Consider the following 144179-nt stretch of genomic DNA (forward strand, 5'->3'; position numbering starts at 1 on the left):
AATGCTCTCCCCCCACTTTTGTACTACCCCATCCGGACATACCTTGCCCTTCCCCCTTAATTTTCTACTTAAGGACGAGACCACACCTTTAGCTGGAGTAAACTGGCCACAACAGCCTTTATTAAACACGTCTTAAAAACTCACTCCAACAATATATATATATATATATATATATCTCAATAAATATATAAATATATATAAACTTCTTATAAACAACCCAAATATATATAACATGCCCAGTCTGGTGATCTCTGACTGTGACCCATACTTATACCAAACACCAAAGCACTGCGGTACCTCTGTATAACTTTTACCAAGGCCTCCACCTGTAGCCGGTCGGAGACAACTTCCGTCAGTGCACATACCAGTATTCCATCCACCGTTCCGGAATACACCAGAGGGGCCGATCTTTCGATGAGCCCCCCACACCTTCAAACCATTTTCTGATTAACCGTCTACCGTCAGAAACCACCAGAAACACTGCCACAGCCCAAAAGGGGGACTACCTCAACCTTGCGGGCAACCCCACACCCGGAGAGCCATCTGAATACCCTCCTGTAAACCCAACAACCATAAATCTATCCCAACATCCGAGAGACGCACACCATCCCTCCGCAAATAAAGCCCCACATTGACCTCCAGTTCCCGGTGCCGAACCACGAGCCCGCCTTTCTGCACCATAAACCTGCCCATCACTTTGTTAACCCGGATCCTGGTCTTATTAATGCTGTCAACGGACCGAGCCCGCCGCCAAACCATTCTGGCCACGATGTCAGACCAGACCAGAATGGTCGCAGGGAAACGGGCCCGCAAACGCAGGATGTCAGCCTTCATGTCCGCCATTATGTCCTTCACCTTTTTCACGCCCAGATCATTCCCCCCAGCATGTATTACAAGCACGTCCGGGGGCCTCTCTCTCCATGCAAACCGCTCCACCTCCCGAATCACTCTCTCCCACTGCATCCCCGGGAAGCCCAGCCATTTTAAACAAGCCATCCTCCTGGAAATCCCCAATTGCCTTCCATCCGGGCGCGCATCACCTCTCCTGGCCCCCCAACAGACGTAGGAGTGCCCCAGGATCCAAACGAGGAGTGTCGAACCTCCATCTGGAACGAAAGAACCAAAACGCGTCACAAGTTGCCACAAAACCAAAAGAACCCCCAACAGCAAGTACAGTGCAACCACCACCCACACACCCAACACATCACCCCAAACAACACACACCACACTGGACTAAACTATTCCCTGATTAATTGCGGCCGAATGTACGATCGGAAGAGCCTGGACTCCCAGCGCCCGATCTTACGTACTGTCGCCTCATCCAACCCACATTTCACGGCCTCCGTCGCCACCCCAATGCGGAAAGAGTGGGACGCATAAGCCATGCAATCCAAACCCACTTCCCGCAGACAGCGCCTAAACACCGATATGAATTGGAATCTAGACAAAAACGAACCGTCCGCATGCCTCAAGAATGGCCCCAACCCAACCCCTCTCACCGCCCGGAATTCCCGTACCACCAACACCGGGCACACCTCAGAACCTTGCAAAGCAAACACAACCGTCCCCCTGCCCTGCTGATCAATTTTTGACCTCCGCAAACGAATACTCACCCTACTGGCGCTCACCTGTATGTCCTGATCCAACAGTCCCCCGCCCAACCGCTTGGACGGGCTCACCAACTCCCCCACCCGAAACGCCCCATAAAATGCCAGGGAAAACGCAGCCGTAAACAGCAGCGTTTCGTAATTGTTTGTACATACCGAGCGGAGGTGGCCACAAATCGCCAACAAGTTGGCGAACGTGACCGGCCTCCTGGCATCCTTCCTAGGCCGCTGTCTCCGATAGCCCCGCATTGTTTGTCTGACCCAAAATTCTTTGGTCCAATCTACACCCCCCAACAGCTTGAATAAAAAGGCCAGCCCCGCCAACTTACGATCAATGGACGCAGCTGACAAACCCAGTTCCATATTCCTGGTCACCATATAGAGCACCAGCCACCGTTGATCGGAGCCCCGATCACTTACCCCCACCTCGCGCAGCAACTCAAACCATTCCGTCCACACCCGTGAGTAAGCCGACCAAGTAGCCTCACTCAGAGACCGCCGTATCTAGCCTGCGGCGAATCCAAAGGCAGCTTCCACAGCCAGTCCGGGCATTGAACCCCCATCTTCTCCGCGCCAGTTCCCGGAACTTGGCCCACTGAAAACGAGAGAGCGAATCAGCCAATGAGTTTTCAACCAAAGGAATGTGAACGGCATATACAAAAACATTGAGCCACAAGCACCGGAACACCAGCTGCCGCAGGAGTCGAATAACCGGAGGAGAAGAGGCCGTCATGTGGTTAATCACCTGCACAACCCCCATGTTGTCACAATTAATGCGCAACTTCAGGTTGCCAAATTCCTCTCCCCACAGCTCCAACGCCAGCACCACTGGGAAAAGCTCAAGCAACACCAGGTTCCCCAGGAACCCCGCCTCCCTCCATGACTGCGGCCAGGGTTCCGCACTCCAGCGACCCCGAAAGAAAGCCCCATAGCCAGAAGAGCCTGCCACATCGGTGACCAACTCCACGTCGAAGTTGCTCACCGGGCCCGACATCCACATAGCCCTCCCGTTGTAGGTGGACAAAAAGTCATGGACAAAATGGGTAGGCACGCTGATCCCCGCTGTAGCCGCCGACAGCCGCCGGCAGAACACCCGACCCATGGGAATGATCCTGCAGGCAAAATTCAGCTTGCCCAGCAACGACTGCAATGACCTCAGCTGCACCTTATGTCTCCCCTGAATCTCCCGGAGCTTGGCCTGCAATTCCTCCAATTTGTTGTCAGGCAGCCTGCACTCCATAGACATGGAATCGATAACAATGCCCAGGAAGCTCAACTCGGACGTGGGCCCCTCCGTTTTGTCCGCCGCCAAGGGGACCCCAAACCTGCCCGCGATGTGCTGGAATGTAGAGAGCAGGATCGCACACACAACGGAGGCAGGTGGGCCCATGCACAGGAAGTCGTCCAAATAATGAATGACTGACTCCAGGCCCGAAACGTCTCTCACCACCCACTCCAAGAAGGAGCTGAAGGTCTCAAAATACGCACACGAAATGGAACAGCCCATCGGCAAACACCTGTCCACGTAGAACTTGTCCCACCAGTGGCACCCTAACAGACGAAAGCTGTCCGGGTGCACAGGCAATAAGCGTAAAGCGGATTCAATATCCGCCTTTGCCATGAGCGACCCCCGCCCGTACCGCCTCACCCAGCGGACCGCTGCGTCAAAGGACGTATACGAGACACCACCAAGCCCTCCCAAGGCTTCTCACCGTAAGGCCCCCCCATCCGCCCCAACGCCACCTCCTTCCCCAGCTTCTCGTCCACCACCTCCAGGTGCAGCAAAGACGAACGTAGGTTTTTTGCCACCGGCGGTATTTCCACCAAAGCACAAGGGATCCGGAAACCATCCCGGAAACCCGCAAGCAAAACCTGGGCCGCCGCCCTGTCCGGATACTTACTTAGGAAAGCAAGCATCCACTCCACCCTCACCGGTGTCATCCCTTTTGTGAGCAGGGTCGCCGGCGCCTTTACCCCGTTTGAAGCACCTGGCCAATGTGTGGGCCCCCCCGCACCCCGAGCACTCGTGCTTGAAACGGCGCGCTCCCCCAAATTTGCAGGCGCCCTCATTGAACTGTCAGCACACTCCCCACTTCTTTCCGGCCGACAGCCCTAAGGATGGTGTACTCCCGGCCCCCCCCTGAAAAAACTGAGGCGGGGCCCTCGGCACGGACATGAGCCTCATCCAGAGGCTGATGTCCTTGTGGTCCCACCGCAACTCCGGCCGGACCGCCTTCCGCTGCCAGAACTGTTCGTCGTACCTAAGCCAAGACACCCCCCCATAAACCCTATAAGCCTCCTCTATGGCATCCAGATAGCAGAACAACGCCGAGCAATGCTCGGGGTTCTTCTTCCCAATCACACTAGCAAGGATGGCGAATGCCTGGAGCCAATTCGAGAAAGTGCGCGGGATCAGCCGATACCGCTGCTTCTTCTCGTCCTCCTTCTTTGTGCTATCCGGCTTAACCCTGTCCAGGTTAAATTTTTCCAAGGGGAGCAAGGAAAAAATCTCCACATACTCACCCTTATGAATCTTGTCCCAGACATCCTGTTTCAAGTGTGCACCCAGAGGGCCCTCGAAGTACACATACACCTCACACCGTGCCGCGTCCGCAATCCTGACAATATCCGACCGTACCACCGCTACCCCCACCGCACTAGTAGGCTCCGCACCCGCTGACCCAGCCATGACAAGGGGAGCCGTGAGGCCACCCTCAGGGGACCCCCCGTCCGCAACCCGAGGCCCCGGGCCGTCCACGGCCCTACTGGCGAGGACGCCCCGGACCCCCGTCAAACTTACCTACAAGGGCCCGCAGGCCCTCCAGGAGTTCTCCCAACTGCCCCCTGTCCCCCGTGGTGGCCAGCCCAACCCCCATCACGGCTTGCCCGGGCCCCCCCTCTCGCGCCGCGCCCCCTTGACCAGGTGACCCCCGGCGTCCCCCCGTACTCCACCCAGCAAGTCCCGCAATGCAGCAGAGAAAGACAAAGTATCAATAGACTCACCCGGCCGCCCCTCGCAGTCCTGCGTCAGGAGCCTCGCCGTCCTCCGGGGCTGCGGCCTGTGGATCCTCCTCCTCTGAGAGCTCCCCCTCGGAACGATCCTCCCTGATGCTCAAGGGCGGGGAAGCTAGCCCACCGGGGGAGGGGCCCCCGGAGGCCGCGGCTCCTTTTTGTGAGTCCGTCTGTCCATCGACCGTCCCACCGCCCCCAGCAGACTGGCGCAGTAAACCCGACCTACTGGGCACCTTAGCAGTGTGCCGCCCGCTCCTGCCGCCATCTTGGCGTGGAAGTCTTTTTCCATGGCCCCGCCCCCCCGCCGGCACCGCCGGCCGACCGTCCAAGTGACCAGGCCCACCCCCGCTCCGTCTGCTCAGTCCAGCTCCCCCCCTGCTCCCGTGCTGCCCACCGGTGATGTCCGCGATTCCTCTATGCGATTCCGGCCGGGCGGGGATCCGGCGCCATGAAGACCCCTGGCCCTGCCCCCAGAGGCCGGTCGCCGGCGTCCGGACCACCCGAAAACATGGTGGTGCACCCGCTTCGCTGGGGGGATCGACCGATCGCCCCAGGGCTCCTGGGTACACGAGGTGGCCGAGGTGCAGGCCCCAGAGAAAAACGCGCCTGAGGCCGAGACCTCCGCGCGCGCAGTGCAGCCTCACCCGCTCCAGATCCGGCCGCCTCGTCGCCCGCCAGGTCCTCCACGCGCTCCCGCAGCCACTCTGTCCCCTTCACAGCGGCCGCCCGCCGCAGCCATTCCAGCAAGTCTTCCACGTGGGCCATGATGAGAGGAGCAGCGCCGAAAAGCTGCCTCCTCTGTGATCTTCTTCTCACGAATGCTTCTCTAGCTCCGCCCCCGTGCTTTATATTGCTCCTCCCCTTCCTCCTAAAACCATGCACCATGTACAGCTTTGCTCCTCCCACCCATCTTCCTAGATCCTTAGTCACCCCTGTCATGCCAGCACTCCATTAGCCCTTTCAGACTATATTCCGTGCTTCTCTTGAAGGCAAAAAACCTTCTGAGCCTCCTCCCCCAGCCCCCACCACCATACTCACCTGAGCCTGATCTCAATCCAGCAATGTGCATGAGAGCTGAGGCTTTCTTGGCTCTCATTTCTTATTGGCTTAGAAACAGCAGAGGGAACCACTGGATCCCACTGCTGTCAATCACAGCCAGTGAGGGAGGAGCAAAGGGGCTTGCTATGGTGGGCACTTGTCGGGGGGGAAGAGCCAGAAGCACTGGAGGACCCGAGAAGAGGAGGATTGGGGGCTGTTCTGTGCAAAACAACTACACAGAGCAGGTAAGTATAACATTTGTTATTAAAAAAAAAAATTACAAAACATTACTACTAGACATTTGTTAAATAACACGTTTTTTAGTGCTTTGACTATTTTTGAGATAAATATTGAGTGAGATCTTTCAGGTTCCTTTCACACTTGTGCTACTTAGGATTGACTTGTGAGACTCCAAGTTGCAGGACATGTGAAATGCAATGTATAGACCAAAAAACTTTCCCTGTGACACTGCGCTATCCAAAAAAGAAAGAAAGCTGCTAACACAATCACAAGGATAAAACAGTGAATAATAAAACAAATACCAAACCAAAGTGTAGCGCTTAACAAAGTTATGAATAGTCTAGTTAGTGCATCATCATACAGTTTAACCAAAACACCTTAAGTGTGACAATTCTTGAAAACTTGCATAGAAATAAAAAATACAGTCCAAACGAATAAAAATAAATTAAAAGTCTCTATGTGAGGAGTTGATCCAGTCCAAACGTGAAATACAGGTCACCATCCACCTTCTTAAATGAGACTAGCATGCAGGCACCCTGTGATGTTCCCGTCACCTTTAGAATTAAAGGCTTACCGGATAGTATGGATCCAAACGAATCTATATTCGAAGGATCATACAAGCTTATGACTTAGAAGCCAAAATTTGCAGGTGTAGATTTTCAAGGAAGTATCAACTCAGACTCCTCATAAAGTTGTCCCAACTAGTTGTTAAATCCACATCAGTATACTCCAGCTCAAAATGTTGAACTCATACAAAGGAAAAATAAGGAGCCACAATAGTGTAAATCCGTTTAAGAGAAAAAAATTTAATAAAAAAGTAATGAACTCACATGTAACCAAAGAAATCAAGCGCTTAATCCATAAAAACAGTGCTACAGCAGTAGTCCCGACGCGTTTCGTCCTCTACAGACGTCATCTGGGGTCCCCAGACCCCAGATGACGTCTGTAGAGGACGAAACGCGTCGGGACTACTGCTGTAGCACTGTTTTTATGGATTAAGCGCTTGATTTCTTTGGTTACATGTGAGTTCATTACTTTTTTATTAAATTTTTTTCTCTTAAACGGATTTACACTATTGTGGCTCCTTATTTTTCCTTTGTATGAGTTCAACATTTTGAGCTGGAGTATACTGATGTGGATTTAACAACTAGTTGGGACAACTTTATGAGGAGTCTGAGTTGATACTTCCTTGAAAATCTACACCTGCAAATTTTGGCTTCTAAGTCATAAGCTTGTATGATCCTTCGAATATAGATTCGTTTGGATCCATACTATCCGGTAAGCCTTTAATTCTAAAGGTGACGGGAACATCACAGGGTGCCTGCATGCTAGTCTCATTTAAGAAGGTGGATGGTGACCTGTATTTCACGTTTGGACTGGATCAACTCCTCACATAGAGACTTTTAATTTATTTTTATTCGTTTGGACTGTATTTTTTATTTCTATGCAAGTTTTCAAGAATTGTCACACTTAAGGTGTTTTGGTTAAACTGTATGATGATGCACTAACTAGACTATTCATAACTTTGTTAAGCGCTACACTTTGGTTTGGTATGTGAAATGCAATGTATCTCCTCTCCTGCAATCCCTACACTGGGTCCCAATCACCCAGCGAATTAAATTCAAAATACTAACCACAACATACAAAGCCATTCACAACTCTGCCCCGAGCTACATCACCAATCTTATCTCCAAATATCACCCAAATCGTCCTCTCCACTCTTCTCAAGACCTCTTACTCTCAAGCTCTCTCATCTCCTCCTCCCATGCTCGTCTCCAGGATTTCTCCAGAGCCTCTCCCATCCTCTGGAACACGCTACCTCCACTGGTCCAGCTATCCCCTACCTACTCTGGCTACCTTCAAGCAATTCCTGAAAACTCATCTCTTCAGGGAAGTCTATCACTTCTCCAACTAATCTCCTACCACTTCCATCAGCTCATTCCCCACAGTTATAACCTTTTGTACCACCTTCCCCTCCCTATTAGATTGTAAGCTCTTCTGAGCAGGGCCCTCTTAATCCTCTTGTATTTTATTGTATTGTAACTGTATTGTCTCCCTTTTAATTTGTAAATTAACCAACAAAATCCTGTATAATAATAACAATAATAATAACAATAATAATAATAATAATAATGTATCGCTCTCTGAAGACGTGAAAACACGAAACGCGTCAGAGCGGCGATCACACGAGCAAGAGGGTGAGTGTTAGCCGACAAGGACCCGGGTCCACACACGGAGACTGTGTTGGATGAGATCTGCAGCCTACCGGTGAGACGATCCTGCGGCAGCACTTACACCACATATGTTATACACTGGTTTTAAGTTGTTTTAAATGTAAGCATATTATGTAAGGGGGGAAAGGAATTTTTTCAATCCTAATTAAAAGGTGAAATGGATATTTTGATGATAGGCAACTCCTATCCTCATATTGATTAGTGGTTCCAAATTAATAACTACTGCAGTAGGGAACAGACACAAAAGATACGCTCAGCATCTTTCCAAATAACCGTTCTCCTTTATTATGACGCATTTGAAGGCTTTTATACACATGATTACGTAGGTATCACATTAATATTACAATTGTACATTTATGGTAACAAGGGGCGTTACATAGGCAGGCTTATTCTAATCAGAACTTGAAAGAATGCAAAACATGTACTGAAAACATTATTAGTGCCGTGTGCACAGTGAGGGCATTGTGCAATACATATAAAATAGAATACAATTATATACAGAACCTACAAATTTCCATTACAGTCTCCTCTCTTTTGATCAATATTTTGATCACTAACCATACCTGCTATCACCTTTAACCTGGAACCTCCACACGCTTAGGTGGAGGTAGTCCTGGCCAAAGAGGCAAAAACTCCATTGTGGAGAAAATAATAGCTGAGCAGCTTTTTTCATTACAAAACGACTTTTCACTGTGAAAAACAAATGATTGATAAGACATATTTACAGAGTACTGGCTGTACACTCCTGTGGCCAGAATGGCCTTCTAGCTTAATTGCTGGTATGCTGACTTATCAGCACATGTAAACACAGACAATTCTACATAAAATGGAAAAGGTACAAAAGACAAATATCACTTCAACATGGCTAAACTACTTTTCAAATATCTATATCCCTTACAATTAAAGTAATTGAATCAAAAAAATACCCTAGACTGTTATCGCAAGAGGGAAACAAATAAAACACAGAGATTTCTTTCATTTAGTCATATTACAGTGTCTGGTGTGGATTTGGGTGACTTTTCCTTCAAGTTTTGCAAAACTGTACATAAAATAGATGCTGTATTGAGTCTCCAAACATTTCCTTATATATAAATGTCTCTTAACAATCCACAAGTCAACTGGCTTTAGTTTTAGATCCTTCCAAACTTTTAGGATCTGGAATTGGGGAGAAAACACATAAATGAGTTTGTCAAAAACCTTAAAAAATCAGCAACATTCTCTGTGAGATCCGAATGGAGGACTTCAGCTGCTGAGACAAAATATAAGCAAGTGAGTAACACACTCCCAAACCAATTCCCATAGGGAGAGAGTCCAACATCCCCCTACGGGCTTGATAAAATATAATAAAACATTCAGGCAAAAGTTTTCTAGTTTCTTACTCTACTTTGTCCGCTACATTGTAGACAGTAGGGGGTGTAAAAATAAAACCTCAAAACTTCTAGTAAGGACTCTCCTATAAAAATGATTTCCTCTGTTACTCTCTGTAGATTCTGCACTCTGTACTTACAAACTACTTCTGATAACACTTTTTTACTGTGGCCTTTGCAGTAGCATTTGCCACTGGACATCCAGAAAACATGTCCATACAAACAAAATACATACTCGTAAGATCCTGACTTGGGCATCTGGATATATCTTTTTGCTATCTCTGGAGGGGATGTTCAGCTTTTGGTAACACCTTTGGTAACAGGTAAAACAAGAAGTGGTATGTTATAAAAACGACTGTGGAGAACCCTGGCTCTATCCCATGCTCATTTACTAAGGCAGCCATAACTACTTGTGACTGATGACATGGTCCATGTGTCAAGCTGAAGGGAAAAGAGTGTCTGGCAGACATAAATGATCACCCTTTCCAAAGTCCTGTTTCGTAAGAAGTTGCCCTCTGTGGACCACTTGTGCTTCTCGTTCTGGGGTCCTTAAAGTTGAATTATTAATCCCAGCTATACTGGGCCAGAACTAGGGTGGAATCTGTGAGTTGCACAGACCCAGCAAGTGTCCGGGGCTGTAAATGTAGCATCCTTAGAGTCGCCTGGTCTGCTGCCATATTTGAGTTTTACTGTTAGTATGGCTACCTCAGCAAGAACCTGGAAGGCTGAAAACAGCCAATCAAATTAACTTAGCATGCTTGATTGGTTTACCCGCCGAAGTAAAAACAAACTTCTGGCCCTTCAAATGGAACCAAAAACTCTCTATATCTTGACTATCTATATAAATATATACTCTTTTTATAACTCACAGGCTTTTCTAAAACATGGAGCTCTGCTTCTTGAGCTGGGGAAAAAGGATCCAATGACTCTGAATACAGGGAATCCTTCTGGGTGATAAACTTCATCCTCGGTATAAAACCAGGAATAACACTACAAAAAAGTAAATACACGGGTCTTCAGGGAGTGTGTCCTGCACTGGGCTCAAGGCAGCTGATTCCCACGTCATCAATTTAACACATGTGCTTTTCTTTGTTTCCAGCCTCCTCCAATAGAGGCAATAAGGTGGCTGAATTCAAATGTACACATTTTTCATTGTTAGATTTGTACATAAACACACAAAACAAATTCATATTTTGAACCTTTCATTAGACAAACACTTAGCTATATATTTGCTGTGCAGAATGTCGGACTATTAAAAATTAAATATTCAACCAAACTAATATCTGTAACTTTGTCTAATCGCAACTTTGCATAAAGCTACAACTCTGATACATCGGAGTGAACCCTTGATTACTGGGTCCAGCTTGCATAAATATAACAATAGCTTTTTCCTATCATGCTTATTGTGTAAGAACTCCTGTTTCATGTTTCAAAAAGACAACTTTTTCCTAGCAATATTATAATAAATGATAAGAATACCCTGCAGTCATGCAGAGATGTCCATAAATCCAAAATATTCTTCTACTTATACCCACTGCACTTACAAGGAAAAGGGGCACATCATTTCACAATCCACACATTCTGCTTTGGATTTCAAAAATAAAAATACATAAAAACAAAAGGACCAACCATATGTATGACGGACCAGAAAGCACTTGGCCATCAAAAACTATAAACCAACTGGCTGCAGGCAGCATCTATCCTAACAGAGTGTGTGGACTTGATGTGATGGGTCTGTTATATTTACATGTTATTATTACTCTCACATCATGGACCGCACATTAAGTTATTATCAGACTTTAAGATTTAATTTCTGTAGAAAAACTTCCTTATGTATCCCATTCATCTTGGCTTTGTTAAACATTATTGCAGCTGTATTCAAATTAACAACCTCATCTTAATCTTTTTTTTCTCTCCACTCAATAAATGTAAAATTACAAAATTGTTATCTTAATCTAAACTAATTCCATTTTTTACCAATTTCCCCATTAACCTGGATTTCATTTCCAACCAAAGGTTGTCTAAACCAGTTTCAATATATCTATATTTATTAATAAAATTGTTAAACTCATATTAGAAATTAATACTCATATGATAATTTCAATATCACACACTAATATATATGCACAGATAAATGTCCTTAAAGGGGGACATATTACTTAATTTTACTCAATTTCTCTCTCTTTTTTTTTTTTTTTTAATGCACTGTTTCCACTATCACAGGATATTCAATTAGTGTAAGACATGGTTAAATGTAACCTTGATTTTACCATGTTTGGAAAACAGATTCAAAAATAATTGTGATCACATTGTTTATCATTAGATTCGTTAACCCGGCACATTTTGTTATAAATGTTTTGTCTAAAAAACTGAAATTGGCACGGTGTCCTCCAGCTTATCACCAATCTCTCATGCCAGCTACATTCTTTGAGGAGAGCACAAAGGTGGGGGTCACATCTGCGTACATGACACAAGCGAGCGAACTAAAGGTTCCAGCATTCACAAACATACTCAAATATATCTCTAAAATTGCTTACATTATTCCCATTTGTACACAACACATGCATATCATTCTCTCACTTTCTTTTAACGCTTTTTTAATACTTCCTTGCTTAAACTTCTGCTTTCTTTATTTTGTTCTGATATCCATTGCATCCAATGTATTGTAATTCCATACTTCACATACTGTACCTTCTATGATCAGACGGGCAGCCATAGTGCTCATCCCATCTTCCCTCTCTGACAACATATAAAGCATTCTGTTTTAACTCTCATTACTGTTTCTTGACTTTACTAGTTGTAGTGCCTGACCCCAAATTCATCCCACAACTTAACATCAAAAAGTCCCTTTCTGTCTAGTGTTAATGTCACTCTTGATCCATCCTGCTCACATAAATAGCTGTTTCTCTAGCTGTATACTCTGCATGATTCTTTGTCCCTGTGGACTTTGGTAACCCAGTTACCCATTGTGGATCCCTGTCCACTTTAACCATTAATCTAGGGGCTCAGTATAGGCGGAACCGCACCTTCGGTTCATATATAGCGCTCCTCTTGCGCTGGGCATTTTTGAGGGTCTCTTACCCATCATTCCCTTACTTAATTTAATGCCCATAATGACTGGCCAGTCTTCTCTACGTGTGCCTATACCCCCTTGCCTCTAGACTACTTTATCTAGCAGATGTACTACATTATACCTGTGAACAGCACTATTCTTCCCTTTATAACACTCGGACAGTGGACAGTAGACAGTGACAACATAACATATAACCACTAATCAATACAGTTCGATTAAGGGGAGTAAAATAGGTACCCTTTGTCCCGAAAATGCCTTACCGATCAAGGAAGTCTGATAACTCAAATGTAAGCAAAAGGCTTACCTCAGCCGGCTGATTATCAGAAATTCCCGGATCATCTCAAGCTCCTAGTTTCGTATACTCAGGGTCACCTGATAACCCCTGCTGGGCTGGCTTCGCCACCTGAAATGGATATTTTGATGATAGGCAACTCCTATCCTCATATTGATTAGTGGTTCCAAATTAATAACTACTGCAGTAGGGAACAGACACAAAAGATACGCTCAGCATCTTTCCAAATAACCGTTCTCCTTTATTATGACGCATTTGAAGGCTTTTATACACATGATTACGTAGATATCACATTAATATTACAATTGTACGTTTATGGTAACAAGGGGCGTTACATAGGCAGGCTTATTCTAATCAGAACTTGAAAGAATGCAAAACATGTACTGAAAACATTATTAGTGCCGTGTGCACAGTGAGGGCATTGTGCAATACATATAAAATAGAATACAATTATATACAGAACCTACAAATTTCCATTACAAAGGTATCACACTATATGAGACCCCTTGAATCTTTTGCATGTCTACTACCAATGTGAGAGCAATCAGCGGGACACACAGAACCAGACAGAGGAGTTCCACATAGTGGAGACAGGCTCTAAAGTGATTGGAATCTGGTAAGCAGCCATCTATATACATATTCACGGAGGTGGAACAGCACATGGTGAAGGTGTAGGACCATACCCATACGCACCCAGATATCTGAGAAGATTGTATGAATATGAATATGAAGGACTGCACTCATTGATGAGGAATAGAGTGTGATCTCTTGGTGTATGGACATTAATTCCTGATAAAAGACTTGCTGGTTTTTAAAAAAAAAAGTACTACATGCTTAACATAGACAAATTGTTTGTTGTATATGGAGATGTGGTATCAGCGCTGTTAGTGGTTATATTTGAATCCTCAGGTTAACCAATTCTTTTGTTTTTTAATAATGTATCACTATGAGAGCCGTACCAATTGGCATTATTGCAGCTGCTGTGACTTCAGAAAAGGTTCCTGCACTGCTTTGATCCAACTTTGACACAACTTCAGTGCCAGAGAGTGTAAAAGTCTCATCAAGGTCACTTCAAAGTCATATTAAAGTCGGACTCCAAAGTTGCACTGAAAAATCGCACAACTTTGGAGTCAGCTAGTGTGAAAGGAGCCTTAACCACTTGCCTACTGGTCACTTAAACACCCTTCCTGCCCAGACCAATTTTCAGTCATGCAACACTGTTCCCAAATGATTTTTTTGTCCTTTTTTCCCACAAATAGAGCTTTCTTTTGGTGTTATTTGATCACCTCTGTTTTATTTTTATTTTTTGTGCTATAAATGAAAAAAGACCGAAAAATTTAAAAAAAATTTTTTTTTTCTTTGTTTCTGTGATAACATTTTTCAAATTATAATTTTTTCTTCATAAATTTTGGCCACAATTTATACTGCTACATATCTTTGGTAAAAAATAACCCAAATTAGTGGATATTATTTGGTCTTTGTGAAAGTTAGAGAGTCTACAAGCTGTGGTGCGAATCACACAAAATTGATCACATCTGATGTACTGGTGGCCTATCTCATTTCTTGTGACCCGAACAAGTCAGGAAAGTACAAATACCCCCCAAATGACCCCTTTTTTGAAAGTAGACATTCCAAGGTATTTAGTAAGAGGAATGGAGAGCTTTTTGATGTTTTCATTTTTTCCCACAATTCTTTGCAAAATGAAGATTTTTTATTTTATTTTAATTTTTTCCACATAATTGTAATTGTAATAGGTTATTTATCTCACGTGGCATGTGCAAATAATGCCCCAAAATAAATTCTGCTACTCCTCCTGAGTATTATGATACCACATGTGTGGGACTTTTCCACAGCCTGGCCACTTAGAGAGGCCCAACATGCAGGGAGCACCATCACGTGTTTTAGGAACATAAATTACACATCTAACTTGTTGACTACCTATTACACTTTTGAAGGCCCTGGAGCACCAGGACAAAGACACGTGGCACCGTCGACACTGATGACAGATGGCACTGGTACGTGGCACTGATACGTGGCACTGATGACAGATGCCACTAATACGTGGCACTGATGACACGTGACACTGACAGATGGCACTAATATGAGGCACTGATGACAGATGGCACTTATACGTGGCACTGATGACATGTGGCACTGATGACACATGGCACTAATACCTGGCACTGATGACACATGGCACTAATATGTGGCACTGATGACACGTGACACTGATGACAGATGGCACTGATACCTGGCATTGATGAAACGTGACACTGATAATAGATGGCACGTGACACTGACAGGTGGCACTGATGACAAATGGCACTGATACGTGGCACTGATGACAGATGGCACTAATATGTGGCACTGATATGGCACTGATGACAGATGGCACTATGTGGCACTGATGACACATGGTACTGATGACAGATGGCACTATGTGGCACTGATGACAGATGGCACTTATACGTGGCACTGGGGACAGGTGGCACTGATGACAGATGGCACTTGGGACAGATGGCACTGGGGACAGGTGGCACTGGGGACAGGTGGCACTGATAGGTGGCAGTGGGGGCAAATGGCACTGACAGGTTGCAGTGGAGGCAGGGGGCAGTGGGGACAGGTGGCAGTGGGAACAGATGGGCTCTTTATTTTCTTTTTATTTATTTATTTTTATTTTTTTGACACTAAACGCTGCATCTCTGCAGCGGTTCATCTCTCCCTCCTCACACGCTGTCTGTGTGAGGAGGGAGAGCAGCGCTGAGAGACGATCTCATATGTTTACATATGAGATCATCTCTCATTGGGCATGCCGATCGCGCTGTAAATGGCCGCTGTGATTGGCCATTTACAGCGATCTGTGACTGGCTGTGTCCAGGAGAAGTTAAAGGGAGGACGTCCAGGGATGGCCTCCCGGCAGATAGCGTCTGCGCTGCAGCTGTCTTTTGGCTATAGCACAGGCGTGAAGTGGTTAAAGTGTTTGTTACCCCAGCATTTCATATTCGTGATATATGCCTGCTCTACCACATACTTGTATGAGGAAGTATCCTGTTCTCTTTGTATTGCTTTCTTTGAGTGAAATCCCTGGTGTTCTTGCCAGTTCCTCTGCTTTCCTATTAAAAACTGACCACGCTAAGCAGGAGAACACACCGCGCTCAGTTCTCTAGCTCTGCTTAGAACTCAGTCTTCTCTCCTCCAATGATCAGACTTGTCCTAACAAGCACCCTCTGCACAGCCATTCACTAGAAAGCTCAGTGTACTGTTGCTTCTCCTCCCTCCAGCTCTTATGCAGCTGAGAACAGAGGGTATGTGATCACTTATAAAAAAGGGGATAAATGGTATTTATAATGTTGTTGTTTTTTTATTATTATTATTATTATTATTTATATCTATACACAAATGTTTTGCCTTTATGGGAATCCTACTAGGCATACAGCTTCTCTTGTCTCAGTCAAGTCACAGGCTGAGGGGAGGGAGAAAATCTGTAAATGTAACTGAGCTGCAGCAAAGAAAAATGTAGGTCTCCCATTCTGCCAGAAAGGGCTGTGCTGTGTGGCAGAGCTGTGTAAATCTCAAAACTGGATGGATAGAAATACAATTTCTTTGGCAGCCCAAACAGCTCTCTTGTATGAATTTCATTTGTGTATTTGTGTGTAGCTTTTACATTGAGTTCAGATTTAAAAACAGGGAGAATAAGTAAAAACAAGGGAGTTTAGCAAAAAATGATATGGTTGTTTAAGGTGTTTAACCACTTCCCACCCGGCCAATGTATATATACGGCGGGTGGGAGCCGCCTGCTCCTGATAGGACGTTCAGGAACGTCATTCAGGAGCAGCGGGATCGCGCGCGCGCGCCCGCGCAGCGGCGCGATCCCGATGTGCTCGTGTCACCCGGACACGGCACATCTCAGATCGGCAGGAGGGCTCTGTGATTGGCCCTCCTGATCACATGACGGCCGTGTCCAATCACGGCCGTCATGTGATGTAAACAAACAGCCGGTTGCTAGGCAATCGGCTCTCCTCTCCTCACACGGAAGTCACCGCTGAGAAGAGGAGAGCAGAACGCTGCAGCCGGCTGATGATCAGTGAGTATGGGCTGCTTTTCACAGCTTTTTACTCACTGATCATCAGTGTAGTGTAAACACACAACACACCACACAGTGAAAACACAGTCCCCACATATGTCCCCAAAACACACATGTCCCCAAAACATACATGTCCCCAAATAATAAAAACACATGTCCCTAATAATAAAAACATGTCCCCCACATATGTCCCACTAAAATCACATGTCCCAATGATTATCTGCACACATATGTACGTGATCACCTGCACACATATGTACATGATCATTTGCGTACATATGTCCGTGATCACACAAACCAATTATTATACACTTAACGGAATTTTTTTTACCAAAAACATGTAGCAGAATACATTTTGGCTTAAATTTATGACAAAATTTGATTTTATTGGATTTCTTTTCAAATAGAAAAAAGAAAATATTGTTTTTTTCCCAAATTTCCGCTTTTTTTGCGCTTATATCGCAAAAAAAAAAAAACGGAGTCGTGAATAAATAACACCAAAATAAAGCTCTATTTGTGCGAACAAAATGATAACAATTTCATTTGGGTACAGTGTAGCATGACCGCGCAATTGTCACTGAAAGCGCTAGAGCGCTGAAAGCTGAAAATTAGGCTGGGAAGGAAGGGGGTGAAAGTGCCCTGTATTGAAGTGGTTAAGCTCAGTGTGCCCGGTTGCAGCAGCTGAGTTTTCATCCTTTGTGTGAGGAGAAGGCTGATGGTGAATTATTTATTGCTTTCCATTAATAATTTCACGGGAAGACCAGTGAGGCAGGCAATATATTGTGCCTGTCTCAGACGTGACAATATGGGTACTAGCGTTGCTTGGTGTTTAAATAAATGATATCAAGGTAACACATGGTTGGTTATTAACGACATACATGTTATCGGGATAGAAAAAAAACCTCTGTGCGCGTTTTCAGTGCATGCTTTTAATTTATTTTTCTGTTTTCCACTGTACATTTTTCACCCTGAACATATATTTTATTTACTGAGAAAGCAAAACTTGTCTTTAATTCATAAGACTCCTTCATTATTGAAACTGTCATTTACATCCAAAAGAATGGAAGTTTAACCCCTTCCTGTCTGTTACCTGGGTCTTAAGACGGGGGGGGGGGGCGGGGGTTTCTGATCATGTAACCACTGTGATTGGCTGTCACAGTCACCACATGATCCCCGTGGGCTGTCCTGGGATGCCCAGAAGAGATGTGACCCTACGCTTTTCCTCCTCAATCAGAAACGTTTCCCTACTACTATTAGTGTCTCTAACAGATGGGGTACCTTTCCCTGCACTACCCACTCACAAAAAACACCCAAAGCCAGGACCTTAAATAGGCTCTGCCTGATCCATGATGGCTGGCAGAGTCCCATGGGGCAACAGCATCCAACTGGATCACTTTCCCAGTGACCTGGGAAAGCATACAGGAACCAGGTTCCTCCTGACTTCCTCTCCATCTGCAGAGCTGCTGTGGTTGAGCGCCACCTACAGTGGAGGAAAGAAACTGCACCTGCCTACATACTGTAGTGTATAGTCTACACCTGTGGTTGTTAAATTACAAGGTATAGGAGCTTAAATTACAGCCTCTGACATCACTGAGGAATCATACATGATGTTTAGCATATGATAAGCTACAGAAAGCTGTTTGTGGTCTGTGAGCATACCACAGGAAATGCGCAGAGACTGTGGATATTCTACACGTGTGGTAACATGCTCTTTTCAGCCTTTTAGCTTTGGATATATATGTTACTAAAGAACAGAGCAGTGAGATGAAGCTCTGGAGAAAGAGCGCAGTGGTGGACACAGGAAACTAACACCAGGGCCCAGGGCCATCTTTAATATTGATTGGAACCTGGGCAAACGTTTTCTTGCCCCCCCCCCCTTAAAATCAGTTTACCGTATCAGATCAGACAGCGATTGCTATTGGTTGCCAAAGGTTATAGTGTATCATTACCGCTTACTGACTGGTTCCTAAAGGTTACAGCACACATTATGACTCACTGATTACCGCATTTATCGGCGTATAACACGCGCTGGCGTATAACACGCACCCCAAGTTTAGGAGGGAATTTTGTGGAAAAAACTTTTAGGAGGGAAATTTAAGGAAAAAAAACGTACATTTAAATGCCCATCAATGCAGCCTTATCAGTGTCCATCTGAAGCCTCGTCAGCGTCATTTGCAGCCTTGTCATGCAGCCTCTCCTCATTGCAGCCTTGTCATGCAGCCTCTCCTCATTGCAGCCTTGTCATGCAGCCTCTCCTCATTGCAGCCTTGTCATGCAGCCTCTCCTCATTGCAGCCTGTCGTCATTGCAGCCTTGTCATGCAGCTTGTCCGTCTTAGTGCATTGTCCGCTTATGTTTTTAAAAATGGCTCCGCCGAGATGTGCCATGTATCTCGGCGGCACCCGGAAGTTCTTGGTGGCTTTAGGCCGCTCTCGGAACTTCTCGGCGGCTTTCGGCCGCTCTCGGACCTCGGCAGCTTTCGGCCGCTCTCGGAAGGTCCGAGAGCGGCCGAAAGCTGCTGAGAAGTTCAGAGAGCGGCCGAACGCCGCCAAGAAGTTCCGAGAGCGGGCCGAAAGCCGCGAGAAGGGCTCTGGGCGGCTGAAAGCCACCCAGAGCCCAAAAAATTGTGCTGAAATCGCGGAGTATCGGCGTATAACACGCACCCGTGATTTTCCCCTGATTTTAAGGGGAAAAAAGTGCGTGTTATACGCCGATAAATACGGTAGTTGCTAGATCTTACAGCACATGATTTCTGCTAGTTGATTGGTTGCTAGAGATTACTGTACAGTAATACTGCTCACTGATTGGTTGCTAGAAGTTGCAGCACGTCATCTCCTCACTGCAGGGGGCATGATGTACATATGAATGCCGCCTTTATTTACATATCTATGCCAACGAATGCAGCTATTTACATATGATTGACGGTTATTTACATGTAAACCCAGGTTCTGCAGGTGAGTCATTTGTACATAACAATAGGGCAGAGCAGGGCAGCATTAGTACCAGCACATCACACTGAGAAATCGGGACACAGCACAGGACTAAAACTTCAAAGGACAAGGAAATTTAAACTGGGATAGTTAACAAGTATGAGGCAGCTGCTTTGGGCCCCACAACAATGACAGGGCCCAGGGCTGCTGTCCCTTTTGCCCTGCCTTAAAGGTGGCCCTGCCAGGGCCGGACTGGGAATAAAAACCAGCCCTGGAAATAATTTCTTACCAGCCTCATAGCATTATTATACCAGCCCAACCTCATTATTTTCTTGTTCATGAAGAGGAAAACCATGCATTTTAACCACTTACCGACTGGCTCCTGTACATATACATCGGCACTTTAAAGATGGATATCTCGGTAACGATAGCAGCTGCTGTCACAACCCAGATATCAAACTTTTCAGGAGCCGGTCTTGTTTACGAAAATGGTGAGCCGTCGGCAGCGGCGGAGGCGATTGGGACCTGTCCGTGACTGTGTATGGAGACAAGTGAGGGGAAGATGGCCCCCACCCATCTCCATACCATAGTAGGGCGGAAGCAACATCATAACGTCACTTCTGTCCGTCCGCCAATATGTCTTAAAGGGACATTTTTTCAGTCATTTTTTGAAATGACAAATTTGTTTTATTTATTTTTTTGTTTTTTGTTTTTATTGGATTTAACTCCAAATATGAGATCTGAGGACTTTTTCACCCTAGATCTCATATTTAAGAGGACTTGTCATGCTTTTTTTTCTATTACAAGAGATGTTTACATTCTTTGTAATAGGAATAAAAGTGACCCACGTTTATTTTTTTTCAAAAAAATGAAAAAAATTAATAAAATCAAGCAAAATAAATAAGAAAAAAAATAACTTTTTTAAAGCGCCTAGTCCCAATGAGCTTGTGCGCAGAAGCGAACGCATACGTGAGTAGCGCTCGTATATGAAAACGGTGGTCAAACCACACATGTGAGGTATCACAGCGATCGGTAGAGCAAGAGCAATAATTCTAGTCCTAGACCTCCTCTCTAATTCAAAACACGCAACCTGTAGAATTTTTTAAACGTCGCCTATGGAGATTTTTAAGGGTAAAAGTTTGACGCCATTCCACGAGTGGGCGCAAGTTTGAAGAGTGACATGTTGGGTATCAATTTACTCAGCGTAACATTAACTTTCACAATATAAAAAAATTGGGCTAACTTTACTTGTCTTATTTTGTTATTCCAAAAAGTTCATTTTTTCCAAAGAAAGTGCGCTTGTAAGACCGCTGGGCAAATACGGTGTGAAAAAAATTATTGCAATGACCGCCATTTTATTCTCTAGGGTGGTAGAAAAAAAACAATATATAATGTTTGAGGGTTCTATGTAATTTTCTAGAAAAAAAAAACTGTTTTAAACTTGTAAACACCAAAATCTCAAAACGAGGCCAGTCTTTAACCACCTCCCGCCCGCCCTATAGCCGAATGACGGCCTTAGAGCAGGCGGGTTCCTGCGCCTGGCCGTTCCTGGACGGCCTGGTGTTTGCTTCCGCAATGCACGCCGCCGGGGGCGCGCATCGTGGAAGTTTTGTATTCGCCGTGTCTCCCGGAGACAGGCAAATACAGATCGCCAATCAAAGCGGCCGTTCACAGCGCGATCACAGCTGCCAATGGGAGATGATCTCAAATGTAAACATATGAGATCATCTCCCATTGCTGTGTCTCTCCCTCCTCACACAGAGACAGCGTGTGAGGAGAGAGAGGATCTGTGAGTTGAAACATTGTTTCAGTGTCAGCCCCAGTGCCATCTGTCAGCCCCAGTGCCATCTGTCAGCCCCAGTGCCATCTGTCAGCCCCAGTGCCAGTGCCATCTGTCAGCCCAGTGCCATCTGTCAGTCCAGTGCCATCTGCCAGTAGTGCCAGTGCCGCCAGTGCCACCTGCCAGCGCCAGTGCCACCTGCCAGTGCCACCTGCCAGCGCCAGTGCCACCTGCCAGCGCCAGTGCCATCCGTCAGCCCCAGTGCCGTCAGCGCCAGCGCCATCAGCGCCAGTGCCGCCAGTGCCAGTGCCGCCAGTGCCAGTGCCACCTGCCAGCGCCAGTGCTGTCAGCCCCAGTGCCGCCAGTGCCACGTGCCAGTGCCACCTGCCAGTGCCACCTGCCAGTGCCACCTGCCAGCGCCAGTGCCATCCTTCAGCCCCAGTGCCGTCAGCCCCAGTGCCGTCAGCGCCAGTGCCGCCAGTGCCACCTGCCAGTGCCACCTGCCAGTGCCACCTGCCAGTGCCACCTGCCAGCGCCATCTGCCAGCCGCAGTGCCATCTGCCAGCCCCATTTGCCAGAGCAATTAGCCAGAGCAAATAGCCAGTACCATCTGCCAGTGCCATCTGCCAGTGCCAGCCCCAGTGCCATCTGTCAGCGACATCTGCCAGCGACATCTGTCAGTGACATCTGCCAGCGACATCTGTCAGCCCCATCTGTCAGCCCCATCTGTCAGCCCCATCTGTCAGCCCCATCTGCCTCCAGTGCCATCTGCCTCCAGTGCCATTTGTCAGTGCCACGTGTCATCAGTGCCACGTTTTGTCAGTGCCACGTGTCGTGATCTGCCAAATCAGCGTCACCTGTCAGTGTCATTTGTGATCAATAAAAATGTCACAAAGATTGTATTCAGCTGAGGAGGCATATGATATCCTTGCAGCCGACGAGAGCAACGGGAAGGTTTCCGCTTCGGATTCCTCCTCATATTCAGATTGTGACTCTGACGTGGACTACGAGCCTGTCCTCAGCAGCGGTACCATGACAGCCTCAGAGGAGGAAGATGATAGTCCGCCCGTCAGACGAAGGCGCACTGGTGAGGAGGCGGTACCATCCACCAGCACCGCAGAGCCATCCACCGGCAACCCAGTGCCATCCACCGGCACCACAGTACCTCGGCAAAGGCCACGTACAAGTGGGGTGTCAACTCGGCCCCAAAGGGTTAGGTCCCATGCCAGCCTTCCCTATTCCCTCCAGAACCCCTTGTGGCTTCTTCCTAACTCAGGAGAAGCTAACGTTCCCCCTTTCACTGCCAACCCAGGAGTCCAGGTGGACACACACAATTTTTCCCTGATGGACTTTTTCCACCTAATTTTTACAGAGGACATGCTTGAATCCATTGTGGTCCAGTCCAACCTATATGCCCAACAATTTATTGAAAGCAACCCAACGTCCTCTTATGCCCATCCCTACAAGTGGAGAGCCCTAACAGTGGAGGAGTTTAAACATTTTTTGGGCCTCACATTTTGTATGGGACTAAACAATAAAAATGAAATATGTGCATATTGGTCATCCCGCCCCATCTATCACATGCCCATCTTTTCCTCAATAATGTCCTGGACCAGATATCTAACGATAATGAGATTCCTACACTTTAATGACAATACCCAGTGCCTTCCCCGGAATGACCCAAATTTTGATAAACTTTACAAAATTCGGCCGTTAATAAATTATTTTTCTCAGATTTTCCCCCAGTTGTTTACCCCAGACCAACACATATGTGTGGATGAGTCCCTGATCAAATTTTCTGGCAGGCTGGGCCTAAAGCAATTTATTCCCTCCAAAAGGGCCCGCTATGGGGTGAAAATGTATAAATTATGTGATCGAGCCACAGCGTATACATATTCCTTCATGGTATACGAAGGGAAGGACACCCAGCTACATCCCCCTAATTGCCCCGAATACATCGGATCGAGTGGAAAAGTTGTTTGGGAACTCATAAACCCACTCCTGGAGAAAGGCTACCATCTGTATGTGGACAATTTTTATACCAGTTTACCCCTGTTCCGCAACCTCCATAGAAAGCAAACTCCAGCATGTGGCACCGTAAGAACGAACCGGAAGGGCTTTCCTCAAAGCCCCGTCAACAAAAGGCTAAGAAAAGGCGAAGCGGCGAGTTTACGGAACGAGGAAATTTTGGCTGTGAAGTGGAGGGACAGAAGGGATGTCTACATGCTTTCTTCGATCCACAACAACACTTTTGTTGAGATCACCAGGAGGGATGGCCCAATACAAAAACCCACTTGTATCCATGAGTACAACATGTTCATGGGGGGTGTCGACTTGAACGACCAGATGCTCGAACCCTATCTTGCCACGAGAAGAACATACAAGTGGTATAAAAAAAATTCCATTTATTTCTTTAATTTGGCCATATACAACACATATGTAATTTATCGTAAGTCCACAGAAAGACCCATACCCTTCCTTGGCTACCAGGAGGAAATCACCACTGCCCTTATATACCCCAACGGCCCACCACAAAACATTCGATCTGATGTAATTAGCAGACTCTCTGAACGCCATTTTCCTGATAAAGTCCCTCCCAGACCGAAGACATCAGAAAAAATGTCGGGTGTGCAGCAAACGAGGAGTGAGAAGAGACACCACTTATCATTGTGCCCAATGCCCTTCCCAACCAGGCCTCTGCATAGGTGACTGTTTCCGCCGTTACCATACTTCAGTGAATTATTAGTGAAGTATGGTAACCATAACCCTCACTTCCTGCCATTTACCTTCAAACCCCTTATGCCTCTGCTTGCTCTGAAACTGACCCTGGCTTGTTATTCGACCACGCTTCTGCCTACTGATTCTGTTTATGCCTCTGCCTGATCTGGAACTGACCCTGGACTGTAATTCGACCACGCTTCTGCCTACTGATTCTGTACATACCTCTGCCTGATCTGGAACTGACCCTGGACTGTTATTCGACCACGCTTCTGCCTACTGATTCTGTACATACCTCTGCCTGATCTGGAACTGACCCTGGACTGTTTGACCATGCCTTTTGCCTGCCTCTTGGACTGATCTTGTACCCTCTGTGGACTAGTGGGATTCATAACAGGGGTCTCACATATGTGAGGGGCTCCAGAATAGTTTTTTTGGATGAAGAAGACAATTTCCTTTGTTTTCTCATTCCTAGATTAGGGTCTGGAGACTCGGAGGCTTCAAAGAGATTTGGGTGGGAGAAGCCTCTACCCCTATCCCCATTCTGTCCTGAACAAGGCCCTACTTCTGCCTGCTGCCTGTAGGACCTATACCATCATGCCTCTGCCTGTCGCATGAACTGACCACACCACATGGATGGACCATGTTCCTGCCTACTACCAGGACCAATATTTTGGCAATGCTGACGATCTCTGCCTGCACTGACCTTGGACTGTATATGGACAGTATCCCTGCCTGCTGCCAATATTGACTATGGACAGTATACCTGCCTGTTGCCTGGAAAATTGTGTTCACTTTTGCTGACCAAGTCCCTGCCTGCTGCCTGGACCAGTGCTATCATCCTGTGGACAACTGCACTGCTAAAACCACAGGTAATCTTTTGTTTACTCTTTTCTCAGTAGAATGTATTTTGGGGTGTAATTCTTGGTATGTGCATGCTATGTGTCCCTGGAACACCTGATGGTGTTCCTTGCATGTTGGGCCTCTGTATGTGGCCAAGCTGTGTAAAAGTCTCACATATTTGGTATCGTTATACTCAGAAGGAGTAGTAGAACGTATTTTGGGGTGTCATTTTTGCTATGTACATGCTATGTGTTGGAAATATCTTATAAATTGACAACTTTGCGTAAAAAAATGTGTTTTCATTTTTTTTCCACATTTTCCCAAAACTTCTGGAAAAAAAATGAACCATTCAAACGACTCGATATGCCTCATAGATTATACGTTGGGGTGTTAGCTTTCCAAAATGGGGTCACTTTGTGGGCATTTCCATTGTCCTGGTGCTCCAGGGCCTTCAAAAATGTAATAGGTGGTTGAGAAATGAGATGTGTAATTTATGCCCCTAGAACGCCTAATGGTGCTATTTCAATATTGGGCCTCTGTATGTGGCCAGGCTGTGTAAAAGTCTCACACATTTGGTATCGTTATACTCAGAAGGAGTAGTAGAACGTATTTTGTGGTGTCATTTTTGCTATGTACATGCTATGTGTTGGAAATATCTTATAAATGGACAACTTTGCGTAAAAAAATGCGTTTTCATTTTTTTTCCACATTTTCCCAAAACTTCTGGAAAAAAAATGAACCATTCAAACGACTCAATATGCCTCATAGATTATACGTTGGGGTGTTAGCTTTCCAAAATGGGGTCACTTTGTGGGCATTTCCATTGTCCTGGTGCTCCAGGGCCTTCAAAAATGTAATAGGTGGTTGAGAAATGAGATGTGTAATTTATGCCCCTAGAACGCCTAATGGTGCTATTTCAATATTGGGCCTCTGTATGTGGCCAGGCTGTGTAAAAGTCTCACACATTTGGTATCGTTATACTCAGGAGGAGTAGTAGAACGTATTTTGTGGTGTCATTTTTGCTATGTACATGCTATGTGTTGGAAATATCTTATAAATGGACAACTTTGCGTAAAAAAATGCGTTTTCATTTTTTTTCCAAAACTTCTGGAAAAAAAATGAACCATTCAAACGACTCAATATGCCTCATAGATTATACGTTGGGGTGTTAGCTTTCCAAAATGGGGTCACTTTGTGGGCATTTCCATTGTCCTGGTGCTCCAGGGCCTTCAAAACTGTAATAGGTGGTTGAGAAATAAGATGTGTAATTTATGCTCCTAGAACGCCTGTTGGTGCTATTTCAATTTTGGGCCTCTGTATGTGGCCAGGCTGTGTAAAAGTCTCACACATTTGGTATCGTTATACTCAGGAGGAGTAGTAGAACGTATTTTGGGGTGTCATTTTTGCTATGTACATGCTATGTGTTGGAAATATCTTATAAATGGACAACTTTGCGTAAAAAAAAATGTGTTTTCATTTTTTTTCCACATTTTCCCAAAACTTCTGGAAAAAAAATGAACCATTCAAACGACTCAATATGCCTCATAGATTATACGTTGCGGTGTTAGCTTTCCAAAATGGGTCACTTTGTGGGCATTTCCATTGTCCTGGTGCTCCAGGGCCTTCAAAACTGTAAAAGGTGGTTGAGAAATGAAATGTGTAATTTATGCTCCTAGAACGCCTGATGGTGCTATTTCAATATTGGGCCTCTGTATGTGGCCAGGCTGTGTAAAAGTCTCGCACATTTGGTATCATAATACTCAGAAGGAGTAGCAGAACGTATTTTGGGGTGTCATTTGTGGTATACACATGCCAGGTGAGAGAAATAACCTATTACATTGAAAATTTTGTGAGAAAAAAAAAAAAAAAAAATCTTCATTTTGCAAAGAATTGTGGGAAAAAGATGACAACATCAAAAACCTCACCATGCATCTTAGTAAATACCTTGGAATGTCTACTTTCAAAAAAGGGGTCATTTGGGGGGTATTTGTACTTTCCTGACTTGTTCGGGTCGCAAGAAATGAGATAGGCCACCAGTACATCAGGTGTGATCAATTTTTTTATGATTCGCACCACAGCTTGTAGACTCTCTAACTTTCACAAAGACCAAATAATATCCACTAATTTGGGTTATTTTTACCAAAGATATGTAGCAGTATAAATTGTGGCCAAAATTTATGAAAAAAAAAATTATAATTTGCAAAATTTTATCACAGAAACAAAGAAATATGCGTTTTTTTTTCAAAATTTTCGGTCTTTTTTCATTTATAGCACAAAAAATAAAAAACCCAGAGGTGATCAAATACCACCAAAAGAAAGCTCTATTTGTGGGGAAAAAAAGGACACAAAATTCATTTGAGTACAGTGTTGCATGACTGAGTAATTGTCATTCAAAGTGTGAGAGCACCAAAAGCTGAAAATTGGTCTGGTCAGGAAGGGTGTTTAAGTGCCCAGTAAGCAAGTGGTTAAGTGGTGAAGAGCGTATTATTTATAGATAAGACAGATATGAAAGCACATTGGGCTAGGAATATATATATATGTAGCGGCCATAACCCTTTGCAGGGCGGCCTTAACCTTTTGGGCTTACCGGTTACCTCTGCTTGGCTCGTTCTTCCACGTCTAGGTCAAGGGTGAAGAACTCAGGCACATTGAACTGCTAGTATAACAAAGTCTCTATTACCACCCAGAGAGTAGCCACTCGCAGCTGGGTGCTTCAAGGCTGAACAAATCTCTAGGCAGAGATTATGGCAATCAGCACGTTGATTCAGAACTTAAGAAATCTCTAACCTTGAACAAGTTGTAACTGAAAAGCGAACAGGAACCTTTTTCCTCAGTACCTGGAACATTCTCTGTCTCCTTGACAGTACTGGAAAAAGTGTGCATTCGTCAATGTCCTTTTCAACTCAGTAACCAGGCACTTCCCAGGATGCCAGCTTGTCGGCCCTCCTCCAAAGAGTCCTCCCCAATCACTTTCACAAGCTGTGATGCCCCTCCAAGCCGAGAGCACACCCGGACACCTTGAATCCTGCCTCAGTTACTGTGCCTCGGACCAGCTGGTTCCGAGACTCGATAACAGACGGATCCCTACCCCAGACCAGACAGGTCTATCGGGGCTAACCAACAGAAGCATGTTGCGAAGCGCCGAATGCTCCGTGACCGGGACCCCTCGCGGGGCTACCCCGGTTCAGGAAACAGAAACAGACCGCTCGGGCCTCACAAACTCCTACTGAACACATGACTTTAACATCTTAAGTACCCTTCCCCAGACTCCTCAGTGGAGCCCGGCACACCCACTGATTGGTTTCAAGGAAGCTGATACTCAAAACGTCCAGCCAGGCCTGGTTCTGGCCTGTTATGTGCCCCTCACCAATCACATAACCAGGCAGAACTCTAACACAGCCCAGCCAGACTGATGTCAAAGTTAACCTACATAATAACAGCAAATTTCAGTTAAAAGTAGTAAAAGTGAAGCAATCTTCAAGGGGGACACCAGAGACTCTGATGGAGGGGGACTCTGGGGACCAGAGACCACCTTCCGCAGAAAATACACTAAGGTAAGAGGGGGGTTACTGATATAAGGGGGAAACCTTTATATCAGTGTCCCCTTACATTATTGTATTCACTCCCCCCTTAGATCAGTCACTCCCCCCCCCCCCCAGACTGGCCTGGCGGCACTGTCACTGGCCTCCTCACAGGTGCACCATGCAGGGATCAGTCAGTTGGCTCCAGCTTGGTGGCTCTGGTTTTCCTATAGTCTCCTCTGCACAGTGCACACATGTCCAACTTCTCCCATGACCCCCATCCCAGCACCGCTCCCACTCTAGACTCCTCTCCAGACTCCCTCAGATACTGCAGACATGATATAAGACAAGAGATGGTCAGAGGCTGTGGGCATATTACAGGAGATGGTCAGAGGCTGTGGGCATGGTAGAGGAGATGGTCAGAGGCTGTGGGCAGCATGGTACAGGAGATGTCAAGATGTCAGAGGCTGTGGGCATAGTACAGGAGATGTCAGTTGCTGCAGGCATATTACAGGAGATGGTTAGAGACTGAGGAATGATGCTAAGGATGTTAAGATAATGTAGACATGATACAGGAGATGGTCAGTGATTGCAGACATAGTACAAGAGATGGTCAGAGACTGCGGATATGATACAAGAAATCAATGCAGCCTCACCAGTGCCCATCAAATACAGCCTCACTGTGCCCATCAGTGCAACCTCTGTGCCAGTCCATGCAGCCTCACTGTGTCCATCATTGCTGTCTTACTGTGCCCATCATTGCCGCCTCAGCGTGCCCATCATTGCAGCCTCAGCGTGCCCATCATTGCAGCCTTAGCGTGCCCATCATTGCAGCCTCACATGCCCATCATTGCCGCCTCACCATGCCTATCATTGATCCCCTGATCCCCCCCAGTGTATGCCCTCCTGTCTATGCCCTCCTGATCCCCCCCCAGTGTATGCCCTCCTGACCCCCCCCAGTGTATGCCCTCCTGATCCCCCTCATGTATACCCTCCTGATCCTCCCTCATGTATTCCCTCCTACATCCTACTGACCTCTGTACACTGTATTATACATTAAATTTAGTTCCGTAAGCAACATCCTACTTTCTAGCAGTGCCCCTCCTGAGACTAGACTCTGGATCTGCCCCTGGGCTGATCACAGTGTAAACAGGAAGAGCCGTTTATCGGCTTTTCCTCACTTGCGTCTGACAGACGTGAGTAGAGGAGAGCCGGTCGGAGGCTCTCCTGACAGGAGTAGTCTGCATTGATTGTTTATCAGCACATCCCCCCTACGGATTCCCACACTGGACCACCAGGGATGCCACCAGGACCACCAGGGATGCCCACCACAAATGGATGACCAGGTATGCCCTACCATGGCCACCAGGGATATAACACAGTGCCCAAAATATGGCAATCAGTGCCCACAAATGGTGCCAGTCAGTTCTTACCTCTAATGCCTGCCAGATGTCTCCTCATCAGTGATGCCCAGCAGTGCCATCTATCAGTGTCCATCAGTGGCACCTATCAGTGCCCATCTGTGTCTCCTATCAGTGCCACCCATAAGTACCCATCAGTGCAGCCTTTAAGTGTCCATCAGTGCCGCATTTGTGTGCCCATTAGTGCCGTCTATCAATGTCCATCAGTGCTGCATACCAGTGACACCTATCAGTGCTGCCTATCAGTGCCTATCATCAGTGCTTATCAGTGCCACCTCATCAGTACCCATCAGTGCCACCTTATCAGTGCCCGTCAGTGCAGCCTCATCAGTGAAGGAGAAAATTTACTTATTTACAAAATTTTATAACAGAAACAAAGAAAACTTTTTTTTTTCAAAATTTTCGATATTGTTTTATTTGTTGCACAAAAAATAAAAACCTCAGCAGTGATCAAATACCATAAAAAAAAAACAAAGAAATCAGTGCAGTTAAACAAACCCCTTTTTAAAAAAAAAGCTCCTGAACACCAAGGGTAAATAACCAAATCCCCAAAATCAGAAAATATCAAACAGACACTGCAGCGCTATAGATAATAATAAAAAATGATTTTAAAATTAAGAGATAATATATCATAAATATAAAAGTCCAAATAAATTTTATGTGGAGTGATCCGCGTGAAAATCTTCAGTGATGAACAATCAGACCATGCATAAAGTGACTTAGTGCTGGATAGAACCTCCACCAATGGTAAGAATGGCTGCTCACCTCACAGCGTGGACCCTTGGATTTCAGAGGGTCAGACACGCATTGTTATTATTGAACTTTTATTATTATTGTTATTATATATCTCACTAGCCTCTGTTAGCGCTCCATCCTACCCTCTTTACTTCTCCTGTCCTCTTCCTCGCCATCGGTAACCCATTATAAAAAAAGGCGCTCTTCTTCTGTGGCTGTTTTCCTCTGTTGTGTTGTTACCCGCTGTCTGGCATCCCTTATATAGCCATGGGGCATGATGTTACAATGGGCAGGCTCCACACGTGATGTCATCGGATGGCCATGCCCCATGGCTATATAAGAGATGCCAGACAGCAGGTGACAATTTAACAGAGGAAGACAGCCACAGAAAAGGAGCAACTTTTTTTTATAGAGGGTAAACGGCAGTGAGGAAGAAGACAGCAGCGGGAGAAGATAGCACAAGAAGACAGCTCGGGGAAAAGACAGCACCGGGAAGAGACGGCGGCGGGAGAAGACGGCATCGGGAGAAGTCAGCACCGGGAGAAGACGGCGGTGGAAGAAGTCGACACCGGGAGAGAGGACGGTGGGAGAAAATGGCAGCGGGAAAGATGGCGACGGGAGAAGATGGATCAGAGCTATTTTTTTTTAATAAAGGACTTGTCAAAAACCAACAGTTTTTTTACATTCCACTGCTTTTTGAGGTGAATGAATAGGGGTACAATGTACCCGATACCCGATACCCATTCACATGGGGGGGCGGGATCTGGGGGCCCCTTTCTTAAAGGGGAGCTTCCAGATTCCGATAAGCCCCACACCCACAGTCCCCCACAACCAACAGCCAGGGTTGTCGGGAAGAGGCCCTTGTGCCCATTAGCATAGCCCCCCAAAGCATCCATCCTCCCCATGTTGAGGGCATGCTGCCTGGTATGGTTAAAGGGGGGGGGGCGCTCCCGCATCCTGATTCCTGATCTGCCAACTGGGCTGCATGCTCGAATAAGGGTTGGGTATGGATTTTGAGGGGAACCCACGCTTTTTTTTTTGGGCGTGGGGGTTCTCTCTCAATCCATACTAGACCCGAAGGGCCTGGTATGGACCTGGGGGGTGGGACCCCATGCCGTTTTTTTCACAATTTTTTGTGTTTTACATTCAGCTGTCAGCGGGGGAAACCCTGCTGACAGCTGATGACTCATCATTTGTTAAGGACGCGGTGGCAGACTTCCCGCCCCCCTGCTTAGCAATCAGCTATATACAGTGTTAAAATTTAAAAAAACATAAAAAGCAAAACAAATCAAAAATCACATCACAAACACAAAAATTACATTTCTGGTGCAATTCAATTAAAGTCTATTACCCACAAAACATGGGAAAAAAGTCCCCGACCTTTCCCAAAAACGCTCTGGCTGCGAAACTCATAGATGTGAACTTGTACCATATGAAACCATGTTAAATGCACTGTAGTGCCTTTCTGCAAACTGCAAAATGCACTAAAAAACGCATAGGTGTGAACCTAGGTTGATGGTTAATCCAGGGAGAGTCACCTCATCATTTACATCTGCAATGACCTCTACAACTAGTTACATTTTATCAGAATATTTCCTAATTGATAGCCTTAATCCCTTGATCGCCCCTGATGTTAACCTCTTCCCTGCCAGTGACATTACATAGTTACATAGTAGGTGAAGTTGAAAAAAGACCAAGTCCATAAAGTCCAACCTATGTGTGTGATTATATGTTAGTATTACCTTGTATATCCCTGTATGTTGCGGTCGTCCGGGGGCTTATATAATCGTTTTTTTAAATCATCGATGCTCCCCGCTGAAATCACTGCCTGTGGAAGGGAATTCCACATCCTTGCCACTCTTATGCCGCATACACATGACCGGACTTTCTGGCAGACTAGGTCTGACTAAATCAGTCCGTCGGACAATCCGATCATGTGTGGGCTAATCCGATTGTTTTTCATTTAAAAAATCCAACGGACCTAGAAATAGAACATGTTTCAAATCTGTCCGACGGACTCAACTCCGCAAGGGAAGCTATTGGCTAATGACTATTGAACTTCCTTTTTTAGTCCCGTCTTACGTCATCACGTTCAAAAGGAATGGCCTTTTAAATGGACTTAGTCTGTTCGTGTGTGGGCAAGTCCGTTCATTCGGAAGTCCATCGGAACTCCGCCTAAAGTCTGTCGGGAAGACCGTCTGGCCTTTTCTGCCGGAAAGTCCAGTAGTGTGTACGTGGCATTACAGTAAAGAATCCTCTATGTAGTTTAAGGTTAGACTTCTTTTCTTTGTAATTTTAATGAGTGGCCACGTATCTTGTTAACCACTTGCCGCCCGCCCTATAGGCAATTGACGGCGGCAAAGTGGTTTCATAATCCTGACCGGACGTCATATGACGTGATCAGGATTATGAGCCGCTGCACGCCCCCGGGGGCGCGCATCGCGGCGATCGTTGTTGTGGGGTGTCAGTCTGACACCCGGCAACTATGATCTCGGTAAAGAGTCTCCGACGGAGACTCTTTACCATGTGATCAGCCGTGTCCAATCACGGCTGATCACAGTGTAAATGGGAAGAGCCGGTGATCGGCTTTCCCTCACTCGCGTCTGTCAGACGCGAGTAGAGGAGAGACGATCGGCTGCTCCTCTGACAGGGGGGGTCTGTGCTGATCGATTATCAGCACAGCCCCCCCGAGGATGCCCACACTGGACCACCAGGGACACCACCAGACCACCAGGGAAAAGGTAATAAAGGTCATAATCCTCCCTAGACCACCAGGGATGCCAGTCAGCACAATGGGTGCCAATCAGTGCCCATAATGGATGCCAATCAGTGCCCACAATAGGCATCAATGATTGGCATGCATTATTGTTTGGCACTGATTGGCATCCATTACTATAGTATAACACCAATGCCGCCTATGAGTGCCCACCTGTGCCACCTATGAGTGCCCACCTGTGCCGCCTATGAGTGCCCACCTGTGCCGCCTATGAGTGCCCACCTGTGCCGCCTATCCATGCCCATCTGTGCCCATCCGTGCCGCCCATCTGTGCCAGCTATCAGTGCCAATTTGTGCCACCTATCGGTGTCCGTCCGTGTCGCCCATCCGTGTCGCCCATCCGTGTCGCCCATCAGTGCCGCCTATCAGTGCCACTTCATTGGTGCCCATCAGTGCCGCCTTATCAGTGCCCATCAGTGTAGCCCCGTCAGTGCCCATCAGTGAAGGAGAAAACTTACTTATTTACAAAGTTTTGAAACTGAAACAAAAAAAAACATTTTTTTTTTCAAAATTTTCGGTATTTTTTTATTTGTAGCGCAAAAAAAAAAAACGTAGAGGTGATCAAATACCACCAAAAGAAAGCTCTATTTGTGGGAAAAAAATGATAAAAATTTCATTTGGGTACAGTGTAGCATGACCGCGCAATTGTCATTCAAAGTGCGACAGCGATGAAAGCTCAAAATTGGTCTGGGCAGGAAGGTGTTTAAGTGCCCGGTATTGAAGTGGTTAAACTCAGTTTAAAAAGTTTTATCCCTATTGTGGGGTCACCAGTACAGTATTTATACCATTAGTACAGTGACAGTGCATATTTTTAGCACTGATCACTGTATTAGTGTCACTGGTCCCCAAAAAGTGTCACCATTCCTAAAACGCCCCTGCCTATTGAAATTAATGGGCAGTGCTGCCGAAGCACCTGCAAAGCGTTTCGGCAGTGGCGGTTTGCGGGTTCTAGTAACCCCTTCTTCGGGGTTAAAAGCACCCCGCTAGCCACCAAAATCCACTGCTAAAACAACGGTAAAGTGCCACTGGGGCGGTGAGAGTGTGTTACCGCCGACACTCTCACCGCCCTAGCGTGAAAGTGTCACTTAGTGTCCGGTTTGTCCATCACAATATCCCAGTCCCACTATAAGTCGCTGCCATTACTAGTAAATAAAAATAAAAAAAAATCCATAAATCTATCCCATAGTTTGTAGACACTATAACTTTTGCACAAACCAAATAATATACGCGTACTGGAATTTTTTTAAACAAAAACATGTAGCAGAATACATATTGGCCTAAATTGATGAAGACAGTTTTTTTTTTTATTGGGTGTGTTTTATAGCATAAAGTAAAATAAAATATTGGGTTTTATTCTTCAAAATTGTCTGTTTTTTTTTGTTTTTGTTTATAAAAATAAAAACCGCAGAGGTGATCAAATACCACCAAGTGAAAGCTCTACTTGTGGGGGAAAAAAGGGCATACATTTTATTTGGGTACAGCATTGCACCGCACAATTGTCAGGTAAAGTAGCACAGTGCCGTATCGCAAAAAATGGCCTAGTCATGGAGGGGGTAGACCCTCTGGAGGGCAAGTGGTTAAATAACATGCAACTTATGCATGGGCATTAAAAAAAAAAAACGCTATATGCTCCCAGCAACGTCATTTTTTTCTGCCCGTGTGCATGAGCCCCTAGATGTGGGTTTTTCCTGGATAGACATTTAGCAGGTAAAACAGCTTCCATTTTATTATGGTATCTTGTTCATTACGGTAGCTGTTTGTCTGCCTTGAATGCACAATTTCTTCAGTATTGTGATGAAGGAAGGAAGGATGTGAAGCAACCGTGTGCTGAATTTACTAATGAGTCTCTGGGAAGGTTCACACCACAGGCAGAGCTGGGGGCGGATGCAACGCACAGCCTTCTTGGTACATCCCTGTCCCAGCAGAGAGTGAGTCTTCATACGTCAGAGGAGAGTCTGCATACATCACAAATAGTGTTCCTATAACCAAAGAGAGTCTTCTACAACAGACAAGAATCTTCACATAATAGAGGAGAGCCTTCATACAACAAGAGAAGAGTCTTCATACATCATTGGTGTCTTCATATACCAGAGAAGCCTACACACTGCAGCATCTGTGCCAAGCAGTCCAGCCTGTGCTGCCAGTATGGGCTTCTTTACCCTCCAGCCCACCATGGTGTCCCTCATCCTCTCCGGGCTCCTATCTGTCCCATCCGTCACCCCACATACAGCAGGTAAGTGCCCTCCAGACCAAAATCTTATCTTCCCTTAGGCTCAGCTGTCCTTGAAGGACAGAAGGTGACGATGCTGGGAAGGACATGAAGCGAGGTAACGTAAGCCTTTCAATGACCATAAACGACACACAAATGTATATGTTGTATGAAAGGTTATGTCTCATTTATTGCATTACATCTATTATACTAAAGGAAAAACGTCCTCAAAGATGAGTTTCCTTTAATAACATGTGCGTAGGTGAATTCCATATGTCTAGTCCTCTATCTATCTATCTATCTATCTACCTACCTATCTATCTATCTATCTATCTATCTATCTACCTACGCTTGTCTGTCTATCCTTCCGTCACATTTCAGCTGCTGTGCTGTCTGCCATTCAGAAGCATACGGCATGTATTACCAAGGGAATGTAATTATAGATCTACCAGCAGAAGGTTGATTGTCCAGTACACGGGGGGATGGGAGGATGGCGGAGTGTGTTCTTTTTAATAGAGGTACATTGAACCAGCAGACTTGTGCTTGTTCAGGCAGCAAATCAGGTCTAAATGTCAACTCCCACCCAGAATGATATTTTCGTTTTGGGCGGGCACTCGTATGTTAAATCAACCATCAGCTTTGTATTTCTTGAGGACCCCAGGGCTAAGATGCCCCTGTGTTTGTTTGTGCGTCCTTCCTCTCCCCCCAAGGTCATACAATGTCAGTCTTTTGCAGCTGTTTTTAGTCTGTTCTTCAAGTATGGGGAATCACCCAGGGAGAGTGACTTCAAGTGATTTAACAAACATGTCATACTTACCTCTACTGTGCAGTTCGTTTTGCACAGAGTGGCCCCCGATCCTCAACTTCTGGGGTCCCACGGTGGCTCTTGCGGCTCCTCCTCTTATCAGATAACCCCCTAGAAGACGCTATCTCCCCAGGGGGTTTACCTTGCGGGGGCGTGCTCCCGAGTTCATCATTCGGCATCCATAGACGCCAAATGTAGAACTCGGCCCGCCCCCCCGTCATTGGATTTGATTGACAGCAGTGGGAGCCAATGGCTGCACTGTTATCAATCTATCCAATCAAGTGCCGAGAACCCTGGGCAGAGGGACAGCGTGTCTCCACCGTGGGAAATTCCAGGGCTCATGTAAGTAAAATGGCGGGCTGGGATGCATTAAGGTGAAAAAACACGAACGTTTATGCCCTTTCATCATTAAGATGTTTTCCTTTATTTACACCTTGTGATCCTGCAAGTGACTCATTTTCTGTCCTAAGGTGACAACATTCGCTCATTGCACTGTATCTATAGAGCAGTATCATTGTCGTCCTGGGCTGAATTCTTTTTTTGTATTACAAACACTCTCCCCATCTCCTTAAAGGAGTTGTAAAGGCAGAAGGTTTTTTTATCTTAATGCATTCTATGCATTAACCACTTCAGCCCCGGAAGATTTGGCTGCTCAATGACCAGGCCATTTTTTGCGATACGGTACTGCGTCGCTTTAACTGACAATTGTGCGGTCGTGCGTCGCTGCACCCAAACAAAATTGATGTCTTTTTTCTTCTCACAAATGGAGCTTTCTTTGGTGAATTAATTGGTTTGCGCAAAAGTTATAGCATCTACAAAACAGAGGATAGATTTATGGCATTTTTATTTTTATTTATTGTTTTTACTAATAATGGTGGTGATCTGCAATTTTTAGCGGGACTGCAACATTGCAGAGGACAGATCAGACACTTTTGACACATTTGGCGTCCTTTTTTTTGCACAAATAGAGCTTTCTTTTGGTTTATCATCTCTGCATTTTTTTTTTTGTTTTTGTTTGCGCTATAAACAAAAAAAGAGTGACAATTTTGAAAAAAAAACACAATATTTTGTACTTTTTGCTATAATAAATATCCCCATTTTTTTTTTTTTAAAAAGCACATATTTTCCTCAGTTTAAGCCGATATGTATTCTTCTACATATTTTTGGTAATTTTTGGTAATAAAAATCACAATAAGCAAATATTGATTGTTTTTTGCAAAAGTTATAGCATCTACAAAATAGGGGAAAGATTTAAAGATTTTATTTTTTTTGTTACTAGTAATGGCGGTGATCTGTGATTTTTATCAGGACTGCAACATTTTTGCAGACAGATTGGACACTTTTGACATATTTTTGGGACCATTGGCATTTATACAGCGATCAGTGCTACAAAAATGCACTGATTACTGTGTAAATGTCACTGGCAGGGGGCTACTAGGGGGCGATCAAGGGGTTAACTGTGTTCCCTAGGGAGGGATTCTAACTGTGGGGGGGGGGGGGGTACTGACTGGGTGAGGAGAGTGATCATTGTTCTTACTTAGTATGAACAACAGATCACTCTCCTCACCCTTGACAGCACGTCTGTCTGTTTAAATTGACAGATCTCCACTCTGTGTGGAGCAATTGCGGGTGCCCAGCGGTCATCACGACCACAGCACACGTGCATCAACTCTGGAGTCGAGCGGCGGGCACGTGCACACGCCTCTGGCCCCCCAGTGATCAAGAGGTGAACTGACGTAGAGTTGGTTGGTGGGTCAGTAAGGGGTTAAGATAAAAAACTTCTTTGTGTAGCAGCCTCCCCAGCACCCCCTAATTACTTACCTGAGCCCCATCTCTCTCGAGCGATGTCTACGAGTGTCTAAGCGGTCCAGGACACTCCTCCTGATTGGCTGAGACACAGCAGTGGCGCTATTGGCTACTGAGGCTGTCAATCAAAGTCAAATCAGAGGAGAGAGAAGGCAGGGCCAGGTTGGGGCTCCATGTCTGAATGGATACATGCTCTGACTTGGCTCGGGTGCCCCCATAGAGAGCTGCTGGCTGAGGGGGCACTCAATAGGATGGAGGGACTAGGAGCAGCAAAGAGGGACCTGAGAAGAGGAAAATCCAGGCTGTTCTGTGCAAAACCAACTGCACAGAGGAGGTAAGTATAACATATTTGGCAGAAAAAAATTAAAATAAACGAGATTTTACAATCACTTTAAAGTGGAACTTTAGTCAGAAAAAAAGTCCTGCTAGATCACTTCCTGCTGGCCCCTTTTACAGGTATAGCAATGTAAAACATTAAAAATAAGTGAATTCAGTGATGGAGAACCTTGGCACCCCAAATCTTTTGAAACTACAGTTTCCATGAAGCTCAACTACACTGCAGAGTGCATGAGCATCATGGGAAAAATAGTTCCAAAACATTTGGGGTGCCAAGGTTCACCATCACTTAAGGTATAGTGTTTAAAGTGCAGTAATGCACTGTCTTAGCCTGTTTTGCACATGCTCAGTTGCTTTTCATTTTTACCATTGTGCTAAAAAATTAGAGCCACTAGAGACCATTCTGCTGCTCAGGGGCTGTTGGCTTCAGCAAAATGACAGCCCCTGGCAAGAAGAAACTGGAGCAATGCTGGAAGCAATTTACTACACATACAAATTTCTGTAGCATATTTATCAATCTAGAATGTATGTTCCTTGCTAAACAACATTATTTTTTTATCAAGTTGTTATGAAGTGGGGGCTGTTTTACAGTCGACCAAAAAGAACTAGGAAGGTATACAGTGGGGAAAATAATTATTTGATCCCCTGCAGATTGTGTAAGTCTACCCACTTACAAAGAAATGAATGGTCTATAATTGTAATCATAGGTGTATTTTAAAGTGGTTGTAAACCCTGTTACACCACTTTTACCTACCTGTAGGAACTGTGAATATCCCCTACACTTGCACAGTTTAGGAGATATTCACTGTATCCGCATGTGCCGACATCATCGGCACATGTGCACTGAAGGCTAACTCATGCCGTTCTTCATGAGCTGTGCTGTGACACAGGAGTGACGTCATCACGGCTCTAGCCAATCACAGTGCCGGAGCCAGCAAATCCAGTAAAAACCTCCAGGAGACATGTGGCCGATCACAGCGGTGTGTGTGGACCACTGCCACAGCTTTGATCTAAGGTAAGTATTTCATGATGAGCTACTATACGATGCATACTAATTCATTATGCCTTTGCTTGCAGATTTTTTTTTTTTGAGTTTACAACAACTTTAAATAATATAGCTAGAATATCAACTAAAAATCCAGGAAAAAAAACCCCCACATGATACAAATGTTATAAATTGAGTTGCAGTTCAGTGAGAAAAATAAGTATTTGATCCCCAAGCAAAACATGACTTAGTACTTGATGGAGACCCTTGTTGGCAATCACAGAGGTAAGATGTTTCTTGTAGATGGTGACCAGGTTTGCACAAGATCTCAGAAGGGATTTTGGTCCACTTTTCTTTACAGATCTTCTCTAAATCCTTAAAGTGTTACTAAACCCAGGACCCTGCATCAATTATTTTAGTAAATATAAACTGCTAAATACCTTTTCTCTTCAGCAGTAAAGAGCAGTCTTATGGCTTCTGTTAGTGTCTGGTTAAAGCTTGTAGTAGGAGTTTTCATTCTCCTATGGCTGACCTATGAGGCTGCAGGACCCCTGACCCTCTGTCTGGACAGTGCTGATTGGTTCTGTGCTGATCACTTGCAGCCTCCCAAGAAAAAAAAAAACTCTAGTAATACACACCCAACTGAGCATGTGCAGAGTGACTCCAAGGGCTCTGTTCTATCAGCAGATAGATTTGGGACAGTGGAAGAAGGGGGGATCAGAAAAGACAGGATCAAACAGCCTTTTTACACAATGTGGCAGATTAACCCCACACTGAGGTTCCACAATGAGTAAAACAAGCACGCTTTACTGCATATACACACACTGATTTTACTGCTGTGGTTTTAATAACACTTTACAGTTTCTTGGCTGTTGCTTGACAATTCAAAGTTTCAGCTCCCTCCACAAATTTTCTATAGGATTAAGGTATGGAGGCTGGCTAGGCCACTCCATGACCTTAATGTGCTTCTTCTTGAGCCACTCCTTTGTTGCGTTAGTTTGCAGTATGTTTTGGGTCATTGTCATGCTGGAATACCCATCCACGACCCATCATCAGTGTTACGGCTGAGGGAAGAATGTTCTCAGCCAAGATTTTACAAAACATGGCCCCACCCATTGCCCCCTCATGAGTCAAAGTCAGCCTTTTCCTTTAGCAGAGAAACAGCCCCAAAGCATAATGTTTCCACCTCCATGCTTAACTGTAGGGATGGTGTTCTTAGGGTCATAGTCAGCATTTTTCTTCTTCCAAACACGGTAAATTGAGTTAATGCCAAAGAGCTCAATTTTGGTCTCATCTGACCACAGCACTTTCTCCCAAAGCTTCTCTAAATCATTTAGATGTTCATTGGCAATCTTCAGATGGGCCTGTACATGTGCCTTCTTGAGGAGGAGGACCTTGTGTGCACTGCAGTATTTCAATCCACGGCGGCGTATTGTGTTACTAATGGTTTGTTTGGTGACTGTGGTCCTGACTGTCATGAGATTATTCACAAGCTCCTCCCGTGTAGTTCTGAGCTGATCCCTCACCTTTCTTATAATTATCCTTACCCCTTGAGACAAAATTTTACATGGAGCTGCAGACCAAGGGCTATTGATTGTTATTTTGTATTTCTTTCATTTGCGAATAATCACTCCAACAGTTGCCTCTGTCTCACCACGCTTCTTACTGATGGTCTTGTAGCCCATTCCAGCCTTGTGCAGGTCTACAATCTTGTCCCTGACATCCTTTGACAGCTCTTTGGTCTTGCCCATGATGGTGAGGTTTGAATGGAAGAAAGATTCTGTGGTCAGGGGTCTTTAATACACATAACGAGTTGGCATTAGGAGCACCTTCTTAAATTGACAGGACTAATCTGTGTACCACATGAGCACATACTGTAGCCAGTCTGCGGGAGCCAGAATTATTCTTGGTTGGTAGGGGATCAAATACTTATTTTACTCACTGAACTGCAACTCAATTTATAACATTTGTATCATGTGCTTCTTCTGGATTTTTGGTTGATATTCTGTCTCTATCAATTAAAATACACCTATGATAATAATTATAGACCCTTTCTTTGTAAGTGGGCAAACTTACAAAATCTGCAGGGGATCAAATGATTCTTTTTGCCACTGTATAATATTGTTTTAGATGTCAGTTAATTAGACAGAAAATTTGATATATACTGGATTTCTGGTAGTAGCAACAAGTATTTTTATGTGGTTGCTGATAATGTACTTACAAAAAATAATAATAATAATAATTTAAAAAAACAACTAATGCAGCCACCACATCTGAGGACTGGTAAGCTGCAATATATTAAAATTTTGGGCCTAGATTCAGATATATACATTAATGCTCTATCACTTATATTTATTTTATGATAATCTATGTTGGTTACTCCCAATGAGTCTATAATCAAGGCAGTGATGGATTTGGAAAACAGGTTTGGTTGGATTTGTCAAGTTTCGTTGGAGTTGGGCAGGTCTCAGCACAGGCACTCTTTAGTGGAATCGCTACAGTTTGTCTGAAAAGTAAAACTCTGCTTGTCAAAGGTGTGCTGAGAGTTGGGAAAATTCCCCTGCTCTGGTCTAGGATAGCAGATATGACCCCCATGAGATTGATACATCATTTGTACCTGTGTACCTGCAGCCAGGGCTGGGCTGGCACAGAAATCTGGCCCTGGACTTCATCCAGACCGACCCACTTACATTTTCAGTGTCCCATGAGCAGCCCCCTTACATTAGAGTGTCCCATGAGCAGCCCCCTTACATCAGAGTGTCCCATGAGCAGCCCCCTTACATCAGAGTGTCCCATGAGCAGCCCCCTTACATCAGAGTGTCCCATGAGCAGCCCCCTTACATCAGAGTGTCCCATGAGCAGCCCCCTTACATCAGAGTGTCCCATGAGCAGCACCCTTACATCAGAGTGTCCCATGAGCAGCCCCCTTACATCAGAGTGTCCCATGAGCAGCCCCCTTACATCAGAGTGTCCCATGAGCAGCCCCCTTACATCAGAGTGTTCCATGAGCAGCCCCCATACATCAGAGTGTTCCATGAGCAGCCCCCTTACATCAGAGTGTCCCATGAGCAGCCCCCTTACATCAGAGTGGCCCACTAAGCCATCGGCCCACCGGGAAACTCCCGATGGCCAGTACATGCCTGCCTGCAGCCCTCTCTTCTCTACAGCCAAAGTCCAGAATTTATACAGCTTGTCTGAGCATCCAAAAAAAGCATGGAGTAGGGACCTGAAGTTACACTTTGCAGAGCTCAGTAAGAGCTGATTGGAGGGAAGGAACACCCAGGAACAAAGATAAGGCTTTCATTCATAGGCTGTGTGCTGGAGATCCCTCCCCATACAAAATTACACTCAGGGGTTTGGATTGAGACAAGTACACAGTATAGAGATATATGCTTTGTTCATAGTTCATTTCAGAGGTTTACAACTACTTAGATGATGACAACTATCCGAAGTTGGTGTACATATGTCTCTAATGCAGCAAATACAATGGTACATAAAGCAAATATAATAGATACAATACAGTCCTGAAAGTAGTCCTTGGTATGCCAGCCCTCACAAATATCCAAAAATAGTCAAGCGTGTGTGGTAAATAGGTACCCGATAAAAAAAATCTGGGGTCAGAATCGAGGGAGCCCTAGTGTACTTGACGCATGGGGCTGAGCCTGAAGATGGAAAAGCTTTGCTAAACATATATATATATTCCTATGATGAAAATTTCAGTTTCAACATCTATTTCTTTGGCCTCTTCTTCCCCTCAGAATATTACAGGAAAATAGAGCTGAACCAGGAAAAAAGTTCCATACCCTAAACATAGAGGGGGAGCTAACTCTGCTCCTACATTTACTGCGGTGTCACTAAAATGTAGTGGAAGATAGAGAGGCCTGGAGTTACAAGAAGAAAGCATGCATGAAGGGCCATCATGTCAGGGTTAAAAGGGGTTGGCATAGGGAAAAGGCGATTGGTGGGGAGGACTGGGGAAGGTGGGGCAGCAGTAAGAATATCTGTAGGAGGGTCTTGGAAGTCATCAGTTGGATTAAGAGAGAGCTTGGGACAACGGCCCACCCCGCCGCCCTAATTGCGTTCCATTGCAAGTTATAAATAGTTGGGGATTAAGGTTTTTTGGAAGATTTTATCATGGCAGCCAGCGGGGTACAAGGTCCTGTTATGGGTTTTTTGGGTATAAAGAATATGTACATTGGTAGGGACCCGTACTGGATGCGGTTTCCATTATTATGGTTGGTGGGAAGAGCAACACGTTAAGACAGTTATGGACTGTTCCATAGGAACTGTTTCTGAAGGCATGTTGGGAAGCACAACATGCGTGTAGTTGTTTGTCTCCAAGTCAGTGTTTGTTGCAGCTGGAGGCCTAAAAATTTTCAGTGGTCACACGGGTACGAGAAGTTGATGTCCACAAGGACCTTGTGACTTCTATTTTTGGCAGAATGTACTGGATGTTCATATCTTGCATATGTGTATATAAGTTATTTATAATTGTTTAATAAAAGGCTGCCTGTGGCCATTGTACTCCATCCTGAGTCATGTGGTTATTCTTGGAAAAGGTTAATGGAGGAGTGGTGGTCAAGCAGTTGGGAGAGCAAAGCATCTTTTATACCCTAGTCATGGGATAAAACAAATAATTTTACACATAGTATAAAGCAAATAAGGTTATTCTGGTGGCCGCAGGACTGGGACAAGGGATGGGCAGGAGGGACAACTTCCCTGGATGTAGTGGTAAAGGGGACACCCACCTCATGTTCTAGATAGGTGGCTGGCAACCAGTGGGCTGCCACAGCATGGAGATGGAAATGCCCACATTGTGCATTTGCAATTACCTTCAAGCTGCAAGAAAACAGGTCATTGGCCACATGTGCAGCACGCGTTCAATACCAACCATGGGCAGCCAGAGCAAGAGGGCAGAGAATAGGTGCAGGGTGGTACATCCATTCTACATCATTCATTAGCTATAGAGGAGGGGGCGCAGTTCCACATTCCTGCCCTGGGTGCTAGACAAACCTGTCCAAGTACTGGGTGGTGGCATCCATGTGCTACATGTTTTTACTGCAGGACATGCGTGCTATCCACTAACTGAACTGTCAGGTTTAAATAAAATAAAACACTTGGAAAATGCATAGCAGCACGCATGCACCATACACACCAACAAGTGTGCATTATGCACACCTTAACCACTTCCGGACCACCGCACGCCAATGTACGTCCTTACTTTGAGGACGGATATCACTGTTATGGCAGCAGCTAGCTGCCATAAGCCCAATATCTCCACGTTCGCCCGGCGGTCCGGTACAAAATAAAAGTGGTCTCTGCGGTGCAAGATCACTTTTATCAGCGGTGGGAGAGGGTCCCCCGCAGCAATCCAGTGCCCTCGGATCCTTCCCGTGGCTGTGCATGGAGATGAGTGATGGTAAGATGGCACCCACCCGTGACACTGCAGGGCAGAAGTGACGCCAAAACGTCACTTTTGCCCATAGCTCTTAAAGAGCCATTTTCTTTTTTTTTCTTTTTTTAAATGACAATTTATTTATTTTTATTGCATTTTAGTGTAAATATGAGATCTGAGGTCTTTTTAACCCCACATCTCATATTTCAGAGGTCCTGTCATGTCATTTTTTAAAACAGTGTAAAAATAAAAGGTAAAATAAAAAAAAAAAATATTTAAACGCGCTCCGTCTTGCCGAGCTCGCGTGCAGAAGCGAACGCATACGTAAGTAGCACCCACATAGGAAAACGGTGTTCAAACCACACATGTGAGGTATCGCCACAATCGGTAGAGCGAGAGCAATAATTCTAGCCCTAGACCTCGACACAGAAATGCAACCTGTAGGATTTTTTAAATGTTGTCTATGGAGATTTGTAAGGGTAAAAGTTTGTCGCCATTCCACGAGCGGGCACAATTTTGAAGCGTGACATGTTGGGTATCAATTTACTCGGCGTAACATTATCTTTCACAATATAAAAAAAAAAAATTGGGCTAACTTTCCTGTTGTCTTCTTTTTTCATTCAAAAAAGTGTATTTAAAAAAAAAAAGTGTGCATGTAAGAACGTTGCGCGAATACGGTGTGCCAGAAAGTATTGCAATGACTGCCATTTTATTCTCTAGGGTGTTAGGAAAATAAATGTATAATGTTTGGGGGTTCTAAGTCATTTTCTAGCAAAAAAACTGAATTTAACTTGTAAACAACACATCTAAAAAAGAGGCCAGATCCTTAAGTGTTTAACATGTCCGCTGGTGTGAATGTGCCCTCAAAGGAACTGTAGCTTTGTGATTTGTTCTTGGTACCAGAAACTCCAAGTCTACTAGCACTGGACTCCCATCATGTGATGTTGCATATAATGATCCAAACCATTTGTTGCTTTAAATTATTTTAAAGGCTAAGTTCAACTTTTTTAGACTGGGCAGTCTAGATGTCCCAGTATATTCATTTAATACAATGCAGTGCTGAAACATTGTCATTAGTTTAAAGGCCTTACCATTAGGCCAGGAGGGATATCCCCAAAGCCTGTCAGAAAAACTCCCACTGAGGTGATTGTAGCTATAAAATCGACCTGTCGTGTCCAAGTTTTGGGACATTCAGATTTAGCACTCATCATGGACATTGCTCCCAGCATTCCAGGAGCTTCTGCATTTCAAATCTGCGCTTCCACATTCCAGACCCGTGCAGTGCTCTCTCATTTACCCTGTAACAGCAGAGGCTGAGGAAGAGCACACTGCGTGTAAGGGTAGGTAGATGACACGTCCTCCATGCTCCTTTCCTCATTGGGTGCCAAGTGTGGGTCACATAGCAGGCCTACCCTGGGATGGGTTCTTCTGGCCTATGCTAGGCACTTTGGTTAGAGTCACTGCTTCACACATGGGGTACATTTACTTAACAGACAACAGAACTCGAATAAACGCTCTCAATGTATTATACACCACTACGGTCACTTGACCATTTAGGAGGGACGTGCAGAGCCAATGCCCTGTCTATCTGTCTAGTCCCAGTAATGGAATGGGGCTCCACTGTGCACGTAACGCTGACTCCACGGGGTTGATTTACCAAAGCCAAATAGATTGTGCACTTTGCAAAGTGCAGTTGCCCCAGAGCTTAGTAAATGAGGCAAGGCTTTTCTTTGAAAAGAGTACCCAATCACGTGCAAGGAAAATTAAAATAAACAGCATTTTTGCTTGCACATGATTGGATGACAGAAGTCAGCAAAGTTTCTGCTCATTTACTAAGCTCTGGAGCAACTGTACTTGCAAAGTGCACAGTCTTTTTCCCTTTAGTAAATTAACCCTCATGTGTGCACTTCACTTAAAGTGGTTGTAAACCCTTACAAACCACTTTGACCTACAGGTAAGCCTAGATTAAGGCTTACCTGTAGGTCCAAGAAATATCTCCTAAACCTACATGGTTTAGGAGATATTTGCCAAAACACAGGTAGACAGCGGCGCGCAGGCGCACTGAGCGTGCCGCTGTCAATGGCGATATGCCGCGAGTGGCGGCTCCCGTGCGCATGCGCGGGAGTGACGTCATCGCGGCTTCGCCAAATGACAGCGCCGGAGCAGGGAGACCCACCGAGAAGATGGAGGCTCCGTACACAAGGGGACAGCGGTGACTTTGCTGGCTCCTGTGTCAGGTAAGTGACACATAATGGACTACTATGCGATGCATAGTAGTCCATTATGCTTTACCTTTGCAGGGAATCAAAGAGGAAGTAAACTCATCAGGGTTTACTTCCTCTTTAACTCTCCCTCTTCCGTCCCTTTGTACAGCCTGAGGACTTCTGCGGTCCTGGCCTGCTCCAGTTGCTATGGAATACTGACCTGCTCATGGAGAGAGTGCTGAGAACAACTTCTCCTGTTAGAAACTGTTCCACCTGTCACAAGTACACACTTACAAGAGGCTGCTAAAGAAACCTTTGTTACGCTTGGTAACCACTTGTATTTTCAAACTGTATTACCTCTTGTACTGTTATCTTCATACCCCAATGTTCTTAATTATCCAAGCTGTGGACTACTGTATATGTGCCGGTTACTTGCATCACACCCCTTGAATAACTTCAGACCAGGCAAGGACAAAGTTTCAAAGTGCATGATGACATACAAAAGTAACAGTCCAATATAAAGTGCAGTCTTTGCCTAACATCCCTAGTCCCTACTGTAACTGCAGGCTAGTGGCTGCCCCAGCATACCTACATAGGATAAGAGTCCATACTTGGCAGAGTCCATAGGAGATTTCTTCAGGGAGGACTGTAAATCCCACCAATCTCCCCAGATAGCGGGAACTCCGATATCTGCATGACACTGGTGGCCTGGACTCCGGCAACAAACAATACATTTCCCTTGCCATGAGCCCCCGAGGTGCAAACCCCTGTTCCTTTTTTATCACACAGAACCAATGGGCTGGACCCAGCAAAGCCCACCAATACAAAAACCCAGAACATAATTAACACTACCCTTCCCAACATGGGCAGTGTTAACCTCTATATGCCTACGCACTCATGTGATTGTTTGGGATGAGGAAGCGTCCTCACTCTTGTAAAACTAGGAATGAGCTCCTTGTTGGAGTGCTCAGGTTTTTGGGCAGGATGGGCTACCAACCACAGTAATGCCGTGTGCACACGATCGTAATTCCGGCCAGAAAAAGACAGATGAGAGCTTCTCATTGGAAAATCTGACCGTGTGTATGTTCCATCGGAATTTAGCTGTCCGAATTTCCGCCAGCCAAAAATTGATAGCATGTTCTCAATTTTCCCAACGGAAAAACTATCTATCGGAAATTCCGATTGTGCGTATGCAATTCCGACACGCCAAAAATCTTGCATGCTCAGATTCAACTATGAGGCAGAAGCTATTGGCTACTGGCTATTGAACTTCCCTTTTCTAGTCCGGTCGTATGTGTTGTACATCACCACGTTCATAAAGGATTGGAATTTGGTGTGACCGTATGTAGGCAAGACAGCTTGAGCGGAATTCTGTCGGGAAAACCATCAGAGCTTTTCCCGATGAGAATTTCCGATAGTGTGTACGCGGCATAAGATTTTTTGGGATGTCCCTCATGGCCTAATGGTAAGATATTTAAACTAAGGACAATATTGCAATACTGCACAGCTTTTTTTTTTTAACACAGTGGGGCCCTTGTGCTGCACTGCATAGTCTATTTATTTAAAAAGGTAAACTTGGCCTTTGTGTCAAAAACTTCAATTCACAGAGATTTAAAACAGAACTCTGCTGACGTAAGAGGAACCACACACAACCTACATGCAGCACGGTTCTCAGGAAACCTCAGACTTGCCACATATATTGGAAAAAATGAATTGGTCCAGGAAGTAACTTGCAAAATAGAAAGTTTATTTGAAAATACACTCATACAGTCTGTATCAGATTAACACTCTGAGACTTTTGAAATTGTTGAAAGGGAATCTAAACTCAAGAAAGAAAAGTGATTATATTGCAGCTTACTGGTCCTTATGTTGTGGCTGCATTCCTTTGACTTTTTTCCACCTGGTAATCCTGCCTGTAACACACTTCCTACCCTAGGATGACAACTCTCAATGTACTGTATCTGTGGAGGAGCAGCATAGTCATCCTTGGACAGCAGCATCTTCAATTTGTGAAGAGGGTTGTGTTAGATCAGTGTTGCCAACCTATCAGATTGATCCTCCCCCCCCCCCCCCCAAATGGAGCTTTCTTTTGGTGGCAATTGATCACCTCTGTAGTCTTTTTTATTTTTTTGCGCTATAAACAAAAAAAGACTGACAATTTTGAAAAAGAAAAAAACAAAACAATATTTTTTACTTTCTGCTATAAAACATATCCAATAAAAAAATTGAAAAAAAATCCCATTTCTTAATTTAGGTCAATTCTGCTACATATTTTTGCGTATATTGATTGGTTTGCGCAAACGTTATATCGTCAACAAACTATGCAATATTTTTATTTATTTAAAAAATATACACAGGCATACCCCACTTTTAAGTACAAAATTGGGTTTATTTACTAAACTGGAAAGTGCAAAATCAGGCTCCCTTCTGCATAGAAACCAATGAGCTTCTAACCCCAGATTGTTCAATTAAGCTTTTGTAATAAAACCTGGAAGTTCATTGGTTTCTCTGCAGAAGAGACTGATTTTGCACTTTCCAGCTTTAGTAAATAAACCCCATTGTGTACTTAAAAGTAGGGTTTTTTGGGGACCAGTGACACTAATACAGTGATCAGTCTTAAAAAATATGCACTGTCACTGTACTAATCACACTGGCAAGTTGATCGCATTAGGGGTGATTAAAGGGTTAAATGTGTGCCTAGCCTGTGTTTTAATACTGTGGAGAGGTGCTTGTACTAGGAGAAGGCATTGATTGGCGCATCTGCTTAGCAGAGACACAGGATTCATGACTTCTGTAGTTCAGAACATCGATCTGCCTTGTTTACATAGGCAAACCACCATTCTGTCACTGTACCGAAGCATAAGAGGGTGCTGGTGGACATTGAGTCTGCCCTACCCACCAATCAGCTCCCACTGTGGCTAATCACAGTGGGAAGGGGCCACCGGAAGCCCCCGTGCATGCCCCAAACCTGGAAGGATCCCATAGTAGGCATTATACAGCTGTATAGGTATACAGTCAAGCGGTTAAGGTAGATATTAACCACTTAAGGACCAGAAGGACTTGTCCCTTAATGACCAGGCCGTTTTTTGCAATTTGCCACTGCGTCGCTTTAACTGACAATTGCGCGGTTGTGCGACGTTGTACCCAAACTAAATTGAACTCCTTTTTTTCCCACAAATAGAGCTTTCTTTTGGCGGTATTTGATCACCTCTGCTGTTTTCATTTTTTGCGCTATAAACAAAAAAAAGGCCGTCAATTTCTAAAAAATGTTTTACTTTTTGCTATAATAAATATTACTTTTTTTTTTTTAAATGTCTTCATCAGTTTAGGCCAATATATATTCGTCTACATATGTTTGGTAAAAAGAAAATTGCATTAAGCGTATATAGATTGGTTTGTGCAAAAGTTATAGCGTCTACAGAATAGGGGATAGATTTATGGCATTTTTATGATTTTTTATGGACACTTGGCGCGTGGCCAGCAGACATCATGCCCGCCAGCCACATGCAGCGTGCGTGCACGCATGCTCGATATTGCCCTTAAAGGTGGATTTGGATTTGCACAGAGCTGCCCCAATCCTCCACTTTCCGGGTACTTCTTTGCTACTCCTGGCTCCTCCTTCCCGTTGAGTGGGGGCACCTGAGGCGAGCCACAGCTCCCTGTATCCATTCAGACACAGAGTCGCGGCCCCACCCCACCCCCCTCTCTCTCCTCATTGACTAGTTCCCCCAGGGTAGAGGAGACAGATCATGTGTTCATACTGAGTATGAACACTGATCTCTCTCTTCCCCTAGTCAGTCCCATCCCCCCTACAGTTAAAACACCTAGGGAACACAGTTAACCCCTTGATTGCCCCCTAGTGTTAACCCCTTCACTTCCAGTGACATTTATACAGTAATCAGTGCATTTTTATAGCACTGATCACTGTATAAATGTCACTGGTCCCAAAAAGTGTATAATTGTCAGTTGTTCCAAAAATGTGTCAAAAGTGTCCGATGTGTCCACCATAATTTCGCAGTCTTGATAAGAATCGCAGATCACTACCATTACTAGTAAAAAAAATTATAATAATAAAAATGCCATAAATCTATCCCCTATTTTGTAGACGCAAAAACTTTTGAGCAAACCAATCAATATACGCTTATTGCAATTTTCATTACCAAAAATATGTAGAAGAATACATATCGGCCTAAACTGAGAAAAAAATTTACCGTATATACTCGAGTATAAGCCGAGATTTTCAGCCTCTTTTTTGAGGCTGAAAGTGCCCCCCTCGGCTTATACTCGAGTCATCGCTGTCTGCCCGCTCGATCAGCGTGTCGAGCAGACAGACAGCGGCCATTCTATAATTCAAAAGCCGCGCCTCCGGCTCCGCCTTCGCCTGTGATAGGCGGAACACTGAATTTCCCAGCAGCCTGTGTTCCGCCTATCACGGACATCGTATCATCCTCGTACTACGGACGAGGATGATACGATGTCCGTGATAGGCGGAACACAGGCTGCTGGGAAATTCAGTGTTCCGCCTATCACAGGCGAAGGCGGAGGCGCGGCTTTTGAATTTTACAATGGCCGCCGAGGCGCCGACGAAGAGGGCACGGGACGGAGGCAAGGCAAGGCACGGCACGGGACGGGACGGGACGGAGGCAAGGCAAGGCACGACACGGGACGGAGGCAAGGCACGGCACGGGACGGAGGCAAGGAGGCAAGGCACGGGACGGAGGCTCGGGACAAAGGCTCGGGACACAGGTAGGCTGGACACACACACACACACACACACACACACACACACACACACACACACACACACGGATGGATGGAGACACACACACACACAGGGATGGATGGATACACACACACACAGGGATGGATGGATGGATGGAGACACACACACACAGGGATGGATGGATGGAGACACACACACACAGGGATGGATGGATGGATGGATGGAGACACACACACACAGGGATGGATGGATGGATGGACACACACACACACAGGGATGGATGGACGGACACACAGGGATGGACGGACACACAGGGATGGACGGACACACAGGGATGGACGGACACACACACAGGGATGGACAGGCATGTCTCACCCTCGGCTTATACACGAGTCAATAAGTTTGCCAGTTTTTTTGGGGGTAAATTGGGGGCCTCGGCTTATATTCGGGTCGGCCTATACTCGAGTATATACGGTACTTTTTAAAAAAAAAATTGTGGGTATTTATTTTAGCTAAAAGTATAAATATAGTTTTTTTTTCCAAATTGTCTCTCTTTTTTTGTTTATAGCGCAAAAAATAAAAAAACGCAGAGCTGATCAAATACCACCAAAAGAAAACTCTATTGTGAGAAAAAAAAAGGATGCAAATTTTGTTTGGGTACAGCCTTGCATAACCGTGCAATTGTCAGTTAAAACAATGTGGTGCAGTATCACAAATAATGGCCTGATCATTGAGCAGCCAAATCTTCTGGGGCTGAAGTATGTATGTTGTGGTTGTTCAGGTGCTTATCTAATAGTTTTTTGAAACTATTGATGCTCCCTGCTGATACCACATCCTTGCCACTCTTACAGTAAAGAACTATCTACGCAGTTTAGGGTTAAACCTCTTTTCTTCTAATTTTAGTGAATGGCCACGAGTCTTGTTAAACTCCCTTCCGCAAAAAAGTCACCAGTATGGTATTTGTGAATTGAAATCATATCCTCTCTCAACTGTCTCTTCTCCAGAGTGAATAAGTTCAGTGCTCGCAACCTTTCCTCATAACTAATATCTTCCAGACCCTTTATTCGTTTTGTTGCCTTTCTCTGGACTCGATCTCCAGTACATCCTTCCTGAGGACTGGTGCCCAGGACTGGACAGCATTCTCCAGGTGCGGCTGGACCAGAGTCTTGTAGAGCGGGAGAATTATCGCTTTATCCCTGGAGTTAATCCCTTTTTTAATGCATGCCAATATTCTGTTTGCTTTGTTAGCAGCAGCTTGGCATTGCATGCCATTGCTGAGCCTATCATCTACTAGGACCCCCAGTTCCTTTTCCATCCTAGATTTCCCCAGAGGTTCTCCCCCCAGTGTATAGATTGCATTCATATTTTTGCCACCCAAATGCATTATTTTATATTTTTCTACATTAAACCTCATTTGCCATGTAGTTGCCCACCACATTATTTTGTTCAGATCTTCTTGCAGGGTTTCCACAACCTGCAGAGAAGTTATTGCTATTGTTAGTTTACTATCGGCTGCAAATACAGAGATTGAACTGTTTACCCCATCCTCCAGGTCATTTATGAACAAATTAGATAGGATTGGTCCCAGCACAGAATCCTAGGGGACCCCACTACCCACCCCTGACCATTCTGAGTATTGTCCATTTATCACCACCCTCTGAACTCGCCCTTGTAGCCAGTTTCCAATTCATGTACTCACCCTATGATCCATGCCAAAAGACCTTATTTTGTACAGTAAACGTTTATGGGGAACTCTGTCAAATGATTTTGCAAAGTCCAGATACACCACATCTACGGGCCTTCCTCTATCTATGGTACTTTTAATCCCAGACCCAATATAAATTATAAAGTTATTAAAAAGTAAGGGTCCCAGCACTGAACCTTGGGGTACACCACTGATAACCTTAGACCATTCAGCGTAAGAATCATTAACCACTACTCTCTGAATTCTGTATTTTAGACAGTTTTCTATCCATTTACAAATTGATCTTTCCAAGCCTGTAGATTTTACTTTACACATGAGCCATGTGTGGGGAACTGTGTCAAACACTTTTGCAAAATCCAAGTATACCACGTCCACCGCCACCCCTCTGTCCAAGGTTTTACTTACCTCCTCATAAAAAGAAATCAGATTTGTTTGCGTAGTGGAAATGCGCGTTCCTGCTCGCTTTTTCACACGTAAACACGCGTTGTGCATAAGACACTTGAATGGGCTGCACTATGCATGACAAATAACCCAAAGTAGCTCAAGAACCTTTTGCATCACAGAGCGTTTTTTTCAGTGCGCATATTGGTGAGTTTGTAATGTGTTTTGTTGCATGGCAAAACATGCATCTGCTAACCGTGATTGGGGTGTCATTACCAATTAGGCTGCATTCGCATCTGAGCATTTCCGATTGCGCAAGCAATCTGTACAGAAAACACAAGGTTTGCTGCACGTTTCGGAAACACGCTGCAACAGCATTTGGGGCTTGTGTCAACATAATGGCATGCTGACCGCGATTGGGGTGTCATTAACAATTGTGTTGCATTAACCTCCCTGGCGGTATGATTATTTCAGATTTTAGGTGCTGAAAGCGGTACAATTATTTTGCATGGAAATTTGGCATTTTATATTGTAGTCCTGTAATTCTTAGGAATAACTCACTTAAATCTGTCCAAACCAGAGTCTAGCAGACATCCTTGGTATGATAAAGTTTGAAAAATTAAATCATAAATTATAATATAATAAATAACTATACCAAATGATAATATACCAATAATAAAACTTATTCAATAATGTAATAAAATCAAAAACACTGAAATTTGCTCAGTTGCAGAATTGTCACTGTGATTACTTTTCAATGTTTGATGACGGATCTCCCCACAAATCGCTATCGCTCAATTCTGCGAGTGATTCTAATTTATTCATATACAACAAACAATTTGTCTATGTTAAGCATGTAGTACTTTTTTTAAAAACCAGCAAGTCTTTTATCAAAATTGGTGTCCAAACACCAAGTATTAAAGAACCAGCAAGCCTTTTGTCAGGAATTAATGTCCATACACCAAGAGATCACACTCTATTCCTCATCAATGAGTGCAGTCGTTCATATTCATATTCATACAATCTTCTCAGATATCTGGGTGTGTATGGGTATGGTCCTACACCTTCACCATGTGCTGTTCCACCTCCGTGAATATGTATATAGATGGCTGCTTACCAGATTCCAATCACTTTAGAGCCTGTCTCCACTATGTGGAACTCCTCTGTCTGGTTCTGTGTGTCCCGCTGATTGCTCTCACATTGGTAGTAGACATGCAAAAGATTCAAGGGGTCTCATATAGTGTGATACTTTTTATTTAGGATTGAAAAAATTCCTTTCCCCCCCCTTACATAATATGCTTACATTTAAAACAACTTAAAACCAGCGTATAACATATGTGGTGTAAGTGCTGCCGCACGATCGTCTCACCGGTAGGCTGCAGATCTCATCCAACACAGTCTCCGTGTGTGGACCCGGGTCCTTGTCGGCTAACACTCACCCTCTTGCTCGTGTGATCACCGCTCTGATGCGTTTCGTGGTTTTCACGTCTTCACTAACACTCACCCTCTTGCTCGTGTGATCACCGCTCTGACGCGTTTCGTGGTTTTCACGTCTTCAGAGAGCGTCTCTGAAGACGTGAAAACCACGAAACGCGTCAGGGCGGTGATCACACGAGCAAGAGGGTGAGTGTTAGCCGACAAGGACCCGGGTCCACACACGGAGACTGTGTTGGATGAGATCTGCAGCCTACCGGTGAGACGATCGTGCGGCAGCACTTACACCACATATGTTATACGCTGGTTTTAAGTTGTTTTAAATGTAAGCATATTATGTAAAGGGGGGGAAAGGAGTTTTTTCAATCCTAAATAAAAGGTATCACACTATATGAGACCCCTTGAATCTTTTGCATGTCTACTACCAATGTGAGAGCAATCAGCGGGACACACAGAACCAGACAGAGGAGTTCCACATAGTGGAGACAGGCTCTAAAGTGATTGGAATCTGGTAAGCAGCCATCTATATACATATTCACGGAGGTGGAACAGCACATGGTGAAGGTGTAGGACCATACCCATACGCACCCAGATATCTGAGAAGATTGTATGAATATGAATATGAAAGACTGCACTCATTGATGAGGAATAGAGTGTGATCTCTTGGTGTATGGACATTAATTCCTGACAAAAGTCTTGCTGGTTCTTTAATACTTGGTGTTTGGACACCAATTTTGATAAAAGACTTGCTGTTTTTTAAAAAAAGTACTACATGCTTAACATAGACAAATTGTTTGTTGTATATGGAGATGTGGTATCAGCGCTGTTGGTGGTTATATTTGAATCCTCAGGTTAACCAATTCTTTTGTTTTTTATGCATGATAAGTTTTATTTTATAATGGCAGCTAAGTATTAAGAACCATCCCCAGGTGGGAGTAAGTTGACTGCACCCTTTGAGCGCTGGGAGTAGAGGTGAGCATATCAATTGTTTTGAGTGCATACCTCTGCCAGATTAGACTAGATTCTAATTTATTATTGCTGTTTTCTAGCTGGTCTAAAATCATTTTTGATGTAAAGGGACAGTTTTGGTTGCTATGAACAATCTCCAGTTTCCAGGCATAAAGAACAGTTTTTATAATATAAATCTGCATGCAGGGCACTGGGCAGACCACTAGGAACAAAGGGGATGTGAAATTATTACATACAGCAATGTACTCTGTAAGATTACATTATACTGTATGTATACTGTGTGTTTCACTTTTTGAATTTGGCGCCAATCTCCGTCCCTCGTGCGTCGCAACGCTCGCAGGGAACAGAGATCGGCTCCGTGATGAATCGACCGGAGGTCGAGCCGCTCGTACAGCGGGGGGACATCGCTGGATCCAAGGGAGAAGGTAAGTAAACCTTCTCCTGCATTCAGCGATGCGGTCCCGAGTCTGGCTCGGGGTTACCGCTTTTGGTATAAAACTTCCACCCTGAGCCAGACTCAGGAATACCATCAGGGGGGTTAATAGAGTTACACACAACACATGGCAACCTACACAAAATGCACTGCATGTTTGGAAACGCACATATGTAAATGCGTGTCAATACAAGCACGATAAGCATTTGCATCACATTTCTGAAACACGTGACAAAACATGCATTCTCTGTGTGGGTTACCGTGTGTTTGGAAACGCACAGATGTGAATGTAGCCTAATTGTTAATGACACTCCAATCACGGTTAGCAGACGCATATTTTGCCATGCGACAAAATGCTGTGCAAACCCACCAAAATTTGCATTGAAAAAAACATGCAATGCTCCATGATTGAAAGGCTTCCTAAGCTACTTTGGGGTGCTTGTCACGTGTTCCGCAGGCCATTCCAATGAATGGGCTGCCATATGCATAATGTGCATTTTCGTGTGAAAAAAACGCACAAAAAACCTGAGCAGGAACACAGGTTTTCAACTAGCTGTCGCTTCTTATCTGATGCTGATGTGATTTTTGTGAGTAAAGTTGCATTGACGTGGGATCAAAGTTGCAACAATGTTACAAGCAAGTCACACTATTTATTCGCACTGAAAAATTGCATTAGTGTGAACTGAGCCTTGTTCAAAGAAACCTTCGTTTTTGCAAGAAACTTCCGGGACCAGATCTTTTGTTGTAGTCACCAAAGTGTAACCACTTCCCACCCAGCCTATAGACAATTGACGACTGGGCAGTGGCTTTCCCATCCTGACTGGACGTCATATGACATCCTGTTAGGAAGTGCCGACTGTGCAGCTGCGGGGTACAGCCAATGACTGATAAGAGTACCGATACGCTGCTGATACCATGTGCCCGCCATGGCCAATCACAGCAGGTCACATGACGGTGGTAAACAATGGATGGCTTCCTTTCATGCCATCCATTGTGTACAATTGTGTTGCTAGCTGTGATTGGTTAATTTGATCAGTCACAGTCCATATGTACCATGTGATTAGCTTTGACCAATCACAGCTATTCACAAAAAAACAAACTGAATTATTCAGTTTCATTCAGTAAAATTCTTGCTTATAGCAATGTAATTCACTGGTATAAGCAAGTATAACATGCAAAAAAAAAAATCCTGATCACTTCCCCAGAGTAGTAGAATATTGCTATGGTAACATTATATTGCTCTGGTCACAGTGTATTAAAAAATAAATTGTAAAAAAAAAAAAATATATAACTTTTTTTTGTACTGTTGACAGTTAGCGTCCTTGATCACCACCACACCAGTTATGTGATAACGCTGTACTGCACTGGTAACAGTATGTAAAAAAAAATTGAACTTTTTAGATTTTTTTTTTTTATTTCTTAATTTTCCCCAAAAAATTACAAAAAACGACAACTTCAAAAACCTGCAATGCCTCTTACTAAATATCTTGGACTGTCTACTTTCAAAAAAGGGGTCACATGGGGGGGGGGGGTATTTTTGTTGCCCTGGCAATCAGGGCCTCAAGAAATTAGATTGGCTGTCAGTACATCAGGACTGAACAATTTTCAGATACATACCATAGTTTGTGGACTCTATAACTTTTCTACAGACTAAATAATATACACTCATTTTGTTTTTGTTTTTTTGCCAAAGTAATGTAACAGAATACATTTTGGGCTAAATTTATGAAGAAACAATTATTTATTAGCAAATTTTTATAATAGAAATGAAAAAAAAAAAGAAAATTGTATTTTTTTTTAAAACTGTTCTGCTTTTTTCCTTTTATTTAGCAAAAAAAAAAAAAAAAAACAGTGGTGATTAAATACCCACAAAAGAAAGCTCTAGTTGTTTTAATAAAATGATAAAACGTTAGTTTGGGTACAGTGCTGCATAATCACGCAATTGCCATTTTAAAGTGCAACAGCGCTGAAAGCTGAAAATTGGCCTGAGCAGGAAGGGGGTAAAAGTGCCTGGTATTGAAGAGGTTAAAATAACTACAAGGGTATTTATTTCATATGTGTTACTGTCATTTTCAAATCTTATTAGAGCCGAAAATGTCACTTTAAAAAAAAAAAGATATTTATCTTTTAGTGTTAGCTTTGTGAATTTAATCAATGTCATGTTCCTTTCCCAAGGATCTCCTTGAATTTTTCTGCAGCTGCATTGTTTAATTCTTACAGCATATAATAACAGTACACACACCCACACAAACACATCAGCAAGGGTGGCATGCTCCCACAATGTCAGCAATATCCTTTCATTTAAAGTAGTGTGGGGAAGCATATTTCGAGAACAGATTGTACCAGCTGCTAGCACAGGAGGTCACGTTGGAGCAGAATGTTCTATATACCTGTCCATGATAATTGCCATTGCGATGTGGCAGACGGCTACAAGCAGGGATGGCTGCTGACCACCAAGAGTACTGCTAGACACAGATTGAGAATAATCACCAGGTACAGTCCAGTGGTTACCATTTCTGGTGGTCATCATTGTCAAATGTGTTTTAGATGTTCTTCTTTCTGTTATAACTCTGTCATCTGTATAGTTTTATTGAAAATAATACACAAATGTTTATCCCCAGCCAAAACTTTCATTTGCAGAAGGGTTAGAAGAAGCACTCTTGGGTTTTTAGATGAAGTAGGCATCCCACTTATAAAACCTAAAATGAGAATTAATTAGAATTTATCATAAGAAGAAAACACGTTTCAACCATTCAAAATGATAAGCTAGAGCAAAAATAGACCTCACACACGTTAACCCTGAAGAATGGGGACCTTTGGAAGCCCTGAAACATGTTGTATTCGCTTGGTGAATTTAAATAAAGTCTTATGCTGGACTTGGTTGATACGTGTTCCCTACCTCCTCTACATGTATTCAGGAGTCCTAGAAAAAAAAGGATGCCAGTAAACTCCCATATAAAAACCATCACTGTATAGGACATATAGATTAAAATGATATTAAAGGATATTTTTTTTAAATCTATTTCAAATTCTGCAGAATTGCCTTCAGGGGGGGGGGGGGGGGGCAACCTTTGAGGTGGAGATCTACCTGAACAACATCAGGGGGGTTTAGCGCCCTTTTAAAAAAAAGACATTAACTAGCAAGGCAGAACTAAATAATAAGGATGACGCAAGGAAAATATAGAAAAATATAAAAAAACAAACGTCACTCTAAAAATATAAACTTAGCCTACCTTTCAGCAAGCAACTCATTCACTTTCATTCACAATTTTTTCGTAGTCGGAGAGTAATTGGTCACCTCCACAAGACTGTTGCAGGTGTCTATCATGAAGGCCTGATTGTAGGACAGCGTACAGAGGTCAGTAATAGGTAGGGCAGTATACAGAGGTCAGTAATAGGTAGGGCAGTATACAGAGGTCAGTAATAGGTAGGGCAGTACACATAGGTCAGTAATAGGTAGGGCAGTATACAGAGGTCAGTAATAGGTAGGGCAGTATACAGAGGTCAGTAATAGGTAGGGCAGTATACAGAGGTCAGTAATGGGTAGGAAGGTGTATAGAGGTCAGTAATATGTAGGACAGTGTATAGAGGTCAGTAGAGGTCGACCGATATGGGTTTTTCTCTGGCCGATGCCGATACCGATATTTAGAAATCGCCACGGCCGATGGCCGATATATGATGCCGATTTTTTTGGGCCGATATGTTAGGCCGATTATTTTTTCCCCTTCATCTCATGAAATCTAACAGTTAGGCCGCGTACACACGCGGGGACTGTTCGCTCAACTTTGTTCGTCAAACAGTTTCAGCGGACAGTCCGCTCAAAATTAGCATGGACGGGCTTGCCCACACACGACGAACGAACAGTCTGCTGAAACCGTGCGCGATGACGTGAACGGCACGTACGACGGGACTAGAAAACGACATCCTATACACTGCAATGCAACCTTCGGCGTATAAATTCTTTCTGAGCATGTGCGGAACTTAGTTTGACGAACAAGCCTACACACGCGGGCACTGTCCGCTCAAACCAAGTTTCAGCGGACAGTTTTTCGGGATTTCCGAAAAACTTTGTTCGTCAAACTGTCCGCTGAAACTGTCCGCTGAAGCCCACACACGAGCGGACTGTCCGCTGAAACACTGTTCAGCGGACAAAGTTGAGCGAACAGTCCCCACGTGTGTACGCGGCCTCAGACACCTTTCCCACTGGGGCGTTTTTCAGGCGCTTTAAAATAGCATCTGTAAAGTGCCTGCAAAACGGCTCCCCTGCAGTCTGTGTGGAAGCCCCGAGTGCTTTCACACTGAGGAGATGCACTGGCAGGACGTTAAAAAAAAGTCCTGCAAGATTATCTTTCGAGTGGTGTATACCGCTCCTCCACCACTCCTGCCCATTGAAATGAATGGGCACCGCTGCCGAAGCACCTGCGATGCGATTTGGCAGCGGCGCTTCACGGGCACATTTAACCCCTTCCTGGGCCGCTAGCTGGATTATAAGTGCCCCGCTAAAATGACAGTAAAGTGCCGCTAAAAGTGGCAGCGTTTTACTGTCAACGCCTGCTCGCTCCAGTGTGAAAGCAGCCTTAAGACCCCGTTCACACCAGGGCGTTTTGCAGGCACTATAGCGCTAGAAATAGCGCTTGCAAAACGCCCTAAAGAAGCTGCACCATTGTGTGTAGTGTGAAAGCCCGAGGGCTTTCACACTACAGCGGTGCGCTGGCAGGACGTCAGAAAAAAGTCCTGCCAGCAGCTTCTTTGGAGCGGTGAAGGAGCGGTGTGTTTACCGCTCCTCCACCGCTGCTCCCTATTGAAATCAATGGGGCAGCACTGTAATACTGCCGGCAAAACTTACACAAAAACAGGTAATCAAAACTTTTGGAATGAAAAAAAAATGGGCTTACTTTACTGTTTTTTTTTTTTTTTTTTTTTAATCTGTGTATTTTTTCCAAAAAAATTGAGTTTGAAAGACCGCTGCGCAAATACCGTGTGACATAAAATATTGCAACAACCGCTATTTTATTCCCTAGGATCTCTGCTAAAAAAAAATATATATATAAGTTTTGGGGGTTCTAAGTGAATTTCTAGCAGAAAATACAGGATTTTTATTTGTAAGCATCAAGTGTCAAAAAAGATTTAGTCTTTAAATGGTTAAACTGAGAACTCTACACACTGAGTTGAGTTCATTCATTCAAGTGTAAACATTGTATCTTTTTGATCTTTTCTTGGCAGACTGCCCAGAGAGGAGACAAGTTGCTTCACTCAAGTCTCCCCTGACTTGCACTGACTTCTATTAACTGAAGTCATTTGCAAGTCTCACTGAATATATCATCAGCCTTTTTTAACAGCACAATCGGCCGATGCCAATTAATAAAAAAATGCCAAATATCGGCCGATATATCGGTCGACCTCTAGAGGTCAGTAATAGATAGGGTAGTGTATAGAGGTCAGTAATAAGTAGGACAGTGTATAGAGGTCAGTAATAGGTAGGGCAGTGTACAGAGGTCAGTAATAGGTAGGGTAGTGTATAGAGGTCAGTAATATGTAGAACAGTGTATAGAGGTCAGTAATAGGTAGGGTAGCATATAAAGGTCAGTAATAGGTAGAGTAAGTGTACAGAGTTCAGTAATATGGCGGTGTATAGAGATCAGCAATAGGTAGAGCTGTGTGCAGGTCAGTGTATAGAGGGGTCAGTAATAGGCAGGGCAGTGTACAGAGGTCAGTAATAGGTAGGGCAGTGTACAGAGGTCAGTAATTGGTAGGGCCGTGTGCAGAGGTCAATAATAGGTAGAACAGTGTGCAGAGGTCAATAATAGGTAGGGCAGTGTACAGAGGTCAGTGATAGGTAGGGTGGTGTACAGGTTGGTATATATAGGTCAATAATGGGTAGAGTGGTGTGAAGGTCGATGTATACAGGTCAGTAATCGGTAGGGCATTGTGCAGGTTGGTGTATAGTGATCAGTAATAGGTAAGGCTTTGTGCAGGTTGGTGTGTAGAGGTCAATAATAGGTAGGAGCTGAGCGGGTCAGTGTATATAGGTCAATAATAGGTAAGGCAGTGTATTGAGGTCAGTAATATGTAGGGGAGTGTGTAGAGATCAGTAATAGGTAGGGTGGTGTATAGAGGTCAGTAATAGGTAGGGCAGTGTACAGAGGTCAGTAATTGGTAGGGTAGTGTATAGAGGTCAGTAATAGGTTGGTGTGCAGGTTGGTGTATAGAGATCAGCAAAAGTTAGGGCGGTGTGCAGATCAGGTGTATAGAGGTCAGTAATAGGTAGGGGGTGTGCGGGACGGTGTATAGAGGTCAATAATAGGTAAGGCAGTGTATTGTGGTGAATAATAGGTAAGGCAGTGTATTGAGGTTAGTAATATGTGGGTGGTGTATAAAGGTCAGTAATATGTAGGACGGTGCGTAGAGATCTGTACTAGTAAGGGCAACGTACAGGAGTCAGCTGTTTGTAGGGTAGATTATAGGGGTCAGTATGGCAAAGGACAGGGTCAGTAGAAAAGGGTACAGGGGTCTGTAGAGCAGTGGACAGTGTCAGTAGGGCAGTAGTAAGTCTCAGTCATTAGGGCAGTGGATGGTGACAGTGGGGCAGTGGATGGTGTCAGTTAGTAGGGCAGAGGACGGTGGTAGTTATGGTCCGTACACATGATCCAAATATCTTACAAAAACTGTCGTCCAAGGAAGAATCGTACGATTTTCGTATCGTGTGTACACTACTTTCAACAGCCGATCACAACAGTTCATCGATATTATTCGATCAGACATGCACGAAAATTTTCCTTGTACGATTCCAAATCGTACGATTTTCGTTTAGTCAGTATAGTTGTCGTCCGAAAATACAATACAAATACAATACAACACATGACATCACTTTTGATTTTTTTTCCTGTTGTACGAGAATTTTTGTGACTTTATTTTCCTATTCAATTTCTACTTGCGGCTATTAAGCGAAAAAGGTTGTATGATCTGTTGTACAATATTCGGATCCTGTGTATGGGCCATTAGGAGGGCAGTGGATGGTGACAGTAGGGCAGAGGATGGTGTCAGTATGGGCAGAGAATGGTGTCAGTAGGGTAGAGGATGGTGTCAGTAGGGCAGAGGGCAGAGGATGGTGTCAGTAGGGCAGAGGATGGTGTCAGTAGGGCAGAGGATGGGGTCAGTAGGGCAGAGGATGGGGTCAGTAGGGCAGAGGATGGGGTCAGTAGGGCAGAGGGCAGAGGATGGGGTCAGTAGGGCAGAGGATGGTGTCAGTAGGGCAGAGGATGGGGTCAGTAGGGCAGAGGATGGGGTCAGTAGGGCAGAGGATGGGGTCAGTAGGGCAGAGGATGGGGTCAGTAGGGCAGAGGATGGGGTCAGTAGGGCAGAGAATGGGGTCAGTAGGGCAGAGGATGGGGTCAGTAGGGCAGAGGATGGGGTCAGTAGGGCAGAGGATGGTGTCAATTAGTAGAGCAGTGCACAGTGTCAGTTAGTGGGGCAGTGGATGGTGTCAGTTAATAGAGTGTCAGTTAGTAGGCTCACTCCAGTTTTCTGGCTCAGGCTTTACCTTTGCAAAGGGGTTCCCTGAGTTGTAGTTCACTAGACATGGAATGCAAGAAGATGGCTGCACCCTGAAGCAGCAGTTAAAGTGCATTATCTCTCTGGTAGTTTGGAGTATCCCAAGACTTACCTGCACCCTACCCAAGTATACCAGCAAATAAACTACAAAAAAAAAGACTTGCATTGCCTGCTTTCAGAGTTGAGTGACTGAACTGCTGTGTGCCTAGCTGTCACGTGGCTCACAGGGAATGGAGCCTGAGGTAATGCAACCAGCCCAGTCTGGTGCTTGCTCTACATGTGCATGCTCCCAGTCGACTTTTTGCTATTACACTGTGAGCGTCAATGCCAACACACAACCTCATGGAAAGCCACTAACCTGTTCCCTTCTCCTCCTCTTTACTCAAAGCAAATTAAGGGGCAGCTGCTGGTGCCCATGATGTCCCTTTGGCACCTAATAAGTGTGCTCCCAGACAGGAGGGACCTGGAGTTGGCAGTGGTGCATAGCAAAATAAATTAAGTCTTTTTGCCCCTACACGCATTCACTTATGTTCTGGGGCAAAATTAACAGGGAGCTTGGAGTTAATAAAAAAAAAAAAAGTCTGGGAGTTTGGATGTTGTTTATGGTTGTCTGTTAAAAGATACACCCTCTCTATTTTGCAGACAGAAGAGTTTGGAAATCAAAAATGATGGCAAATCTTCCAGTAGGCACACATGTTTTGGGGATAGTTCTCAAAGTGGAGATTTCCCCTCACATTGGAGAGAATCTCTTTCACTTCCTGTTGTGTCTCTGGCACAGGAAGTGAAGGAACCTATCGTCAATGAGACACAGATATTGTCAGGGATTTGAACCCGATTTGGCGCTCCTATTATTGTCTGTAGAGCTGGTAATTATGCAGGCACCATCTGAATGTGAAGGCTGATTTTTGGGTATGTACAGTAGTAGATAAGGAAGGAGATAATGAGAACCAGTAGAGGGTTGTTTATACAAAGGTACACCTGTTTTGTAAAATGTATCAAAACCCCCAAAAAAATGTGATATATTGCAGGTTACCAGTTCTTAGAGGAGGTGGCTGTATTTGTTTTCTTTTTTTCCCAAGCTATTTTCCCCTTATTTTCACCTTTACTTCTGTGAATAACATTTCCTGTCTCTCCATGTCTACACTCTTTCTACACTGTTTTAGCAAAGAAAGTCACGATTGATTCTCTAGCCACCACATCTAAGGACTGATATATTACATTTTTGTTATGGGCACTATTATGCTTTGCCTTGGATAGGGGAAGCTTGAATTTACTTTATGCTTGGATCAGGGTAGTATTACAAGTACATATAATGGATGTAGTCCAACCTAATGCTGTTTGCTTCTCTCTCCAGATTCAGATGGGCTACCCCAAGCTTCTTTGAAAAACGAGGAACATTCTGACAACTCAGTAATATTACATAGCCTGACTATATCAGGTAAAATCTACATTTATGCTATAAAGCTTTTTAAAGTTCGAGAACTAGTCCGAACATTAGTGATTTGTTTCTTCAATATACTTCAGATGTATCAGTAGAATGTTTGGTTTTCATTGGTACTTTCGTTTTTGATGCTGGCATTCTGACGCAAAGCATGGTCAAAATAAGCACCCATGCCTCTCAGGTATAACCTATGCCTATTGCCACTTCTGTCCCTCTTCTTCACCATAAAACTTAACCTATTTCCTAACACTGACCACTAAAGAGAATCCATTTGTTTGCCCATTCAGGCACCCTCCACCTCTTATTTCACTTGCACGTCCCTGTCTCTCCATTCACTCCTCCCTCACATGACTGCGTTTAAGGCTGTTGACTGGCCCATTTTGCCCAAGTACTGGTCACATACTCCATCAAACCTAGAAGTCCTAGGTGTTTCTTAGTGCTCCCACAGAGGAATGGGGAGGAAAGTTGAGTATCGTGGTGGTGTGGGGGGATGTTCTTATCATATTAATCAGTCACTTTTTCTAGAATGGGTATAGTGACAGATTGTCTTTAAAGTGGAGTTCTACCCCCTGACCCACCCCCCCCACAAAAAAAGTCATCAACTCCAAATACTGTAGCTGCTGACATTTAGCATCCCTGTCCAGGGATCCCACGATGTTGGCACCCCAGACGATTTTTGCTTCGGCTCTCGTGTGCTGCCGCCGCCATTCAGTTCCCTAGGAAGGAGGGGGGGCCAAACTTCAGAGGGACATCGCCGCGGAGCAGTCTCCTGGAAGTGGGGACAGGTACCTGTCAAAAGCAAGAACCCCCCTTAGAAGGTGCCAAATGTGGCACTGGAGGGGGGAGGAAGCAGATAAGTGGGGCTTCCACTTTTGAGTGGAACTCCGATTTAACCCCTATTGAACTATTACCTTATGCACTAAAATTATTGGTGCTCAGTTTTTTCTAATTCAAATGAGTTTGCAATTCTTTATAAATAAAATAGGCCACCTAGTCTATCACCTGTTATCTAACTGAAGTGATAAGATATTAATTAAATATTAATGAAGCTGAACTCCAGGCAGACATAAAAGGCGTAGAAAGTTGATGGCAGAAAAAGACCAAGTAGTCCATTGGGTCTGCTTGTTTTGGGGGGGGGGGGGGGTTGTGGAGGTGGGGTGAATAACCTTTTTGTCTAGGTATAGATCTGTTTCTCCCAAGCATATTCAAATTCAAATTCAACTCATTACTGCTGGATTTCTGTCCAAGCGTTCAGCGACCCATTCTTTTTCCGTACCACCACTATGAGAGAAGCATAGGGGCTTTGGGATTCTCGGATGATACCTGCTCTTTCAAATTCTGCCAATTGTTCATGAATTCACTCGTCGAGAATGCAGCCTGCCATCTCAGGAGCTGAGTCTTCACTCTTTTTGCCATTTAGTAGAGAGAAGAGTGTTCTTCGGATAGAACTCCTCGACAGGGATCCCATCTTTCAGACGGTGGGACAGGGGTAGCTGTATTTACTTGTCCCAGCAACATCGGAGCCATCATCTTCACTGGCGAGGCCGTCATGTTGTGGAAACTGACTGAGTCCCACCTGTGACCTCTTAGCAATGCTTTGGTTGAAACCACTTTGGCAATCATCTCTACTCCCATGTCTTCTCTCTGTCTGTCCGCTTCAAGGACAATGAAAGGCACTGGTTGTTTCCAATTTAGTTTGACAGATGCCCGTTAACAGGCCTCTTCACCAGGTAACACCTTCTCACTCCGGTTCAAGTGCCAGATCTTTCCCACTTCTTCAGCTGAGGCCTTCTGTTCTTGTACCAGGCGCTGATAGGCTTGTCTCAACATGGGGTGCACACTTGTAGTGGAAGTGTCCGGCTCTTGAACAAGAGGTGTCAACAGTCTTCTGACAAGATCAGTATTAGTCCCTGATGATGAGAGAACTCTTACTGGCCTCTGGTGGGCGAGGACAGACCACTGCCAAAGTGTCAAAGGTCTCAGCTTTCCCAGCTACGGAGGGATCGAAGGTCGGCTTGATTTGAAGTTAGCCATCATAGAGGAAATTCTGAGTCCCAATGCCCCATATCTCTAGCTCTTCCAACTTCTGCAATGGCAGATGTTTGAGGTGCCTGTCAAAGAAATCTCTGTAGAGGAGGGTCACTTGAGCTTTGACATCCAGGAGAACTTTGGTGTAGATTGCCTCTACTTGGAGGGAGACAACGGGAGAAGGTCCTACTAGCTTGGCAGGGAATTTGTGGGAAGTAGCAACCTTGGCCTGTTCAGTGACTTGTATCCACGCTCCTTTCTTGTAGAAGTTCTGATCTGGCTTGAGTCTCCATTGAGCTCTGGGAGTCTGGTGTGCATGACTCTCCGAGCATGGGTCAAAGGGAGAGGGCCATTGGGTCACTCAGAGGCAACAACTGAAGCCCTCTGCACGGGTTTGGACTTCTCTTTGTGTCTTTGGTTTTTCTGGAGCTAGCTAATGTAGATGGGCACCCAGTTGACTCTTTCATCCGGAGCCCTCTGGAGTTTCCCGCTGGCTTTTGGCGCTGTGCTTCAGGCTTCACTGGACTTGGGCATACTCATCGATAATGTCCAACTCCTCCACAGTTGAAGCACACTTCATTATTCATCCATCCTGTGACCAAAGGCTCAAGTGACCAGTTCCCCGGAAGGCCCGACTGGCTATCTTGTAACCGGATCTGCCCACGCCCTCAGGAACACCAGGAGATATAGCCGGGATTCCTCACAGGCTGGATGTCTGTTGCCGTCCGACTCCTGGAACCGTGGAAGAATCAGCACATCGACCTCTGGAGCTGTGGCAGGATCAAGAGAGGCTGCTGAATGCACAGCTCTGTGTGTGTCAGCTCACATTACATTACTCAGTCAGCGAAAACAGGAAGAAAAAGGGGGTGAAAAAGCCCATGCAGACATGACAGCCAGCTCTCTCCCCTCTCCTCGTAGGCTGGAAAACCTGTGAACATGCAGCCTATCTGTTTTAATGTAAGCCTTTGGCTGCAATAGCCGCTGCAATAGTCAAATATGTCCCTGTACAAACTTCCATAGTGTGGCTGGCTTTGTGCCATTCTGATGTTTCAGCTATAGTTCAGCTTCTAAATCATAATGTTTGCTCGATCGTTGTGTAAGCAATCTCTATTTATCTCTCTCCAGACTTGTCATCCAAGGACGCAGAAGAAAACATCATTCTGGACAGCCCAGTGCTTCTGAAACTAGAATGTATTCTGAAAGCAGCCGACTCCATGCAGATTTCCAATCTAACATGGATACATGGAGAGGAAGAAATCAACAAAGAGCTCTATTCAGAAAATAATACAGCTGGTGAATGGCACACCACACTGAAGTGAGTATTATGTGTGTGTTCATCAGTCAGCACTGTCAAAATGAACATGCTGACATTGGACAAAGTGTCTCTATGTATTTAGATGTTTGGGTAAATTTGTCCATCTGAAGAGAGTTAAAATTGTCCATTTCATTTGGCAAACTTTACATAGTACTGTGTACAGAGAGGTCAGAGCTAATATGCAGTTGACCACCAGACAAACATTCAGCCTTTTATTGGGTTACCCTGTGATCAGGAGTTGGATTTATGTGTCAAGAGTCTGTTACTCTGACACCTTATATTCAGCTTATAATTTAACCACTTCAGCCCCGGAAGGTTTCACCCCCTTCCTGACCAGAGTATTTTTTTATCGATACGGCACTGCGTTGCTTTAACTCACAATAGCGCTGTACCCAAATAAAATTTATGTCCCTTTTCCCCATAAATAGAGCTTTCTTTTGATGGTATTTGATCACCTCTGCGGTTTTTATTTTTGCGCTATAAACAAAAAAAATTAAAAAAAAAAACTATATTTTTTACTTTCTGCCTTTAAAACATATCCAATAAAATTTTTTTAAAGATCTAATTTCTTCATCAATTTAGGCCAATATGTGTTCTGCTACATATTTTTCGTAAAAAAAAATCCCAAAAAGTGTATATTGATTGGTTGCGCAAAAGCTATAGCATCTACAAACTATGGGATATATTTATAGAATTAATTTTTCTTTGGCAGTCAGCGATTTTAAGCGGGACTGTGACATTGCGGCGGACAAATCTGACACTTTTTGGGGACCAGTGACACCAATACAGTGATCAGTGCTAAAAAAAAAACTGTCACTGTATAAATGACACTGGCAAGGAAGGGGATAACATCAGGGGCGATCAAAGGGTTAAGTGTGCTCCCAGGGAGAGCTTTCTAATTGTGGGGGGAATGTCGTTACATAGTTATATAGTAGGTCAGGTTGAAAAAAGACACAAGTCCATCAAGTCCAACATATGGACAAGAGGGGGGAAATGCTTAGCAGAAACACAAGATCTCCATTTTCCTCCCTCACAGAATGGCGGTCTATTTTGGAGAGTTCCCATAGCCAAACAGGAAGTGAGAGGAAATCCCTGAAAATTAAGGGAATCCCTAGGGGACCCCCAGGTCAACAGAACGAGTGCCCCTATTGAAAGATTTCCCCTCTATTACTTTTCTGGGGACAAGCCCAAATTTGGAATTTTCTTCGCTTTCACATTCAACAATGGTAATGGTAAACAGGACAAATATAGAGGGTCAATCTCCTTAGAACAGACAGCAATAAAAACGTATAGGTGTTCTAATCTCTCTCTACTCTATCCAAAACGAAAAGTTTTGCCTTAAGTTATAAGGTAACCACTTCCCGCTCGGCTTATTGTAAAAAATCAGCCAAGCGGGAGTCTCCTGCTCACTCTAGAAGCCACACCGGGGCTCGATCAGTCACCTGCCTGTGTTCACTGGGCACAGCGTATAACAGGTCATTGTACCAGGCCAGCTCCAGTACCATGTGATCACTGTCACCAATCACAGTGATCACATGGCAGTTGTACATAGCCATTCATTGTGTACTATTGTGATGATCTCTGTGATTGGTCGCAATGATCGCATGGTACAGACAGGGCCAATCACAGTGTATATGTACCATGTGCTAGCTGTGACCAATCACAACTGTCACAATAGTACACCCTTTGAATAAAGGTATGCTTCTCATAAGACCAGGTTAAAAAATCAAGGAAGAGTACAAAAGCATAAATAAACTAAAAAAGCAGCTTTTGCTTGCTGTATTTATCAGCGTATAGCACGCACTTTTTTCCCCTTAAAATCAGGGGAAAATCACGGGTGCATGCTATCGCCGATCCCCTGCCGATCGTGAGCTTCCCTGTGGCTTTCGCCCATTCTCTGCAGCTTTAGACTATTTTAGGCCGCTCTCGGCGGCTTTTGGAAAGCAGAAAGCTGCCGAGAACGGCTGAGTGCTGTCGAAAATAGCCAAAAGCCGCCGAGAATTGACAAGAGCTACCGAGCGCTGCCAAGATACACAGGACATCCACTCTGTATCTCAGCGGCGACCATTTTTAAATGGCAAGCCTGCAACGACACTGACAAGGCTGCAAATGACTGACAAGGCTGCAATGCAAGGCTGCAAATGACTGACAAGGCTAAATGCAAGGCTGCAAATGACTGACAAGGCTGCAATGCAAGGCTGCAAATGACACTGATAAGGCTGCATTGATGGGCATTTAAATGTAAGTTTTTTTCCTTAAACTTCCCTCCTAAAAGTTTTTTCCCCTCCTAAACTTAGGGTGCGTGTTATACGCCAGCACCGTGTTATACGCTGATAAATACGGTACCTTTAATCTGTAGTTGTCCTCCGCCACTAAGTGTTGCCATTCTTCTAGGTTAATTGACGTCAACCGCCAATCAACCCTGTGACCAATCACAGCTGTCACAATAGTACACCCTGTAAATAAGGGGATGCCATTCATAGCACCAGGGTAGAAAATCCAGCAAGAGTACAAAAGCATAAAATAATTGAAAAAGCAGCTTTTTCTGCCTTACTTACCTTTAATCTGGAGTTGTCCCCGGCCACTAAGTGCTGCCATTCTTCCAGGTTAATTGCTGTCCACCATCATTCAACCTACATCAGTTGCTAGGGAAAAAGCAAGAAACTAGAGGGGAAATATTTTGTTGGAACATGCATAGAACTACAACACCAACCACACAAGTATATATAGAAAGAGAAAATATTAAAACATAACTCCACTTTTGTTGAGAAAAAAACATTCCCTCTGCGTAAGCTCTGTACATTGCAGGGATTATAACAACTTTGTTGCAGACTCCTCCCTTTTGTTATTCTGAAGAAATCGCTTTGTATTTGTCTGTGCCTCTGTTCTGAGTGGGTCCAATGGAAGTGGTTTCATAATTAACTGTCAGCTGTGCAGCTGCAGGGCACTAAAGAGGAAATCTGCTGGGCCTGCATCCCTTTAGACGTGTTCCTATTTAAAGTATGTCTCCAAAAATGACATTTTAGTTGCAAGGGATGCCTGAAATCTGACTTGTATCTTAGGTAGACTTCTGGGGAAATTGGTGAGCCAATCACACAAGCAGGAAATGATGTTTCTGGGGAGTGGTCAGTGGTCAGTACATATTCTCTGTACAGAACAACTCCATGTAGCCATATTGCATTACATTCTCAGAAAATTATGGCAGCTGCAGATTGAAAAGGAAAGGTAATTTTCAATAACATTCAACGGCAATATGATTAGTGTCACAATTACAGTATATTCACTATATTAATGTTTCTTTGCTATTTTTTCCCCACGAAAGTGGAGTTACCTTTAAGCAATCAATACATAATTAGCAATGCAACCTTAAGAATGAATGTGTATCTCAAATCTCAGAGTGAAGGCTAGTGAGATGTATATTATTCTGGTATTTACCTATCATTAAAAAATGTAAACAATTAAATTAACAAAATATAAAATCACATATATGTCCAGAAAAATAAAAAAAATGACACCATATACTCTTACAAAAAATGCTCATGATCCAACTTGTTGAAAATTCAATAATAATCCTCACTTGAAAGTTATATAAAGAGATGTAGGTCAAAATCAAAATTCAGTGCCCTTGGTTGTCTAAACGGTTTATCCATTGTACTTCCCGTTTCTGTAAAGTCATTTCTCGATTTCCCCCATGTGTCTATTGCGGGGTATTGCATCAATGACCAACAATTTAAGTTGTGCTACTGTGTGACCCTTCTCCACAAAATGCTTAATGGAGTATTTGTCTAGCAATGCTGTATTTTATCTTCTGGGTAGTTTCTGGTGTATATTTTCTCTTTTTTTATATATATATATATATATATATATATATATATACAATACTTGTGTGGTTAGTGTTGTAGTTCTATGCATGTTCCAATCAGAGGAAGAGCATTGACAACATAGCCTGAAACTGTAGCTCACATTAATGAAACAAATTGCATTTTTTCTCAATCTCCTTCGCATATTACCTTGTTTCTTTAATACATTTTAAGTGCAGCAATCCCAAACTTATTTTATATATATATATATATATATATATATATATATATATATATATATATATATATATACTGTATATTTAAAGTATATATATATATATGTATGTATATATATATTATGTTTAGTAATGCTGGACTTCTGCTTTAACCACTTCTGGACCAGGCCTTTATTTGACCTTTGTTGTTTAACTGCTTCCGGACCAGCCGGTTGGCTCCCCTGCGCGAGCCGTCTCTTTAAGGCGGCCCCAGTGGTGTGACCGCTCATCCGAAGTGTGTCCCCAGAGCCAATGCGAGTGCCCAGTTGGCTCGATGACCCCAGGCACCCACGATTGCTTGTTACAGAATGGGAACGGGGATGTGTGTGTGTGTAAGCATACAAATCCCGGTTCTCTCAGGGGAGAGGAGACAGATTGTGTGTTCATACAGAGTATGAACATGATCTCTCTCTCTCTCTTCCCCTAGTCAGTCCTATCTGACCCTACAGTTAGAACACACCTAGGGACCACACCGTTAAACCCTTGATTGCCGCCTAGTGTTAACCCCTTCCCTGCCAGTGTCATTTACACAGTAATCAGTGCATTTTTATAGCACTGATCGCTGTATAAATGTCACTGGTCCCAAAAAGTGTCCGATTTATCTGCGGCAATATTGCAGTCAAGAATAAAAATTGCTGATCGCCGCCATTACTAGTAAAAAAAATTAAAAAAAAATAAAAATGCCATAAATCTATCCCCTATTTTGTAGACGCTATAACTTTTGTGCAAACCAATCAATATACGCTTATTGTGATTTTTTTTTTAGCAAAAATATGTAGAAGAATACATATCAGCCTAAACTGAGGAAAAAAAAAATTGAATATTTATTATAGCAAAAACTAAAAGATATTGTGGGTTCTTTATGAAAGGCAAATCCACTTTGCACTGAATGTGCACTTGGAAGTGCAGTTGCTCTAAATCTAAGCGGTAGATCTGAAATGAGGGGAAGCTTTGCTGATTTTATCATCCGATCATGTGCAAGCTGAAATGCTGTTTTTTATTTTCCTCGCATGTCCCCTTTGGATCTACAGCAACTGTACTTCCATGTGCACTTGCAGTGCAAAGTGGATTTTCCTTTAGTAAATAACCCCCATTGTGTTTTTGAGTCCTCTTCTTTTGTTTATAGCGCAAAAAATAAAAACCGCAGAAGTGATAAAATACCACCAAAAGAGAGCATTATTTGTGGGAAAAAAGGATGTCAGTTTTGTTTGGGTACAGTGTGGCACACCCGCGCAATTGTCAGTTAAAGCGACTCAGTGTTGTAAAAAATGGCCTGGTCATTGAGCAGCTAAATCTTCTGGGGCTGAAGTGGTTAACATAGTATTTTGTGCTAGAAAATTACTTAGAACCCCCAAACATAAATATATATTTATTTATGTTTTTAGAGAATTCAAAAAAATTCTAGAGAATAAAATGAAGATCATTGCAATATTTTATTATATTTTATGTCACACCATATTTGCGCACTGGTCTTACAAAATACACTTTTTGGGGAAAAAATACACTTTTTTGAATTAAAAAAAATAAGAAAACAGTAAAGTTAGCCCAATTTTTTTTTTGCATATTGTGAAAGATTATTTTACATTTTTACGCCGAGTTAATTGATACTCAAAAAGTCAAAAAATTGCACACACTCGTGGAATAGCGACAAACTACGGTACTTACCACCTCAATACTTACACCCCATTCCTGCCCAGGCCATTTTTCAGCTTTCAGCACTGTCTCACTTTAAATGACAATTGCGCGGTCATGTTACACTGTAACCATGTGAAAGTGTTATCATTTTCTTCACACAAATAGAGCTTTCTTTTGGTGGTATTTAATCACTCCTGGGTGTTTTTTTTCCTAAAAAAAAAAAAAAAAGTCCAACAATTTAAGATTTTCTTAGTGTCTGTCAGTAAATTTTGTAAATAAGTAATTTTTCTCCTTCACTGATGGGCGCTGATGAGGTGGCACTGATAGGCTGCACTGACGGGCACTGATGAGGTGCCACTTATGGGCACTGATTAGGTGGCACTGGTGAGGAGGCACTAATATGCCACACTTATGGGTACTGATAGGTGGCACTGATATGTGGCACTGTTGAGCACTGATAGGTGGCACTGATGTACGGCACTGGGCACAGATAGGCGGCACTGATGGGCACAGATAGGTAGCACTGATAGATGGCACTGATGGGCAACATTGATGAGCATTAATGGGCAGCAGCGATGGCACTGATGGGCAGCACTGATAGCCAGCACTGACTGGCATCACTAATGGCCACTGATTGCTGGCACTTGTGGGCACAGATTGGTGGTAATTGTGGGCACAGATTGGTGGCAATTGTGGGCACTGGTTGTTACTGATTGCTGACAGTGGTGGGACTGGTTGCTGGCACTGGTTGGCACTTACTTGTAATCAGGGCACTGATGAGGCCATCATATGACATTCACCCAGAACGAGAGCCACACCGCCAAGCCATCATTTGACAGTGGGTGGATGGCAAGTGGTTAAAAGGCGAGAATTTTTACAGGTTACCCATTTAGAGTTACAGAGGAGGTCTAGTGCTAGAATTATTGGCCTCGCTCTAATGATCACGGCCATACCTCACATGTGTGGCTTTAACACCATTTACATATGTGGGTGTGACTTACGTATGCGTTTGCTTCCGTGCATGAGCTCAGAGGGATGGGGCGCTTTAATCACTTTTATTCCTATTACAAGGAATGTAAACATCCCTTGTAATAGAGATAAGCATGTCAGGCCTTCTTTATTGTGAGATCTGTGGTCAAAAAGACCTGGGATCTCACATTTACACCTAAAAGCAATAAAACAACTTTACTCTTACAAAAAACAAAACAAAAAAAGGCCCTTTAAGGCTGTTGGGCGGAAGTGACGTCAGATGTCGCTCCGGTCCTCCAAGGGCATGGGGTCGAGTGGGGGTCATCTTGCCCTCACTTGACTTCCTACAGTCCTGAAGGTCGGACTGTTTTCAGCGCTACCGTTGTCTCCAGTAAGTGGGGAAAACGCCTGGGAAGTGATGGGAGGGCACCTCTCCCACTGCCCATAAAAGTGATCCTGTGGAAAACCCGCCCCCCACTGGGTAAAAAAATATACCGGGGTTAGCTGCTGCCATAACCCCGGTATATAACTTCAAAGTAATGACGTATAAATACAGTGGAAGGTCCGGAATTGGTTAAAGTCCGACTCTATTCATTACTTTGTTTTTAGTTTTTTCTTTTGGATAGAGTACGGAAAGGGTTGGAGCTTCTGCCAGGGTGTAAGTGATGTCTATATCCCTGTAGAAAGAGAGGATTGGACCATTTTTCTGTTTACATTTATAAGTGCCCTTAGCGGTGGCTTCCATGGGGGCTTCCATATCAGCAGCTGTTAGATCTTATTCCTCCAAAAAAAGTGCTGTTTATCATAAGATTTATAATATTTTTTATTCTACGTACAGAGTGTCTGTAGCAGACGTGAACAGTACAGGAAGTTATACTTGCATTTTCAGTTCTACTACAGAAGCAAAAGCAACATTTTACATAAAAGGTAAGAAAGACCTCTTTATACATTTGTGATTGTTTTATGATGATTCCAAAAGCCTGCAGTGTTAGTTTGACACTAGAGGGAGAACTTTACAAAAAATGATGTGAGCTGATACATTTAAACAAACCAATCACAGACATCAAGAAGCCAGTTGCACAACATTACATATTGCATAGCTCCCAACTGTCCCGGATTTGGAGGGACTGTCCCTGATTTTGAGGGACTGTCGATGATTTGGAGCAATGTCTTTCCCTCATTGATCCTCATTTCTCTAATTTTGGTCTGATCCTTATAGATATATATAAAATGCACTTTTTGCCTATCAAAAAGTGTTTCTCAGTGCTAAACATTTCATCTGATTTCTAAATTGCTGCATTTGTAAATTCCAAAAGCCAATATAAAGGAATAGGAGTGGTAAAAAAAACACTTGTGTGTTTAACCAATCTTGTTTTTTTTACAATTCTCCTTTAAGGGGGCGTGGCAAGGAGTGTGCCCTATGCCTGCATACATTTGCTGATAGGTGTCCCTCATTCCCAGAATCAGGCTCCATTCGCACCTATACAGGTGCAACAATGTGCCTATGGTTTTGCCTGTATAAGTGTGTCGCATTTAGGACAGCCTGCTTATTTCAATGATAGTATAAATAATTTTTACCAGCTGCACTAGGTGATAAAATACAAAAAATCTATATATATATATATATATATATATATATATATATATATATATATATATATTGAAAGGAATATTATAATAGCTGCTACTGCTAGCACAATATTGCTGAAAAAAAACAATATATGTAAATACGTATACTAGAGGTGCAGCGATAAAATATAGATTCAGTTGTAACATTGAGTTTTCCACATAAGAGAGTCCAAAAAAAATAAAAATAAAAGTCATCAAAGTTGTTTTTAAAGTGCTCCAAAAATGTAATGAGCAAAGATTCCAGACAGAGAGCTTCATAGAAAAGACACCCCCATCAGCATCACCCAATCACACTGTCTCTTACCATCAGGTGTGGACCCCCATAGAGGAAGGTCAAACATGCAATTTGGAACACAATCCAGAATGGGAATCCAATGCAGATGTTTCACCACTCTCCTTGTACTACTCTACGAAAGGCAAATCCACTTTGCACTGAATTGGAACTTGGAAGTGCAGTCACTTTAAATCTAAGGGGTAGATCTGAAATGAGTGGAAGCTCTGCTGATTTTATAATCCAATCATATACAAGCTAAAATGCTGTTTTTATTTTCCTTGCATGTCTCCCTCAGATCTACAGAGACTTAACTTCCAAGTGCACTTGCAGTGCAAAGTGGATTTGCCTTTAGTAAATAACCCCCAGAGTGTACTAAGAACAAAATGTCCGATGCGTCCCAATGCACGATGACATCACGCTCCACGACTCCTCCCTACGCGTTTCATCGTCAATCATCACGCAGTTGTGGCGTGTGACGTCGCTGTGCACTGGAACACAGAGGCCATTTTGTTGGTTGTAAACTTTTGGCCATTTTGACATGCGGATTGGTACTTTCATTGAAGTGAATGCAATTCTTTTAAGTCAATAAGAAAATATTCAGTGCAGATATACCCAATATTGCTGATACATATATATGTGTATATGCCCATATATATATATATTGATTGCCAGCTAAACACTGTAAGGACAATACATAAACTCCTCAATGGAATATAAAGCAGAAATCAGTGCAATGCAAACAAAATTAACATATTAAAAGCATTCAATAAAAAAGAAGTCCATGAAAAAAATACAGGATTGCAGGAAACACAGAAAATGTGGATTGTAAAAAATGGTAAACCCTGTGGGAAAACTGTCCAATGTCAGACATAAAAGCGTGAAAGATTGAGTCCAGCCCATCCACCACAGACAAAACAGCCTCTCACCGCCTTAATGAGACCGGAACAGTCAACTTGCAATTTTTCCACACCATGAGGATATATGTTCCAAGGGTCAATCCACAATGTAGATATCACTGGCTCCACCAGTCATGTATATACAAATAAGAACAAAACATATAGTGCTCTCCGTAAACACACCGATTTTATATAAAAAGATAAAATTCACTTACAAACAAAGCTATTCCACCAAGTGCATGTGTATGGGCATATCAGTATACAGACAGTAGATTCAAAGATGGTCGTGGGTCACTGCAGATGTAGCTACTAACCCCCCCCCCATACGCGTTATGTCCATACACAGGACTTAATCAGTTTATTGATTTAAATCAATAAACCCTTGTGAATATACTACACTATCTTATGCATTCTGGGTTTTTCCCTATTTTTATCTGGGACACCTTAGTGGAGAGCATCGGCAGAGTGGGAGAGTAGTAGTAGTAAGAGGAGAGTGGTGGGGACTCTGATGTGAAGGGGGCTTCTGATGAGGACTGGTGTGAAGGGGGCTTCTGTAGGGGACTCTGATGTGAAGGGGGCTGCTGGTGGGGACTCTGATGTGAAGGGAGCTTCTGATAGGGACTCAATCTATTTCACTTTGGTAAATCAACTCCATAGAGTCCAAGAGAGACAAGAGCAGTATATTGTAGAAAGCTTCAACAAAATACAACGAGGCCCAGCAGGCATAGCTCCCAACTGTCCCTGTTTTGGAGCAATGTCCCTCTGTCCCTCGTTCCCCCTCATTTGTCCCCCATTTTGGTCTGATCTATATAGTTGTATAGAGAATTCACTATTTATCTTTTAAAAAGTGTTTCCCAGTGCTAAACCTTTCATCCAAATTCTAAATTGTTGCATTTGAAAATGTTAAAAGCCAATATAAAGGAATAGTAGTAGTAAAAAAAAGCCCTTGTGGATTTAATTAACCTTTTCTTGGTTAATTCTCCTTTAAGGGGGTGTGGCAGGGGGCATGTCCAATGCCTACATACTTTTGTTAGTATGTGTCCCTCATTCCCATCGCAAAATGTTGGGAGGTATGCCAGCAGGCTGCCTGGGACCACTTACAAACAAACGCAGCAATCTTGGATTGATGCCGACAGCGTCCTAGGAACCGGATTGTGGCCTGACCAGTCCACACCAAAAGGGAGGCTTCCTGTGAGGAGATGGCATAGTTCCTGTACTTCTCCTCTGGAACCTCTCCCTGACGCTAAACACTGTCCCCGATAGATGTGAAACCTGTCCCTACACTAACCACTTACATGATGTGCACCAAATAAGGGAGCCAGGGCTTTAACCAGTCCCCCCCCCGGCCTATAGTGCAAAGATGGCCAGGCGGGACCGCTCTAGATCTGAATGGATGTCATATGACACCCTCGCCAAAAATGCATCTTGTGCGTCCCCCACGAAAAAAAAGTACAGGCATACCCCACTTTTAAGTACACAATGGGGTTTATTTACTAAAGCTGGAAAGTGCAAAATCAGGCTCACTTCTGCATAGAAACCAATGAGCTTCCAGGTTTTATTACCAAAGCTTAATTGAACAAGCTGAGGTTAGAAGCTCATTGGTTTCTATGTAGAAGTGAGCCTGATTTTGCACTTTCCAGCTTTAGTAAATAAACTCCATTGTGTACTCAAAAATGGAGTATGCCTATACTTTTTTTTTCCTTTTACATACTGTCACCAATCAGTGTTCGATCACCACCACGCCATTATATGATGATGCTGTACTGCACTAGAAACAGTATGTAAAATAAATTGTGAAAGCGATTTTTTTTTTTACATTTCTGCATTTTCCAAAAAATTGTGACAACAAATTACAACTTCAAAAAACTCGCCATGCCTCTTACTAAATACTACATTCCAAAAAGCAGGTAATTTGGGAGATATCTGTACTGTCCTGCCATTTTCGGGCCTCAATAAATTAGATAGGACATCAGTATATCAGGATTGATCGATTTTCCGATATATATACCATAATTTGTGGACTCTCTGGAAAAGAAGAAAGAAATGGCTGCACATCTAGAACTCCAGATTGCCTTTTATTGTTCACAAGGATAACACCAAATACACCAACATATGGTAATGATTAAGTACAAGATGTATGTGTGAAACGCGTCTACGTGACCATATGTTGGTGTGTTTGGTGTTATCCTTGTGAACAATAAAAGGCAATCAGGAGTTCTGGATGTGCAGCCATTTCTTTCTTCTTTTCCAAGTTTCCCATGGGGCTGGCACTCTATGAGACATTCCAACCAGTCTCTGATCATACACCTGGAGCAGCGGTTTTTTTTCTTATGTATTGTGGACTCTATAACTTTCCTACAGATTAAATAATATACACTGATTTGGGTTATTCTCACCAAAGAAAGGTAGTAAAATGGAAAATTGTATACTCACCTTTCCGTAATTTTCCTTTCCTGACGCATCTTCATGGCAGCACACACTGGGTTGTGACTCCGCCCCCACAACCTGACAGGATTGGATTAGCTATAAATTTGAAGGGGAGACACCCTGCTGCATTCTCTGTAAATATCATCACAAAAGAAACAGGGAGGGCAACTGTGTGCTGCCATGAAGATGCGTCAGGAAAGGAAAATTACGGAAAGGTGAGTATACAATCTTCCATTTTCCTGACGCCTTCATGGCAGCACACACTGGGAAATAACTCGCCAGTTGGGTGGGTGCAAGTAAAATAATATTTATTCCTTATAATGCTGAAGAATTGGCTCTAATGACGGATCTGCCGAAGTCAGCCATGGATAAATGAGCAGAATCCACCTTGTAGTGGGAAATAAAGGTATTCCTGGAGGACCACGTTGCTGCCCTGCATATTGTCTCTGGTGAGACCCTGCAATACGCTGCCCAAGAGGTAGCCACTGCCCTAGTTGAATGAGCCCTGATGTCTTCAAGAATCGCCATATGCTGGGTGGAGTAAGCTTTTTTAATGGTTCTGACTAACCAGGATGCAATAGTGCATGAGGAGGCGGCTTGCCCACGCCTGGTTCCATGGGGAATGATCAAAAGAGAGTTAGTTTTCCTAAAAGAGGTGGTAGCAGTTAAGTAGTTCATGATGGTTGTTTTGACATCTAGTGGATGAGGATTACCCTGATCGTCCGTGAAGGATGGAAGGATGATGGTTGTAATGGAAGGAAGTTGCCACTTTGGGTATGAAGTGTTCGGAATCAGAAGGTCTGAGGACTACTTTGTCAGGAAAGAGAACTAACTTAATGCTTGGATCTCCGACATTCTCCTAGCTGATGTAATCACAATGAGAAAAGACAGTTTTAAAGTCAAGTCCCATAAAGAGATAGTTTCAAATGGAACAAACGGAGGAGAAGCGAAAGCATGGAGAACTATTGAAAGATCCCATAATGGAAAGACTGGCCTCCTGGGGGGTTTAATGTTTAGATAGGCTCTGTAAATTGGATTACCAATGGGTGGAATGCCCACTTAGTATCTGTTTTAGCTGACAGAGCTGATACCTGAACCTTTAGGGTACTTAAGCTTAGACCCTTGTTGACCCCCGACTGGAGGAATTCCAGGACCTGAGAGGGTTGCGGAGAAAGGGAATTCCATCCTTTCTGTTGTGCCATGAAGCAGAATCTTCCCCAAACCTTTGAATAGATGGTATTGGTAGTGGCTTTCTTGGCTTGCATCAGGGTTGACTTCATGAGAACAGCCTTGCGCTCTTAGTCTAGCCCTCTCAATCTCCAGGCCATCAAGTGCAATTTCTCTGATGCAGGATGTAAAAATTGACCTTGAGACAGAAGATCCGGAGTTATTGGGAGAGGAACTGGAGGTTGAAGGCTGAGCTGTAAGAGTCGTGAACCACGGCCTCCTCGGCCACAGTGGAATAATCATAAATACCGTCACCGAGGATCTCCTAAGCCTGGATACACAATTAACGGAGTTGGAGGGAATATATACCCCAACTTGAAGTTCCATGGGTGAACTAGACAGTCCACTCCCTCCACCGATGGGAATGAACCTCTTGACAGGAATCTGTGGCACTTGGTATTCGTCGGAGTGGCTGCTAAATCTACTTCCGGCGTGCCCCAGATTTCCGTAAGGAGGGAGAAAGTCCGAGGGTTCAACCACCACTCGTTGTTGGATAGCGTTTCTCGACTCAGGCAGTCGGGTGTTCTGTGCCGCTGGGACATACACTGCTTTTAAACTTGTTAGATGTATCTGAGCCCATTCCAAGATGGGTCGAACTTCTTCCATCAAGGTGGCACTCCTGGTACCCCCTTGCTTCTGAACATAAGACACTGCTACTTGGTTGTCCTGAGCACATTCTTGTCCGTCAGAAATGGTGCAAATGCCCTTAAGGCATAAACGGCTTCCCTGAGCTCTAAAATGTTCGAGACCAAACCTTGAGCCTGAACATGCCACTGGCCCTGGGCTGCCTGGTCTTGATAGTGGGCCCCCCAACCGTTCTGGCAGGCATCCGAAGTGACTACTTCCGGGTCTGGAGGGACTATCGGTTTGTATTTCCTGAGATTGCTCGGGCGCGTCCACCACCATATCGATTGCTTCACCGATCTGGAGATGAAGATGGGCTGACGCATTGAGACTCCATCCCACTGCCTGAGGAATGAGTTCTGTAAGGTTCTCATGTGTCACTGTGCCCATCGCACCATGGGTATGGTTGCGGACATGGACCCTAGTACACTCAGACAGGCTCTGGCTGGTAAGTGATTCCTTGATAGCAGCTTCTGCATTTTCTGTATCAGAGGCCGGATCTTCTCTTGTGGGAGCTGTATCTTGTTTGTTTTGGTGTTTAGATCTGCCCCTAAAAATATCATATTTTGTGTCGGTCGCAGACAGCTCTTTTCCCAATTAATTATCCACCCACTTCTGGAGGGTTGTAAGGAGGATCTCTCGGTGATGAATCAACGTCTCTTGATCCTTTGCTAAAAATAGGATGTCGTCCAGATAATGGTGGACGTGTAATCCCTTTTCTCTGAGGAAAGCCACCAACGGTAACAATACTTTTGTAAATGTCCTGGGTACCGAAGAGATGCCGAATGGGAGGCACTGGAATTGGAAATGATGTTGGTTTATGGCTAACCGGAGAAACTTTTGAAAGGCCGGACGAATTGGTATATGCAGATAAGCGTCCGATAAATCTATTGAAAGCATCCAATCGCCCAGATTTATTGCTAGAAGTATGGATTGAAAGTTTTCCATTTTGAAAGCCTCCACTTTGATATCCTTGTTGAGCATCTTGAGGTCTAATACAGGACGCAAATCCCCTGTCTTTTAGCAGAAACAAGGAAGAGTAGAACCCTCTTCCCTTTTGGCATGATGGGACCTCCAGGATCGCTCCCTTTTGTTTCAATTCTGCTACATACTTTACTAGCAGAACCCTTTGGGGTACTGAGGATGGTACTCTGGTTACCTGGAAATGATTTGGTGGGAGTCTGTTTTTGAATTTCCACCTGTGTCCGAATCGGATTGTGGACAATGTCCATAAATCCTTTATATGGTCTTACCAGATCTTGGTGAAGTTCCTTCTGTTCCCCTGCCGGGGTGGCCTTAGATTTCTGTATCCTTAGAAAAGAAGGTTTTGTGTTTTTCCAGTCCCTTCTAAATTCCATACCAGGAGAGTAGGACCTGGACTCTCTATATTTGTCCGGAAGATTACGTCTGTAAACAGGTCCCTTCTGTGTCTTGGGTCTCCTGTCGCAGGGGATCAGGCCTGACTTCCCTCCTGTTACCTTGGATATGGCAGAGTCTAACTTGGCACCGAACAGATTTGTGCCATCATATGGAATTCTGCACCAATTTATTTTTGATGCTGTATCGGCCATCCACGGTTTGAGCTGTTACGGAGGCCAGCATAGCCTTGGCTGAAGATCTTATAATATCTACTGATGCCTCTGCTAGCTTGACTTCTTGCAGAGAGGAAATAATCTTTCCCATTTCAATGCCATCCTGTAGGTCTTTTTCTATTTTAGATGCCCATCCTGAGATGGCTGTGGCCACTGCTGCTGTGGTAATTGCTGGTCTACAGGCTCCCCCAGCCATGGAATATGCCTTCTTCAATTCTAGGTCCATCTTTCGGTCGAGCACATCCCGAAAGGAAACAGCATCCTCAATTGGTAGTGTGACGTGGCGGGTGAGGCACATTAATGAGGAATCGATGATGGGAGCATTAATTAAAGGCTTCACTTTTGACTCTTTTAAAGGGTACATCTTGGCTAATCTGTTTGTAAGACTAGATCTTTTGTCAGACCTCTCCCACTCATCTTTAATGAGATCCTCTAGCTCCACTATAAATGGGAAGGATAACGGATCTCTTTTTAGGTTTGGAAAATATTTCCGTATTTTCTGAGGTTTCGCCGCATCATCTTGCCAGCCGAATGCTTCTTTAACGCCCTTGCAAAGGGTTCCACCAGGGAAAAATCAAAGCCCACTGACATCTCCTGACCCTCATCTTCAGAGGAAGATTGTGATGCCTGAGTGAGATGGGGGTCTGCTGAAGACGTACTGGGAGCAGCTCTATCTAATGCTGGTGTTGTTGTTTCCAGTATGGACTCCCGCACTGATTCTCTTATGAGGTCTGTAGCAATTCTTGCGTCTGCGACAGGCTTTATTATCTGTTAGTTATCTGGCAGTGCCGGAGCGCCGCATACCCAGCAAGCGTTTGCTGCAGGTTGGGTGTGGCGGCTTTGACATTGTGAGGAAGGAGATCTCCTGCGACTTGATCGACTGTGGCGTGAGTAGCTATGTTGTGAGTGGCTGTGTCTTCAGTGCCATGAAGGAGATCTTGAGCGGCTCCTGCGGGACATCCTGTTAGACGTATGGCTAGACCTTCTCCCATGGCTGGAACTTGCGCCTCTTGATCTAGACGGGCTGCCAAAAAAATGCAGCATTTAACGTCTGGCACTCTTTTTTTCTCCCCTTCAATACTTACCTTGCCCGGTAAAGCCTCTTACCTAACTTGCTGATGGTGGTCTGCGTGGGCAGTGGACTCCATAGAAAAAAAAGGGGTGAAGGACAGTCTGAGATATAGAGAGAAATAATGTGTACATATATACACACACACACACACACACACATATATACATACACATACACACACACACACAATTCACTTATAAATATAAATATATATATTATTTATTAACAAAGTTTATCTGCAAGAAACAATATAATAACAATAATAATAATATATATAGGAGTCCCACAGGGACTTACCTGGAGACTGCAGAGTGATCTACATGCAGAGGCAGCAACCTTCCTTAAGTTTTGCAGATTGCACAGCAGAATCACAGAGAAATACAGCTCTGTATTTGAAAATAGCGCCATTGTGGCGGCTAATTGACGCTCTGCGCATGCACAGAAGCGTCCCGAGTGTTCCGGCGCCATTTTGGATAAGGGAACACACATTGAAAACATAGGGGGGAAAAAAAAAAAAAAACACTAGCACTGCACGTGCTCAGAGTGGCCGAACAGCGCCATCTAGGCTGGAATTACAGCATAGAGAAAACACCACTGAAGGAGAAACAAACGGCGGCCATGACAGGGGACTACAAGAGACAGCAATCCCAAAGGTAGAGAAAAAAAGGGAATATAAACCACCACTTACTATAGGAATAAAAGATGGATATTATTTAAATAAGAGGAATTAATAGGTAAAGGAAGAAGGGGAGTCCACTGCAAAGGTAAAAAAGCTTCTTTAAAGCTTTGGTAATGCCAGAAATCCAGTAACCCCTTGAGACCACCAGAGCGGGGGTTCCCTCCATAGAAGCTCCTTTAGAGACTGTACAGGAGGGACTTCCAAACAGGAGAGGCTTGAACCTGCTGGGGCGAATGCGGTAGAGGCTTATTCATCTGTAACAGGAAAACTCCGTCCGTCCAACCTGTCAGGTGAGGATAAAAAAGAGAATGCAGCAGGGTGTCTCCCCTTCAAATTTATAGCTAATCCAATCCTGTCAGGTTGTGGGGGCGGAGTCACAACCCAGTGTGTGCTGCCATGAAGGCGTCAGGAAAATAAATTTTGGCCTAAATTTTTGAAGAACAATTATTTGCAAATGAAAAAAAAAACGGAAATAAATGTGGCTTTTTTGTTTACATTTTCATTTTTTTTTCATTTAGAAAAAAATAAAAATGCTAGCAGTAAATAAATACCACCAAAAGAAAGCTCTATTTGTATGGAAAAACATGATAAAAATGTCATATGGGTGTCATATTGCATGAATTTTCATTTAAAGTGTGACAGCGCTGAAAGCTGAAAATTGGCCTAGGTAGGAAGGGGGTGAAAGTGCCCAGTTTTGACGTAGGTAAATAGATTCTGCCCTCACCCAAGATGGCTGCAGAGTTCACGGGGTGCACCAGCTTCCAATGGGACAGCTGTTCCCCTGGTGACTGCAGGAATTTATAGAGGAACTAAGTTCCTTATGACTTCCCCTTCTGCATTGCCGCTTCAATTGAGCATTACCTACAGCAAGGAATACAGCCTGCACCTGCCTACAAGTGGATAAATATGTTAAGTGAAAGGATGATGTTCAAAAGATTGATTGTTTATTTGGCTACCTTCAGAATATTTCCAACAAATATGCTCAAATTGTGAAGCACCTTTCCAAAATACAAAGTTGTTTTCTCAGCTACCCTCTCTAAAACTTTGTGAACTGACCTATGTTTCTGCTGTTCCAGCGCCTGGTGTTCATAGTGGGGGCAAGACCTTAGTGACTTATAATGGAGATTCTACAGTCCTGAAATGCGACAGTTTCAAGTACAAACCTGTGGAGTGGCTCTGGTATAAAGTCAATGAAAATGAGCAGGTAAGGGATAGTGTAGAATCATTAAGGCCTGTGTTGAAGGACTTTGGGTTTGCGTCAATGGGCAAGTACAGTAGGAATTTTAGCTTGCATTTGTGTAGCACCATCATAGATGGGTGCTAGATTAGGTAAATGTAGTTACTGACTCACTGTAATCATTTGAGCTGCATGCGATTGCTTTGGCCTGTCTAGAAAGCTTCTGGAAGATAGTGGGCTGAGAGAGTGAAATCAGCAGCTGAATTTGTATGCTGCCCTGGCCAATCCCTGGGGAGAGGTGCACAGATGATGGCTGGGAGGGAGCATAATACTCTGAGACTTGGAGTAGAGGGACTCTTGTTCTAGAGGAGGCGATCCCAGCCTGGAGGGCTGCTGCCCACTGGGGCAGGCTTGCCATGTGTCTGCTGTTCATTGATGTCCAAGCTAGGCTGGCTGTGGGGCCTTTTTTTTTTTTTAAAGTTGCTGGAGGTGACTGAGGGACTTTCATCTAAGGATCTAGTCTGGTATCACTGGAGAGGTCCAATGTAAACAATGTCTTCTCTCTTTGGATCTCCTCGTAGCCAGCCAGTTCACAGCACTTCTGTGAATATTTTACCAAATAATTTCTTAAAGCTTGGGAACATAAATTATCTCTCAAATGCCCATAATTCAATAATCATACAGTAGCTACAATAGCCAAGAATTGCCTTGATAAAAGTAGATCTACCGGAGTGTGATGTCATGAACCTTTTCAGCAGATTGCTAATACCGCATTATCTAGATTGTCCACGTGCCCAGTTTTGTGTTTTTGTTTTTTTTATATGATTATCCAAAGACTCTGGACATTTGAGGGATAAATTGTGTGCCCATGTTTAAGGTGTTTTTATTTGCAGGGGTTATTCAGCGCCACCTGTTTTAGATGTCACTTGAGAGGTGTCTGGAAGATATTGGAAGGAGGTGTCCAATTATCCAAGGACATTAGTGAGTACAGACTGAGAGTGAGAGCTCTCTGAGACTGTTTGCTGCTGCTATCCTTCGGATGCTTAAAGGGGCATTGTGCCTGGTGTCCTGGTATAGCTCAGTCCACTATTTGCTTGTGCAAGGATTCTGCTTAGAATAATAAGAGGAAGATTAGTGTCCTCAAAGCCGAGTTCCTCCAACATTTTCATCTTTGCACCATCCTAGTCAATGCAGCAAGTGGAAACATCATTGGCTGTTTCAATTTTTTTTTCTAGCTTAATTTACCTTGTTTCCATGGGGTAATCTTTTTTCTTCCTGTTTAATCCGCCACAATGAGGTAGGTAATTTCCACCATTGGACCGAGCCCTCACACATTTTTTTTCTTTTTAAATAAAGCAATTGTAAAAAAGTCTCTGTTGTGATTTTTACTTTTTTGACACTTTTTTGGTGAATGGGTAGGGTTACAATGTACCCGCTACCCATTCACATAGGGGGAGGGCCGAGATCTTGGGGTCCCCTTGTTAAAGGGGGCTTCCAGATTCCAACTAAGACCCCGACAACCACTGGCCAGGGTTGTTGGGAGGAGGCCCTTGTCCCCATCAAGGAGGAGGAGGCCCTTGTCCCCAACATGCAGGGAGCACCTGATGGTGCTCCCTGCATGTTGGGCCAGGCTGTATAAAAGTCTCACACCTGTGGTATTGTCATACTCACGAGATGTATCAGAATGTATTTTGGGGTGTAGTTGCAAGTATGCATATTCTGTGTGTGAGAAATAACTTGTTATTATGACAATTTTGTGAAAATAAAAAATTGAATTTTTCAAAGAATTGTGGGAACAAATTACAACTTAAAAAAAACTTACCATGCCTCTTACTAAATACCTTGGAATGTCTACTTTCCAAAAATGGGTCATTTGGGGGGTATTTGCACTTTCCTGACATTTCGGGGCCTCAAAAAATTAGATAGGGCGTCAGTGCATAAGGTGTGATCAATTTTCAGTGATTGGCACCATAGCTTGTAGACTCTATAACTTTTACAAAGACCAAGTAATATATACTTATTTTGGTTATTTTTATCAAAGATATGTAGCAGTATAAATTTTGGCCAAAATGTATAAATAAAAGTTACTTGTAAAATTGTATAACAGAAACCAAGAAAAAGGAATTTTTTATAGCGTAAAAAATAAAAAACTCAGTAGTGATCAAATATCACTATAAGAAAGTCTATTTGTGTGAGAAAAGGACAACAATTTTGTATGGGTACAGTGTACATGACTGAGTAATTGTCATTAAAAATGGGAGAGCGATGAAAGATGAAAATTGGTCTGGTTAGGAAGTTTAGGAAGGTTTAAGTGTCCAGTGGGCGAGGGGTTAAACTGTGGGAGTGAGCTCTAAATCTGAGAATTGTTTTAGAAGCATCTGAGATCATTCCAAGTTCACTCCAAGTTTCATTTGTCCTCCTTCTATTCTGCATCAACCTTCTTCAAATTGCATTTCTGTTGACTTGTATGCGGATGAGAAGCAGTTTTGATGTACAGTAAACAAAAGTCTGTTGTCACAATTCTTTAGGGCTTGTTTACACTTGCTTCGGAGCGGCGTTTTGCCGGCAGTATCGCAGCGCTGCCCCGTTGATTTCAATGGGGAGCAGCGGTGGAGGAGCGGTGAGTTCACCGGTCCTTCACCGCTCCAAAAAAGCTGCTGGCAGGACTTTTTCTGACGCCCGGCCAGCACACCACTCCAGTGTGAAAGCCCTCGGGCTTTCACACTGGAGTGAATGGAGCTGCTTTTTTCAGGCGCTCTACAGGTGCTATTTTTATAGCTGTAGCCCCTAAAAAATGCTGGCAGTGTGAAAGGGGTCTTAAAGCTCTCTGAATGACACTCAAACCACTTGTCACTAAATAAAATGGTTACCTTTCAGTCCTGTTTACATATTGTGTTTGCTTTGCTCCAAAAATGATACCCCATGTTGCTTTTTGGTGCTTCAAAACATCTCCGAAGCCTCCATAGAAGTCTATTACAACACTCGCTTACAAAACTGAAGCTTTTTATTTAGGCTGCATTCACACCTGAGTGTTTTCAGCTCATAAAACGCTTGTAAAACGCCCAAAAAACACCTGAAAATCACCCAACAAGCAAAATCCAATTCATTTCAATTACACCTGTTCACATATGAACTTTTTGTGACCTGAAGCAAAAGGCCTGGAAAATCACCTTTAGCTCAAAAAAGAACATGAGCTTCTTTGGGGCAGATTACAGGTGTTTTTCTGCCTTTTACATTGGTGACCTGAACAAAATCGCGGCAAAAACGTGGTAAAAACACATGACTTTGAAACCCTCAGGTGTAAATGCAGCCTTAGCGTTAGCATTGTTTTGGAAGTATTGCAGGATATGAGATATCCCAGGATGCACTGGGAAACCAACAAGCAGACTATAAAGAGGTCAGTAGCAATCAGCTCTGGTTCATTAGTATATATTCTGGAAGTGTCAGGTGCAGACGTCACATCTGGTGTGCAGCGTAGAGCAGCAAGAAGGTGAGCAGGGTCTGCGCTTGAGTGGACATGGTGTGCAACGTGTGAATGCTATAGCAAAAGGGGAGTGGGGACTGGAGAGAGAGGACTGAGCAGCAGTGGATCAGCAGAGCTTGGGGACTAAAGCAGGAGAAACAAGCAAATGTCACACATGGTGAGCAGCGTGAGAGCCCTCCCCCCAGTCCTGCTGACCTAGAGCGTGGTGATCTCCCGTTCTGAACCCTGCTATAGCCACATCACAGGTCCGGGGCTTAGAAATCCCTACAGCTTAATATCCAAATGTACCCTGTCAAGAGGTACGTTTAGGAGCATTTGAATAGCCACAAAACCCACATAGCCCGTCCTTTGAGTGGGGAAGAAGAGTGAAAGGCCGAGGGATTTCTAAGCCCCGTTCCGGTGACGCGGCTATAGCAAGGCTCAGAACGGGAGATCCGCCGCGCTCCAGGTCAGCGAGACTGGGGGGTGGGTGAGGAGGGGATCCTGTGTAAGTTCACCTTACAGATTTTTCTCTAAAGGTGAACTTACCCTTTAATGTGAGTTAAATTCGAAACAAGTGTAAATAAGCCCTTACTGTCCTTGTTCTGGATTTATTGTCCTGCTGATTTGAAAGTTTCTGTTTTGTATTTTGTTTCTTTTCTTTGCAAAAGTGGAACTTCCGCTATAAGGCCTCCTCCCTGGCTTTTCTTTGAGAGAAGAGGGGGGGCAGATACTCGAATTTGACAGGTACCTGCTCCCACTTCTGTACCTTCTCTCCCTCCCGAAGTCTTTGGGGACACATGACAGGTCCTAGAAGACTTCGGGGCCAGTCGCAGACCGCAGCTCCACTCGTGCATGTGCAGTGGGCTCCCGGCTGTGAAGCTGCAGGCTGTCACAGCTGGATGCCTATAGTAGAGATGCCGGTGCCGCAGAGGGAGGACACGGGGAGAACAAGGCTGTAGTGAGTACATTTCGGGACCATAGGACAGGTGAGTGGCTGTTTATTAAAAGTCAGCAGCTACACATTTTGTAGCTGCTGACTTTTAATAAACAAACAAATGACTGGAACTATACAACCTTTCCCCTTTTTTCTAGAGCCTCTACATTCTACATATTTGGTGTCCTGAGTGTTCACCTATTCCTATTCCCAGGCAGGTTTTAAGGGTTTGTCCTACAAAATGTAGAACTGACCAATGTGGTCTACAGTACAGTATGTGGTCTTTTTAAGTTAAAGTAGTAGTTAAGGTATATATTAACTATTCTTTATAAAGTTCCTTCCTCTTACCTATCCTGCATACTCAGTATAAAAAAGATCTGTGCACTTACCTATTTTTAATCCACCTTGCTCCGGTCATGTGATCCTGCCGCTCTGTGTCAGTGAGCAGCTGCTGCAGGCAAGAGGAGGGATGGGCCATGGGAGCCTATAGCCTCGTACACACGATTGGATTTTCCAAGGGGAAATGTGTGATGACAGGTTGTTGGCGGAAAATCCGACCGCGTGTATGCTCCATCGGACAATTGTTGTCGGATTTTCGGTGGACATATGTTGGATCGCAGGTTTTAAAATTTTCCGCAGACAAATGTCTGTTGTCGGATTTTCCAATCACGTGTACACAAGTCCCTCAGACAAAAGTCCAAAGTGCAAACATGCATGCTCAGAAGCAAGGATGAGCCAGAAGCGATCGGTCTTGTAATCTAGCGTTTGTAATGGAGAATTAACATTTGTGACGTGGCAAATTATGAAATCTCAAAATGCAGCGCACATTCTCTTCTTCTTTAATGGGATAATAATGAAGCTGCTTTGCTGGTGGTACTGATGGAGTTATTGCAAACAAAATTTAAAAGGATTTTTTTTTTCTAGTGATATCAAGAATAATATTATTATCCTTCTTTTTACTTTTATTTGTGCAAGTTGCCACAACACCATTATCCCGTAGTTTTTAAGATCAAAGATACAACTATGTTGGTGTCCCTTGTTAATTTTACATAGTATTTTTTTAAATGTAACTGCCTACTCCCAAACTGTCATTTGGAGTAAAACACATAGCCAAGTATTATTCTATCCTTTTTTTTTATTGTGCATTAAAAAAAGAAAATGCTATCTGCCAATAGAACTTAACGAAAAAGTGCATTCTATGCATCCAAAAATATAGAAAATATACCAAGTCAAATAATTATTCAACCAAAAAAATAATGTGAAAGCAATAACTCCAAGGCCAATAATAAATAACACGTTATCTCCTCCGATTCCTCAACATGTCTGGTTGACGAACGGCCGTTCAGAAAAAAACTGAAAAGCGCAAATCAACACTCACCAAACTTCTACTAACTCGAAATGAGCAGAAGAAGCCCAAAGGGTGGCGCTAAAGAGCTGAAAAACAACGTAGTACATCACTACGTTCATATTTGTTGTCCAACAATTCCTTGCTGTTTGTATGCAACACAAGTTTGGGCCAACTCCCTTCAAACAAACAATCCCATTGTGTGTACGAGGCTTATGGGTGGAATTTCTGCTCTGAGAATTCTCAGCCTTTGTCGAGTACTCCCTTATATAGGGGAACTGGAGCTGCTAAAACACGTGAATGAACTGAATTTTAAAAAGTTACAATATTTTTTATACAAGGTATGCAGGAGATAAGTAGGAGGAAAAGGAAGGAAATGTTTTTAAGAATAGTTAGATGTTGCCTTTGCGAAAACTTTAAAGTGTATGTAAACGCTATAGGTGAGCTCCCTTGTGGTCTGTTAAAAAACCTATAGAAAGTGTTTTGTTGTATCTGTTCCATATGCAAAAATACATTTTGATTCTTCCTAAAATCCATGCAGAATTATAATTTCTAAATGTTCCCTATAACATAATGTAACACATCTATGGTTTTTGAGTTCAGTTCCACTTTAATATACAGTATATGTATTTTGTTAAAAAAAAAATATTTTATTTTTTATTTATTTATTTTACTTTTTTTATCTATTTTTTAGGTACTGTTAACTATCTCTTCAGAATCCTCAAGGTTCAAACAAGACAACAAAACAGCCAATGAGACAAAGCTGCACATATCAGGCCTGACTGAAGGCGATGGCGGCGCGTATGTGTGCAAGGCGATTTTTAAGACTGGAGAAAGTGAAGGACAAGTTAACGTCAGTGTGCTCAGTTTAATGGTGCCACTTAAGGTCTTTCTTGCTATCGTAGCCGAAGTTGCTGTTTTAGTAGGCGTTATTTTAGGCTATGAACTGCTAAGCAAGAAGAAACACAGTGAAGATGGTAAGACATTCTCAGCTTTGGGCTGTAAATGTTTAGTTATTTTTTGTATAATGATGAAGTAGCATCTTTCATATATTGCTTTAAAGGGACATTATGATCCTAAGCTTAAACCCCTTTGAGAACAAGGGTAAAACAAACTTTACTGCCAGTGGCGTCGCTATGGGGGTGCGGCCCGCACCGGGTGACGCCCGCCAGAGGCGTGACACTGGGACCACCTCTACGCAGTGCAATATATTGCTTGCAATGCAGAGCTGCAGCTGAGCGGAGCAAGCAGGACATGTAGCCTTGCGAGAGAGGCTGCCTATAACACTCCCCAATGAGTGGAGCTAACCCTCGGGGATCTCAAATATCTCCTTCAGTCTGGGTTGGTGGGCCGAGCTAGGGGTGTGGCTGCCTCCTCCACTACTCCCACAGACTTCTTTACTCAGCTGATCCCACGGCTGAAGGAGGAGAAAGAGGCGAGGACACAACAGCCTCGAGTGACTGTCTTCATCTGCAGCTATGCTGTAAGTTATTGTACACTGTCACTGCATATATCCCTAACCTGCCCTATACCACCCCAAACTGCCCTATATCACCCCAAACTCCCCTATACCACCCAAACTGCCCTATACCTCACTACCCTGCCCTATACCACCCCCAACTGACCTATACCACCCCAAACTGCCCTATACCACACCAAACTGACCTATACCACCCCTATAGTAACCCAAACTAACCTATGCCACCCCAAAAATGATCTATACCACCCCTATAGCACCCCAAACTGCCCTATAGCACTCCAAACTGACCTATACCACCCCCAACTGACCTATACCATCCCTATACCACCCCAAACTGACCTATACCCCCATACCACACCAAACTGCCCTATATCACCCCAACCTGCCCTATGCCACCATAACCTGCCCTATACTACCCTAATCTGTCACTCTACCACCCTATACTATTATTTACAGGGACCAGTTTTGGATGTGCCCAGTGACCGTGCACTGCCTGCAGGGTGCTGGGCAGCATACACGAGGGGGTGTTGACACCATGTTTTACCGCACCAGGTGACACCAGCCCTAGTGACGCCACTGCTTACCGCCCAGACCCGAATTTTGAAACTTTGTCATGTGTTAACATTGGTGTGCACAGCCTATTGCATTATTTTTATACACAAACATACATGCCTGTATATAAGCAGAGCATCGGACAGTGTCAGTAGAGCAGAGATTGGTGTCAGTAGTTTTTATTTTTATTAATTCTTTTTTTCATTTTTTTTACAACGTTATTTTATTTTATTTTTATTAATTTTTTTTTTAGGAGCCCCGTTGAGCTATGCTTCAGTTAAGAATAAACACAGGAGCGACTGGTACAGATCCCTCACTGTGTTCATTCAGAGAAGGAAGGGGCTGATAAATTAATATTTACCAGCCCCTTCCCCTGCTCCTGCTCTCCATCCTGAAATATCCCCCTGCAGCAGCCAGCGGGAAAGGAGAGGAGGTAAGCTGGCAACACTTCAGGGGGGAGATAGGGGGCACCAGGAAGCAGAGGAAATCGGCACTCCACAGGGTGTGTGCCCAGGCACACTCAGCAAACCCCATGCACACGCCTATGTGTGTTAGTAAAATTGGACGTATAATCGCAACTACTAGTGCATCCAGGGGAATTATATTTTATTTTTCTCAGGACAAATTGGGCTTTCATTTGGTGGTAAACAGTAACAAATATCTCCTTTTTTTGTTTTGTTTTTTATTATCATTGGAAAACTGGACCAAAATAGTAAAAAAAAACATTTATTTATTTATCTGTAAATTTCTTGCTATTGCTGTAACTTACTGTCAAAGAACAACCCAAAATAAGTTTTCCTACTTCTTATGCCGCGTACACACGATCAGACTATCCGGCGGACCAGAGTATGCTGGACAATCCGCCCGTGTGTGGGCTCCGGCGGACTTTTTTTCTCAAAAGTCCGGCGGACTTAGAAAGAAGTTTTGACTCAAAATTGTCCGCCGGACAATCCAGCCGTCTGTGTGCTAGTCCGCCGGACTTTTGAAATGAACGGACTTGCCCACACACAGAGAAAAGTCTGTTCATTTTGAACGTGGCTCCAGGTAGCCGGGACTAGCGCAGGAGGTCAATGTCCTCGCCTCCATCGGCGAGCTTGGCCCCGTCACCTGGTATGGACTTAAAGGGGAAGCCCTACCCCGAATAAACGGCGTGGGGGCCCCCCCAAAGTCCATATCATAGTTACATAGTTAGTCAGGTTGAAAAAAAACACAAGTCCATCCAGTTCAACCTTAAAAACAAATAAATAAAATAAAAAATAATCGTTCAAATACCCAATTTTATGCCCACAATTGATCCAGAGGAAGGCGAAAAAAAACCCCAGCAGAGCATGCTCCAATTTGCTACAGCAGGGGAAAAAAATTCCTTCCTGATCCCCCAAGAGGCAATCGGATTTTCCCTGGATCAACTTTACCTATGTCATTAGACCCTTATCCGAGCACACAAGCTGGCCGGTCAGGAAAGGGGGTGGGGACTAGCGAGTGCCCCCCTCCTGAGCCGTACCAGGCCGCGTGGCCTCAACATGGGGGGGTGCTTTGGGGAAGGGGGGGCCCTGCGGTCGTTTTTCCGGGAGCACTGATTTTAATAATGCTTAAAGTGAAACAATAAAAGTGTAATATTCCTTTAAATTTCATACCTGGGGGGTGTCTTTAGTATGCCTGTAAAGGGGTGCATGTTTACCGTGCTTAGAACTGTCCCTGCACAAGAGCACTATGGGAGGACATTGGATTAGAAGAGAAGACATTCAATTGAGACACATAATAAAAGCGGGCAAAATAATCACTTTAGAAACACTACAGGAGTATATGGATATAGATAGATGGCGGTACCTCCAGCTCAGAAATTTTTTCTCATCATTGCCACAACCACTGAGAAATGGAGAAGATCTTAATGTTTTAGAGCGGATGTGTGAAGGGAAAATAATAAGAGTAAATATCTCACAGATATATAAGATGCTGGGAGGAATGAATGAGATGGAGGTACCTATCTATATAAAAAAAATGGGAAGAAGAAATAGGACCACGAGGGGAGAAACAGAATATAGAAAAAATGTTGCACTTAACACACGGGACATCTAAAAATCTTAACACAATAGAAATGAATTACAAAAGCCTTGTTAGGTGGTATAGGACACCAGATATGATGAGGAGATACCAGGAAGAGCAACTCGGGACGTGCTGAAGAGGGTGTGGACAGCAAGGGAGTGCGGCACACATTTGGTGGGAATGCCCAAAAATTAGAAAGTACTGGAGGGAAATATTAGCTCTAATAAAAATAATAACAGGAACTCAGGTACTAGAAAACCCTTGGACATGTCTCTTTCACGGTACAGACACCCCAACCCAAAAGTATAAAGAGGTACTTATAGGAAATTTAATAAACGTAACAAAGAGCTTGATCCCAAAAAATTTAAGACAGGTGGAAGCCCCAAAACTGAGGGAATGGATAGGAAAAGTAGAGGATATGTATAGAATGGAGGGATGGGAAGAGGACAAGGAGAGTGGAAAAAAGAAATTCCGAAAGAAATGGGAACAATGGAAACTGTTTAAATTACCGAAGAAATATAACGAGGCAGTAGGGCTATAGGAGGGGGGAGTAGGATGCATATATATGTATATTATGTTTTATATTTTTTGTATGGAAAAAAATACTAAATAAAGATAAAAAAAAAAAAGAACTGTCCCTGCACAAAGTGTCATTTCTGAAGGAAAAAAAAATAATTTAAAAGCACTCGCGGCTATAATGAATTGTCGGCTCCCTGTAATACAGATAACAGTCATTGAAAGTCATTGATAAAGAAAAAAAGTCGTGGGGTTCCCCCAAATTCAATTACCAGGCCCTTCAGGTCTGGTATGGATATTAAGGCCCAAGTGTAAACTTTTTTGTTCACATGAGACAGAAAAAAAGCCATGGAAATGGGTGGCAGTGCAGTAAATTCTAAGTTTCCATCTTTGCATTCTGCCTTTTCTGCATGTCATGTATTAACGTGCATTAGGGAGCACACAGTAAATCACACAGGTGTGAACTGGGCCGTGTTCTGCGCAGCATTATGTGACAATACAAATAAGTGAGGGCCCCTTTGACAGACAAGCATAGGGAACAGTGGTCTCTTTCGTACCTGTTTTGTGTTAAGAAAAACTTTGTGCATATTATGTTGCCCTTTATATTTGGGATTACAGTGAGTTATACATGCATTATCCAGTCTATGTTTCTAATGAATTTTTTTTATTCTCTTTCACAGATGTTAAAAGTGAAGATGAACAAATGACACAACTGTAAGAACCTGCCTATATTTCTTCATTACTTAATAGTTTTGTTGTGATATGTATAATGCTTAATATGTATGTAATGTTCATTTTTTTAGGAAATCTGAAGAAAATGGCAAAAGTGAAGAAAGCACCACAAGACAGAGGAAAGCTTAATATCTAAGGTGATAGAACGTCTATTTAAGATCTCATTTTGTTGTCATTTCAGAATACAGTTTTGAAACATAGGGGTTGATTTACTAGAACTGGAGCATGCACAATCTGGTTCAGTTCTGCATAAAAACCAATCAGCTTCCAGGTTTTTTTTTCTCAAATCATAATTATCCACTTGAAGACCTATACCCCCCCCCCCCCCTTTTTTTTTTTTTTTTTTTTTTTTATAAATACACTTTAATGAATTGTAATAATAATAAAAAAAAAATAACACAATATATAACCCAATTTGTAAGTAAAATGTAAAAGATGATGTAACACCGAGTAAATAGATATCTAACATGTCATGCTTTAAATTTTACACCCGTGGAATGGCGACAAACTAGGACAAAATACTTAAAAATCACCATAGGTGATGTTTTAAAATTTTCTACAGGTTACCAGTCTGGAGTTACAGAAGTGGTGGAAGACTAGAATTATTGCTTTCGCTATGCCTTTCACGGCGATACCTCACATGTGTGGTGCAAACACCGTTTACATATGCGTGTGCGTAACCTACCTATAGCATTCTGCATGCGAGCACGGAGGGATGGAGGTACTTAAATTTTTTTTTACATTTATTTTATTATTTTTGTTTTCTTTTTTCACTGTGCCTTTATTTAATTTTTTTTTATCACTTTTATTCCTATCACAAAAAATGTAAACATCCTTTGTGATAGAAATAAGGGATGACAGGTCTTCTTTATGGAGAGATCTGGGGCCTAAAAGTCCCCACATCTATCCTCTACCCTTAAAATCATCAGATTGTGCCCCACCCCCCCAAAAAACATTTATCTATGTATTAAAAAGTTGGCTTCTGCCCAAGACCAGAAGTGACGTCATGACGTCGCTTTGGTCTTCCTAGATCATAGAGGTGAGGAGAGACAATCTGATCTGTGACCAGCTGCTCCAACCACTAGATTGTTTCCTCGGCTTGCCGGTATGTACGGTAAGCCTGAGAAACACAGGACTTCTAAAAGTAATCCAGTGGCTATTCGTTCACCATAACCCCGGTAGACCACATGAAAGCCATATATTGCAGTCTTGAAGTGGTTTAACTGAACAAGCTGAAGTTAGAAGCTGATTGGCTACCATGCACAGCTGCCCAAGATTTTGCACTCTCCAGTTTTAGTAAATCAATCCCATAAAGTCATTAGCGTCATGATGTGCGGTTCCCCTTGGCAAATAATCAGAAATTGCGTTTTATTGATCAAAATACAGTTCATGAATTTTGATTTAGTGGTTGCTGGTACTATGCTTTGCACATAAGCATTGCTGTTTGCTACTGGGAAGTGATTGTGTTTTGTCAGTGAACACTCATTTAAGTCATATATAATAGTATATACAGTATTTATAATTATCTTCTCTTATATAATTAAGTGAATACTTATTTAAAGTGGTGTTGCACAGAAAAAAAAAATATATTAAACTCCTAAAAAAATGTAAAAAAAAAACATTTGGAAATGTTTTTTTTAACTTACCTCTAAATACCTATTGCTAGGGGGTCCCTCGTAATCTGCCTCCTTCAGTGCCTGGTGACATCACTTCCCCTCGGCACAGGTAGGGCTCAGCTCTGCTCCCTCCCTCCTGTCAGTCATCTGGGACACGTGAGTCCCAGATGACTGCGCGGCCAATCACAGCACACGGCGAGCAGAGGGTGGGTGGCGGAGCCCCCCGCATCACTGGACCCTGGAACAGGTAAGTGTCCGATTATTAAAAGTAAGCAACTGCAGTATTTGTAGCTGCTGACTTTTATTTTATTTTTTTTTCAAATGGAAACTCCTCTTTAAGTCATACTAAAGTAACATATACAATAGTTACTGCTCTTAATAAAACTAGTTATGGTTGTAACAATAATATTAAAGCCATTCTCCTCGAAGCCCCAAGATGCTGAAAAGAACACGGTAAATAATAATAAAAAAAAACATTCTACAAGGCCATGACTAACGATTACAAAAGGGAAGGAATTAATACATTGGTCTTTCCTGCCAACATTTTATTTTCAGTAAAAATACAGTAATATTAATTTCAGTGAACATAAAAACAATAAAATCTCTAAAACTTCCATTAGATGATAGAGACATATATATGATATATAATAAATATATATTATACTATAAATAAATAAAAAATACATTCAGATTTAAAGGACAACTTTAACTTTGCACAGTTTACTTATAATAAGTTGCATCTGTGTGTTGTGGTTTGCTAAAACTCATGTATGTTGCAGTCAGTTGGCTTGATGCCATTCAAAATGAATAGCGCTGTATTTATTTATTACAGGTACTTATATAGCGCTGTTAATTTATGCAGAGCTTCACATATATATTATACATTCACATCAATCCTTGCCCTCAAGGAGCTTACAATCTGAGGTCCTTAACTCACATTCATATGGATTCTAGGGTCAATTTATCTACCCGCATGTCTTTGGAGTGTAGATGGAAACCCACACAGGCAAACTCAGTGCAGTGGTTGGGATTCGAACCGACAAGCCTAGTGCTGCCTAATGGAAGTGCTAACCACTTTGCCATTGTGCTCTGTATTATGTATGTGCTTCCTATGCTGCAGCATTATGTATTATGCTGTGAGTTTTAAATTAGGTTACTGGAATGCACTGATGTGAGTCCAGCCAAAAGCTTTATGCTAAGTAATTAGATCAGATTTATTAGTAGTCAATAATTATAAGTAATAATGATTGGCATTGTTGCCATAGGGTCATTTTAACAAAATAAGTCACCTGTATAAGAAGTACCTTGCTCATGTATTGAAAAGTCGCCTATTCTCCGCTCATCAGCCACTGCAAGTATTCGATGGTCAGATGAGCTGAATATGTACTACCCCCCGGGGGTGAATGTGGTTCCTCCTGCCAGCTCATGCACCCTGCAGTGACATACGAGATAGCAGGAGGAACCACAGAAGTGGACAGAGCAAATATTCATCACACCAGGAATATCTGCAGCAGCTGGGAGTGGATATGTGACTGCCTTTCAATACACGGCCCGCTGGACTGGGAAGATACAAACACTTATTTTGCAGGTGACCGATTTTGTAAAAGTGTCCTGATGGTTTGCTTTGCCACAACGCACATGAATGTGCAAAACAATGTATGCTAATTCACATGCGGTAATGTATATGTCAGACATGGCATATGTATAGGCAGCACAGTGGTGTAGTGGTTAGCACTCTCACCTAGCAGTAAGAAAGGTCGCTGGTTCAAATCCCAACCATGACACTACCTGCCTGGAGTTTGCATGCTCTCCTTGTGCCTGCATGGGTTTTCTCTGGGTACTCTGGCTTCCTCCCACAATCCAAAGATATGCAGGTAGGTTAATTGGCTTCTGTACAAAATTGGCCCTAGTATATGAATGGGGATATTGGAATGTGGGCTCCTTGGGTGTGCAATGTACAGGGATAGGGACAATTCTAGACACTCACTCAGGTTGAACTGGATGGACTGGTGTCTTTATTCAACCTTACTAACTATGAAACAAAAGTGTCACTTAAAGGAAGAGAGGAAACTGTGCCACTAAGGGACCATCTACCTTATTACCAGGGACAACAGTGAGTAACTGAAGAAAGTACCAGAGCAGTGTTCTCACCAACCGGGGATGGTGAAGAATCAGGAAACTTCAGTGGATATCAAGCCAGGGACCCAGCCAGCGGAGGTAACGCTTGCCTTGTGTGTCAAGCCAGGGACCGAACAGTCCAGTGGGGTGAAGCTTGAGAGGTATCTTGAGTGCCAAGCTAGGGGCCCAGCAGAGGAGTGGGGGGTGACGCTTGAGGAAGATACCAAAGTGAAGATTGGAGGAGCTCAAGGGATTCAGTGGCAGTGAATCCAGTGGGTCTAGTGAGTGACTAGGAGCTCATTGGGCTGGAGAACTACAAAAAGTGATTGTAGTGGAAGTGAAAGAACTGTTACGCTTTGTGTTAGGAACTGTTAAAGACTGTTGCCATAGGAGACAGCAATTCTACACATGCATATGTGGTGTCTTGCTAGATGCCTTTTCCTGCATGGCTGTCCTCCTATTGAAGTCTCGGAGTCTACCAATAAATCTTGCAACTACCTAAGGGTATCCTGGCCCTAACCCTCTCTCCCCAAAAAGTCTGTTAAGAAAAATAAACTCTCTTTTGCATTCAAGAAGTGTCTGGCTCCCAATAACTTTAATTTCCTTGCACCCACAATGCCTCACAATCCACCATATACAGAAGGATATCAGCTATCTCTGGCCTTGGAGATTCTCATTAAACTGAAGGAGGCCGTGGACCGTGCTACAACTGGGCTGTTCTGATAGGGAAAGCTCTGACACTTGCTGGTAGACATGGAGCTTGCTCACCATGCACATAGTGTTAAAGTGAATCTAAAGGAAAGATTAAAAACAAACAAAAAACAAACATGTTATACTTACCTGCTCTGTGCAGAGCAGCCCCAATCTTCTTCTTTTTGGGTCCCCCCGCTGGCAGTCCTGGCTCCTCCCCCTGCCGAGTGCACCTGATAGCAAGCCTCTTGCTATGAGGGCACTCAAGCAGGCTCGCTCCCAAGCTGTGCTCTGTGTGTCCATTCACAAACAGTGTGGCTCCGCTCGCATTCTCCTCACTGGCTGTGATTGACAGCAGCAGCAGGGGCTAATGTTTCCCACTGCTATGTGAGTCAATGCGGAGAGACAGTCCTGGGAAAGCCGGTGCTCTTGTGAACATTGCTGAATCAAAATGTGGCTCAGGTAAGTATAAGGGGGGGCTGAGGGGAGAGCTGCACCCAGAAGGTTTTTTACCTTAATACATAGAATGCATTAAGGTAAAAAACCTTGAGCTTCTAGAACCACTCTAACTTACCTGTGCACTGCATACTCGGGAGTGGGGTAGTCCAACTTGTGCTTCTCTCTGCCCAGGGGGTGTCTCTAAAACCCTGACCACCTGTATGCTAATGCCACTGACTTTAGGATCAGTTAGCCTCAATACTGTCAATACTACCTAACCTGTACAGTGCCAGGACCTGATTAAGGGGCAATGTCAACCAGCTGTGGGCTCAGTGAGCATACTTTTGACATTAGTTTGAGATGCTTCTGAGATCCTTCAGGAATAATGAACAGGTTCTTTTGACTTTCAGCTGATCTCCTTAATAGAACCTACATTTGACCCGCTTTTGTATTCCTGTAGACTTGTAAGGGGAGAGGAGCAAGTCTAATGCGAACAAAAGCCCATCGACCCAGGCCCGCAGGCCCCAACTGGTCTAGAACACTTGGTTGTGGAAAGGCAGTTTTACATTTTCAGCCCCCTTTGCTGAGCTGAGGTGGAGTGTTGTGGGATTTAGCTGTACTTCAATAACCAAATCATTGGACTAAAACCTGCCATTTTCTTTTCCAAGTATTAAAAATCCAAGAAAATTTACTGAGCTGGTGATAATTCTCTTTCCTGGTTTGTCAGAATATCTCACAGAAGGCACCCGAGTAAATAAACAGGCAAAGAAAGTTGGCCTGCCTATCTTGCTCCCCCCCATCATCTTCATTAGGATAAACAGGAATACCCTGTAAATGAGGTTGGTGATGAAATGTACTGTATTGTCCAATTTGTATACTGATTTATCTTCCTTTTTCTTTGCATAGATGCAGATCCTCTCCAGAGGACTATGCAAGCCGACTTCAGTCGTCTTCAGTATGAGTATGAACCAAAGTTGGGCTTCAACTTCAACCTATCCCACACTCTTGAATGTTCGTGGCTTCCAAGCAATAATAATATACTCTATGCATACTTGAATGCATAGGCTGCTTACTGACTGATAAATGTATTACTTAATGTTGCCTAGAAAATAATTGCGGATATGAGTGTTGTGTTAAAACCCAAATACACGTCAGAACATCTACATAGGTTTTCTCACTTTCCACAACCTGATTGCGGAGATTTCACTACACACTGATATTTGTTCAATAAGCCCTATAGTTTTGCTCCAGTGTTCACGTTTCCTATTTTGAGTCACCAAGGGCTTCTGGGGAACTGTAATATGTAAATGAATTTCAAAAATTTAGGCAAAGAACAAGCCTTGTACATGTTTGTTGTACAAGTTAATGCGAATGAGATGTATGTGTCTGTCTGCTAGTTCAGATAAAAAAATTGTATTAATACATCAGAAACGACTGTATATACTATTTAACGATACAGGTTTATATTTAAAAAGTAAGTAAGATATATATGAACAGCTTGGAGCGACGCTCTAAGCCAGTGATGGTGAACCTTGGCACCCCAGATGTTTTGGAACCACATTTCCCATGGTGCTCATCTACACTGCAGAGTGCAGGAGCATCATGGGAAATGTAGTTCTAAAACATCTGGGGCACCAAGGTTCACCAGCACTGCTCTAAGCTAAAGGAGAAAACTCATACCTTGCTCCTAGGCAAATGGGGTGCCGGCATCTAAATGTACTCATCCAAAAGTAACTGGCATATGAATAGAAAGAACGGTGGTCTCCCGGCCAGCCTGTATAGTATAGAAATAAGAAACAGCTTCAGCATACGCTAATCCACAAACTATGCCACCAACGCATTTCGCCCCACCCATTGGGGCTTAGTCATAGAAGTGGGAGCTTGAAGCAGGATGGAAATTCATATACGTCAGTAAGATATATGTATTAAGTTAAGCCAATACTGTTGAAATGTCAATTCTACTTCCAAAGTACCAAATTATTTCATTGTGGGATTTTGACCATTTGAAAAAAAAAGAAGAGAAGCAAAAGCATTTACAAAAACCCTTTGATATTCTTTCTGCTTTTCCTCCTGTGAGTTGTCACTAAATCATGCTGCTTTTGCTTTATTAGTTCTTTAATAAAGAAACAGATCGCAAGCTATATAATACTTGAGAAGTGAAAATTGGAGTTATAGAGATTATTCCTGAACTCCAGTTGTACAGACTCATCTCCTGTGCTGAAAATGCTTACTCTTCTCTTACTGCACACTGTGAGCCTCTCTCAAAAAAACAAGAGTGGTTGAACCCACAAGTGCTTTTTTTTACCACTACTATTCCTTTCTATTGGCTTTTGGAATTTACAAATGCAGCAATTTAAAAATCAAATGAAAGGTTTAGCACTGGAAAACACTTTTTGATAGATAAGAAGTGCATTTTATATACATCTATATAGATCAGACCAAAATTAGGGACAGAGGAACATTGCTCCAAATCAGTTACAGTCCCTCGAAATCAGGGACAGTTGGGAGCTATGCAAGATGTCATAAGCCTAGGCTAATGACCAGACTAGAAACAGGAAGTGGGCTGTATAAGGTATTTACTGGCAGAAAAAAAATATATTTTACTATCCAAAGTTAAAACAACAAGGGCAGAAAATGTAATAGATGAAAAGTTGAAAAAATGACTGAATGTCCGCTTTAAAGTGGAGGGCCACCCTACAAAAAAAAAAAAAAAAAAAACAGCATTAATATTCTTAAAAAAATTAAAAATAAAAACATTTGAAAATTTTTTTTTTACCTTACCAGAAATCCCTGTTGCTAGGCTTCCTAATCTGCCTTTTCCTACTCCACGGGGATCTTCAGTCTTCTCTCCTCCTCGTGTTGTCTTGGGTAATGGGGCACGCTTCTGGGAACTGTGTGTTTCCTAACACAGCTGGTCCCATTCACAAAGCGCTGCGTGACTCGCAAGGCTCCACTGCCTGTTTCCCTTAGTGAGGATAGTGGCGCTGGGGCCTGAAAGCCAAGGGACGGGTCGGCCTCGGGCAGCCAACATCGCGGGCGCCCTGGAAAGGTAAGTGTCCTTATTAAAAGTCAGCAGCTACTTTTTTTTTTTGCTGTTGACTTTTAAAAAAAAAACATTCCCCGCTGGAACACCCCTTTAAGACCCCTTTCACACTGGGGCGGTTTTCATGCGCTTTAGCGTTAAAAAAAACGCCTGAAAGAAGCCGCAACTGCAATCCCAATGTAAAAGCCCGAGTGCTTTCACACCGAGATTCCTTTCACACTGGAACGTTTTTCAGGCGCTTTAGCGCTAAAAAACGCGCCTGAAAGAAGCTGCAACTGCAATCCCTGTGTAAAAGCCCGAGTGCTTTCACACTGAGGCGCTGCGCTGACAGGGCGTCAAAAAAAAGTCTTGCAAGCAGCTTGAAATCAATGGGAAGCCCCTTTTAAACGCCTGAAAAACGCTATTGGCAGCAGCGTTTTGTGGGCGCTTTTAACCCTTTATTTGGCCACTAGCAGGGGTTAAAAGCGCCCCAATAACACTCGAAAAACGCTGGTAAAGCGCTGCTAGTTTAAGCGGCGCTTTTACGAGCTTTTTTTCGGGCACTGACATTGTGAAAGGGCTCTTAAAGCACTTGGGCTTTCACATTGGGACTGCAGATGAGGCTTCTTTCAAGCGCTTTACAGGTGCTTTTTTTAATGCTAAAGTGCCTGAAAAACGCCTGAAAAAACGCCCCAGTGTGAAAGGGGTCTAAGAACAGAAAGATAGCCACACAGTGACAGTATTAGAGATAAAAAAAAAAAAAAGCTGAAAACATAATATAATACAAATATGTTTGCAAGATGTATATGTTACATATTCTACAAATATTTCTAAAAATTCACTAAGGGGATAAATTCTACTTTAAAATATGCTCTTCGCTAGGTGACAGCCTGCGGGCAAAACCGATATTTCTGAGACTATATTAGATCAATTCACTGCAAACCAGTGACTCAGCTGTGGCAATTCAGACTTCAGAATCCATAATCTTTTGTGATACGGGAGAAAACTGGGGCACGCTCAGTGAAGTAGTACAACAATCAGTGATGGTACAAAAGGCAATAACGCATAGCAACAAATTATATTTTACTTTATTGAAAGCACAAATGAAATACAATTTCTGCTTTGTTGCTGGGGGTTATTGTAATTTGCTCCTTGCTCTGTGCCTTACAGAATCAGCCTGCAGGAAATAATTCCTTCTTGGAAAATACATCCAACACCGAGCCACCACCATGTTCCAGGCAGTACATAGATCTTGCCTTATAGAATATAAATATCTATTACCCAATGAATTGTTCTGTCCGTGTGTGACTGAAGGGGGCCACCTGCTGGTTTACTTTATATTCTTGGTTTAAATACACTGTACCTATTATTTTAGCATGTCAAACTCTAAAGAAACAGTGGCCTGAATTGAGTCAAATGCATCCTCAAGGAGGCCAGAATATATCTATTCATTTGAAGAAGAAGATTATACTGGGGGTTATTTACTAAAGGAAAATCCACTTTGCACTACAAGTGCACTTGAAAGTAAAGTCGCTGTAGATCCGAGGGGGACATGCAAGGAAGATTAAAAAAAACAGTATTTTAGCTTGCACATGATTGGATGATAAAATCAGCAGAGCTTCCACTCATTTCAGATGTACCCCTTAGATTTAGGGCAACTGCACTTCCAAGTGCACTTGCAGTGCAAAGTGGATTTGCCTTTCGTAAATAACTCCCACTGTATCACTTTTCGTAATTTTATAGTAACAACGGTACATTGCAACATTTCGAACTGGAAAGAGGGTTCAATCATTTGAAGTATTGAGCTGCAAAAATTCATACAAAAATGGAGAACAGCCGGGTCCTTTCAGTTACCTTGGGGGCCGAAAAAAAAAGGAGGAAGTGGGATGAATAAAAATACCAGTTTGACATGCCTGCCATAGAGGAAGATAAAAGCAAAAGAGGGGAGAGAAGCACCAGGCGAGTTCCAGTACAGCAATATACATTTATTTAAGATAAAACTCAAAAATCATCAATGACAAAATAGGATTGCACTCACATAGTGCTCAGTGGATGTGGGCTTGTCAAGTCCAGGGAGAAAACAGAAACCTCCGGAGTGTCAGAAATCATGAAACCAGGCCAAAAAAGAATTACATTTAAATCACATTTGTTTAATAATAAAATTAAAAAGAACAAATGTAGTCAAAACATAGCCAAAGTTCAGTACCCAGAATGGATAGTCAGCCAAGCCAGAAGTCAGGGATAAGTGTAGTGGAAAAACAAGCAGGATCTGGAGCCAGAAGGGATGTCAGCAAAGCAAGTCTTGAACAGGATCGCAGGAGATGTTTCTGTGATGTTGACCAAGGTGAAGGTAGAGATCCTCTGGGCTGGACAGCTTAAAGTGGTTGTAAACCCTTAAAAAAAATAAAACACCTGCAAGAAAAAGTTATAATGAACTAGTATGCATAGCATACTAGCTTATTATATATTACTTACCTTACATCGAAGCCCACGCAGCCATCCTCGACCCCCCCCCCTCCGGCCGCGGACATCTCTCCCGGAGCTTACGTCCGGGTATCGCGGAATCCGGGGCTGTGATTGGCCGGAGCCGCGATGACGTCACTCCCGCACATGCACACGGGAGTTGGCGGTAACGGCACATCTAAATGAAGCAACGGCGCGACGTACCATCATTTCAGTGCGCATTTGCCGATCACTTCGGCACATGCAGACACAGGGGATATCTCCTAAACAGTACAGCTTTAGGAGATATCCAGGGTAGCTACAGGTAAGCCTTAATATATGCTTACCTGTAGCAAAAAGAATACCTCCCAACGTTTTTATATGAGAATGAGGGACACCTACTAGCAAATGTATGTAGGCATAGAACACGCCCCCCTTAAAGGAGAATTAACAAAAAAAAGGTTAATTAAATCCACAAGGGACTTTTTTTTACCACTACTATTCCTTTATATTGGCTTTTAAAATTTACAAATGCAGCAATTTAAAATTTGGATGAAAGGTTTAGCACTGGGAAACACTTTTTGAAAGATAAAAAGTGCATTTTATATACAACTATATAGAGTAGACCAAAATGAGGGACAAATGAGGGGGAAAGAGGGACATTGCTCCAAATCAGGGGCAGTCCCTCAAAATCATGGGAGCTATGCATAAAGTTATAAAAATGGGTTTGCAACCACTTTAAGTAGGCAGGACTGATGAGCAGGATATCATCAACAGATGAGTAACTGTGGAGAGATAGGAGCTGGCAATTAGCTGACAGCTGAGCGGCCAGCTCCCAGGTCTACAGTTCCAGATCATCCTCAATCCGAGACATCCAGCCGGTGTCCACCTGAGGTCCCACGAGGCTCCAGCTCCCCGATGCCCATGGCACTCGCAGCCCACCATCCAAAGGCCACACTGGAGGTTTCTGCTTTCTCTCTGGACTTGACAAGCCCGCATCCACTGAGCACTATGTGAATGCAATCCTATTTTGTCATTAATGATTTTAGATTTTTGTCTTAAATACATTTATATTGCTGTACTGGGACTCGCCTGGCGCTTCTCTCCGCTTTAATCTTCTACAGTTCCTTACCTGAAGCAGCTTCACCACCTACAGCAGCAATTATAACAGAATCATTTTAAGGGGGTTCAGCCCCCACTACTTTTCATTGAAACACACACTTTGTTGCTCACTAACTTTCATTTGCATTCTTTTGATGTCTCTCTTTTGTATTAGTATCAATATAAGATATATAAACATTTCATGCTATTGTTGTAACTACTAGGTTCTTTTTAGTCCTGAATTACACACAAGCTTTGTGTGTTTTTTATTAAGTTACTACCATAGAGGAACTCTGTGCTTTTTAGAGGTTACATTTAATATAATATACTGTATATATATATATATATATACATATATATATATATATATATATATATATATATATATATATATATATATATATATACACATACACACACACACACACACACACACACACATACACTGATTCAAAATAAATAAATATTAACTCTATACACGATTGGTTTGTTGTTTTGTGATTTTTATTTCGGTGTGTACCAATGTATACACTGAGGTTGATTTACTAAGGGCAAATAGATTGTGCTCATTCTCCTTAGTAAATGCAATTTGGTGAAGCTTTACTTTGTAAATAGACCCAATAAAAAAAAAAAAAAAGTTGTAAATGGTTTTATGATGGAAATCAGCAGAGATTTACCATATTTACTAAGCTCTGGGGATAATCAATGCAACTGCACTTGCAAAGTGCACAGTATATTTGCCTTCAGTAAATCCACTCCAGTATATGTACAACAAAGTCTGTACAGGTCTGTTCATGGAAAACAAACACTACGTGTATTTTTTTTTCTGTCTGCTCTGGTGTATTGGCACTCTAAATCAGGGGTCTCCAAACGTTCTAAACAAAAGGCCAGTTTACTGTCCTACAGACTTAAGGGGGGGGGGGGGGGGCTGGACTGTGGCCATTGGGATTAGAAAAGGTCCCGGTGTCAGTGGGAATAAACCCATCTTTGATATCAGTAGGAGAAATAGCATCCTATCATTGTTGTCATTGGGAGGAATTATGCCCCATCTTTGATGTCTTTGGGCTCTATTGTTGGTGTCATTGGGAGGAATTGTGCCCCATCTTTGGTGTCATTGGAAGGCAGTGGCGTTGCTAGGGGGTGGCTTTTGGGGCTACAATCCCGAATCTTGGGTCCATAGCCCCGAGTGTGCTAACGGGTGCAGCCTTTGAGTAAAAAGAAAGGCCACTCAGTAGAGGCGGCAGCCACATTATACCTTCTGTGTGATCCATCAGACACAGCCCCGCCTAAGGAAGGAATTGTGCCTTTATCTGCGTCAGTGGGGGAAACTATGTCCCATTGTTGGTATCAGTAGATGAAAATAGTGCCCCAATGACTAGGTAAAAACAAGCAGAGGGCCGCATCTGGCCCTCAGTTTGGAGATCACTGCTCTTAATAAATGGAGTGCCTTAATTCTATGCACCAAAGTTGACAGGTGTGAATGTGCACTAAAAGAGAGAGGCATAATCCTACACATTGTGACAGAACAAGTATACACAGGCATTTGTGTTTTCTTTATCATACATCATGGGACACAAAGCAGGCTATATACCTAATCACTTCAATACCTGCCCATAGTAATATGATGTCTGCAGATGGGATCTCTCATCCCGGGCAGGCATCATGTGGCATCCTCAGCTTCATACCGGCATAGGGGGAGCTCCCTCCACGTCACCGAGGAGCAGATGTGTGTGCCCGGCAGCTGCAATGTCCACCGGGCACCTGCGATCACTTGTGGCAGAGCAGGAATGTGGATCTGTGTCTTTAAACACACAGATCCACAATTTTGCCTTTTTTTACATTTTTCTGTTGCCAACACTGGTATTATATTGCCGGCAATTTAAATGTCATTTCCCATGGAAAGCCCGATTGGATCCGCCTGTCCATTTCAGGTGGATCCAAGGGGGCCATCCATTGACTCCTATGGGGAGACAGACCTGTCATCCGCCGGCTAAGTGGAGAACAATGGAATGATCTCCAGCTGAGCTGGCGGACTCCGCTAAACAGATCCGCCTCGTTTGCATGAGACCTAAATGTAATTTCATGCATTTTTTTTCTTTAGAAATTTTTTTTTTTCTGAAGCATGTTCTAAATATGCTACAGATGTGCCACTTTGCAGGCACACTATGGGGACCCCCAGGAACGATATTTAAAGGAATTTTTCATTTTTATTGTTTCACTTAAAGTTGGAACCTCATGTTGATGGGGACAAGAGCCTCTTCCCGACATCCCTGGGCTGTGGTTGTTGGGATCTGCAGGGGGGGCTTATAAGAATCTGAAAGCCCCCAGATCCCAGCCCACCATGTGAATGGGTATGGGTAACCATGGGTGAATGGGTACCCATACCCATTCACCAAAAAAGTGTCAAAAAATAATAAAAACACAGAGATAGTTTTTGACAAATCCTTTATTAAAAAATAAAAACCAGTGTCCCCTGTCTATCGTCAATCACGCCGCCTGCCAACTTAAAAATCTCTCTCGCTGACATGGATGCGCAATGCCCCTCCGTTTGACAGTTATTTTATAAGGAATTGGCGGGGCCACCTGTCTACATCACCTGGTGGCACCACTCCTTCTGATGCCCCAGACCTAGCATGCACCGGTCCGTGATGTCAGAAAGGGGCTTCCAGATTCTGATTAGCCCCCCGCCTGAGGACCCCGACAAACACAGCCCAGGGTTGTCAGCAAGAGGCCCTTGTCCCTATCAGCATGGGCACAAGGTGCTTTGGGGTGGGCGGCGCAGAGCACTCCCTGCCTCAAAGCACCTAATCCCCCATGTTGAGGGTGTGTGGCCTGGTATGGTTCAGAAGAGCGGGACGGGGCGCTCGCTTGCCTCCCCTTTCCTGACCTGCCAGCCTGCATGCCCGGATACGGATGGATTTTAGCCTGTAGTAGGCATAGAACCCCCACGTTGATGAGAGCAATTCCTACGCTCGCTTGTCCCCACTTTCTTGACCTGCCGGGCTGCATGCTCGAATAAGGGTCTGATTTTGGGGGGACCCTATGCCTTTTTTTGGCATGGGGTTCCCCTTAAAATCCATACCAGACCTGAAGAGGACCCTACTCCTTTTTTTAACATTTTTCTATTGCCAGGCAATGCCGGTATTCTTTCCTTTAAATTCATCTGTCTGTGGGGAATCCAGCTAACAGATGATGGCTCATAGTTTTTAAGGATGTGGACGGCTGGCTTCCTGGCCCGCTGCTTAACAACCAGCTATTTCTTCACACAGAATTCGGATCAGTCGACGATTTTTTGATCTATCCGAATTATAATCGTTCTGGAAAGTTAATTTATAAATGAAACAAATTTTAACAAAAAAGAAACAAAATTTAACGCAAAACCAAACCAAAAGGAATTCTGAAACCAAAGGAAACAAATTCCATAACAAAATTAAATTAGTAACATAACGAATTTATATGAAACTAAAATAAATTCTGTTCTTCACATGTCTACTATGTACTCCATACTCATTCACATGGGGTGGCGATATTTGTGGGTCCTCTTATTAAAGGGGGCTTCCATAATCCCATAAGACCCCTGCCTGCACAATCCCACAACCATGGCCACGTTTATAGGGATGAGGCCCTTGTCTCCATCAACATGGTGACAAGGTGCTTTGGGGTGGGGGGCCCACCTGCCCCAAAGCACCAACCCCCCATGTTGAGGGCATGTGGCCTGGTATGGTTCAGGAGGGGGGGCACTCGCTTGTCCCCTCCTTTCCTGACCTTCTGGGCTGTATGCTCGGATAAGAGTCTGTTATGGATTTTGGGGGGAACACCACGCCATTTTTTTTTACATTTTTGTATGGCAGGCATTGTTTTCTTTACATTCATCTATCAGTGGGGAAGCCAGCTAACAGATGATGACTCATCAGTTGTTAAGGATGTGGGCGGCCGGCTTCCCATCCTACTGCTTAGCAACCAGCTATTCTTCACACCGGATTCGAATCAGTCGATCGTTTTTTCACCGATCTGAAATCGAATTATTCTGAAAAGTTGGAATTTGTTAGAAAAGGAATAACCAAAATGAATTTTAATGGATTTCAACAAAATTTGTTACTATTATTCGGAGATTTGGATAAATCCGAATGTATTCGAGGCCACCGGGCAATCTTAGCTATTGCACCTGTGACGGATCTCGGATACCCCTGCTGGGTATCTCCTGCCTGACCTGTGCCTCCTGTCTTTCAAAAGCACCCGCAGCCTGCAGACTCGCCATAACCAGCCCTTAACCCCTCAATCACGAGACAAGCCACACAGGTGTTGAGGGTTAAACATGCAGAGCACAAACTGTTTATTAAATTTCAAACATAAGTTAGGGGCACTCCTCTAAGCCTTGTCATAGAGGGGGTAGGGGACAAGGAAGAACCAATGGAAACTCAGCACTTGTATATTCAAACACATAAAGGGATTATGATAAGCAGGCAGCCCCTCCTTAGACATCCCCTGCTGAGAGGTGTCTCCAGTCCAGACCTTTTGTCTACATGCCATGACCCAACACAATCAATACAGCAACAAGGGGGGGGGGGGGGGAGGGATGCAGCATTACATTACATTATCTCAGTACCATTTTGTATATGTCTTTATCAGCTAAAAGTACATTGTTTGTGGAATAAAAGTATATGTTTAGCCCAGCCGGGCCAATAGATTTAGGTAGCCAGGAACGTCTCCACAAGCCCAGCCACAGATACCGCATTCACCTGGTTCCGATGAACTGGCAACTCTGGACACAAAAGACTGGAGGTGGCAGGTGGTGGGAGATGGCAAGTAGCCCTCCAAATCTCATGTTCTCTGCTGGGCCATAGTCTGTGGGTAGGAGGCGAGCCCACAGCCCCTTCCAAAACACACAATGGCAGTGTGTTCTGTGAAATAAAGGGGGGGGGGGGCCTTCGCGCTACTATATAAAAATCTATCTAATACAAATAGGTTAAAAATTACCTCTTCAACTAATCAATATAAATAAATATAGAAAATATACATAAATGATCACAAAGTGCACGTGCAAATATAAGGTGCAAAAAATGCAGCAAGACCAGATAATAAACACAAACTACCCTATAAAGTAATAAACGTGAAAAAGTCCTGCACAAATATGCCAAAAAATAGTCCTGGAACTGCTAAGTGCAAAAAACGTGTAAATAAATAAATATATATAAATTAAAAGTCCATATAATCACAAGCACCAATAATAAAAATAAGTTGATGAAAAACAGTGGTATAAAATCCCAGGAATAAAGGCTCTCAGAACTCTCACCTCAAAAAGAAGAAAACCAAGCACATCACAAAAGGGGTATCCCACTCCACTCCTCGTATCCAGCCACCAAAGGGATCCTTTACTGTGCCAGATCAAAGATGATGATTTCCATATTAGGCTACTAGAGGGCCATTAGTAGCACATATACTTATTGCAATACCTGGAGGATATTTTCCATAGTAAACGGCTCAAATAAAAGAGGGGGGGAAGGAGAGAGAAGGGAAGCTCCAATGGTGTAGTATTTAGAGTAAAATAATTGTTTTAATAATATAAAAGCAAATCGGACTCTCACATTTAGAAAAGAAAACAACAGCACAAGAAGTAAAAAAATGGTGGTGTGGCGTCTTCCGCCAGTCCTACTTCACTTCCGGTATGTCCTACGGCCACTCCCTACGCGTTACGTCAGACCACGTGACTTCTTCAGGGGATTGTGATTGGCCGCTGTATCATTCCTTATATATACCAAAACCGGAACCGGAAATGCCCAATCGGCCATTTTAGTAATGGTATTAGAAAAGTAAACAAATGTAGACCAGAAGACTAGATTCCGCCATATTGCTACTCCAGTAAAACACACCGGAAGTATGAGCACCGCCATCTTAGTGCTCTTAATAGTCATAGCAAAAAAACGGAACAATAATAAGAGAAAAGCGCCTCAAAATCAAAAATTACAAACTATTAATAGACAACAGAGTGTTCTGTCACATTTCTCCCCTTTTAAAAACAGACTAACCAGGTCCCTGACCCTCAACTGGCCTGGACCTGCGTTAGTTACAAATTCCCACCCCAGGCAAACAGAAAAAGGAAAAGTATGACTCTGGCGCTGGGGATCAAAACCGCACATACGGTCTCCTGTGAACAAAAACAGCCACTTCAGAGCAGGACCGGCTGTCCGCACTCCCGTGATGCGGGGCCTGGTTGCAGGTATTGGGGGGAGCTGAATAATCCTCTGCCCCGATGCCAGCGCTTCAGCTGGTAGGGAGTGTAGGCTGGTAGTGCTAAGCCATTGGGGAGGAAAAGGTACTTGCTTTTCTCCTGGTGGAGTTACCAGCTGCTGGGGAGGTATCTTACAGGGACTATCTCCCGGACTCTCCATCTCCTTTTCTGATGCTGGGCAGAGACCAACAGCGATCTGCCCTGTAGCCAGCGCTTCTGCTGAGGAGATGAACACTGGGGTATATGTGGGGATATCTTCTGCTGAGGAAACAGCTCACTGAGGTCATCCCTGGGACTCCCTGGATCTAACTCCGAGGGTGGGCAGAGGCCAGCGGCTCTCTGCCCCGTAGCCAGCGCTTCAGCTGGGGGGATGAACATTGGGGTAGTGTCCAATTGCTGGGGAGGGAGAATTGCTTTCTCCACTCCCAGTGGGGATATCTGCTGTTGGCGAAACAGCTCATGGAGATCATCTCTCGGACTCTCCGGATCCAATTGTGAGGGTGGGCAGAGGCCAGCGGCGCTCTGCTCCGTCGCCAGCGCTTCTGCTGGGGCACCGGATGCGATACTCTGGATTTGATGCTGATCACCATCTACCAACCTTCCAGCGCCTGTCTCAACTCCCCCTTCCGAGCCCTTTATGGTATTAGCTTGTCTCGCTGCCTGGGGAACCTCCTGTGCATTCCGGTATTCTAGCACTCACAGTGCCCTCTGTATCATCGCTGCTTCTTCCATTGCGGTTAGGACAGGAAAACGTAGGGGCACACCTGGCCCCATTTGCTCCGCATCTTCGCAACTGTCCACTATTTCTCCCGGACAGTCCCAGGTCACAGGAGCCATGCCGTGCTGCTGATCACCGTCAAACAGCCGCTTGTAGGCAATCTCGAGCTCCCATTCCTGCTCAACCAGGAACTCCAATTCCTCCAGGTCACATGCCTCTTCGGGGAGGTCCAGCACCTCATCTCGGAAGTCCAGGATGTCTTCCAGCCGCCACTCCTTGACGCTCCAAAAGTTTGGGTCTATGTACATTTTTTGATGGAGCAGTCCCACGCCACCATAGCCAACACCTTCTGTTGGGCTGCCATCTGCTGTACCTGGCCACAGTTGAGCCGCAAACCACCAGAGGGCTCTGTAGCTGACATCCAGCCTCATCTCCTCCCGGACCAATCTTCCAAGCTCCATCTCCCACTCATCTTGCGGTCGTTCGCTCAGGAACACCTCTCGCGCATGGTACTGCATCCAGTACATCTCCGTGGAGGAGGGAAGGATCTTCCCCTGATGGTGACGCTCGTGGCTTAGTGTCTCTTGCCATAGTTTCCGGCAGATCACATCCTCCCAGCCAAGCATGGTGTGCTCTGTCGCTGGTCCCCGATGTTGCTTCCGCATGCCTTGCAGCCTCCTCCCGAGCTCCGCTCTCATGCTGGCTGGTCCCCGTATTGCTCCTCTTGAATCCCAGTGGTGATTTGGATGTCCCAGACTGCAGGAGACATCCCACCGCTGTCACCACTGGGACGGATCTCGGATACCCCTGCTGGGTATCTCCACCTGACCTGTGCCTCCTGTCCTCCAAATGCACCCGCAGCCTGCAGACTCGCCATAACCAGTCCTTAACCCCTCAATCACGAGACAAGCCACACAGGTGTTGAGGGTTAAACATGCAGAGCACAAACTGTTTATTAAGTTTCAAACATACACTTTAAAAACAGTCAGGGGCACTCCTCTAAGCCTTGTCATAGAGGGGGTAGGGGACAAGGAAGAACCAATGGAAACTCAACACTTGTATATTGAAACACATAAAGGGATTATGATAAGCAGGCAGCCCCTCCTTAGACATCCCCTGCTGAGAGGTGTCTCCAGTCCAGACCTTTTGTCTACATGCCATGACCCAACACAATTAACACAGCAACAAGAGGGGGGGGGGGGGGGGATGCAGCATTATATTACATTATCTCAGTGCCATTTTGTATTTGTCTTTATTAGCTAAAAGTACATTGTTTGTGGAATAAAAGTATATGTTTTACACCAGCCGGACCAATAGGTTTAGGTAGCCAGGAACGACTCCACAAGCCCAGCCATAGATACCGCATTCACCTGGTTCTGATGAACTGGCAACTCTGGACACAAATGTCTGGAGGTGGCATCTTCTCCAGGTGGTGGGAGACGGCAAGTAGCCCTCCCAATCTCATGTTCTCTGCTGGGCCATAGTCTGTGGGTAGGAGGCGAACCCACAGCCCCTTCCAAAACACACAATGACAGTGTGTTCTGTCACAGCACCTTTCTGGCATTGTGGCTACCAGAACATCTGCTTCAGCATATGTTACTAAACATAATCTCTCCTCAGCTCTGGCTGGTTTAGAAAACAAAGTTGCTCGTATAATTGCTTCAGTTGTGCAAGGATGGGAAAAGCATGAAAGATCCCCCTCCCCTGATCCTCCTGAGATGTAACAGGAATGGGTTGATGAGGTGGAAGAAATAAATATTAATGACTTTGTTGATGGTCAGGCAGAGGACTCTGCTTCTGGGGATTTGGTACCTGAGAAAGATCAGGTCTTGTCAGCCTCCCAGTTGCAGAAACTATTGATCCAGTCTCTTACTGAGATGGTTCTCTCTGCATTTAAATTATCTCGGCTGAAGGTCTTGGAGACCCTGTACTTTTCTTTGGGATCCTTACGTCCTCTTCAGGGATCGCAGGCTTTTCCATTGCACCCATTGTTAGAGCAGATGGTGTATTCTGATTGGGAGCAACCAGACAGAATTTTTGTTCCTCCCAAGAGATTTTTTTCTTCTGTATATCATGGAGAATTTTTTTTTAAAGAAATGGAGCATGCCAGCTGTGGATGCGGCAGTATCTTCCTTAGATAGGAGTTTAACCTGTCCGGTGGATAATGCTCAGATCATGTTTAACGACTCGGCTGATAAGAAACTGGAGTCAATATTAAAGTGTTTGTTAAGTCAAAATTCATGATCACTGCCAGCCCCTCTATTAGAGCCTGGCATACCACACTATGTAAGTCATTTCTAAAAACAAGCATAGTAAATACCTATTTAAAGCTATCTTCAGGCCAGTCACGTGACTCGAGGAAGCTTTACAGCTCCGATACATGGCTTCTGCGGGAGGGTCCAAGATCTCCCTCTGACAGCAGCCGGGGAGATCACGTGGCCTCCCACAGAAGCCCTGTCTCTAAAGCTGTAAAGCGACCATGAGTCACGTGACCGGCCTGAAGATAGCTCTAAATAGGTATTTACAATGCTTGTTTTTAGAAATGACTTACCGTATATACTCGAGTATAAGCCGAGATTTTCAGCCTCTTTTTTGAGGCTGAAAGTGCCCCCCTCGGCTTATACTCGAGTCATCGCTGTCTGCCCGCTCGATCAGCGTGTCGAGCAGACAGACAGCGGCCATTCTATAATTCAAAAGCCGCGCCTCCGGCTCCGCCTTCGCCTGTGATAGGCGGAACACTGAATTTCCCAGCAGCCTGTGTTCCGCCTATCACGGACATCGTATCATCCTCGTACTACGGACGAGGATGATACGATGTCCGTGATAGGCGGAACACAGGCTGCTGGGAAATTCAGTGTTCCGCCTATCACAGGCGAAGGCGGAGGCGCGGCTTTTGAATTTTACAATGGCCGCCGAGGCGCCGACGAAGAGGGCACGGGACGGAGGCAAGGCAAGGCACGGCACGGGACGGGACGGGACGGAGGCAAGGCAAGGCACGACACGGGACGGAGGCAAGGCACGGCACGGGACGGAGGCAAGGAGGCAAGGCACGGGACGGAGGCTCGGGACAAAGGCTCGGGACACAGGTAGGCTGGACACACACACACACACACACACACACACACACACACACACACACACACACGGATGGAGACACACACACACACAGGGATGGATGGATACACACACACACAGGGATGGATGGATGGATGGAGACACACACACACAGGGATGGATGGATGGAGACACACACACACAGGGATGGATGGATGGATGGAGACACACACACACAGGGATGGATGGATGGATGGACACACACACACACAGGGATGGATGGACGGACACACAGGGATGGACGGACACACAGGGATGGACGGACACACAGGGATGGACGGACACACACACAGGGATGGACAGGCATGTCTCACCCTCGGCTTATACACGAGTCAATAAGTTTGCCAGTTTTTTTGGGGGTAAATTGGGGGCCTCGGCTTATATTCGGGTCGGCCTATACTCGAGTATATACGGTACACAGTGTGGTATGCCAGGCTCTAATTGAGGGGCTGGCAGTTATCATTGTAGGTTTTTTATTTTTAATGATAGCAGCAAGGGGGGGGGGGGGCAGAGACAGAGACACAGAGACGGAGCTGACAGGCAAGATGGAGAGGGGGTGAGGGGGAGAGAAGAGAGTAGAGAGAACAGTTGCATAAGACGGAGGGACGCACTCTGACCAGGGTGGTCAGGGGTCAGCAGCAATGCTTTCCGTGGTCAGTACAGAAAGGGGATACAGGAAGTGGCAGGTTCAAGGAGGTTTTGTTTACAGTTCAGAGGGGCACAGATTACACAGAACAAGCACTGTGCAGTTTAATCTGCTTTAAGGGACCAGGATCTGAATTTTCTTTTGGTTTTACAAAGACTTTAAAGGCCTCCTTTTCTTTTTGCTGGCTCGCTATTCAGCCTGCGGTAGCAGCATATGGGATTTGTTAGTCTTTTAAAGATCAGGTTAAACGATTTAATAGACCTAAGCAGGAGGATGAGTCTACTGAGGACATGACAGATTTGCCTAGGGCTTTGTGTTTTGCTGTGGATGCTCTTAAAGACTCGATTCAGCAAGTCTCACTTTTAGCTCTCTTGTCTGTGCATATGCGCAGAATTTTGTGGTTAATAAGTTGGTCAGCTGAGCTGCCATGCAAGAAGCTATTAACTGGGTTTCCCTTTCATGGAGAACATTTGTTTGGTGAAGATCTGGATAAATATATTTAGAAAATCTCTGGAGGAAAGAACATTCTTCTTTCGTAAATAGAAAGAATAAACGGCAGGCTCTGCTACTACTGCTACAAATTTTTCTTCCTCTAGGCAGTTTCAGTGGCCGCAGGGCTCTGGTGCTAGGGGCAGGCCTCAAAATCAGGGACAGAAAAAGCCTTTGACATAGAAAACCTCTAAGGCTGGCACTAAGTCCTTCTTTTGAAGGGGCGCCCCCACTCGCTTGAGGTGGGGGAAGGCTGCTGGGTTTCTCAAACATTTGGGAGACAATGATTCGAGACGAGTTGGTCATTTCCACAGTGTCTGGGATACAAATTGGAATTTCGGGTCTTCCCTCCCCAACGTTCCCTCAGATCTCTGAAAAAAGAGCTTACTGTTCAAAGCACTAGACGGCTTGAGGCTTCAAGGGGTAATCATAGAGGTACCAACATCCAAAAGGTTTGCAGGATTCTATTCGAACCTGTCCAAGTTCCCAAAACCAAATGGGGATGTGAGGTCCATCTTAGATTTGATGGCTCTGAACCAATATATGTCTGTTTGGTTCTTTCAGATGGAATCAGTTCGTTTTGTGGTAGCCTCACTGCAGATAGGGGATTTTCTATTATCCATAGACATCAAGGATGCATACCTGCATGTGCTGATTATTCAACCTCACCAAAAGTTTTTTCACTTCACAATAGAGGATCATAATTTCCAGTTTTTGGCATTACCTTTTGGGCTTGCAACAGCACACTGGGTTTTTACAAAAGTCCTGGCACCAGTTTTAGGCCTTCTAAGGTCTCAAGGGGTTCTGGTGTTAGGTTATCCAGACCAGTGTTTCTCAACTCTAGTCCCCAAGGCTCCCGAACAGGTCATGTATTCAGGCTTTCCATTATTTTGCACAGGCGATTTGATCAGTTTCACTGCCTTAGTAATTACCACAGCCTTTCATTTTAGGGAAATCCTGAAAACATGACCCGTTGGGGCGCCTTGAAGACTGGAATTAAGAAACACTGATCTAGACCAGTGGTCATCAACCCTGTCCTCAGGGCCCACTAACAGGCCAGGTTTACAAGATAACTGAAATACATCACAGGTGATATCATTTGCTGCTCAGTGATTGCAGTATTCTAGTCTGCATCTCCCCAAGGCAATACATAAAACCTGGCCTGTTAGTGGGTCCTGAGGACATGGTTGATGACCACTGATCTAGATGACCTCTTGCTCAGGGAACAGTCACTGCAAAACCTAAAATAGAACATGATTCTCACAGTATCATGTACCTAGTGACGACTGGAATGATGTGGAGTCCTCTCTTGCACCTCCTTCCCTACACTCCTAAAAGTGGAGACTGAGAGTGTGAGGAAATGGAGTGGCATGAGTGCCCTTAGACCTAATTCACCCCCCAAAGCTGTTTTTTTTAATTAATTGCCCGGCATAAAAAAATGTATTTTTCACTCTAATACTGATTGGGGGGATTTACTAAAAGCTGGTACAGCTGTGCATAGTAACCAGTCTGTTTCTAGGTTTTAGCATAGGTTCATACTGAATGCAGGAAATTCAAACCGGCATTTCAGTCCAACTTCGGGGGGGGGGGGGGGGTGGGGGCTGATTTGAGAGATATCTGTTGGGGTTCATGCACAGATGTCTATTGAAATCACCCCCGAAGTCAGCATCGCGATCCAAGCCAGTGTCGCACCAATTCGGATGGGGGTGTTGCCAGCAATAGGCTCCAATTTGACATGTTTGACAAATCACATGTCAAATTGGCCCGGTGTGAACAAGGAATTAGTGTCAAAGCTAAACTGAACAAGCTGAAGTTAAAATTTAATTGGTTACTTTGCACAGCTGGAAGAGATTCTGTGTGCACCAATTTAGGTAAATCTCCTGTCGTCTTTCTGGCTCTGTTCCCCACAGACTCACCACTCCAGAAAACCAGTGCCGCTCCTCGAATGGATACATTTTTATATTAATTTATTCTTTAATTAGAAGTCTGCCTTAACTTTTTTTTACAATAACATATCTGCATTGCCCAATAAATTACAGCACCACCTTCACTGTGCAAATCTTCATTATGAGCAGACCTATTAAGTACCAGTATGACTTTAAAAGATGCTTTTTACTTTACATCTGAATAGCTAAGAACTGAACAGTTCTCCCTGGTACCCTCTCTATGTAGCTCTACAGTCGACTACAATCCTGAAAGGTTACATAAAACCCTTTCTAGGATGTACAGGTGTTCCCAAGCTGTAGCAACAATCAACACCGCAGGTCCTGAAGGAAGAAGTAATGTGGCAGTGCCAAGAAGTCCATGCCTCTAATTGTGCTGTAGAAGAACAGTGCCCGAGTGGTCATCTAACCACTTTAAAAAAGGAAAAAAATAAAATAACTAACATAGAATTTTGCATTTTGGATGTTATGCCAATGTAACTCCTGCATTGGCATAAATTCACAAAGAAAGAGACACGTACTTTATATATAGTGCATGCTAATAAAAATAATTACCCCCGAGCCGGATGATTCTTAAGGCAGCCTGTGGATCTCTAAGGGAGGGTAGCAGATGCAACCAGTGGTCAAAGCTGTACACATCCGTGATGTGGCAAATTATGAAATTGTGAAATGCACAGCACAATTCTCTTCTTCTTTAATGGGAAAATAATGAAGCTGCTTTGCTGGTGATGCTGATAGAGTTATTGGAAAACACATTTTCAAAGGCTTTTTTTTTCTAGTGATATCAACAATAATATTATTATGCTTTTTTTTTTTTTTTTTTTTTATTACTTTGGGCAAGTTACCACAACACCATTATGCCGTAGTTTTTAAGATCAAAGATACAATTATGTTGGTGTCCCTTGTCAATTTTAAAATGTACTGCCTACTCCCAAACTGTCATTTAAAGTAAAACACATAGCCAAGTGTTATTCTATACAATTGTTTTATTGTGCATTAAAAAATAAAACAAATACAATTAGACATGCTATCTGTCAATAGGACTTAACCAAAAAGTGCATTCTATGCATCCAAAAATATAGAAAATATACTAAATCAAATCATTATTCAACCAAAAAATAAAATAAAAGCCTCATGCATGTTACATAGTTACATAGTTAGTCAGGTTAAAAAAAAGACACAAGTCCAGTTCAACCACAAAAAAAAAAAAAAAATATATATATATATATATATATATCATACCAGCCCATATACCCAATTCTATACCCACAGTTGATCCAGAGGAAGGCAAAAAACCCCAGCAGAGCATGATCCAATTTGCTAAAGCAGGGGAAAAAAATCCTTCCTGATCCCCGAGAGGCAATCGGATTTTCCCCGGATCAACTTTACCTATAAATGTTAGTACCCAGTTATATCATGTGCACTTAGGAAATAATCTAGGCCTTTCTTAAAGCAATCCACTGAGCTGGCCATAACCACCTCTGCAGGGAGTCTATTCCACTTTTTCACAGCTCTTACTGTGAAGAAACCTTTCCGTATTTGGAGATGAAATCTCTTTTCCTCTAGACGTAAAGAGTGCCCCCTTGTCCTCTTTGTTGACTGTAAAGTGAATAACTCGACACCAAGTTCCCTATATGGAGCCCTTATATATTTGTACATGTTGATCATATCCCCCCTTAATCTCCTCTTATCAAGAGTGAATAAATTCAGTTCCTCTAATCTTTCCTCATAGCTGAGCTCCTCCATGCCTCTTATCAGTTTGTTTGCCCTTCTCTGCACTTTCTCCAGTTCCCCAATATCCTTTTTGAGAACTGGTGCCCAAAACTGAACTGCATATTCCAGATGAGGTCTTACTAATGATTTGGACAGGGGCAAAATTATATCTCCCTCTGGAGTACATACCTCTCTTAATACAGGAAAGGACTTTGCTCACTTTGGAAACTGCAGCTTGGCATTGCATGATTTACCAAAACCCCCAGATCCTTTTCCACAGTTGTACTCCCCCTAGAATGTATGATGCATGCATATTCTTAGCCCCCAAGTGCATAACTTTACATTTCTCAACATTAAACCTCATCTGCCACATAGTCGCCCAATTAGACAGAGCATTGAGTTTGGCTTGTAAATTGGAGACATCCTGTAAGGACTTTATTCCACTGCATAGCTTGGTGTCATCTGCAAAGACGGAAATGTTGCTTTTGATCCCAGACCCAATATCATTTATAAACATATTAAAAAGTAAGGGTCCCAACACTGAACCTTGGGGTACACCACTGGCACTGATAACCTTAGATCATTCAGAGTAAGAATCATTACCCACTACTCTCTGAATTCTGTCTTTTAGCCAGTTTTCTATCCATTTACAAACTGATATTTCCAAACCTGTAGACTTTACCTTACACATGAGCCGTGTGTGCGGAACTGTATCGAGCGCTTTTGCAAAATCCAAGTGTGTCCTGCTTTTTAATATAGGGGGTCAATAATGCCAAGAGTTGGTGACAGCAGGGGTCCGTCATTCAGAGATAATCCTGAAAATCATCTGGATTATTCTCCTGGAGCTCCCGCAGCAAATGAATATGACATAATTGGTCACGATTAATAAAGCAACCAATTTTTGGTCCAAGAAATCCTCCTCCTCCTGTTCCTGGACTGGACTTGGGTCAAAGCAATAACTCCAGGGCCAATAATAAATAACACGTTATCTCCTCCGATTCCGCAACATGACGATGAATGGTCATTCAGAAACGAACTGAAAAGCGTGAAATTAAAAGCGCGAATCAACACTCACTAAACTTCTACTAACACAAGATTAGCAGTGGAGCCCAAAGGGTGGCGATAAAGAGCTGAAAAATCATGTAGTACATCACTATGTTCGTGTTTGTTGGCTGAAAATTCCTTGCCATTTGTATGCAAGACAAAATCCAGGCATACACCTTCGGACAAAAGTCTGAGGTTTTGTCTGCGGAAAATCTGATTGTGTGTACAAGGTTTTACACTTTGCAAAGGAGAAGGCACCAGTACAAAATGTGTGGTGTCTGATGGGACCACACCAGTGGAAACATTGTAAATGGGGTTTCCCTGTACAATCCTTTGAGATGTCAATCAAATGGATGAGGAAGCAATGCTAATACCCTACCTAAGGCCCCGTTTTACCCTAATCCATCTCTGAGCATTCCTGCTGAGCAGACCTTCCTGTCGAGTAATAGTAGCCTTCCTTCAAGCTGATGCTGTCACTAGATTAGGTCCAATCAACACAAGTGATGCTCATGTTAATGGTACCTACTTATTTGTGGAGCTCCACATATACAACATATAAGCATCTTATGGCACTGAATTAAAAAAATATACACCTGGCATTACATATCTTTCTTAGGGCTCATGCACAGTGCATCTCAAAGAAGCTCAAAGAAGCTGCTCCTGCAGGCTAATGTGCTTTTTTTTAACTCAAACTCTTTCAGCCTGGAAACTCCCTTCCATGTTAGCCAGTGTGTCTATGCACACTATGGCTTTTTCAGGAGTTTATAGGCATATGCTCTTACAGGCAAAGTTACTGCCATTTTTTTAACGTTATTTTAACGTGCAGTGTGCATGGAGCCTAAGTGCCCAGAAACACATGAAAAGACTCAAAAAGTGTTAAAAAGCCTCAAAAAAAGCACAAAAAAGCTTGAAAACGCACAAAGAAAAAAAAAGGAAAAATTAGCTATGGGGAGGGTTTGTGAAAAAGAAGCTTAAGCTCAAAAAAGCTCAAATAAGCTTAAATACAGTGTGCTTTGAAAAAGTATTCATACCCCTTGACATTTTCCACATTTTGTCATGCTACAATCAAAAATGTAAATGTAATTTATTGGCATTTTATGTGATAGACCAACACAAAGTGGCACATAATTGTGAAGTGGAAGGAAAATGATAAATGGTTTCAAAGTTTTTTTTACAAATGAATATGTGAAAAGTGTGGTGTGCATTTGTATTCAGCCCCCTTTACTCCGATACCCCTAACTGAAATCTAGTGGAACCAATTGCCTTCAAGAAGTTACCTAATTAGTAAATAGAATCCACATGTGTGTAATTTAATCTCAGTATAAATGCAGCTGTTCTGTGAAGCCCTCAGAGGATTGTTAGAGAACCTTAGTGAGCAAACAGCACCATGAAGGCCAAGGAACACACCAGACAGGTCAGGGATAAAGTTGTGGAGAAGTTTAAAGCAGGGTTAGGTTATAAAAAAAAATCCCAAGCTTTGAACATCTCACAGAGCACTGTTCAATCCATCACCTGAAAATGGAAAGAGTATGGCACAACTGAAAACCTGCCAAGACATGGCCGTCCACCTAAACTGACAGGCCGGGCAAGGAGAGCATTAATCAGAGAAGCAGCCAATGGTAACTCTGGAGGAGCTGCAGAGATCCACAGCTCAGGTGGGAGAATCTGTCCACAGGACAACTATTAGTCGTGCACTCCAAAAATCTGACCTTTATGGAAGAGTGCCAAGAACAAAGCAATTGTTGAAAGAAATTCATAAGAAGTCCTGTTTTCAGTTTTCAAAAAGCCATGTGGAGGACACAGCAAACATGTGGGAAGAAGGTGCTCTGGTCAGATGAGATCAAAATTGAACTTTTCGGCCTAAAATCAAAACTAACACTAAAAAAAAATAGAAAAAATCTGCGCTTAGTAAAAAACAATAAAGAAATCAGCAGCTGAACACCATAATCAAGATACTAGGCACAAAAAAATCGAAAAGAAAAAAGTGCAGCGCTTAACCAATAAATATTACTGTGACCATTGAAAAAGTGCAAAGAAAGAATACCAAAAAAAGTTGTGAAAACGAATACACAAAAATTATTAAAGATGAATCAAAAAATTCAAGTGTCCATATATAAATGCATACAAAAAATATGTAAAATATAAATTCAAGTGTCCATATATGAATTGATACAAAAAAATATATAAAATGTCCAGTGTATGTATAATAATAATTGAAACTTGATTGTTCAATCAAATTGTATTTGACCACGTGGACCCGTCACCTCTAAACACCACTATTAGATGGAGGCTTACCAGATCCTCAGTGACCCCCCTATTAGGGGAGGTCAAACTGCGCAAATTCGATATCAGGTCCCATAGACATCCAGATACCCAGATGCCGGAGATTATCCCGATCTTTCGGATGTCTCGCAACCTTCGGATTTGCACGACTGCTCTCAGCAGGCCTCCAAACGAAGTGACACTTGGTTACTTGGCTGTTTCGTTTTCTTCTTATTTGGCCCTGTCAGAGTCCATTCACACAGGGGCAACACGACTTCCAGCGAGACTTTGGGAGGCAACTTGGACACGACTTGAGTATGAATCACAGCACACAGCGGAAAACTAACACTGCACATCACCCTGAACACACCAGCCACACTGTGAAACATGGTGGTGGCAGCATAATGTTGTGGGAATGCTTTTCTTCATTAGGGACAGGGAAGCTGGTCAGAGTTGATGGGAAGATGGACGGAGCCAAATACAGGGCAATCTTAGAAGAAAGGCGTACGGAGTGTCTGTCACCTCACGCTTGTTTGATCTCTGTACCAGTGGATCCTTACCCGGAAATCTTTACACTCACTGCTTGATTTTTACTGGATCTGTGTACGTTTTTAGCAATGCTTATTTTTAATAAAGCATCATACAGTTTTATACTATGTGGATACTCATTTCTTTATAGAACATCCATGAGAGTAATTAGGAACCAGCAGGGTCCGTGATGACATTGTCTCCACCTCTTTCAAATGGATGGATTTGCCATGATCTGTGATTACATGCTTATCTATACTCTTATAATGTGGATTCTAGAGTTCTGGTAAGAGCACATTTTTATCAATTACGGTCATGGCCATCTTTAATATTGATTGGACCCTGGGCAAAAATTTTCTTGCCCCCCCCATGCAATTTCACTCTCCACCTGCTCTGAGACTAAAAATGAGTTTACTGTATCAGATCAGGAAGTGATTGCGATTGGTTGCCAGAGGTTACAGCATATCCTTACAGCTCATTGACTGGTTGCTAGAGGTTACAGCACACATTATGGCTCACCGATTAGTTGCTAGAGGTTACAGCACATGAATTCTGCTTGTTGATTGGTTGCTAGAGATTACTATACAGTAATACTGCTCATTGATTGGTTGCTACAGCACATCATCTCCTCACTGTCTGCACACCATGGACTGTGGAAGTGAGCGGACCCATCAATAGACAGAAAACTCCTAGGGATCCTAGGACTCCTGGGATCAGTGGCAGTGCTGAGGGGAGGGGAGGGTGTGATCAATGGCCATGCTGATTTTTTTTACTAACTACCAATATAAAGAGGCGTTTCAACATTGGCCACCAATGTAATAGGGGTTTACACTGACCACTAATGTAATAGAAACATTCACGGTAACCACCAATGTAAGGAGGGATTTACAGTGACCATTAATGTAAGGTGAACATTCACACTAGCCACTAGCCACTAGTGTGAATGAAAGGCTTCTACACCAAGCCCCAATGTAATGAGAAAATCAACCACCAACAATAACTCCAATCCCTGCCTCTTCACCACCAACAATAACCCCAATCCCTGCCTCTCATCCACCAACAAAAATAACCCCAATGCTTGCTTCTCCACCAACAACAATAACCCCTCCTGGGGACACCTGATGTAAGGATGGACTCTACTGGGGACACCTGATGTAAGGAGGGTCTCTGCTGGGGCCACCTGATGTAAGGAGGGACTCTGATGGGGCCACCTGATGTAAGGAGGGACTCTGCTGGGGGCACCTGATGTAAGGAGAGACTCTGCTGGGGACACCTGATGTAAAGAGGGACTCTGCTGGGGACACCTGATGTAACACTGAACACGGAGTGAGCAGGCAAGCGGCGCATTTTCCGATGCTACTTCTATAGTTCCGGCTACTGCATCCCTGACAGCTTAATATCACTCTGCTGCCTGCTGTCAGGGATGTTATAGCCACAGCTATAGAGGTAGCATCTGGGCTGGATTAGCCCCACTGTTTTTAAACAAGACCTGCCTGCTGCCACTGCGGGGGGGGGGGCTTCCAGTCCACCACTGCCCTTTGTCCGAGAAAAGTATTTGCCAGGACCGTCCCAGGCAGAGGAGGAGGAGGTAGATTTTTCCTCCCTGCTCTGCCTCAGAGTGCCCCGCCTCCCAGCTTCTGCCCTCCAGTGCCGCCAACGCAACAACCTGAGGTGAGGAGGATGTGCCGGGACTCAGGAAATGTCGCTTGTAAGGGGGGAGTTGGGGGCACAGACTTTAGAAGTGTGTGTGTGTGTGTGTGCGGCTCTGCAGCAGGCAGGGAGAGAGGGGGGTGTAGTGCTTTTCATCTATCCTCTGAATTTTTTTATTTTTTGTATTGAACAGCTAGTAAGAAGTGTGTATCACTGTTCACATGTTCAGGGATGTTCTTCTCATCACATGAATATAAGTCAACATGCTCTTTGGTTCCCAGTCCCTATGCAATGTTCTGTACCTGAAGTCCAGGATATATCATGGGTAACCTACCCATAGTACAGCCGTGTTAACTTAAAGCAGTAGTAAAGTCTTTTTTTAAAGTTTAACCTACAGGTAAGCCTATAATAAGGCTTACCTGTAGGTAAAAAAAAATCTCCTAAACCTGTATGGTTTAGGAGATATTCTCCTCACAATGCGCCGCTGACTGCAGCGGCGCATGCGCACACGGGGGTTCTCGGCTGAAAGTCCGGCAGATGCCGGACCCTGCCGGAAAGAAATTGCGGCTCCGGCCACGCACAGCGCCGGAGCCGCGATACCCGGAAGACACGCTGAGGGAACATGTGAGCTCCCTCTGCGTGGTTTGGGTGAGATGTCGAGGCCTCGTTCTAAGGTAAGTATTTCATAATGAGCTAGTATGCGGTGCATACTAGCTCATTATGACTTTTCCCTTGCAGGTCATAAAAAAAAAAAACGTCAGTGGGTTTATTCCCGCTTTAATGGTATCCTATTATAGTAATAGGCTTACAAGGGCCTAATTAGAGGGTATAAGTACATATCCTGTGTAAATATCATCACATCTCCTGCGGGGAATAAATATTGACCCCCCGTCTCGAGGATTAGTAAGTCATTGCACATTCATATTTTCTTGGGTTGAATCACTCAGTCGGCAGATGCTGCCAGGCACAACTGTACATTAAAAAAGATTTGAATATTAACCTGAACTTATATATTTATTTTTGCACAAAAAAATAAATAAAATAAAAATATATATAAATATAAATATATATATATATATATATATATATATATATATATATATATATTACATATGCAATTAAAACTATATGAACCCTGGCAGCAAAAAAGTATGCAATTTTAATATTTATATATATATATATATATATATACGCACTTTTTTGCTGACAAGCCAGGGTTCATATAGTTTTAATTGTATATATATATATATATATATATATATAAATATATATATACATATATATATATATATATATATATATATATATATATATATATATATATATATATATATATATATATATATATACATACATATATATATATATATATATATACAGACACACATGTGTTTGAGCTTTGGTTTGAGGTGCGCACCCTAATGCAATAGGCTGTGCACACCTTTGAGCAGACAATATTGCCCAATTATTGACAAGATTTCAAATGCATTTAATTAAGGTGGATTGGATGCTGCAACTTTTATATTTTTTACATAATTCCCCAATTTGGATTCTTCTGAAGAACTTTATTAAGATCAACAGGATATTTAGAAAATTGATTTGGAGAAACAGGACCCCCCGTAGGAAACTAGATCTCCTACAATATCCAAAGTAGGCTGGGGGGTTAACGGCCCTAAACCCGAGGATTTACTTTCTAGGTGCTCAATTGCAGCAACTAGCACAGTAGAATTTAGAGGCCTTAGCTGCTCCCTCATGTTTCTTAGTTTCCTTTGGTTTTCCAGGACACCAGCCACTGCTAGCCCTGGAGGGGTCATTAGGGTGCTCTGCCTTTTCTAATATACCCACTCTAATACTTATAAACAAGGTGTGGAAATCTGTTAAGAGGATAATGGGGGTTTCCTCCATAACCAAATATACCCCTATCTGGGGCAATGAAAGATTATGTGGGTTGTGGATACACTTAATGGGATTTTAGATCTGAATCTCCCAGTGGATCATTTAATGTGTCTACTGGGCTATCTCAATATCTTAGTGCTTAAACCACCGATGTGGTTTACTGCTGTAAGAGGACTTTTTGTGGCACAAAGACAAATTGACATTAGGTGGGCCTCCCCTCACCCGCTGACAGTATATCTGACTGGATATTTGATCTGAATAGATCCATTTCATACGGGAGGCATTTTTTTGGGGAGGAATTTATCTAAGAGGTTTGATACTATCTGGAAACTGTGGCTTGACCACAAGAATATGGGACTGAGTTGTGGACATATAGGAGGAGGGGGAAGAAAGGGAAAAGTTTGATTTATTTTGTTTTGCTTTTGTTATGTTATGGATATTTATGAGTTGATTTCAATGTTATATATTTTTTTTCTCTCTGTTCTTGGTTTTGTGTATATGTTGTTGTGATATAAAAAAAAAATGCAAAACAAAATCTGATAAAAAAAACAAAAAACAAACGTCAAGTAGTGAGTGTACAGCTTGTATAACAGAGTAAATTTGCTATCCCCTCAAAATAACTCAACACATTAATGTCTAAATCGCTGGCAACAAGAGTGAGTACACCCCTAAGTGAAAATGTCCAAATTGGGCACAAACTGTCAATATTTTGTGTGGCCATCAATTATTTTCCAGCACTGCCTGGTGGAAGTTGGAAAAGGTCTAACTGTCCTAGGGGTGTTGTGAGCAATAATCTCTCCCTCACTAAAGATTATCTGATGGATACTGGAAGGAGGCATCTGGTGATCTTGTGACAATGTGAGCACTGACCTAAACTCAGGGTGACTGTGTGTTGTTTTCTTTGGGTGGAAGAGTCAGTGATGGTCCTGACTAGGAGAACACCATTCTGCCAATTGCACTTGTTCCTGCATAGAGATTGTTCAGGGAAGCTTAGCAAAGTGAAGTGTCCTCCTGCAAATAGTCAATCTGAAGTATCCCATAGTACCCTACACACCATCCAAGTTCTTCAGCAATAAAAATCCGAACAGACATCCCCTAGAACAGTGATGGTGAACCTTGGCACCCCAGATGTTTTTGGAACTACATTTCCCATGATGCTCAACTACACTGCAGAGGGGATGAGCATCATGGGAAATGTAGTTCCAAAACATCTGGGGTGCCAAGGTTCACCATCACTGCTCTAGAATAATTACTGAGCCAAATTGAATGACTTGTTGATGTGTGCCTGGCTCACCTTAAGATTTAACAAAGGTTAAAAACGCACATCTCTATTATACCAAGTTCCAACAAGGCACTTAGTAATAGACAGAGAAATGGCAACCCTCCAGTCTGCCCCAGCCAGCATGTATTACCATCAAGCCTCCATTAGGCTCACAAGGAACAGCTTTGGTAATTATTCAGCAGGATTAACCATTCAGGGAGAAATTCCCAGTGATAACGCTCAAAGAAACAAAAAATGGAGCATAATGTTCACTGTAAAACTATTTTATTACAAATTTAAAAAAAGTGCATCCCCTGTTTAAAACAAGGAGAAAGTGCTTTTGTGAATTGCTAACATGAGGCAGAGGAACCTTTGCTGTCCAAAAGTACAGAGTGCTGTAGTCCTTCCAGCTCCCATCCAGCTCTGTTCACATCTAGGCGTTCCAGATCGCGGGCAGAATCGCTGCGATTCTGTCCGCGATTCCCAAACTTCTGCAAAATGCAGGATGTGCTTGTGACCCTGTTACTTTCAATTGCAGCCCAATCGCAGAATGATTTTGGCTTGATTGTTGCCCCGACAAATCACTGCAAAATCGCACAAACAAAATCGTGGGACACCTGTTGCCCAAAAGAAGTTCTGGAACTTCTTTGGGGCAAAAGGCGCCCCACGACTTTGTTTGCACAATTTTGACGTGATTTGGTGGGCGACAATCACACCAAAATCGTGCTGAGATTGGGCTGCCATTGAAAGTAACAGGATCGCAAACGGGTCTAACATTTTGCGGTCATTTCGGGAATCACAGACAGAATTGCAGCAATTTCACTCACGATCCTGAATGCATAGGTGTGAACGGAGCCTCAAGTACCACTAAACCCTTCAAGAAGGAGGTAGGTCCTGTTCACATCAGAGCGATTTGACATGTCAAATAGCATGGCAAATCGATGCCTATTGCCAGCAACGGTACTGTCCCAATTGATGCGACTTTGTGGCACCGCACCAATTTCCAAAAGTAGTTCCTGCACTACTTTTGGTGTCTCTGGGGGCAATTTCAGTAGATATCTGTGCATGGACCCACACAGATATCTTTCAAATCTCCCTCAATCTCGCAATGAAATGCGGGTTTGAAATTGTGCGAGTTCAGTTGAATGTGAACGTACCGTAGGTCAACTTCATATTAATTGCTATAGCTTTGGAATGGGGTGTCCAATATGCTAATATACTGTAGGTGGGATGGTGAGGTTTCCACAAACATTTGGTCATTTAATGTTGCATGTTACCTTACTACATTATTTGTGCTGTAATTAACTTTCAAATATCACGGTGCATAGCATAGTGACTGTGTAACTACAACAAGAATCCAGCAGATGGTGCAAGAGTATTTGGAATAGTTTTTTTCACATGAGGAATTGAAGCAATCAGTAAAATGAACTCCTCAAGTGTACCAATTACATATCTATTTCTTTATATTTAAAGAAGAAATGTATCAGCTTTATGAAAGAACACTTAAAATGAGTGTGGCTACCAAAGTCAAGATTTTGCTTGATCACTCTAACAAACCGTATGAACTTTGTAAGCTTGTACTGACCTACAGTATATTGTGACTTGTAGGTCAATTTTTAATATGAATGTACATTACTGTATATACTCGAGTATAGGTCGATCCGAATATAAGCCGAGGCCCCTAATTTACCACAAAAAAAAATGGGAAAACTTATTGACTCGTGTATAAGCCGAGGGTGAGACATGCCTGTCCATCCCTGTGTCCACCCCTGTGTGTCCACCCCTGTGTGTCCACCCCTGTGTGTCCAGCCTACCTGTGTCCTTCTGCACATACGGCGGCCATGCCAGGATCGCCGCACCTCTTCTCGTCTGTGACAGACGGCGGCCATTACACTGTTCAAAAGCCGCGCCTCTGTCTGTGATAGGCGGAACACTCAATTTCCCAGCAGTGTGTGTTTCGCCTATCACGGACATCCTCTCATCCTCGTCCGTAGTATGAGGATGAGCGGATGTCCGTGATAGGCGGACCACTGACTGCTGGGAAATTGAGTGTTCCGCCTATCACAGACAGGGAGGCGCGGCTTTTGAATAGGGGAATGGCCGCCGTCTGTCTGCTCGACACGCTGATCGGGTAGACAGACGGCGGTGACTCGAGTATAAGCCGAGGGGGGCACTTTCAGCCTAAAAAAAGAGGCTGAAAATCTCGGCTTATACTCGAGTATATACGGTATTCACTTTTTATCATTCAATAATCATGATATGCAGAACCGTCGTAGCTTGTAACTGGCTCAAACCATGTTGTCCATCTATGTTGAAATTTGTAAGATGAGCAAAATCCAATCCATGGAAAGCATGATCCATGCCAAAGAGAAACCTCTGGAACAATCTCCATTGGTGTGGATGCAATGGGACTACTTCCGTACCTCACCCATATTCTCATTTCTCTTTCTCCTTTCCCACCTCCCTTTGTCTATCTTTGCCCTCTAGAGTTATATATATTAAATCTTTCCTCTGTCTTTCCTTTTCCCCCACCTAACATAGTTGAGAGCAAAAGAACAAAACAAATATGTTACTGTTACTGTGATTCTACTGTCACCGGTTTCATATAGTGACCGTTTTCAAGGTGACTTACTCTCCTATGAAAAGCTATGTCTATCTTGGTTATATGTACTGTATGTAGAATATCCTGCTGGTATGACCAGTTGGACCTAACTATAATGCAAGTCTTGTTTTCTTTTTTTATGATCTATGGAGAACATGTGCCATTGCCATATGTCAATCATGTTCATATACCCTGCCATATGAAGGCACTATGAACCTCTAGGTTTGTTTCACTTTACTGTCATCTCACAGGCCTCATGCTTTTTGATGTATTACAATGTTTGACTTTTCATTGACTTTTTGTTCCTCTGCAGTTCAGGTGGTATAGTTGGACTACCCTGTTTTTTCTAGACACTGTTTACATGTTGTATATGCTTTATTACTGCTGACATTGCTGTTTCTTAACTTCTTTCTGTATTCTGTAAAAATGTGAAAAAAGGCAATAAAAATGCGTATACATAATTATGATATGCAATCTTTTCAGTAAAAACTGGGTTCCACCCCACCCAGTATTTTTGCAGATAATAAATAGTCCATGGACTGTGTCTACAGTCTGATGCAAGTAAATTTACACTAATCGGTCATAACATTGATTATCTCATGACAATGGTACCTGGAAGTGGGTGGGATATATTAGGCAGCTAGTGAACTTGTTGCCCCTAAAGTTGATTTGCTAAAAGCAGAAAAAATGGGCAAGTGTAAGGATTTGAGCGACTACGACAAGGGCCAAATTGTAATGACTAGATTACTGGATCAGAGCAACTGCAAAAAACAGCTCTTGTTGGATGTTCCCAGTATGCAGTGGGCAAGATCTACCAAAAAGGCAGCAATACCAGTGAACTGGTGACAGGGTCATGTACAACCAAAGCTCATTCATGTACACTGGGAGCAAAGCCTAGCCCATGTAGTTCGATTGAATAGAGAGGCAACTGTAGCTCAAATTGCTGGAAAAGTTAATGCTGGCTCTTATAGAAAGGTTTCAGAACACACAGTGCATTGCAGTTTGTTGTGTATGTGGCTGCGTAGTCGCAGAACGGTCAGGATGCCCATGCTGACCCATGCCCACAGCCAAAAGTGCCTACAATTGGCAGGTGGGCATAAGAACTAAACCACAGAGCAATGGAAGAAGGTGGCCTGGTCTGATGAATTATGTTTTCTTTGACATCATGTGGATGGCTAGGTGCATACCCGTCACTTGAAAATGGTCCCAGAACAAGACAGTAAACATATGTGGGTTCAAGACTTGCTATTTTCATGCCATATCATGCCTGGCCACCAAAACCACTGCTAGTGCCATTTCTGATTCTTAAAAGGAAAAGTCTGGCATTTTCTACATTTTTTTGTTATACAGGTAAATCTGAAGTAAATATTTTCTGTAAGTATTTATAAAAGTCAGTATGTGTTAATATAAAAATAACAGTTTAGAATGTGATAAATGCAGACTGAGGTATTTAGTTGTCCAGCACCTCTATCCCACTAATTGTATCTATGCATCATGGACTATGAGAGGGAGGTTTCACATCACATAATCATTTGAAAAAGATCATAATCATATGGCCAACCAAAGGTGGCAGGGATAATGGGACACACAACCACCCATCCCTCATATTACTGACCTAGTATCACATTCCCATGTATAATAAAAAAAATACCAGAATGCCACCTTGCTTGCCACTGTTATCAACCTAGGTGCTTGTTGCTCCTGTCCCCATTATTGCTGACTGAATAATGCACTTTGTGCTTAAGGTTCTTCTTCTTTTGGTCAGAACACCAAGAACGAATGCAGACTGGGCTAAGTCAGCCTATCCACTTCCATAAGTAACTGCAATTTCTGATCGTGTAGGTGTGATATTAAGACTGCCAAGTTGACAGGAGTAAGATGGGTTGGGCACAAGTAGAAGTAGAAATCTGGCTCTGAGAGTAAGGGACAGGATTTCTGGGAGAAGACCCATCATTTTTCTTCCACAGCCTGAACAGTGGGTATTGACAGCTACATAGTTGTCAAGGTTGTTTTAAATAATTGCTGTGGACAACTTGTAGTCTCATCGTAACCATATACTTTCTGTATTATGTGAAAGGGCCCGCAGGTACTACAATCCTGTCATGACGTATTTACTAAATTGAATTATGAACTTCTTTTTTGCTTCTTAAGTACAGCCATTTCTTATGCCAGTTGGCATTATAAAAGACAAACTGCACATGGACCCCATACCACAAGAGGGACCATCAACTCAGCTTTTAAAAAGTAGAGAAAAAGGAAGCACCTTTGTGATGCTGTCTATGTTTTTAAGAGATGAGACATTAGATCCATCACTATTAGATATAACATGACTAGTGATAGATTAGCCCTAATGTATCCCTACCTGCCATGTATAGAGGGGTAAGTTGAAGCTAATGAGATAAAATGGGGCAAGGTGGTGATCTGTGCCAGGGAGAACCTGAAGAGGTAACAAGGGTACATGTGTATGGCAACAGTGATGAGCACTGAAAAGGATCAGTGGGACACTCAACTGTGGCTGCTGCTAAATGCAATTTTGATCCTGCAACCAAAACGTTATTGTAGCCTTACAATTAAAATGTGCAGTTTGTCATTTCAGGTTTGTCAAGACTCTCTCTCCTTATATACGATATATTCAAGAACACACAAATAAATAAAGTATACAGTGCCTTGAAAAAGTATTTATACCCCTTGAAATTTTAGGGTCGTTGCCCTACTGGAAGGTGAACCTCTGTCCCAGTCTCACGTCTTTTGCAAACTCTAACAGGTTTTCTTCTAAGATTACCCTGTATTTGGCTCCATTCATCTTCCTATCAACTCTTACATGGTTAGGCAGGTTGAAAACAGAAACACATCCATCTAGTTCAACCAATAAACCCTGACCAGCTTCCCTGTCCCTGATAAAGAAAAGCATCCCCATAACATGATGCTGCCACCACCATGTTTTACAGTGGGGATGGTGTGTTCAGGGTGATGTGCAGTGTTAGTTTTCCGACACACATAGCGCTTTACTTTTAGGCCAAATGTTCAATTTTGGCCTCATAAGACCAGAGCACCTTCTTCCACATGTTTGCTGTGTCCCCCCCATGTCTTCTTGCAAATTGCAAATGGGACTTCTTATGGCTTTCTTTTAACAATGGCTTTCTTCTGTCTACTCTCCCATAAAGGCCAGATTTGTGGAGTGCACAACTCTAGTTGTCCTGTGGACAGATTTTTCCACCTGAGCTCTGCAGCTCCTCTAGAGTTACCATGGCCCTCTTGGCTGCTTCTCTGATTAATGTTCTCCTTGCCCGGTCTGTCAGTTTAGGTGGACGGCCATGTCTTGGTAGGTTTGCAGTTGTGCCATACTCTTTCCATTTTCGGATGATGGGTTGAACAGTGCACAGTGAGAAGCTCAAAACTTTTTATAACCTAACCCTGCTTTAAACTTCTCCACAACTTTATCTCTGACCTGTCTGGTGTGTTCCTTGGCCTTCATGATGCTGTTTGTTAACTAAGGTAATCTAACAAACCTCTGAGGGCTTCAGAGAACAGCTGTATTTATACTGAGATTAAATTACACACAGGTGAAAAATATGTAAAAAAAATTGAAAACTATTTCAAATTTTTCCTCCACGTCACAACTATGTGCCACTTTGTGTTGGTCTATGACATAAAATCCGAATAAAATACATATACGATTTTGGTTGTAACAAAATGTGGAAAATTTCAAGGGCTGTGAATACTTTTTAAAGGCACTGTATGTCTTCCACTGCAGTATATACAAAACAAATTTGTTTGCCCAATGGAAATAATACATCTTCTACTGCTAATGCTCAGTCTGCCACTCTATGTTGAACACAAGTGCCTCTGTGATTCGAGAGCAGACACAACTATCGAGTATCGGACTCATTTGTAATTAACCCAGAAGATCTCTGAAATAGTAGGAACAATATCAGGTGGCATGAACACACTCATTTGCATAACACAAGATATCCCATCGGGGCTTGAACGCAACGTGACTTGTACGTTAAATAACCGTATCTTCTCCCTGCAAAACAACATGTGCTGGTCAGCTGACCACACAGCCAAACACCCTCCCTGCTCCCATGAAATTGTTTCATGCAGCTGAAAATTCAAATGTACAGTAGATCATCTGAATACGGCACATCAGTCCTGTTTATAGAGCAAACATGGCTGCACTGATTGTGTCTTACAGCTGGTATGGATATAAACAGCCAGTCAGAGAATCCAAATCTTTCCTCATGCGACAAACCACAGGCTCAGAGTAGCATAACATGGCACAGATATAAGCATTCATATCTATGTGCTATCGAAAGGCCAAGCATGGTAAAAAAATGATAAAATAGACAATAGACCGAACCACTTACTGCATAGCGGTGCCGAGGAGGCATCTTCCAATCCCCTATTCCCTCCGATATTTCCTCCTTGCCATCACCCCTTCACCACCCCCCCCCCCCCCAAACCTAACAACCTAATCCCTCACCCTCTTGCTTTCTGATATACACCAAAACCCAAACTCACCGGCTACTACTTGGCTGCCCAAAACAAGGCATCCAGTTGTATTCTCATACGCCTGAAAGCGGATTTGTCATACAGATACTCACCTCACTACTCTGATAAACAGAGCCTGCCATGAAGATCTGTACCAAGAGATAGAACAAGACGTAATAATACCTAGAAATACTTACCTCAGGGCCAACTTGATATGGTTCATCCAGAATGCCCAACACCCATTCTTTGCCTGGATTTTCAACTGCTTACTTAAGAAATTCCATGTTATACCTAGTGGGCAGATATACATGCCACACCCACAGTCAGGGCTGGACTGGGACAGAAATTTGGCCCTGGACTTCATCCAGACCGGCCCCCTTACATCAGAGTGTCCCATCACCAGCCCCCTTACATCAGTGTCCCATCACCAGCCCCCTTACATCAGAGTGTCCCATCACCAGCCCCCTTACATCAGAGTGTCCCATCACCAGCCCCCTTACATCAGTGTCCCATCACTAGCCCCCTTACATCAGAGTGTCCCTTCACCAGCCCCCTTACATCAGAGTGTCCCATCACCAGCCCCCTTACATCAGTGTCCCATCACCAGCCCCCTTACATCAGATTGTCCCATCACCAGCCCCCTTACATCAGAGTGTCCCATCACCAGCCCCCTTACATTAGAGGGTCCCATCACCAGCCCCCTTACATCAGAGTGTCCCATCACCAGCCCCCTTACATCAGAGGGTCCCATCACCAGCCCCCTTACATCAGAGGGTCCCATCACCAGCCCCCTTACATCAGAGTGTCCCATCACCACCCCTTACATCAGAGTGTCCCATCAGCAGCCCCCTTACATCAGAGTGTCCCATCACCAGCCCCCTTACATCAGTGTCCCATCACCACCCCTTACATCAGAGTGTCCCATCACCACCCCTTACATCAGAGTGTCCCATCACCAGCTCCCTTACATCAGTGTCCCATCACCACCCCTTACATCAGATTGTCCCATCACCACCCCTTACATCAGAGTGTCCCATCACCAGCCCCCTTACAACAGAGTGTCCCATCACCAGCCCCCTTACAACAGAGTGTCCCATCACCACCCCTTACATCAGAGGGTCCCATTACCAGCCCCCTTACATCAGAGTGGCCCACTGAGCCATCAGCCCACCGGGAAACTCCCCCCGTAGTCCCAATGGCCAGTACATGCCTGCCCACAGTTACTATTGGTTATTGTTCATTTATATGTCTATACTGTGACTCTTGAACAAATGTATGACAACTCTGTTATTGTGATTGACTTTTTATATTTTTCTTCAATAAAACTTTTTTGGGAAAAAAAAAGAAATGATAAAATAATGTATCGATTCAGCCAATGTAAGCTGAAATATATCTTTCCAATAATGTCCAATCAAGCTTGTGGTGGAGGTTCAGATTTGTAAGCTGATAGGCAAAAAGGGAAGGTACTTAGGTGGGCATATAGAGGGGTATACGGAATAAAGTAGTCCTGTTCATGGGTTGCTAGGGGGTTTCTTCTGTCCATTTTCTTAATTAAATATATACACTATGGGGGTTATTTACGAAAGGCAAATCCACTTCTCACTGCAAGTGCACTTGGAAGTGGAGTCGCTCTAAATCTAATGCAGCGTACACACGACCGGACTTTCCGGCAGACTAGGTCCGACGGTCTTCCCGACGGACTTTTGGCGGAGTTCCGATGGACGTTCTGAACAAACGGACTTGGCCACACATGAACGGACTAACACGGTTCGAATTTCGAAAGAATTTTCTTTCGAAAATCGTATCTAAGAATTTTCGTATGAATTTCGCACCATTAGTGGGCTGCAGCAACAGCCGATTTTCGTGCGGAAATAAAATTTGAGGAATCGGACATGTTGGAAATTTTTTGAAAAACGAACGATTTTTTAATCAATGATGGGAGAATCGTGCGAGAAACGCAATAAGAAAAGAAAATGTACGGAGATAAAAGAAAATGTACAGAGATAAAAGAAAATTTACGGAGAGAAAAGAAGATTCCCAGCCAAGAAAATTCTTTTCTGTAGCAACATGAGGTGAAATTGAAGGCTTGGTCGGCCGAATTTCGAAAATCAATGGTGGCACCATCGGATCACAAAAAAAAACAAATTTTCTGATTTTGAAAAGAAAATTCGTTCGAAATTCGACCGTGTATGGCCTGCATAAGTCCGTTCGAAAGTCCGTTCATTTTGAACATAATGATGTAAGACGGGACTAAAAAAGGAAGTTCAGTAGCCAGTAGCCAATAGCTTCCCTTGCGTCGTATTTGGTCCGTCGGACCAGCATACAGACGAACGGTTTTCCCAATAGGAATTGAGTCCACTGGACAGATTTGAAACATGTTCTATTTATAGGTTCGTCTGATTTTTTTTTTAAATGAAAAATTATCGGATTTGCCCACACACGTTCAGATTGTCCGACAGACTGATTCCGTCAGACCTAGTCTGCCGGAAAGTTCGGTCGTGTGTACGCGGCATTAGGGGTAAATGTGAAATGAGTGGAAGCTCTGCTGATTTTATCATCCAATAATTTGCAAGCTAAAATGCTGTTTTTTATTTTCCTTGCATGTCCCCCTCAGATCTACAGCGACTTTATTTCCAAGTGCACTTTCAGTGCAAAGTGGATTTTCCTTTAGTAAATAACCCCCTATATTACCAAAAGTATTGGGAAGCCGGCCTTTACGCGCATATGAACTTTAATGGCATCCCAGTCTTAATCTGTAGGGTTCATTATTGAGTTGGCCCACCCTTTGCAGCTATAACAACTTCAACTCTTCTGGGAAGGCTGTCCACAAGGTTTAGGAGTGGGTCTATGGAAATGTTTGACCATTCTTCCAGAAACGCATCTGTGAGGTCAGGCACTGATGTTGGACAAGAAGGCCTGGCTCGCAGTCTCCCCTCTAATTCATCCCAAAGGTGTTCTATCAGGTTGAGGTCTGGACTCTGTGCAGGACATTAAAGTTCCTCCACCCAAAAACCCCTCATGCATGTCTTTATGGACCTTGCTTTGTGCACTGGTGCGCAATCATGTTGGAACAGGAAGGGGTCATCCCCAAAGTGTTCCCACAAATTTGGGAGCATGAAATTGTCCAAAATGTCTTGACACCTTAACCACCTCAGTACAGTGCAGTTACACCCCCTTCCTGACCAGACCAATTTTCAGCTTTCAGCGCTCTCACAGTTTGAATGACAATTACTCAGTCATCCAACACTGTATCCATATGAAACTTGCGTCCTTTTTTCCACACAAATAGAGCTTTCTTTTAGTGGTATTTAATCACTAGTGGGTTTTTTATTTTTTGTGCTATAAATAAAATAAAACGTAAATTTTGTGAAAAAAATGCCTTTTTCTTCGTTTCTGTCATAAATTTTTGCTAATTAGTAATTTTTCTTCATA

The 144179-nt window shown here is 43.6% G+C and overlaps 1 protein-coding gene across 2 annotated transcripts; it reads left to right on the plus strand.

Moving 5' to 3' along the window:
- Nucleotides 1–35550: 35550 nt before the first annotated feature.
- Nucleotides 35551–106669, plus strand: EMB (embigin). Of its 2 annotated transcripts, none has more exons than XM_077462770.1 (9): nucleotides 35551–35903; nucleotides 65961–66044; nucleotides 69201–69390; nucleotides 76908–76996; nucleotides 87566–87693; nucleotides 94106–94388; nucleotides 98683–98716; nucleotides 98806–98871; nucleotides 104509–106669. In XM_077462770.1, exons 1-8 carry the CDS (start codon nucleotides 35816–35818, stop codon nucleotides 98861–98863), a joined length of 954 nt encoding a protein of 317 aa, XP_077318896.1. In that variant the 5' UTR covers nucleotides 35551–35815; the 3' UTR covers nucleotides 98864–98871; nucleotides 104509–106669. The 2 variants fall into 2 exon arrangements, with proteins under 2 accessions (XP_077318896.1, XP_077318895.1); XM_077462769.1 differs by having other exon boundaries at nucleotides 35553–35903; nucleotides 104503–106669.
- The last annotated feature ends 37510 nt before the right edge of the window (nucleotides 106670–144179 follow it).

This window comes from Lithobates pipiens, unplaced genomic scaffold, assembly GCF_037356315.1.
Source record: "Lithobates pipiens isolate NorthernLeopardFrog02 unplaced genomic scaffold, aLitPip1_a1.2 Scaffold_3, whole genome shotgun sequence".
Lineage (NCBI taxonomy): Eukaryota > Metazoa > Chordata > Amphibia > Anura > Ranidae > Lithobates > Lithobates pipiens.

Coding starts and splice junctions, on each gene's coding strand:
- EMB (XM_077462770.1), top strand. CDS start 35,816: ATGGGCTTCTTTACCCTCCAGCCCACCATGGTGTCCCTCATCCTCTCC. Junction 87,694..94,105: donor AAGTCAATGAAAATGAGCAG/GTAAGGGATAGT, acceptor TCTATTTTTTAG/GTACTGTTAACTATCTCTTC. Junction 98,717..98,805: donor GATGAACAAATGACACAACT/GTAAGAACCTGC, acceptor TCATTTTTTTAG/GAAATCTGAAGAAAATGGCA.